Below are 144179 nucleotides of genomic sequence, written 5' to 3'. Positions count from 1 at the left end.
CTTCCTGTTGTGCTGTTTAGCTGCAGCCTTATCCTTGGTGTCCAATGCTCTGCTCATTATATGGCACCTGAACTACTTGCCTGGAGTGTTTTTAAACTGTGGATTTTAAAGTATTATATGTGTTGGAATAAAGGTGCTATATTCGGTGTACTATATTCAGTGTGCTGTATTCAGGTGTTCATGGTGAACTTGGATACGACTATTACTGAATAGTAATACTCAGTACTATTCAGTATCACAACAATCTGTCAGTTGTTGTGTAACTGGTAGCAGAACTCTACATCACTACAGTTCTTTTTCCAAACATTGAAGCTTTTATACCAGAAGTGTTCAGTTCGTTACTTGTTACCTGAAATGATTTTCATGCTTCTGTACAGTGCTAGGATTTATTTTTAGTGCTGTTAGGATGTATTGGTGCTCTTTCTTTTTTATTGTCTCTCTTGTGAAACTGTACTGAAAGTACACTGTTCTTTACAAATAGGAAAGTATCAATTCCCTCCGAAATGTCAAAGTTTGTCATCAAGGGAAAGATCAAAAAAATCGTATTGTACACATTGCCAGTCAAGGGGACTGCTGACCATTGTAGATGGTCTCCTAATCCCTACCACAGCAAAAAAAAAGGCATTTAGAGAAATTGAAGCAACTTCGAACAGTCTGCTATGAGTAAAATGGGTTCATTTTGCAACAGACTTTATTTGCTATTAATAATTTGATGAGCTTTATTTAATTGGCAGACACAACAAATAACCAATCATATCACATCTCCCACAGGCTCTGAATCATGTTAGAGCCCTTTTGCACTGTTAATGGTTACTCGTTTTCCTTTTTCAGCATCTGTTTTAGTCAATCTCGGAAAGTATCCATTCACTGATGTTAGAACATGATGTTGAATGTTTAAAATTACAAACAGCTTTAGGATGGTACCTGAACAGCATTTAGCTCTCTCTCTCATTTTGGATTTTTTTGCTTGGTATATCATATACCGAACTTTAAAAGAAAACACAGAAATCTATTAGTGTAAGAAACAGAAACACAGCAAGTACATCATTAACAATTTCAGCAGAATTACAGATTCTCATTTGGATTTCAGTAGAATATAGACATCTAAATCACTCAGGAAAATCAGCAGTTTTTTATCCAAACAGAAACAATCCACCACCTTTTCCTTCAAATCAATAACACTCCAATTCTCTTTCCAATGCAGTAGATAATGGAGACTCAACACTGCAATATTTGGGTCCCAGGATGAGCCAGTTCTTTCTGACTTGAAGGACCAGCCCTGGATATTAATAATAACAGTAGATTCCTAATCCTCTCATATGAACCAATTAGTCTTTTCACTAATGTTCTCATTCATAAGCAGCAAGGGATCTTACGCTGATTTTAAGCCTTCATTCTAACCTCTATAAAAAAGCAGGTTAGTAAAACAAATTCAGTCTGAGTAGAATTTGGACCACAATGTACTTATTATATACAAAAACCATGTGCTTACCCAACTTCGCCTTACTTGATGATGGGTTCCAGTTTGGCATAAACTATTTTATAAAATGAAAATGGAAAAAAGACATTAATGAAGATTTCCTCCTTAGAAACAGTAGATAGATATCACAAGTAAACATTTCTCAATTTTATATACTCTTCAACAGAAGGCACAACTTTGTCACATATTTGAATGGCTGGGTTTTCAAAATTACATGTTCTTCAAAATATTGCTAAATAAGATCATTGTGTACCATGATCTTGTGCCAAAATACACAAAATACACTATATAAATAAGTCACATATGCATTTAGGCATCTAGGACAGGATCTCAGAATTGGCTTTTTTTTTTAACTGTAAAATAACAAGCCTCTATTATGAGCTAAATACTGTTCTCTCTGTGAGACAACCATAATATTTGTCTACCCAAACTCAGCAGAACTGCTTCTCTCAAATTATAGCAAACTATCAGAGGCAGAAGAGAAAGACAGAAAAGATTTAGGCCCAGATCCTGGCCATTTTTAACTCAAAGGCTGATCTGTCATTCCCTAAAAGAGACCAGTATTTTGCCTGTAATGAACAGTTACTTTGAAGCTGGCTTTATGGCCAAATGAAAGAATAAGGAATTGCGTATGAAGGAGATCAGATTTCTTGTTATGACCAAGGATGCATAAGCTGGTGTGCAGATAAAAATCTATTCAGTAGTCTTCAACATGCTGGATCTCATACAGGAAAACAGATCCATGTAATAATATATGAATTTTGAAGGAAATAGAAATAAAAATGAAGCCCTAACATGGGAGGTCTTAGTTGATCAGATTCTAGGACAAATACAAAACCACTGTTCAAGGAAAGGTTTATATAATATACAGTAGCAGTTAGTGGGCTTGTTATCTTACCATCAGTTGTGACTGAGAATATTTTAAGACTGTTTTTCAGGGCTTCATGAAAGAATACCCTGAAAAGCATGATGTTGTGGAAGCCAATCAACCTGGGTTGCAGACAGAAATGTTCTACCTTATTAATTTTCTTGCTTTCTTCAAGGATACAGTGTCAAAGCTGTGGCTGGCACGGATGATAGAGGGGATGTAATGCGTGTTGAAACAGAAGATGATTCTATGCTTTACTGAGAATTGCAGAGTAGGAGAAGAAGTGTATAAAGGATAAAAATCCATCTTTCAACAGGGTGCTTAGTGTGATTATTAGAAAACAGTACATTTCCTTAAAGATCTGAGAGAGACCTCTTCTGTTTATCACTGCATCCAACTACATGGGATGGCAATATGAGTTTTAAAATAATCAATTGCTTGTGAAACCAAAACTGAAAGTGAAGAAATTGCAGAATGGTGCAACTATGCCCTAGGAGACTTATCTATTTAAGATTATAGCAGAGCTAAGTACAGTCAAATACAATGCAGGCAAATAAATACTCTCAAGTTTACAGAAGTACATACTGCATGTATTAAGAGCATGTTCACAGTAGAACAGAGCTAGAGGATTTTAAGAATTCTGGCTGCTTTCATCTTGGAAAAAACACTTGAAAAGCTGTCCCAGTGAGGTAGAGAAATGAGCCCTGCAGAGGGTTTGAGGGGAAAAGGGGCTTAGCTGAGAGTTTCTGAAGAATATACTTCCTAGCCTAGGGAAATAATGTGAAAATTATACTTGCCTAAGACAGGGACATTGCTCTTGTTTGCTTTCCCAGGGAAACTTGCCTTTTAGTTTAGATGAATCTGTGGGCATTTAACCACAGTTCTGGAGACTTTCCTTCAGCACAAAGTGTTTACCTCTCCAAATTGCAGGCCTGGCATACCACTTTCCATATCTCTTACTGCTTCTTTCCTGTTAGGAGCCCAATCACTGTATGTTTGCAGAGCAAAGTGCACTGTAGTCTCAATTTCTGAGGAACTTTAAAGCCACCTCTCTTTAACAAAAAGAATATTCACAGCAGGTGAGAAGGAAATAAAATGTGAGGAGGGAAAAAAGACAAGGGAAAAAAACAAAAGAGGAGGCTGAACAGAAGTGTTAAACTTTCTCCTCTAGTTTGTGGGATAAATGCAGGCTACACAGCTCTACCTCTCCACATTTTGTGCAGATGCAGGAAACTTGAGTTAATGGTTTTAATTCATATCCCTGGATTTTACTCCCCCCTACACTGCCCTCGTGTGGTCTTAGTTCCAGAGCAAAAAATATGCTAGAAGCACAAAAAATGACATTTGGGGGTTTGGAGTAGTGTGAAGCCAGTCGCATCACATTTTGGACCTGATTCAGGTGCTTAATTCAGGATATTTTAACCAATCCTACTGTTCTGGTCTGAAATCTCACACTGAAGATTAGAATCTGTTGTTACCTGATCACAACAATTGTTCGGAATCTGATTGTCGGCCCCTGTGCTCTGAGAGCAGGCTTTACTATGATCTAAATGCCAGTTCCTTATCCTATTTTAGCGTCTGGGTTTATGTTTCCTGATTGCTGTCGTGTGGCTTGTGTGAAATGAGTTGATAGTTCCAGTCCTATGCATAGGAGATGAGTGGTTGTATCATGAAAATCAGTGTCTCCAAGCAAATGGCATGATTGGCACAATCGGATCTCTGAAACAGAGATGTGAAGGCTTTGGGGGTAGCAGGACTGCACCACTTTCTGTCAGATGCGAGTCATTAGTTAGTGAAGATAAAATTCCCCTAACTATAGAATGTGCTGAATTACGTTTTACTGATGTAAAAGAGTTTTGGTCTCTTAACAGTTGTGTTGTTTCACAGCTCTAAACTGTCTAGAAGCATAAAGGAAATTCCATGAGACTGGCAGGAGGCAACTGTTTATTGTAGTGTTGCCCTTCATTCACTATAGGGTGATTTTGTGTATCCCCTCTCTCCCAGCAATGTCTGAGCAAGATCTGGCTGGAGCCAGGTGGAGCCAACCCATTGTGGCTGTGTGTACCGTTGCAGGCTATTTTCCTCTCTTAAAAAAATAGGATTGCCTGGCGCTCAAACTCATCTCTTCTTCCTGCTTCCTGCTCTTTACTGTATTGCACTCAACTGCTGTCAAAGTAAGGACCACACTTTCCAAGGATCAAGGGTTCACATTGTCTGTAGTATAGGCAAATGTAAATCTAATAAAGCCAGTGGCAATGTGCTGGCTTACGCTGAATTGTGGCCTATAAATATTTCTACACCAGTGATTTGCTGGGCAGTGTTTTACTTTAACTGCTGCCTTAACTAATACTCAAATGCAGCATGGAGAGGGCACTCAGCCAGAGCTACGGGTTCTCTTCCTGGCTCCGTCATGGTCATGCTCCATCTGTTTTACTGTCTGTCACATGGGAATAGTAATACTGACATTCCCTTGTAAAGTACTTATATAGCTGCGGTGCACTACGTAAGAATTAACTGTTATTACCATAGACTTTGGAAGCCAAATTTTGACCTTTCGATGCACTCATATGTCATCAACTTGCCTTAAGCCTGTCTGAAAAAATAATTTAACCAGCAGGCTGTAGCAGAGCGAGGACTGCAAAAACTGCTCACATCACACATCTAATTGAAGGCTGTTGTCCCACCATCAAAACAGAATAGGAGACAACAGATCTAGACAACAGCAGGTCTTAGCAACCATTTCACACCAACCCCTCCTAGGAGCAGTGAGCTGATGGAGGTTCATTTGTGTGTGATTTGAAGAAAAATCTCAAGAGAAGCAATGGGTAAAAGAAACAAGTGTTGTAAAACTGAATGCGATGAGCCCCGTTGGGCCATGTGACCTTAGCTGTCTCCTTGAATCCTTTTCTGCTTGTTACTGAATGCTCCTTTCCTTCAGTTCAGGCACTCCTCTGTTTAAGCAAACACAAATAACAGCTATGTACTTTTCTTCTAAGGGAGACGACAAAGAAAGCAGAAAGAACAAAAGTAACTTTTCCATGAGAAACCACCGTGCAATCTTGAACAGGCTGTAGCACCTTAGAGAACAAAATGGCTAATGCCTCCACTAACAGGCAAAGTTCAGGTTTACAGGAGGGAAAAAGCATGCTGATTTTGTGGCAACACCCCCCCTGCTCTGGATGCTATCCTTTCCCTCCAGTGTGTTGACCACACCACACAGCTTGGTGTTGTTAGCAAACTTGCTGAGGGCGCATCAATCCCACTGTCCATGTCACTGACAAAGCTGTTGAACAGTGTTGGTCCCAACACCGACCCATGAGGGACACCGCTCGTCACTGGTCTCCACACAGACATTGAGCCATTGACCACAACTCTTTGAGTGCAACCATCCAGCCAACTCTTTATCCATCGAGTGGTCCATCCATTAATGCCTCTCCAGTTTAGAGACAAGGATTAGTAACCGAATGTGAAAAAAATTCCTTTTCTAGTTGTGCATCATGATTTCTCAACGGTGTGTCTATTATAGAATAAAATACTACCCAGCAGACCCTGACTGTCAACATGTAGGGCCTAATTAATCACCGAGGAAACATTTTAACAGTCATAAAAATGAAGGTACAAATATTTGAAGATGATCTGATGATGACTGATTTGTGGAAAGAAGGTTGAATTTTGGCAACTCCTTCCAAAGAGAATTCCAACCTGCAGAGAATATGATTTGCAAGTAGCAATGATCCGTACTTTCCAATTGTATCAGAAGAGAAGGCGTCTGAAATACATAGCTGAGAAACAGATTTGACAGCTCTTCTCCTATTTGTTCTCCCTAATTTTCTGCATATTTCCTGTGTTTGAACCAGTGCTCCTTATTGTTGGCTCCAGGGCTCTATGCTAGGGCTCTCAGATGTTCCTTCTATGCTAAATTTCATACAGGTTGCCACAGGTGCTTCTAGCATCCTTGATCACAGTGATTATCAACAAATATGAAAGTGGAATAGCAAAGATTAACAATTAACTGGACACAGAAACATATGGGGAGAGCAAGTAGCAGGATAACTGCCCTGCTTAGTGAGAGGTGAATGGACAGATGCATGAGATTTTGCAGCCAAATTATGCAGTGAATAAGTTATCATTGTAGAAGGTACATTTCATTCATCATTTGTGGAAATAAGCTGGTAGCGGGAAGATGGAGAGTCTGACATACATTTTGGTGTTACCTGGAATTTATAGATGTCTGGATTGATTTTGCTTTATGTTGTCATTTCTTAGGTGATGCATGTAAATGTGTATGTACCCTTAAACCTTAGAGATGGCTATTATTCTTGCTCCTTTCCTCCCTCGCACAAGCCACCATCAATGAAAATGATCAATTCTAATGAAAGAACTCAACTACCATGTAGTAATTTTAGATGGCACCTCAGTTATACTGGCAAGTTAGGTTCCCATCGATCCACTGCATATTAACATTGTGCTAAAGCCCATCTTTATTGTGGCTGGACACTGTGTTTTGTGCTGTAAGAACTCCGACAAGCAAATCTTTTGACTAAATCCACAACAAAGCTCTGTAACACTCAGCAATCTGATCTCCGTTCTCCAGTTAGACTGTTCCTTTCGGTTGTACCTGGAGGTTTTATTGCAACTATTTGGACCTAAACTGGAGAGGAGAATGTCAGGAGGAAGAAGGAGCAAAAAATGATTACTACTTTTATTTTTAACAGAAAGCATTTTAGTGTGTGCTCAGAAAGGAAAGGGAACACTTTCAAATTCAGCCTTTCAAGATGTAGCCTTCCATGTTATTTTAAATTTGGATCATACTTCAGTTTATTTCTGTGGCAGTCCATCCCCCACTTTTCAAAGAACACTAAATCGCTGCATCACATTCTGACTGTGCAGGTGGGAAGCTTTTCTGATGCTCTGTCCCAGTCCTGCAATAAATGAACAAGTCAAGGCACAAACTCACTTTTTAGCTCCAGCTTTGCTACAGTCCCTTTTTCTGTCCCCCAAAGCAGACTCTATTCTTGGGGGGAGGTTAGTGCACCCAAGCATGGCATCTCACTAACTTTTTCTCCACCAGTGAGAGGATGAATTTGCAGGACAGAAAATGTTCCAGAACATTTTGCCTTTTGGACTATGGGCCAAATTTTGCTTGATTTCCCTGGTGCAAGTCTGAAATGGCTCAGTTACAGCAGTGTAAATTGGGTAAGCCCTATTGGCCTCAGTGGGATGGCTGAATTTGGCCTATGGCTTTACAACTGTGTGATCAGAACAATCAATCTTCTGGCTGCAAGGAATAATACAAAAGAATTAAAATGTATATATGTTGGGGTGTGCTTTGGACGGCGTTGTAACAGGATAGAATATCAGATGTAATCTTGTTTTGTACTGCAGTGCTGGCAATGTATGTGTGGCAGCACTGAGGAGAAAAGCAGCCGCCTCATTACTCTCGTGTGTTTTGCAGCACGCCAAGGCATCTGGGCAGGGAGGCTTTCAGAACCATGGCAGTGCTGGAAAAAATTGTCTGAAATGAGGTGTAAAGATGAATAAAGAATTACATCCTTGTTTTAGCTTGAGGAAGAAAGTATTTTTTAAAAGAATCAGGAAGCTAAATTAGAAAGATTTGCATCTACTGTGAATGGTTCCATCTATCTCCAATTAAGAGAAAAAATACATCAAAATTTATGATGAATGATATGTCTGCTTGATCCCGTTCTCGTTATATATACATCTGAAGTGGAACCAATGCCATTTGTGAATAATTTAATTAAAATAATGACAAATACATGTTTTGTAGCAGACAAAACTGTAAACATTAATAAGGCTAAGAATCATGAAATGCAATCTTAATTACTAGAAACTAGAATAATCAGCTGAACTGAGGCAGACAAACAATTAACTCTTTAGAAAGGAGTTTTCAGCTGTTAGGCTGGAACTAACATCCTACGAGAGTTAGCATAGTCATTTCTTTGAAGTGCACAGTATTTTGGAATAAACCAAATATTCCAAATAATTTGGAATAAGCCACAAAAGCAACGTAAGATCTCTTCATTCTGCATGTCTTTTGAATATTCTACAGCCCTTAGAATTTCTCCCAATATTTTACATTTCCGTTGTCTGCCAGCCCCGGGGCTTAGTAATAAAAATCTCCTTTATAGTGGTGGCTAAGCTGTCATCAGGGAAAAGTACAGACTAATGATGCCCCTGGACCACTGCAGGCATTTGTGTTGTGTTACCCTCTCCTATCTATAGCTATCAAAGTCTGCTTAATAATGAGTAAGGTTTCTTGCATCTTGCACACTCCTGAGAGGAACTTAACTGGCTTGCCAGGTAGAAGCCTTCTGGTTTCTCAGCTGACCCCTGCGCTAAGTTGAGGACATTTTTTTAACTGCTTCTCTGCTTGGGTTTTTACCCTTCACCCTGATGTATTTAAAGAAAACAAGCACAGTCTTTGTACTGTAGGGTAAGCAAAGAAGTTGTTAGAGATTCCCTTGTAAGATGGACTCACCTTTCTCCTGATTATTATTTCTAGTTTGATTTCAGCTTTCTTTAATATTGGTACCAAAATTGTGCAAAGCTTTCTGTCTGGCTGTAGAGGAGACACTTTTCAAACTGGGTCACCTTCTGCAAGGGTGAACTTTTAGTCCAAGTTCAAAGTCAAAAGCATCAGAGAGCTGAGAGTTGTCACTCTGAGGATAAAATATATGGAGCTTTTAAACCATAAATGCTGCGCTTGACAGCATCTCTGTGACTTACGGCAGGCCGAAATGACACCGTCTGCTCTGCAAGTGGCACTGCTTTTTTTTCTGAGGGTGTTCATTTCTCTGCTTTTCATTCTCTGGTGCCTCATTTCTGACTCATCACGTGAACTGAACAAAACAAGAATGAGATCTGGTAGCTGAGGCTTCATGTTTTACTTCCGAGGTCACCACACTCGTCAGCCGTGTGGCCCTTGTGCGCCCCGGGCCAAGCGTTTCCCAGTTCTGTTCTTCTGAAGTTGCAACAGAATTACAAAGCAAGCAAAAGCGCAAACGAGCTAAACGCTGATCACGAATTACAAATGCGATTGACAAATTTAGACGATGTTTACACTTTCTGAATGAAGGGGGTCATTTAACCTTTGCTGAGGTGTTTTAAGAGCTCAGATTTTGGAACATGGAATAATCATAATCATTAAATTTGGTAAAATATTAATCAGCATCACCAGTTCTTATTTAAAACGGGTTAAAATGATAACGAAATTCAGAAGTTTTCTACGGACACGAATGAAACTCAGAGGAGGAAAAGCTCTGGATGAAGTGACATCTAGTGGCTGCCTAGCGAAATGGCTGGAACTCCCAGAGGTCGGCCCCAGAGCAGGGCTCTGCGCTGCCTGTGAAGTTCAAGCCAATACAGCTGCGCCGATAAAGGCAAATGCCATGTAATTTTGAAGGGAAAATATCGGAACCTGGCTTACTCAAAACTCTGCTGTTAGCTGGCACTTGTCTCTCAGACAACAGTGCATCCCTGGAACACAGGGCAAATCATGTTCTAACAGAAGTGGGTCCCACTGCAGTCTGTGAAATATTAACATCTACGTTCATGGGCATGGATTTCTGACCCTAAATTTTAATTCCAGATTTAAGACTGACAAACTCTGTCAAACTAATTCTTCTTGGCTTGAGTTTTTCTATCTGCAAACTACACACGGAAAATTTTTGTTTCAGCATGGCTTTCGAGCAGTGTTTTATTAGGTCGGTTCTTATAAAATGTTTGCAATTTTCAGGTGGAAAATACAGGTGAAGAGCTTGATACTTAGCATTAAAGTCAGGTATTTTAAAAACAGTCTTCTACTGGCAGGTAATTGAATTGATCATGCACAGGAGATGGAGAAGCTGGTCTGCTGCTCAGCCTAAAGGGAAAGAAAGTGAAGACAAGTATTGTTAAAACAGTTAAATCTAGTGTTTCTCAGAAGTGGTGCATTTGGAAGACTTTGGAGAGAACACTTCTGATTTCATGTGCACAAACAATGTTTGTTAGCCGGTGTGTTTCACCTTTTAAAAGCTGACGTGGTTGTGCTGTGTACCCTGTTTTCTAAATTGGCATAACCGGTCACCTTTCTCCGTGGCTTTTCTCCGTGACTAACTAAGAACACCAGCATGCAGGAATGAAAGCATTTCATGCCCTGTGTACCACTACAGTAGACCTGACCTGTGTTTCAGGCAGTGACTGTGGCCAAAGTCCTGTTTACACAAGTAAACTGAGGGGGCTTCAGCCAGCAGTCAGGATCACATCGACTAACATGGCTCTTCTGATAGACACCTGGAATGGTAGTGCTTCTCTCACCAATGCACAGAGCAGTATGATGCTGCCAGGAAAGGGAATGCCTCCCACCTTTGTATTCTGCTGAAACTTTTTTCTCCTAGGTTTATTAAAGCTTAATATTTATTTTTTCATTATTAATTGTTTGCACAAATTTTGCTGCTCTTGGTATTTTCTGTGTGTATCAAAGTTTCCCTTCCCTTTTTATATCTTCTCGAAAGTCAGTAGTTTTTTAAATATGATTCCAGCTTGAGGGAATATGAGGAGAGTAGGATTTGGTGGCACGAAGTGCTGAAATAGGACAAATTTCAGCAATATCTGAAAGGTCTGTTGCTCCTTAGTTTGAATATACAGTATCTTTATTAGGTTTTATTTCATTCTATGTCTATTCATCAGCTTTGAGTCTCTTCAGTAGTGGCAACTTAATTTGCCAGGAGCACCGAAGTTTATATGCTGCCAGGAGCAGTTTTACAGAGAAGGTGGATATACCAGGGTTCTTAAAGATAAACAACTAAAAATATGACTATATCTTGCTGAATTTGCTGTTCATATGTAACGTAACTATGTTTGTCTTGGAGATAGTTTCTATAAGAAATTCACACATGTATTTTCTCCTAGTGAGTAAAACACTGTTAAACTATATTTTTATATTATTTATTTTATATTGTTAACAATATATGTGCAATATTTATATATTGTTTAACAAAATATTGTTAAACAATCCTTGCATACTAAGGATTGGATCACAATTTCTGGAGGTTTACCTGGTACATACCTTACTTTTCAAAATACTATTTCCATTGTAAGTTTCAATGCTAATCAGTAAGGCTTGACAGATTTCCATAGTAAGTTTCAATGATAATCAGTAAGGCTTGACAGTACTTAAGTTTTAATGACAGAAAATAGAATTGCACCTTTATATAGGCAGACAACTGATTTCCTGATAGGCAAAAACTATCTGATGACACTTTAGAACTAGTTGATGGGTTCGTGTTTGTCCAGAATTAATCTGTGTTGAATCACATGATTAGATTTTGACTTAAGTTAAACCCCACAGTTTTGTGCAGCTGTGAATCTGTGGGGTTTAGAAGGTAAGACTGTAGGAATTGGGAAATTCAGAAGGGCTGGAAACACCCACTTCACAGAAATGAGAATCCAAACTGCATGGAAATGCCCTAATTCCAATTCTTCAGGAAGTCTGGGTCGGGAGTTTACTTCTTGATTCTCACCTACTGCTTGATGTGTTGGGGTACTAGGTGGGTCTTTCACTTTTAGTTAGTGTTATGAAAACAGGGCAAGTGGATCAGTTTGTAAAGACTACCTCATGTTGGAAAACACAGAAAAATTGCTTCCTAGTCTCACAAGGGTTTTTTTTATGTTTTTATATATACGTTTCTTTATAAAAACTTACTTTATAGAAACTTTATATGTTTCTATAAAGCAGAAAGCCAATGACTACTGTGTTAAGGACTTGAAGCATACTGGCAAATCACTTGATAGGGCAAATAAGGACATCTCAAATTCCAGTCTTCACAATTCTTCTTAAGGGCAGAAACAATTTATTGCATTCTGTCATTAGACAAATATTCAGTTCTCAGATACATCAGTACTATTTTGTTGAAACTTGTAGACATCAGCCTGTACTCTCCATATGTTCAGGGTTTTACAAGCTGTTTCCATTACAAAAAGAGATTGATGCTAAAGCCAGATAGTCAATTGGTTAAATCGTTTTTGTTTACCACAAAATGTAGGCAAAACACTATTCGCCTCACCACACTAGGCAGATTCCTTGTCTATGCTTCCAAACATTCTTTTCCAGAAACTACTCTGTTTATAAAGCTTTCTCTGAGGAGGATGATTCTTTGACTCTCTCTTTACTTTTCATAGAATCACAGAATCATAGAATAGTTCGGGTTGGAAGGGACCTTCAAAGGTCATCCAGTCCAACCCCCCCACTTTTCTGTTGTTCCTGTTGGGTTTCTTTAAATTGCATCTTATTCATTAGGACACTGATTTTCAGCCACACAGAACTTCTAAATCCGACCTGTTAAAAGGCCTATTCATTTCTACTGTCTTCTGTGAGAGTGAATTTCCTAGGTAGTCTCTATTTTCCATGGCATGCTAAGTAGTGATGCTGGTCATGGATCAGTAGAAAGCATAACCTTCACTGTCTGTATAATTAATGGAGTGTTGGAAAGTTGCTGTATTCATAGGAACATGCTCTTGGTTTTTGTCCATGTTGTTTGACTTTTCAGGGCTTTTTAACGAGCAGCGGCTCAAGTGCATTTCAGAGAGATACTTGTGCTTTTGTTCTGTGAAGCGCAGATCAGAGCCTGCTCTGTAAGGTGGAATAGGCCAAAGCCGCACTGCCAGTTATGGTCTTGTCTTCAAAGAACGCTTTTCTGTAAAGTGTTCTTTGGACACTTTTTAATTTAATCTTTTCAGCACACATGGTACCCCCTTCCTCTGAAACAGAGTATGTATTTCCCATTTTGGTGAGGAGTGTTGTCTCTTTGAGATTGCCTCTGAAGAATGTCTCTCTGAGTTTTGAAGCTATAACTCAGCCTTGCAAGTTTGAAAAAATAAGCACTGTGGTGTTTTGATTTTTTTTAAATCAGTACCTGATGCTCCAGATAATCGATGTTCTACATAAGAGACTTTTTTTGCCAGTTCATAATGGGCTGTGAGATCTCCTAGCTGGCTGTTAATAAATCAATTTCTTGAAGTGAAATGGTTACACAACTGTCTCAAAATGTAGGGACAGCAGAATGCATTTCAGTAGGCAGAATTTCAAATAATTAATTCTCTAAAAGAAAAAAAAAACAAGCTGTAGGGTATAGCCATTCCTTTAAACTAACCTCTCCTGGAAAATTCTTTGCATTACCATTCAGCTGGTTGACACTGTGTGTGAGGGAGGGTTTTATTTAGAAAGGTGCAGCTCAAGGGTCAGTTTGTGTGCCGCTAGGTGTGTGCAGGTTTAGTGAAGTGAACGGAGTCCTGTGCAGGGAGCAAGCTCTTAGACCACTTGTAGCTCGTGTTGTTTCCCAATGCCTACAGGAACGCCTCCATCTTCCATCCTTTATGTGCATTACAGAGCAAACAGGGAGAGCAAACAAAAAGTACCTTTGACTCTTCAAATATGGGCAGTACTTGTTCGCAGTAGGAGATGGCCAGCTCCATGTCGCCTAGGGAGAAGTAGCACCCAGTTCTTCACAGATCTGCCATGGGCTGCACTGATAATCTACAAAAGGCCACACTAGATCAGATTTTCTTCCTCCATGTCTGTCATTCAAACGGAAAACATTTCATTTGTAAGGAATATGAATGTTTCCATTGATTTCAATGGCCTTTAAATCAGGAGCTTGTTGTGTAATCAAACATGGGGAGAGGACAAGAAGATACATGTTAAACAGAATGGTTTTGGCTATGATACAACGACTAAATTATATTTAAAAAGAAAATCTGGGTGGCAGTTATGTAAGACTATTTTATGGTGGTTTTTTTCTGACTTGGGAAAGGAGGAAGGCTTGGAAAGAAAACGTTTTGTTCTAAATCCTGGCAAGCAAGTTCATAAGCCAAAAATGCTGGTTTGTCTACTCTTCATCCTTCTGAATTCTGCAGACATCAGAAAATATCCACATGTGTGTTTGTGGACATTTATTCTGTTGTGAGAATGTAGATTCATGATGTGAATACGAAATCAAAGGATTAAAAAATTAGGTATCACTGCTGTTTCACATGTGCATGTCAGAAACTGAAAGGTTATGCATTCTGAAAAGAAAAATACCCACTTCAGTAGAAATATTGCCTTGATTTTCCATTCACTTATATGAGTTTTACAGTAGTGCAACCTTAATGCTTTCATTGGGCTTACTCCTGATTTACCACACAGATGAAAACAGAATCAGGCTTATATGCTTCTGTAGACTTTCACTGATTTTTGGTAGGTTGCTCATTTAGCTGAAGAGCTGTAATCTCAGAATAATACTAATCAAATTATCATTATCAAAACCATCTCAATTTCTTGAAGACATTTTTCATAACTTATTTGGCACCTTGGCTGATTTGTGCTCTGGGTTTCAGTCTGCTGTAGACTAATACAAATGATCAATAAAGAGTCAGAAATTAGTTTTTATTAGAAATTTTAAATTGTATTTATTAAAGGTGGTTTTCTTAACTGTCTTTGCAAATACATCAAGAGCCTGGTGATAGTAAAACTTAGCTGTGACATAGTTTTCTGAATGGTCATAAGCATATGCTGAATCAAAGGGATTTCATCTCTCAGATATTTTAATCTCCTAAAGCACCTGTAGCAAAGATTAGTATGAGTGACTTATAAGCCATATCTACATAAACAGTTTTAAACACCTTCCCATACACTGTATGAACAACTGTCTCCAAGAATATAGCATTAAAATTATTAGAACAGGTATTTTTAAAGTATCATATTTCACATATATTACATTTTCATTTTAATGCTCTATATGTATGACATACTCTGCAATTCATATTGTATTGGAGGGTGAAAGAATCTTACAGATCCTTCACAAGCAGTGCAAAACTTTAGGAAAAAAAAAATTCTTTCACTAGAACATTTATGTTTCATATCTTAACGTTGTTTGGGGGACCTCAGATGTAGGTTAGATAGTTTGCAGAGTCAGACTTAAAGAAGCTGACAGGTATCCTTTTAAGATGGCTTTAGTGCACAATGTGTCTCAACCAACCTGGCTGACAGGGAACAGTAAGTTGATGGAGTCCAAGTTTCTGCTTCAGCATTTGAGTTGCAATTTCATATTGAGGGGCAGTAAAGAATTCTGTCCTCTGTGTTAGAATTCTGTCTCTACCTCACTTTTGTAGTGATTTTGCAGTGAGGAATGTCCAACCTTCAGTATCCAACACAGAACAATGAAAATGATATGCACAGGTATTTCAACAGCTTGTGTAGCAGCTGGCAAATGATGTGTAGGAAGGTTTGTTCTCTTGTCTGTGTACGTGCTAAATACTTACTGGTCCCCACCTTTTAACTATGAAATACTAAATAATGAAATTCAAAATAGTTGAAGCTTTTTTGAAAAATGTGCTTTTATGTAATATGTGTCTCACATTTCATTGTAAATGAGGTTACACCTAAAATGTCAAGGCAGGACTTAGAATTTAATCTTTACTCCCATACTAGACATCAACTTGGACTTTGTGTGAATCCAAGGGCATTCAGACATATTTTGAAAAACATTGGCTGGCCAGTTGTGTACAGTTAGCAAAGGAACTGAGTAACACATCAGAGGTAGTGAAAACCCTATCAAATATTTGTAGTAACCAACCTTAAACCTCAGCAAGTATAAAAATCCTGTAGTGGAACCTTTAACAAATATTTTCTAGCACATGGACTAAACAGGAACGATGAAAATAAGATGTAGGGTATGGTTTAAATGTTGCAGGACCAGTAAGATATGTAGGTAACGTACTAAACAGGAGAAAGTACAGTCTGAGAAACCAGAACTTCAAATTAAGTTTATGATGAAATAGTTTTATATTAGAATAACTTCTCGTGCATTTCTAGAGGGGAGAAGAAACAGTTTGCCTATATCCCATTATTAAATTCTGTAATGGATTATAAATAGAAAATTCTGACATTTCTTTTTTCCATGAGAAGTCACTGGTTCTTAATGAATTACATGAACCTTAAAATATACTGTCCCTTTTTCAATGTGTAATATCCTGACTTCCTGTGCAAAAAGCCTGATTAGTCTGATTTGAAAAGATTTAGGAGGGTGCCAAAATTGTAATCACATATAGAGAGATATGTGAAGGGAAAGGTGAATCTCCAAAGTAATGCCTGCCTAGACCAGACTATGTATTTCTTTGTAAGAAAATCCATCCCTACCTTTGCCCTTGAAAGTCTTGTTGACTGTAATGTTTTTCCCTTTGTTCTTGTGTGATAGCATGACCCGTCAGATTGGGCCCCCAACAGCACCTCTGCCAGGCCCTGCTCTTGCTTCTGCTCTTCCAAGCACGAATTTCAGTTTGCTTCTGCTTTCCCATTTAACCAGAGCTCCCATCCACTGTGGAGCACTGTGAGATCTGTGTGCAAAGTGAACTATCAGAGTACTTGGTGGCCAACTAAATAGATGGATACCTTCTTCAGGATACCTTCTCCAGGAAGAATTCTCTTTATTTCAATAGATTTTGTGCCTGAGGAGGCCCAGCACGTTATGCTAATGTGAACACTTAATAAATACGTATTTCTTTGGGAACCTAATAACCAGATTTTCATACCAGTGACTGATGAATGCACCATAGGGCTTGACCTGGCTAAGAGCGTTTAAAATATTGGCCATGTGGAATAGTTACAAGCCAACATATGAATCTCTTGGGGCATATTCTTTTTAGATAGGAAGTTCCCAATTGTAAATGGTTTCCCTGCTTTAAGGCACCAGACTTTTAATTCACCCTTTATTGCAAATGCATCTGGTTAATGTTAAATTAAAACACTCCAGGAAATCGGTACTTTTCACTGTATTTGTTATTTATGTAAATCTTTGGACAGCATCCATTGCTCCAAAATCAAGTTAATTTGAAACATAGAGCAACAGGCGTGAACACAGTCCCAGCAGAGCATTCTATGATGCTGAACTGCTAATCTTTATTATTCTTCTAAGACATTGTCCAGATTTCCACCCTGTGAAATCTTCAGATGCCAGATGAAGGCATAGTCTTTTATACTGAATCTCATCCTTTTTTTTTTTTTTTTTTTTCTGAAGACCATTCCTATTCTGCAAATTTTAGGTAAACAATGTAAGTCAGGTTGATGTAAAGCTAAATCTGCGCTCTGTTGACTTGGGGCTTTGGCTTGCATCTGCAAGGTTTGGGTAGATTCAGAGGTCAGAGTCCATGTCTAAGGCCACAGATTCACTGAGACAAACAAAACTGAGATCTAAAGTTGGTGTTTGTATCATAAAGTTTCCCTTAAGCTGGCCACAGTGATGATAGTGAGGGAGGAAGTTTGTTCTTTGATTGCAGGCATTGCCGTGGCAGTTTGCAGATGTTAAGTTTCAGGAAAAGAAGCGTTCATGGAAATGAGATGTATTTGCAGATGGAGCTTTTACTCTGTGACACTGGTTTTGAAACCAGTGCAGGGCTGAGAAGTGTCACATACTAGACTAACGTAATTAGCATTCAGTCCCCACTTACATAATCAAGGATTATAAATAGTAGCAACAAGTAACCACATGTTTTTACTGTGTGAACACAAAAGTTACCACAGGCCAGCCCAGCCCCTAAAGTGGGACAAAACGAAGGTGTAGCAGAGTGCTTAATTGGCCACTGCAGGAGCAGGTGATGCTGTTTAGCCCCAGGTGAAGCCTCAGCCAGGGAGCTAGGCTCATGTCCTCAGCCAGGCGTGCTGAAGTGTGGCATTGCTTTTGGGGAACTGCAGCTTTTTTAGGTAAGAAATCCTTCTTGGCTACCCGAGGAACACAGATACATGCCTTCAGCAGTCTTTAGCACTTCCACTTTGGAGAATGTTTTCTCTAAGTCATCTAGCTGCCTGCCCTCTCTCGCTCGCTCCCTTTTGGTCACAGCTGAATCTTGTTTCCTTCGTCGTTTGGCAAATATGGCTGCTCAGCCTTGAAATGCAGCGGAGAGGGTTTCTGTGTCTGTGGTGTCTGATGAGGCTATCTGCCTTGTGTTTCCCTTTGTTTGCATGCTCTAACAGCCCTTCTGAAATACTTGGCAGTTTTTGAGCCTTATTTTATCATAAGCAGCTGTAATTTTAGGGATCATTGTCTTTCTCTGCAGATCCCATGGATTTTATCAGGCATCTGACTCTTTTTTATTTTTAATTGCCTTCTGCAACGTGTGCAGCCCAACATCGAGGAGACATCTGTGTTTTCTTGTCAGAAGTGCCCTCAGATAAAAGGTATGCCTTTTGAAAAGTACTCAGTGCCTGGAGTACTTCATTGTTATTTAGAGGCTTAGTCCCAGCTTTTCATAAACTTTTCATTTCATGTAGAACAGGCAGTGGTTGTTTGGTGGTCTGGATTTTGGAGGAATTTGAGAGAAAGCTACAGGCTATTCTTTAGAAAATCAAATTCAAGATATGGAAAGAAATAAAAAAATCATGTAATTTTTATTTCAAAACTGAATTGACTAGTTTTTCTGATATATGTGTATCTCTTGGTTTTTCACTCTTAAGGACCTGAAAATTATAATTAAATTTTAATCCTGACAGTACTGGCTGTTTTTTTTTTTTGCCAGATGGGGAAGATTAATACGATATTTGAAAGTGTCTTGGAGGAGGTCAAATATGGTTTACATATATGAGAGGGGTTAAGTAAACTGTGTCAAGATTTTCTGCAACATGTTTCACTGAGACTAAATACAGCATGTCATCGGGTCTTTACGGGCTAACATTTATAGAAAGTATAAATTACTTCCAAATGAGGGCTGTCTGCTGAGGGTTAGCTGTTAAAAATGTTTACCTCTCTGTTTATGGTTTTCTAAATCTGTGTTGTTAACAAAGGCGCAGGCACCTCCTTTAAATATTACACATTTCCAAAGAGTTTGACTCAAGCACCCTATTCTAATGGGTTATTTGCTGCTGACTGTGCTGGCTATTGCCATGAGAGAAGCAGGTTAAATGTTGACTACGTGATTTTAGTTGCTATATTTGTAAGTGGGCAACTACTAAAGTATGCAAGTATATCTTGTAGGTTTAGATCAAATTAATCTAATATGAGAGTAATTATTTGCCATTAGATGTGTGAATCCCTCAGAAAATGGAGTTATATCCTACAAAGTATTGAGATAGAGAAAGTAGGTAGATATTTTGTGTGCCCATAAAGATTCAACATTCGCTAAAATCAGTGGGGGAATAAAGCCCTAAATTAATGTGCATCCGTAATTCCTATAGTAAATACGGACCTAGTCGATTCACCATGACTGTGGTTCAAAACCATGACCCTCCAGTGGGCTCCAAATGGCCAGTGAGATTTTTCAGGAACCTAAAAATTCTAAGTGTCTTGGATCTGGAGATGGTCAGTCCTTTTGGTATGACTCACATTTTAGAGCATTGTGAAGTATGTTTTCATTTTAATATATGAACTTCAAACCATTGGTAAGTTTATCTTTAATGATTTACAGAATTTAGAGAATTTTGGGCTATGTTTTTGTACTCTTATGTGTACTTCAAACCATGAATAAGTTTGTTTTTAATCACTGTTATTAAAGCTGAGGCAAATTTGTGAGAACATGTTTTGATTTAAGTCTTTCTCTGAGCATAATGCAAAACAAAAAACTTCTGAAACACACATGCAGGCTGTAATGTATCATTATTTACAGCTATCCTGGGAACTTGTTAGTTTCTCATTATATCTTTGGTATAAACATAATTTTCTATTAAGTAATTAAGCAATGAGCTTGCTATCTTGTTCTTCCTTATAATATGCTTAATTGTAATTCTCTTTTGGTAAATGGTACTGTGGAAACATTGCTCTGATTAAAAATCACTAGTTGATAAGAAAAATTAGAGTGACAAGAAATTTGTGATCCCACAAATCAAATGCTATTTTGTAGCAACATTGGGCAAGGTACTAAAGACTATACATTATATATAGCTTCAATAGTAGTCTACACAATTAGACTGTCTTTTCTCATGGTATGATGAGATCTTTTGATAACATCTAGTTTTCATAGTTCTCCTAATATGACAAGGGCTAAGAATGTACAGCCCAAGTGATCTCTTTCTATTGCCTGGTTTACATAATTTTGCTTCTGTTTGGTCTCTACAAGATATTTTCTGCCCATGTGTTATTGTTGAATCCAGTGACTTTTGTTTGGACTAGATTTTCAGTTCCTGGGCTCTTGAATCTCCTTATTGTAACACCTATATATAAACTGCTTGGAAACTAGAAAATTTCAATACATTGACATCTCTTAAACTTTTTGTCTTTGATGTAGTGTTCATGTTTCCTCTACTGTTTCAAAACTTCTTCAATAGTAAGAAGATGTAGAGTTTGCAAAACAGGAAAAAATAAAATTAATAGGGGGAAGTTTTAAAATATTGTGTAATGTGTGCCTTTAATTCTGTTATTTTCAGAGACTGAGAAACAGAAATTTTCCTGAGAAGAGGAAAATTCAAATTTGTTACAGTTGAAATAGTATCTTTTTGAAAAATTGAACAAAAAATATTTTGGTTTATTTTGAAGCTTTCTAATAAATCACAAAAATGTAATTCTGGATGAAGACCCAGTTGTAATGGTAATTTGGTAGATCCCAAAGTTTTGGCCTTAGCTGGCATTTAAGCAGTCATGCTTCCATACACTTCATGCCAGCAGCCTGCTTTATACCTGCAAAACTTTATTACTGATTTATATATAGTCTGTTCTGAATGTGGGTACACAGGAGAACATCACTCAGGGTTCATTGGAAAAGTCTTTTTTCCAGAACAAATCTCAAGGAAGAATAGTGTACAGATTTCTGTAACTTGGATGCTAAATTCAGAATGCCTTTGCAATTCGTCTGCAGCTATTACAGATTGTGTAGCAATCCTTGTCACAGCGATCGCTGATGGCTTCACCATCCTTTTGCAGAGAACTTAGATTCTGCAGTATTCAGGATGTGGAAATCATTTTAAGAGGCTGTTCTATTTTTCATGGGCAAACCTGTAATATTTTTGTCCCTTTGACACTGCAATAGGAAAAAGTAATCCGTAGGAAGATCGCGGATATTGACTAAAGAGTAAACCATTAGATCAGATTGTGGCTGACATGAGATATTCCAATGTGCTATTTCAATAATGTGTGCTTTCTTTGCTTTAAATGTTTTGATTAAGGTTCCCAGGAGGTCAAACCAACCAATTAGCTTCACAATGAGCTTTCCAGCTCAGTCTGGAGCCTTTAGCTCATGTTCCTGTATGGGTCACCTTACCACATTCTGGCTCCTTCCTGCACCTCCGTTAGCTGGTGGCTAGTGGTGTAATGGAAGCAGCCCATTTCCCCAATAGCCTCTTGCATACAAAGGTAGTTGTTCTTTTCTGTCTTTAAAAATACTTCAGAACTGACAACGTTCTTCTCATATAAGTACAACAAATAACCTAAAAATAGAACCGTAGCTGGAATGTGAGCTACTTAGCATGGATTAGTGTGTTTATTAAAAATCTAGGGATTTTGGATAGTCTTGTGAGATACACATGACCTTTTCATGATACTCCCCAGAAGTACTAGTCATGGTGTCCAAAAGCAGCTTAAAGTAGTTCAGTCTGAAACAATATAATTGAGGCCGCTTTGAGCCTCGTAACGGGTTATGAACACAGTAGTCCTGCTTGAATCACCTTTCCAAGTATACTACCGTTGACAAATATTGCAATTATTGGTGCAATTAGCACAAGGATTTTATATCTCTGGATACAACTGAAGTTTGTGCTTTCATTGTTGAATATAAAGAATCAGTTACTTCTCTTACTAAGCTTTTGCTAAATGGTTCTCTGTGTATCAAAGAACCGGAATCTGCCTCTCGAACTCTGGAGTATGTTGTTCTTGGTTTACTGGAAGTCATAAAACTCAGCCATCATGCTCAGCATTCACTGGAAACTCTTACTGGCAGGCTTGGCAGAGAGGTCAAGGACTGCACAAATGGTGTAGGCTAATATATCTCCCCTACAATAAAGGGTTAAGTTCAAGGTCAAGGATTACTGTGGGGCAGCATGGAGAAGCTACATACTGTATTATCATCCCCAATCCCATGGGGCCTTATCATTTTGCTTAGCATCATACAAATGTATAACAAAAAAATGTCTGCACTCAGACCTTAAAATCTAATCAGTGTCCTCCCCATCTGGGTGCAGAGGCCCCTAGTGACCTAAGCGTGGCATCCCCTATTTGCATTACTTTTGCTCACTCTGTTTCATGCTTAAACTGCTGCTGACTACGGAAGCCACCTCTGGAAACAAGCTGTTAACATTTGAAAAATGTTCTAATTAAGATATTCAAGTAAGCCAACAGCTTAATAAAGTACAGGCATAGGCTGTCTATTTCAAGACAGATTTTTTTTTTTAATTAATGTGGCCTTGTCATACTCCTAACATTTACTATATATATTTTACATCAAAAGAATATGTTTCTGTAGCATTTATATCACTGTGTCATAGTCTTCAAGAATAATAGAGCAAGTAATGATGATAAAGAGCATCCTGTCCAAATCAAACTTCTTAGAAGTAGGCTTTGTTTTTAAAAATAATAAAATGGTCTACTGTTGAGTAGACAGGGCTGATGATTAAAACTTACAAGTGCTGTGGCTTTCAATACTTAACTGATGGAGGGTATTCTAGGTGGTGTTGCAGTGTTGATGTTCTGAGGGGGGAAAAAACCCTAAACAACAGCTTATATTCACCTGTTCTGTATTTGTAACACCCCTCGGTCAAAGGTTCCCAGCAGAGGAATCATATGCCTGAAGTACCCCCTCTTGCTTCAGTACTGCGATTGCTACAATAGAATATTATTTTCTATCCAAGTTTTTGTCTGACCTTTATAGCAGGAGAGCTGGATGCCTTTAGTCAGCACTTGCCCCCCTTTTAGGTAGGCCTGCCATCCTCTTCCTCTTGTAATAGTGAAGCTGGGGTACTACTACAGCCTTTGTGCTAGATGTTGCTTTTGATAAAACCGTCCTACAGAAAAAGGACTGTTCTGACAGTGAAAATCTTCCCAAAGCCACTGTAGGAGGAAGGTTTGTGGGATAAAGCACTCTAGGGCTGACTGAGCTGGTGCGTAACACATTGCACTTCCAAGGTCAGACACACCATATGCATGGAGTCAGGGAGCTTTGCTGTGTACACCAAAGCTGTGGAGTGAGATGATTGTGAAGGAGGATGTGTTTATTATCAGACCAAATAAAAGCACACAAGAAAGGACTGCATTTGTATTTATTAAAATAAAAAACGAACCAAAAAAACCCCAAACAAACTTTGAAGGAGCTGGAACAGAGCAACAGGAGAAATGATGACAGAAGCAAAGTTCATAGCCAAAGGCTATGATGGTAAGAAAAAAATAAGTTTGAAAGTAAAGCAAACTAAGTATTTTTGAGGATGGTTACCTTAGTCATGGTAACATTAAAATACCATTAGAAAGTCTCAGATCATAGGAGTTCTTTACAGCTTTTCATTTTTATAAACTGTACACACTTGCTATTTGGGACTAGAGTGAAGTTTTTACTTCGGGAAAGAGCTTTTTTTTGGGGGGAGGATAGCCGTGCTCTAAAATTTATTTAATATTTTTAAATTTAAAACATATCTCCTTTTTAAAAAAAGGACATATGTTTGTTTCTTGCTTTCTAATTTCTAATGAAACTACCTGAAGCCAGATATACAAATAAGAGCGCTGTTAACCTTAAACACTTCCCATCTAGAATCTGGAAGACGAGCCGATCCTTACTGATTTATGCATTGTATCCTGTAACACAGTGTAACTAACTACCCAGTTTCTCAGGCTCAGTCTTGTATACCAGAAAATCCACCGATGCCTCATCTATGCCTCTTGTTCTAGTATTTCCCTTGGGAAAAATCCAAATCCCATACAGATCTCCCTTACTGAGATAATTATCATCTTGCCAGGTTGCTGTAAGCAAGACATCTGATCAAAAGCAAGGAAAGGAGTGTAACTGACAAATGAATACGTGGAAGCCCTATTTACTAGCAGTATACATCTTGAAGTTATATGGAACCATATGCATGTTGAAAGACGTCTTGAAATTCTTTGAGGGTTTTTTTTTTTTTTTTTGGCTTCATGGAAATGGAATAATTTGGATGGGGCCTGGTGCTCAATGGATATGAAAGACTGGTGGCGCACAATCAAGACAGGAACCTGAGAGAGAACCAGAGGCCTCCTGCTAGTTGTACTAGAAAACCAGGTAAAATACTTGGAAGACAAAAAGGCCCTTGTAGGCAGGGTAAATATTTTAGGTAGTTTTTCGTTCTTTGTTTTAAAACTGTATTGTTTGGTTTCTTGTGTTTCTCTAACTTCAAAGATCCACCTGTGGTAGCAATTGGGGCTTATAATGGCTTCTACTATCCTGTAGCTTTTATTATTTTGTATTGTTGTGACAGAGCAGATTGAAATGTCTGTGTATTCATATCCATGGTATTTTCTTGTATCAGAAGTCTCAGAAGTGCTAGTGGTGTTTGCATATATATTATGTTTGCAAATGGCCTGTGTCTGAGTCATTCCTCTGTGAAGACTATTTGTAGGTGTGAAGACAATGTGTTTATGAGTCAAGGTTTGTCTGCTGTTGCTTTCCTCCCCTAAGGCTTGCTCGAGTAGCCTTTGCACTTGCTTTATCCCTTGGGATTCCTTGGTAGTCTGGCAGCTGGATTCATGTCTTTCTGTATTCGTGTTTCTGATAGCTGTTCTTCAGTGCTAGCATCTCCAAAAACATGTGTTTTCATGCCTGAAAACATGAACCTACTGGGGATTACACGTCTAGGAGATGAAATCCTCTCTGCACTGAAGCCAAACAGGCTTTCTTCCTTAGATGGCAGAGTAGTTACATAGCAGACGTTCTCTGCAGTGCGTAGCCATCAGTTGCCTATGTCTTGAACATCTGAGATGGAAATGAAGATAAAACAATTCTGGTCTTGATATTGTGCAGTTTTAATGGAAAGGTCCTTACTGGCTCTTGTGAAAGGCTACAGCATAGTTCACAGAGAAATTAATTCAAGACAGTTACTACTGTGTTTCCCTTTTACCCCATTGAGATTTGCATTCTTTTTTCGTTTTGGGGGTTTTTTTTTGTTCCTTTTTTGCTGTTGTTGGGTTTTTTGTGGGGTTTTTTTGTTTGTTTGTTTATGTTTTTCTTTTTGTTTCAATAATCTGAAAATGTGCAAATCATCAAATAGTTTTTGCTCCTTTACTGTGAAAAATGGCACCACTATGGCTTAGTCCTTTTATTCTCAAATACAATTTATTTTGTAAGTCTATTTAAAAGGCATTGACAAAACACCAGACTCCTTAATTTAGCAATATTTGTTGCCAAGCATGTGCTGCCTCTTTGGCTTCATGTTTGTTATTTGATGCCTTGGTCATACCACAGAAAGTGTTGCATCTGTTCAGTTCTGGTTGAGATTGTTCATTTCCTTCTATTCAGATGCTGACTTTTCAAGTCTTCCCATATTGTTTGCTTTGTTGCCTTTTCATTCATGGTTTCCTGAGAAGAGTTGTGCAGTGAAACATAGTACTGTTATTTCTGAGGGTGTGAAAGTATTTTTCACTTATTAGACTATTATGTACCTAATGCTGAGGAAATACTAGTATTAATGTACCTATACTGGTCCTCTTGTTGATACTGAAAATGTTAGAATTTGCATCCAAGACAGATGAGTTTTCTGATAGGTGAACAAAAAGACAATCTTGTGATGGTGTTACTTAATACTATTGGCTCTATTTCTGTGTTCCCCAGTAAAATGTACACTCTTTTCTGAAGTAACCAAGCATTTATCAATCAGACTTTTGGCTGACCTCTGGCCAAGAGGGTTTGTATTGTTTTACCAGCTCTTAAAGTTTTCTCTTTTCATTTTTATTGCTTTATTTGTTAGTGTAGCTACAGTAGGATCCTAACTCCCGATTTCTGGATGGTTGGAGCAATGTTCAGAGTGTTAAAGGAAAAGTGTTAAAGGGTGAGGTGTCCCTGCCCATGGCAGGGGGGTTGGAACTAGGTGGTCTTAAAGTCCTTTCCAACCCAAACTGTTCTATGATTCTAAAGCTTGATTTCTAGTAATTTAAAGCAGACTGCTCAGTCTCTAGGCAGGGAAGCAATGAAGGAATGTATTAGTCTGTCCTCTACTAATGTCATGGAAAAGGAGCTAACTGCGTCATCTGGCCAGAAAGCTTTATCGTAACTGATTTAAAGTGCTGGAATAATTCATACTCTCTATCTCAGAAACACCTTTTGAAGGAAGTTGTGGTCAGCAAAGAGAAAAATGACATAAATGTGTCATATCCAGCTTCATACTATGTGGATTTCTTTAATATCTGATTCAAATATACAGTGAAACATCAGTGGCTAAAAATATTTACCTACTACTTCCTTTTCTGAGACTATATCATTAAAGTGTGCAAATATGCAGAAAGACACTAACATTCACAGTGCAATAATGAATGTTCTTTTAACAAGTTCTAGATGCGAACTAGAAGATAAAAATCCAAAGTACTAACTGATGCGCACAGAATATTTTTTTTCTGGATGATCTTGTGCTATTTTTAATAGTGGTTTTAAAAAGAAAGGCTTTAAAAATTGTACATGCTTGAAAGAAGTAGTCTGTTATGCAACAACAATTGTACTAAACAGAAAAAGAGCATCTGTTACTGGAAGTTACAGTTAATTGTTGTATTTTCCAGCACAAGGTTCTTTGGTGGGAACAGTGGGGAAAAATGCAAGCAACTGCCAAAAACCAAGCATGTGAGGTGAAGCTGGAATTTGCTCTCATGAGAACTTTCTAAGATTCAGAAGTAATTGAGAAAAGCATGCTGTATTTAAATCTCTGGAGGACTATTGTACTGTATAGAGACAGAGCACAGCAGTCAGTGTTGGTAGGACAAGAGAGAACAGAAAATCAGACTGATGGGAAGGTGAGAGTCCTCAGGATGGCTGGAAGTTGTTTGGGTTTGGTTTTGTTGGTTTTTTTTCTTTTGTGGCTTCCTGTGTAAATCTGAAGCTCCTGTTCTTTACTTCTCCCCTCGTCCCCTTGTGCCCACAGGACAGGTTTTCCTGTGGTTTTTTGGTTGTTTTGTTTTTTTTAATGAAACAAGCAAAGCATGTCCCTGTTACAAATCTGTAGAGTAGAAGGTAGATAAATTAGCTTGGGACATTTTGTAAGCACTGTAGGCCAAATCTGATGTGATATATGCATGTCTTAAAAGCAATCCCTGAAGAGTGACTCTAGGCAGAACATCCCACCTAGATACTGGCTGTCATTGGAGTGGTGGGAAAGCTGTGATAGAAAGTGCCCCTAGGCAGGCTGCAGACGGGAACAGAAGGTCCAGAGGCGAGAGGCCTGGCCCTCTAGCTGTTGCACGGGTGCCTCCTGGCCCAGCAGTGGCCATTACTCAAGTGAGAGCATTTATCTGCTTTGGCACTGCTTCTGACCCACGAAATCTGCCACAGGGTCTCCATGCTGGGAATACAGCTTGTTAGTTAACGTGTTCTTCCAGCACAAGGCTATAAAATATTGTAGGTCCTAATAGGCAGCTATTTATTTCTTAATATGTCCTTAGGTGCCAGACGGGAGACTTTTTTTATAAAAATAGTACTGGAATGCATTTACTAGGGATTGACTGTATTTATTTTGAACCACAACACATTCATACAGATCCACAGTCAAAACTACAAGAAGGTACAGTTTCCACCATCCACTGAGCTGAATTCTCTAAACACTTTTATCCTTGCCTCTATTGCATCCTGTTGTGAATAATTCCACTAGCTTCTATGAAACAAGGTGCAGTAACCAACCTTTAACTCAGTACTATTTGCAGGAGCACTCTCCGGATTACTTCAGCACTAAGCATAGCTCTAAAGAACAAGCACATTGCCCCGCAAAAGAACAAACCCAGACAGAAAGTTGAGCAACAATTTCTTGCAACATTCAAATGATCAAGCCTGATAACTACTAACTCATTAGCCAGAACATGTTACAGCTGGAAAACATGTTTCTGGTTGCTAACTGTATTATATTAATTCAATATGAATACAACCACTAAATATCAGTTGATATTAGAAAATTGCGGTTTATGCAAAGTAAAAAATACTGTATTGTTTTGCACAAAACAGATCATGATGTCTGTGTAAGGCATGAGATGATTATTATTGTTCCCTTTATATTATGGAGATACTAGTTCTGTAGTTAAGACTCAATTGAGTTTTGTCCCTAAAGCAGGAATTAATTCTTACACTTGCAAATGTAAACTATGTCAAATCTGAGACAGGTCCATCACACCTTGTTCCTGAATGAATTCTGGCTTTTGTAAAGCCAGTATGAATTGTGGTATTAGTGCCACACATATTCTGAGAATTTACAAGCATATCGAATGATTAATTAAATTTTAAAAATATTTAAGCAAAGACAGAATTGACAGATTGTTGAGAGCATATTTTAGCTATTCTTATGCGTGTCACTCCTGTGACTGTAAAGTTTACATGTTGATAATTTCAGGTAAGTAAATATCACTTATACGGAAACTCAATGCACAGGAATGGCATAAGTAGGAGAAACAAGATTTCATGTTGATTTACAGGCAGAACCTGTTGTGAGCAGAAGGATTTTGAGAAAATATACAACTTGTCTGTACGTTGGCCAATGCACAGACACACAGCAAGTGTGGGCTGGGCACTCAGTAGATTGTATAAATAAACTGTCCCTTTCTCATTCCTGACCTGTATTCTGCTTTTCCCCGTGTTTTCCATGGTGTACTAAAGGAAGCAGTGTTGTGCAGTATATGAAGCCTACTGCAAAGTTCTAGCACAATAGGTGATAACCTGCCCCTACCATTTTGGACAAAATCTGTTACTTCTGGTTAATTAGCTGCCTATTTTCTGCACAGATATTTCATGTTAGATGTTGGTGTGAGTGGAAGAGTAAGTGTGTTTTGACCTGAGGGCAGATGTCTGACTGTTCCTGCCTGTGTAATCCCTCTCCAGACACAGGCGGTTGGCAGCCCCCTAGGTGTGCTCCTGCCAGGTATCACCAAGGGGCGAGGGACAGCACTTGTTGCAAGGGGGAGCAACAGGAGGCTGCTTCTGCAATTTCTTTTAGACACCATTTTGTTTTATATAGTACAATTTATCAATATAGAGGCCAGATGAACTATGGTGACTGTGCTGCTGATATAAGATCTACAGTTGGGAATAATTTCCACATTGTATTTTTGATTCCCTTGCATTTGCCTCTGCTCGTGTTGAGGACTGATTCTGCGAACCCTCCCTTCTTGTTACTGTGGCTCTCCAGATAATGACACAATGCAGTCAAGTGTGGATGGGAATAGCTATATCAGTAATTAACCCACAGCGGAGAAATGCTGAATCAAATGAGCATTTTGTGCAGGGCAGATACGGTCTCTGGGCAACCTGAGTTCATTACAGTTCTGTAAGTTTTCTTCAAAAACATAATTAAAATTGGAATTATACTCCCTCAAGTATACAGCATCATCTGACTTTCTGCTGCAGCAAGCAAAGCTTTGCTTGACCTGCACATTCTGTCCCTTCACCGCCATGAATTGAGCGAGGCATACCAGGCAGCATGATAAAGACATGCAGTGACATAGGCCCTATCTGCCCAAATGCTGAGGCGGATTCTGACCATAGTATTTCCCAAATCACTTCTGTGGATATCTCACCAAAGAGCACAGGCTGTTACTGGCAATGTGAAGGGTTCCTCCCTTCAGGAGTGAAATCAGAAAATAGTGTGGAATTCTAGGAAGCAGAGTTGAAGGAATCCAAAGGGAAGAACACCCTAAAATGAGAGCATTGGACTGGTAGTTTCGCCATGAAAATGCCTCAGGAGCATCACTTAATAGGATGTCTATTTATTCATGATCACTCCTCTCCCCCCTCCTCATATATACGTATATATATTAGAAATGAACTTTGATATAATTGGATATGTTCAATTCACAATGATTAAGCAGAAATAATTTCATTTTTCAAGGCTGGATACATAAGAAGTGGTGTATGTTCGACCACTTCACTTTAGTGAGAGAGAGCCTGTACTTCAGAGCTCTGATGTAGAGCTGGCCTTCCTTGGGGATTTCAGATCTAGGACTAGGTCTGAGATCGGTTTCTAATTTTATTTACTGCTATCAAAATAAAAATTACTCCCACAAAGCAGATGAAATCCCCCCGCCGTAGATCAGCAGCAGAAGGCCTCTTTAAGGCTCATACAGACAGGCCTTGTGCTGACCTCTGCACAGGATAAGCTTTTGTTGCTGGCCCATCTCCACAGGAATGAATTTTATCCAGAAAGCACAGCAAAAGAGGTTTGGATTAATATTCTAGGTTGGGCTTTTAATATTGGCTAGCATAAAGATCAAGTAAATAGTTTAAAAATAACTGAATATTACTGCTACGAAGAACCTGTGCAGAAGTACAGCTTTGTCTCTTTGGTGTTGACCTTGTAACACAATTTTTACCTTTTGTGATCATATTCTGAGTTACTAAACCTCATCACTGATGAGTTGATTCCTTGCTGTTCAATTAGTTGCTCCATAAAAATTTAGTAAGTTATTTAAAACTACTTCAATTGATGTCAGGGTATTAATTTTCAGAGAAGTCATTCTTAAATAATGGCTATAAGAAGTGAGTAATGCTCTTGCCCGTTAATTCGGCACTGAACTAATTGACTATATGCACGCAGTTTTATAACAATAGCTTATCTATTTTCAGGTAATTAAGCAACATGATAAAGATCATGTGTGGAATTAACAGGCCAGTACATCATCTCACTAGTTTCATCTAGGAGATAACTTATATGAAACAGAACAATTTACCCATTCTGCCCCCAAGTTCTCAGTTTTGAATGTGATCAGCCTGATGTTTCACGGAAAGAGTTCAGCTGTGAACTCAACTTCTATATAGATTTTCTCCTTTGAAATGTGTGTTTCTAATTGAGGCATAAGAGTTTTATAAAATGGTCCAAACAATTGTTTGCATAAAAACTGCACAACAAAATGAGAGAGAAAATGCTTCACTTATTACTCCATGTTGGTCAGTTCATATTTATCATATATGTCATTTTCTTCTCCTGGCTCAGTATCTGAGTGATGAATTTCAATAAAAACAATATAGATTACTGCTCCAAGTACGCCTCCCAGCATAGGTGCAACTATAGGGACCCACCACCAATTATTTCCAGCCCTGTAAGAAAAAAACAAAGAAGAAAAAAAGAATTATTTTTCTTTGTTACTCTAGCAAACACCCTACCTTACATTTGGCAGTGAAAAAAGTAGGGTGGCCTGACACTGGCTACACTGTGGACTTTTCTGTTTTGTCTCACTTTCTGTAAAGGATGACACTCCTGTCTATCCTGCCCATGCTGCTATTCAATTGCTAAGTACCAACCACCAGGCATGGTGGTCTATGTGCTGTACTTGCACCTTAGAAAATCAGGCCTCTCTACTGCATGTGTGCTTTGGGGGCAGGGGATAATTTCTCCCTTATGCAAAATGAGCTTCATTGACTTACAATGAAATGAACAGGGACATCCTATTGCACTGCAACCTTGACTGATGCTGTTGCCAGATGCTCATGAATAGGTTTTCAGGAGTGATTAATGCAAATGTATGTTGCAAAAATGGTTTATGTCATCTGCATAGAGATCTGCAGGTCCAGACCTGCTATAGTATATACAGTCTTCCTCTTGACAAGTATAATAGATTATACCTGATTTTGAGTATATTTGCCTTAAGGAATGTAATAAAACACAGTGACTGTAAAGTGGATTATACTTGACTAGAGTGGTTAAGATTCAAATTTCATGATGCAGTGTCTTATCTCTGTTTAAAATGTGGGATCTTTCAGTAAGAGGTAAATAAGCATTTAGAAGTTTTATACACATTAAACTTAATCTTTTTTAGGATTGCTGTGTTCAGAAAGGAAGTCTGGCATATTGGCTCCACTGAACTGTTTACGTTCCCTTTGCACAATTACTAGGATTTAATTTTTAAATGTGTAGCTTTATGAACTTTTTTAGAGAAACAAGTCCACCATTAAACAGTATAAAACAAAAAGTAATGGCCTTTTTATACAGGAGACTTGGGCTTGTAGGCTTGCTCTCCCTTTCCTGGAGGTCCACATTCAGACAGTAAATTACTGAGTATTGGTTTCACAGCACAGTCTTTCTTAACTGTACTGGTGCATGAAGGTGTTTTCATTTGATAACATGCTGTATTAATTGAATATGCAAGTCTGCAGTGAAAACCCAGCCACTTCAATTTCATGCATATTGAAAATGGAGAAATAACTTTTTCTCCCAGGAATAAAAAGGGTCAAATTCATCTGTGAGAGGAACTTTTAAAATTCCAGGAGAACTTTTAAATTGTAAGAATAATTATTGAGCACTCTGTTGTATAGGTTTATGCAGAAGTGGACTTGTGGTTAAGTCATAACACAAGAATAGAACAGGGCTAATATCACAGTGCCCTATTGATGGTAATGTCATTCCTTGTTCAGAAATGTCTTGGATGTGTATGTTTTGCCTTTGGAATTTATTTATATTTTGCCCTGAGGATATAAAATAACTCCTCATATTGTTCTGTTGAATTTGTAGATCTGTTTGTTGTTGAGTCATAAATGTCTGTTGAGCTCCTGAATTTCTGGAACAAGCATGGACTAAGGTTTTACCGAATTACTCAGCACAACAGAATCTGTACCAAGTACTTGCATGTGTTCCCCTGTGCCCATATGTGTACATGGGCATATAATGAAGGTGTTCCTTGGCAGGCTTTTATCTCTGCTTGTCCCGTGAACTGACATGTGCCTTGTTGGCTCCTGCATGACCTGCAGGTCATGGCCTGTATTTGCAGCAGCTGCTGTCAGCTGCACCACAGATGCCTTCTGCCAAAATGATGGGTGTAAGTCTTTATGGAGGGTGATGCCAAAGCTGAAATGAGATCAGGACACAGCAGAGTTACAAGTTTCCATGACACACAATCCCCTTTCACTGTCACAGGAGCAAGAACTCTTTGTGGCAAGCACAGATAGCTTCATGGAAGTAACCTTAGGTCTCTTACACCCTTGCTTTGCCCGAGCACACAGCTTTGCTGCTAAGTTAGCAGGAAAACATCCAGCTATGCCTTTGTCATCACCAGGTGTTTTGCAGTTGGGTGGAGCAGGAGGGAGCTGGCTGAGAAGGGCAGGAGGCAGTGCGCAGGCCCGGCAAGTGGCACTTGGGTGAACTGCCAGAATTTCTAGGAAACCACAGTGTATAAGCTTAATGGACGGGGAACTTTGGCCCGTTTTAGACTTGCAAATACATTTCTCACTTAGCCAACTGTTGCGGGATGGTGAGATAACACTATTTGCTGTAAGAAATGCCAGGATAATTCGGGCATTCAGCAGTGTGGAAGGTGTCTGGCTACCGTTCTACGGTCCGGGAAGGATGCAGAGTATTTCAAAGGCCGCTTTGCCATCCAAATCCCTGTGCAACCAATAGGTGCGTCTGCCGGCCCTTTCCAAAGCGCAGTCCCGTTTAGTGCGGGCGACTGGTGCCCGGAGCCGCGGCCACGAGGTGTCAGCGTTACCGCGCCGGCGGCTGCCGGGCTCTGCCCGCCGCGGGGCCGCTGGGAGCATGGCCCGCACGGTGCCGCGCTGCTGCCGGTGCCGGTCCGACCCGGCCTCGGCAAACGGGCTACAGAACCCCTGATAAGCCGGGGGTGAGACGTTCTATGGCTAGCCTCAAATGCTGGTGGGAAATACTGTTCTGTGGAGCCGTTTCTCACTTGCTCATTGCTGTTTCATGCTCTGTTATGCTTGTCAAAATCCAGTCTGGTATTTGTACTCAAAGCTCTGGCTGTTTTCTCACTACAGACAAAACTGTGCTACCCACAACTTCTCTTAGGCTTCTTACACTATTAAGCATGTGATTAAGAAAGATTCCTAGGTATCTCCATGGTTTTAGGGCAAACCATTAGAAGCATTTAAGTCTCTAAAGTCAGCGGTTGGCAACTGTCCCTATCATTAGAGACATCTGTGACACCTACTCTCAACAGGTTGAGGAGCAGTTTGCAGGAGCTGGCCACAACTAACTACATCTATTATGTGCAAAATGGTGTTCTCTATAGGGTGCTGAACAGACACCTCCTTTCCAGCTGCAATGGATCAGAACAGCTTCTAATGGGAGCCTTTAACCAAAACAAATGCAGTGGCTCTGCCTGTGGAAACCACACCACAACCTGTGTCCCCTGGCTTGATTCTCAGGGAAACTGCTCCTTCAGGTGCCTTTATGCAAAATGTATTAACAGCAACATTTAGAACATCCCTGCTCAACTGCCTTCCTATATTCTGGACAACTCCATGCTCCCTCAGAAGAGCTCCCCTCTGGTCTAGTCACTGTTCCCTGCCTGCGCACATGATAAAACCAGAGTTTACTGGACCGGCAAGCACAAAGAAGGATGGAGGGAATTTTCCTTCTGTGAACTGATTATCTCAATGTTTAGAGCATTTGCTTGGGATCAGGGTGTAGAGAGTCTGATTCTTCTGTATCTGATCTGTTCTAAAGTGATGGTCCCCGCCTGCCCTGTATGCAGCACTCAGAATACTCACTGACCTGGGCAGAGTGACTCAGTCAACCTTGTGAGGTGTTTCCATTCTCATGCCAATGTATGTTCAATGTCTCTTCAGTACTTCCTACTGCTTGGTTTGTGCGGCACTCCCCTCATGTCACAGTGGATGTTTCATGCTTAGGTTCCACTTCCTGGGCATGCCTTTTACTAAACAGCTTGAGCACCTGTCTCAAGGTTGTGAATTCCAGTTAAGCTGAGACATCCAAGGTCTAGCTGTCAACTATGGCTGCATCACTTAAGTCTCTCATGCGTATGTAACATCATCAGGAGTTCAGGATCATAGCCGCAAACAGTCAGACTTCTCCCATGGCCTGATACTGTTCCAAAGCTTCCAGCTACCTAACAAACCTCATGTTCTTCCTAACTCCTACCTGAATTTGTGCTGCAAATAGATGAGAATGTAATCCAGTTGTATCATTCTCTTGAACTTGGTTATAGCTCTAGCTTTATAAGTGAAGGCAGGGAGGGAGGTTTCTTCCTCAATTTATACACCCCTGAGACTACTGTAAATTTCTTCTGGCAATGACCAGAGATTTAATCTCATTTTTATGTTCCCATTTTAAAATTTTCTGGTATGGTCTATTACAGTAGGGATATATTTGCTCTCTGTATATAAATCCTAAAACTAAATTAGAGAAGAGTCCATATTGGTACAGATGTGGAGTTTTCTTGTAATTTCTTAAATTTAAATGAATAATTTAAATTACTTTTGGGGAGGAGGGGAGTTCACAGGTATTCTGTGTCTTGACTGCAGTACAATCAGGCTTTCAACCTTTTCAGTGATGTAATAGTTAACTTCATAATATTACAGATTACGCATATGACACTATAATTAACATCATAGTCAACAACTACTTAGGCATGAGAGGGCAGAATCCTAAGTGTGGAATGTCACTCTGTGTGCTGCTATTTTTTAAACAGTGCAGTCTAATGGTACAGTGGTAAGAGCTGCCAGGGAGGAAAAGTTTGGAGATAAGTGGGATGGTGAGCTGGCCTGCTGCAGCTGTGCTATAGCCGAGCTTTGGCTCTGACCTGTGGCATGGCTGTGTGCCCGTTTCTGCTGTGCTGTGCCTGGCTTTTTTTTTTTTTGTACGAGAAAAGCTTTGCTGCTGCTCTCCTCTACTAAGGCAAGTGATTCATGTAGATAGAAGTCATAGTAAATAAATACAGTTTATTTGTACTTGGTGAAGTAGCTAAAATGAAATCTCTATTAACCAGAGCTCTCTAGTGGTCTACAGTACTTCTGGGGATTCCTACTTGTAAATAACTGGAAAAACAAACTATACAAAAATAAACCAAAAGTTCTACCTCCTGATGACAGACTACTCTGACTTGGATATCCCAGAGTGCCTCTTACACTGGATATGTGTAAGCTGTGGATTTGATGTGCAACTAATTAGCTGTGCGTTTAGCCAGCCAAGAGTGTGTGTGTGCGTGCGCACATCCATGCACAGGGATTTGAGAGTGTGCTCTGAAATGTGGGAAAATGAAGGGAGCTTTCTTTTATTCACTCCTTTGCTCCCAGGCAGGAAGTCAGGCTTTTAGATTGTTGTATACTTCTGCAATAACTCAGTAGTTATAATAGGCTAAATCAATCTGATATGTCTGTGTTTTTTACAGCACCCAATAAATACTCCCACCTAACTCTCTCATGATGATGATTATGTTTTTTTCCTGAAAGCTGCAGGACAAGAGAAGAAAGCACTCTTATATTTTCAGTGACCTCTAAGAATCTCTAATATATTGGGAAGGGTCTGCTTGAAACAGTGATTGATACTAGAGATAATGCATGTTTCATTTGCCTTAGGAGCAGGAAATCCTTTATAAAGCCCAGTTCCTAGAAGATGTCTGGCTTAAAGTGCATGAATAGCTTCTTCTGGTATGCAAAGAATTACCTATATGTATATAAAGTATGACTTGGTACCATGTTGAATCAGGATCTTACTTTCTTAGGAAACAATTTTAGCCAAGAGCATTTTACTTCATATCCAGGCGTACTTACGTGAATACTTCCATCCCCCATCCTGCAATGGCTGTGAAGAGCCTTGGGCCTAGATCCCTGGCTGGGTTCATGGCACAGCCACTGTTCATTCCCAAGGAGCAAGTAAGAACAATTATAAGAAGTCCTACTGCAATCGGCTCCAGGCCTTTAGGTACACTTTTATTTCTGGTGTCAAAAATAGCAAATATAGCCAGAAGAAGAACAGCTGTTGACATCACCTGCCCAATGCAAAGAAAAAGAATAAATATGTGCAGATTCCTTCCAATAATGAAAAGAGGGGCTATGGTAGCTCAGTGGATTGTGGTGGCTTAGACCTGGTATTTGGATGTATCCCACTATACAGAGTAGCAAAATTTGGAACCCTGTGCCTCTCTACTTCACATTAAGAAGTTTTGATGTCTGTGCTGAAAGAAAAAGATAAGAAATGTGCTGAGGACATTTGGGAGAGGGGGGAAGGCAACAACCTTGTCTCTCCTGTGTGATGTCTGATGCTTCGTTTCTACATTTTATTTTTTTTTTTCCCTATCAATTTAACAATTCCATTTACTTGACTTTCGGTACTTCTGCTATGCCGATGCAATCAGTTACATTGATATCAAAGTCTTTTATGCGACTGTAGCTTACACGGATGAATTAGACTAAAAATGCAGCACTTTATCCAGATATTGCATAACGTAAGGAAAAAGTGAAGCCTACAAAGTCAAAACCGAGCAGCTAAAAAATTAGGAATTGCCTAAATTAAGGTTGCACATGTAACTGTAACATGAACTCTGTATTGCAGATGCTAATTGAGCTGATAAAGGAAATTTTCTTGGCATTACTTTGATGGACATGCTGCTCTGCTTAAATGCTTTGTAAATATTGATTTTGCTAATAATTAACTTAGGGGGAAGCAGACAAAAGCTTCAGCCATGTCAAAGCATTTAATTTCTGTACTGATTTAAAGAAGTTTGAGTTTGGTTTTTTTACTATTATTATTATTTCAGCTGGTTTTAATTTTGTTTTAAACCATCCATGGGTAAAAAGATCTTACAGACAAGTCTGTTGACTTATCCAAGATTCAGAATTGTCCTTCTTACAAAATTTCAAAACAATGTTTGGATTTTTTTGAAGCCAGATTGCACAAACTTCAAGTCCTTTCCGTGAGGAATTCCTGTGCTCCAACAGTCCCTAGTTTTTCATATTTACTTATGTGGTATTTATTTCATATATGCCTGAAGAGGGCAGGTAAATTGTTTAGAAGTAAATAGAAGATATGAAACTTCATTTTTTCACTGTTGGATAAGTGGCATTAGAGGATACAGATTGGAAATAAAGTGGAGATTTTTTCAGATTCAGTCATTTGAAAAAAAAGAAACCAAATAATACAAATCTGTTTGCAAAGTGAAGGTTAAAGAGGAGGCTTATGGTAGCAGGAGACTCACTTGTTCAGGGTGTGTTAAACTGGCTGCTTAAGCTTTACTTAGGGAATAAAAGGTCAACACCATGGACTGGATTTTGAAGTAAATGGACATAGCTCTGCTGAAGTTTATGGAGAAACATTGATTTATGCTGGGGAAAACCCTTTCATACATTGCATTAAAGACACACAGAGTGCAAAAATTAATATGATGTATGTGAAAAGAACAACTTGAAATTATCTTGGTTGTAAAATACGACTCAAATGTGACCCCTCAAACAGCACTGCATTTTCATTGCTATTGTACACAGTGATGTATGAGCAAAACTGAGACATTAATCATACCTGTTAGAGATCTATGTATTGTTTCTTACTGCTTTGTTTTACAGTTCTCAGTATGTTTAATTTGTGGACTCAAGACAGCAAATGCACTTACCTGATCTGCAAATCCATTTATGAGGGACAGATATGGAGCTGGATATGTTGCAAAGATATGTGCTGTTGCATTAGGTCCTATGACTTCAAGTGTTCCATTGCTATATTCCATAAAGGCATCTATAGGAAACAGCCATTACCTGGTTGCACTTCTCCATAAACACTAGGTTTTCTAGAACTAGAATGCATGTAATAGGTCTATGCACTTCACATTCTCTACAAAAACTAATCGTTTTTTCTGGGAGCATAGTTAACAGATTTGACGTGATGCACTAATCATACCCTCCTGTCTCATCTCTCCTCCTGTGCCTTGAAGTACTTGTTTTATGTATCACTGCTTTCAAAATGCGGCTGTTGTTTCCTCTGCTCATTGCTCCAAACTCAATGCCAAGGAGCATTTTCTGATTCTAATAACAGTTGCGTTATTCTGGTAAGAGGCACTATATTTGGCACAATGCCCTCCCAGAATGCATCCATCCTCTTTGTACTGTTGTGGATTCCCAGCTACCAGGAATTACTGCCATTCCATTTGATAGTTGTGCAATAATGACTTCTGGGAATGAACTCTCCTGAGACACCTCCTCTTTTTCACTTTGTGGGCCTTATACCCTGCTATGCTTGTCATCCAAGATGTGAGGGGAGATGCTACCCCCAAAACTTCAGTTCTTAGTGTATTTTTATAGATATTGTAAATCCATGTATTTTTATGTTAGTATAGTTAAAGCGTATTTCAAAGAGTATAATATGACTTCTGTGTCAGAATAATTTGCTGCCTTGGCAAGCCCTGAAATGTTAGAAATAGGAAGACACTAAAATGAAGCACTCACAAATCTGCATAGGCAGACATGAATAACAAATGCTATGCCTGTATTTCAGTAGTGGATCCATTGATGAGGTGATCCTTGTGAGTAAAGAAACAGCTTCACCTCCCGTGGAAGTCATGGTGAGCATGGTTAGCTTCTCCTGAAGCTACCAGACAAATCTGTTTCTCCTTGCCCCTGTTTTTTCTAGCTTTGCATAAGGCCATGACATGGGTGCAGGGAATATTTAGTTGTTTACTTGGTTGGTCAAACTCTCATTTGCAGTGTCAGATTATCTTGTTGCATTTAACTATTGGGGGGGGGAGAAGGAAAAGAAAATGTCTCAGCTGTGTATTACTTTGTACACCTTTAGAAAAGCCTCATGTTCAGCAGTCTAGCATATATCTTTCTTCACTCTTTCAAGTACACTGCTGAAAATGAAAGCACCTAGCTCAAATATCTGTGTATGGGGAACATGGAAATGTTGAGCTCCTATGTCTTTTTCTACCCACGAATTTTCAGTAGACCTTGATAAGTGTGTGATACTCTTCTTAGAAGTTGCAAGAAAGAAAAAAGTACTGAAGAGGTTTGGGAATTAATAAGAACAAGAGGAGGGCGAAGTTGGTCTTGAGCAGAGAGGGGGATATGAGAAAATCCAGCACTCTTGACTAATAAGAAGTCTCTAACCCTAGCCCTAAGTTCCTGATCTTTGCTCCCTATCCTACTGCTACCCTTTAGCAGAGCACAATGAATTTCCCCCCAGCCCAATGTGCGTGTTGATGTACTGCTGCATCATGGCCACAGCCCTAATTTTGGCTGTCTAGCTTGAGAAGGACTCTAGAAAAACCCGTTCTGGAATCCCACAGTTTCCGAATTCTAATGCTAACCTTAAAACAAACTCTCCCCCTTCTCTCTGTCCCAAATCCCAAACTAACAAAAACCCCACCAAACTCAAACCAGTTAAACAGTTTCCGCAGCTCCTAAAGGTTTTTCTGTTCATGGTTAGTAGGGGCACTGAGCACCTAGCTGATATGCAATGGCCATTTCCATTTTCACTTTTTCTCTGTTGCATCTAGACCGAGCACTGTCTGCAGACATAATGCCCATCAGAGAGAGGCCTTGGAGGAGATGGGCTGGGTCAGTAGAAGCAGAGTTTTGGAGTACGCGATTGAACCGATTGATCCAGTTGTGTGGATTCATCAAGACAGGGAGTTTGTTACTATGTTTTTTCCTTCTGTGGCACACTGTGTAAAATCAACACCATCAAGGATAGGGGGAATTTTTTCCTCCCCCTCTTTTTTTCCCTTCTAATATGTGACCCCTTTATCACTGTACTTGGAGTTCATTGCCTTGGAGACCTACCTCTCTAGGGTGGTCTGATGTTTAGTCAGGGGGCACTTGAGCTCATATCCTGTAACCTCAATGAATGATGTTGGTGATACTTGCCTACAGGCACTTGGATCAGGTCTTTAATGTTTCTAATTTGCTTGGAAGATGAATAGCCCTATATCCTGGCTATTAAGTAATTTAAAATCCTTACTGAGAAATACACGATCTCAAAGTATCTGATTTCCCATGAATAATTTTTCTAAATCTCAGAACATTTCCTGGATTATTAATGTTTCAGGGAAATTGTAGGATACCTGGAATGTTTGAGCTTTTTTTTTTTTTTTTTTTTCCTCCCTTCAAGATCTTTATGCTTCTTCCTTTCTTCTTCTTTATGGCTTTAGCTTCACTCCTGCCATTAGCCCTGTCTGGGCAGTTCCCTGCCTGCTTGGTGTTCATTGAGAAATTGGGGCCTTAGAGACTGCCTGACCTCTAGTTTGTCCTGTAAGCATGTGTAAGGTGTACTCACCGTAATAAATCCCGAAGACAGCCGCTGCTCCAGTGAATGCTCCCAGGAGTTGTGCTAATATGTAAATTGGTAATTTGGTCCATTTTAATCTTCCAGTCACGCACATGGCTAATGAAACGGCTGGGTTTATGTGACCACCTGAAAAATGAATCACAAAAATAAGTCCTATGGATGACTTGGATACATGAGAATAGGTGAAGGATTTGTAAAAACGTGGGTGCTTTTGAGCATGAGACTAGTACATGCTTTTCTAGCTGTTATTTTGCAATCATGTGCTGACTGCAATTAAACTGAAACAAGTTGGATGAAATTACATGGGAGAGGAAGAAAGCCACCAAGATCTAGCTTCCCTCTTAATGTTTGCAGACTGTGCTATTTGTCAGACTGCTGTCCTGCACTGTATAATCTATAGACAACTCTTCTAGAAAAAGCCTAAGTCTGCCCTATTGGTTGTGATAGGAGGGTCCATCATTCTGCACATATTCTCTCTCCTTAAGTCTTTGGCTTTTTATTTTCAAGGGAGGATTGTGGCAGCAGAACATTCATTCAGTTTAGCAAGCATGTATTAAGATCAAGGACTATTACTGGCCTTGATCATATATCTTGAGGCAGATCTGGAGTACCTTGGATTTAAGTCATGTTTATGACCCTGTCTTCAACCTGGGGTTACTTAGGAAGTCAGTTTTCATGAATATAAAATAATGTTAGGGCTGTCCAGCTTCATGCTGACTGTTGGTGAGCTATGCCCAGATAGGATCTGGGGGCAGCAGCGTGTAGTTCTTAATCACATGTTTTCATCAAGCTCTTACACCCTCCAGAAAGATCCATAATAAGAAAACTGATAAAGTAGCTGTGCTGAAACAGAGTTTTATTTCCCATGGTATTTAGGAGTAGCTACACCTAAACTCATACATGGAAAAGACTTCAGTAATATTGGAATTCTTTGTGACTATTTTAGTTTCTAAAATACTTTTATTATTATGTCACGTGCTAGTCACTTCCCTCAACATCTTTTACCAACACAGGAAAAAGTGTTGAATGCTTTTGAAAAACTTCATTTTTTTTTTTTTTTAATATAAATATATAATTGATATTTAAGAAATACAAATTGCCAATAAACAGATGAAACAGTACTCCACAGTAAAAATACAGTAAACCCTAAGTTTTGCAAGGACATAGCAGATCCATTGCTTACCTTCCCGGTAAAGTCTCATTTCAGCCTCATGGTTATTGGAAAAAAAAAACCCAGCCCTTTTCTTTAATAAAATGACTAAAAGAGTGTGACCTTTGTCTGACAAAGGCTACCGATGGAGAAAGAGCCTCTATGTACAGTTTCTGTGTTTGCGCTTCAGGTCAGCGAGTCATTATCTTATGAAATCCAGGCACCTTTGATACATAATGAACTGACAAACATAGATAACAAACTGGATAAAACCTTCTTTGTATCACTTCCAAAACTCTGACCTAGTAGCATCAGTCCTGAATTAATTCTGAATTCCTCACTGTATTTCAAATTCTTCAGCACAGAGCAAATAGATGGCTGGCACCTTATTTAGCAGCCTCTAGTGAATTTTGATGAACTGTTGTCTTGTCTTTTGTTCTTAACTTTGCCTGGAATTAATAATTTTCCTTTCTTTCAACACCTGATATTGTTCCCCACCTGTATATAATACCTGGTGATTATGATGGCCAGGACAAGACATAATAATATTTGAGATATCTGATTAATGTTGCATCTGGAAAGGAAAAGTCTAGTAGAAGGCTTTCATGCTGATATAGGGGAGTTAAAACAATTCTTGGTTCCTGTGCCACTGGTAGTTTCCTGGTCTAAAAAAAAAAAAAATCCACTTTGGACAGCATGTTCCCAAATTCTTTCATAGCTCCAGTGATCACAATTATCTAGACATGGAAAATTAGATGAAGAAAAAACAAAAAGGGAAATTGTCCTAGATAAGAGCTCAAATTCACCAAGTATGCAGCCTATATATTTTATATTACCATGAATTTAGAATTTCATAAAGAACTGATGCAAACTATTTTAGCAATACTTAAACATGAAATGTCATGACCAAAGAGCCACAGAATTTGCTAACAATTTCTGTATAGGAGCTGATATTCTAAACTGTCCACTAGTAATCATATGCTGGATAATCACAGCCTATTGAAATATCTGTTTCTATTCTTTTGCAGAGAAAATGCACTGTCTGCAGAATCCTTTGTCATGGGAAAAACACAGGAAGCGTGATACTGCAACATCTACAACTGCTCTGCCCTGCTGGGATTGAACTCTAATCTTCTGTATAATGGAGATTAATATCCCTTACAAATATAAATTTAGGACAGGTTAGTGTCTATACAGGGTGGGTTTTTTTCCAGATACTGCATCAGAAGAGTTGTAGTTTAATGTTGTAGTTTAAAGATGTTCAGGTAATAGGAATTAACTTCATGTTGTAATAAGGAACCATTCTGCTCTGTTTCAGTGACAGGAACATGGCTGCCTGTTTTGCAGTACCTTGAGCACTCTCTAATGTCAACCTAGAAATTTCCTCATGAACAGTGCCTGTGTAAAAGAATTTGTAAAAGAGAGGAGAAATGGCCACACTAATTTCTGCTATAGCAACTATTTATAATGTCCTATTTATACCTAGAGATACCTGCCCAGATCTACTTTATCTTCTTTATGAAGGGTAAGAAATGCCTCTATGAGAGCTGGGGTACAAGGGCGCCATCTGCTTTGAGAGCAATACAAATTCCGCATACAACATGGAGTATTGTGTATTATAATACATAACACTATATTATTGCAACCCATCATTTTCTATTTTAAAGGCATAACTTAAATGTTAAAAGCAGTTATGCTAATGTTTCTGATATTAATTTGGCCAAACTGAATGGTGGAAATAGGAGAATAAGCAGCATCCAGTATGGCACATGTAGATACTGATCAGTTATCCCAGCTACAGACAAAAGAAAGGTTCCTGACTAATATATGTTGAGGACATAACACAGCAGAAAGAAAGGAGCACGTTGACAATGCATCACAAAGTTTCTCTCTAGTACTCAATCTTTTTTGCTGTTTCTGCTGTGATCTGCTCTCTGAATCAGGAGCAGACTTGCTACTGCCCTGTCATAGGACAGGAAGAGATTGCACGCTGTAAGGTGAACCCTACTCGTTATACCCATTAATGGGTCATTCTATGTTCTTCCAAGCTGGCACATGTTTTAGCTGGTGCCTCTCTACTGGATTCTGTAAGCTTTTCATGGTTATTTCCTTAAATGCAGTGCCTATGCTGTCCAGGATCAACTCTATTGACAAAATTTTCAAAGCAAGACCAAGCAGATTTCTGGTTTGCACAGACTATTTTCCGTAAAAGCCAGACATCTGCCATGTTTGCACACTATAGTTCAGATCAGAATTTGGTGGAAGATTTTGTCAAATGCAGAGAATAGAAGGAAACAAGAAGAACACAACAGATTTGTGAGCAAAACTGATGCAGACTCTGCTGCTACTGCTAAATACATAATTGTTTATACCATGAAATAGAAGTAATTTAACAACATAGCCTTAAAACTGTGGCAATAAATGCTATATAAGAAGAAAAAGTCACTTACCAGAAACCCCTCCAGACACATACACTGCTATGGTGACTGCCATTGCAAATCCAACTGATACTGTCATAGGCCCACCATGGGCTCCTCGGCTAAGGACAGCCTGGCCCACACACCCACATCCAAGGGTCTGTATTTTGAAAGAGAAATGAAAAACCGTGAGTGTGTCTGTCAAATGTTGGTTAGTTTGCAACTTCTGCTGCTATCCAAATATAGCTGAAAATGTTGTTAAATATTAAAACAGTGCTAGAATTTGAGATTAGTAGCATGAGTGCCATTGTTGCCGTTGCTGCAATGAACACTTCCTCTTTATCCCCTGCTCTGTGACCAGGAAGAATGTTTGCTTGTAAGGACCTCTCTCTCCCTGGAAAAGAGTGTTCAAGTACAATGATGGGATACAGATCAGAGCTTGGAGCTTAAAGAAGATCTCACAGCCTCTACAACAAATCTCCGTATCTGAAAGTGAAGAAGGAATTGATTCTGCGTGGTAAGTTTTTGTTTCCATATTGTTATAAGCAATGAAAAAATTACGAGTTATGAAGTATCATTCAAAAAGCTTTTGATGTTTAATGCTGAAACTCTGGAAGGAGACAACTTTCTGGAAATTAAAGTATGTGTTACTGTTATGCTGCCTTGATATCATATATTGCTTTATCAAAATATTTCACTGGCTCTGCAGCTTGAACAGTTAAGTGAAGTGAGGATACCTGAATAATTCACACTGGAGTATTCTCACTGGGTTTAAACTAGCTTCTATTTTATGTTGGTTCTCCTCAGAATTAAATTCAGCAACACATTTAAATGTATGGTTAAGATCATGTTTATTCTGTTCTAAAGCTTCTGCTAGCTTCAAGTGTACATTTAGGTCCTATTAAAGTTGGTAGAAAAGATTTTCAGAGTTACAAAAGGCCTTTAGTTTAAGATAGATAGACAAGCTGATCATTTTCTGCCAGAAATCAGTTTGTATCTTTGAAAATCTCCTTTTTAAATATATGCCTAAGTGCTTTGTTGAAGGACCCAGCACTCTGTGGAAGATATCAAATATCTATAGTCTGAAAACCTTTGCTTCTTTGCAACTGTAAGTGATCTGAATTGTACTATTTCTGGGATGGGACTAGATTTGTCTTGAACCTTAATCACTTTGTTAAATCGGAGATACATGTATTTTATAAATACATATTATAAATACATATTCCTACTTTGATGGAACATGGGAATCTGATATTTTTTTTCTTCTATAAAATCATTCCATCTTAGCCTGTGCAGTTGCTTTGGTTGATCTCCTTACTTTGCTTTAGTGTTCTGCCATTACTACCAAACCACAACAGTTTGTCACCAATGGCTGTATCACAAATATTCTTTCTAACTCTGCATATTTGAATACATAAAATTTAGTTCTTTTAGAAATGCTTATTTTCAGTTGCAAGGCAGTTGCATGCAGAAACTGTAAAGTCATGGGAAGATCTCTCCTGCCTTAGGTACAGACTGTACCAAAAAGGTTTGGTGATTGAGGTTTAACAAGCAAGTACTGCTAGAATAGATGCAATTTAAACCAGCCAAAAAAAAAAAATCATATTTTTATTTCCAAGGGTGTTTTGCGAAGGTTTTAACTAACACCAAAATGTGACAGAAAAGCTCTCTATAAAATTACTCTCCTACCCAGCAATGCAGACGGAGTTGCTGTTGTAAGAGTGCCCCAAGACTGTGTCATATACCCAGGTGCAGTTCTTGCCTTGAGGTTATAATCATGCAAGCAAACAAAGCGCTGTCTGGTGCCAAAGTGTTACAGCTGTCAGGTTACGTAAAGCTAGGGTGCTGTTAGATAGCAGTAGTTTATTGGACTGTGTAATTGAAAGTTGCAAGACATATTCCAAGCTGCAGTCAACTGCTGTGCAGAGGATGACAGATGCTTACACTAGGCATTCTCTCATTGCTATTAGTATCATATACCTAGCAATTCAAATGGTAAGCACATATACAAGTACAGATACAAAACCAAAGCAAAATACAATTTAGTTGTTTGCAGCTGAAATCACATGTTTTTTTAAAAACTTCATATGAGACAATCCTACTCATCGTGTATTTATATGTTTAATTAATATGGAAAGAATAGGTATGCTGGAATTTATAAACTGTAAGATTAGGGCACAAATCTGGAGCAGGTGGAATTAAGTATGCTCTAGCCTTCATTTTCCAGGCTTCTCAAAATGAGTATTGCAGAAATTGCACCAAGCAAGATTTTGTGAAAGATACTGCTCAGACATGGAGTAAATCCAGTAGGATGGCCTGGGGCCCTGTGTACACTGAGATGCAGCCTGCATTCAGGCAAGCAGTTAGATCTACAAGCATGCGCTTGTGTTCTAAAGTAGCATAGATAGTTTTGCAGATACAAAGAAAAGGACATTCTTTTGAAAGTATTACCCCTTTCCTTAAGGATGTATAAAAAAAGAATAGGAATTGGGGAAATAGGTATAAAAAAAGGGTAAGGGACAACAACAACATCTGTGTATATCAACTACAAATTCACAAGACGAGGGAAAGAAATAACAAGGGAGGCTCTGGCCTCCCTTCCCTGGTTACCAGAACTGAGGAGAATCATACACAAACAGCTGCGTAGCACTCTTGCATAACAGCTTCTGCTCTCCATGTCATAGGGCAATATGCAACTACGGACTCTCCACTGTTGTGCTAAACTAGCCTCAGAAAGCTCTGTCTACAAACAAGAAAGCATGCAAGCCAGCTCAAACAGAGCTGCACTGGCTTCTTGCTTTGTGCATGTTGGTAAGTGACTGTCTGCTTATGAACACTGTTGCAGGCCCAGTCAGTGTGTGCCCGTTCTGGGATGGGGAAACTGGGAAATGAACCTATAAATCTGAACCATGTGACACTAATATTTTCTCCATCTGCTGTCATTTTAAGGAGAGAAAAAAGTTTTCTCATACCTACTGTAGCTAGGTTGACATAACTGGAAACTGTCACCTAATCATGTAATTACAGGAGCAGCAATTTAATACCCTGTGAATCTTTGCTTGGCTGAGTTAAGACCGACTAGATCATCAAGTTGTAACTAAATATTCTAAGTTTCTAAGCCAAGCTCAGCCATCAGCTGCACCCACACAAACTCATTGAGTGAAGCACAAGGAATCAATGGGAATTTAATTTACAGTAGAATATAGCCAGATCTCTTTATCGTATATTATGTTACCAGGTTTTCATCTTAGCAGTTGTCTATAGTTGTCTATATCTGCTTAAATTTACTAGAATAGCTTCGGTACTGACTTGTTTGCAAAGTAATGATATTACTGTCATAAAAAACACATTTGGGTGTGGAATAGCTGTCTGAACATTCCCTGCCAAAAAAACTTGCTTCATAGACATTAGAGCCTTTTCTTTGTCTTGGGTAACAAGGATAATGTTAGGAAAGGAAAACAACTGGCCTCCAATGAGCATAATGTCCTGTTACTCCCTGGAAGCTTGCAGAATTTTCTCTCTATCCCATTCATCAGAGCATCTAAAGATCATTTTGCTTCCATCTGTGCTATTTTCAGGATTTTTGCAAATGCTTGTAATAGCATTTTTAGTGTAAATAGGATTTCCTGCCAGATTGGAATCCAGAATTTTAGGTAATTTATTTTCCTACATGACCTATAAAGCTTTAGACATCTTAAAGCAGAATGCTTATAAAAAAAGGCCCCTTTTTATCAAACAGATCTAGTGGTAGTGTGCACTCATAGCCATACACTTAAAAGTTACAGAAGCAGCCAAATCTCCTGCTTTTTAGCACTGTGGAGACAATAACAAGTGTTTTGTTGTACATCACCAGCTGTCAAGCTGTGGTGAGGGTACCACAGATGTCCCTGCAGGCAGATACGGCCTCAGTGGCTGCACAACTGGATGATGCTCTACATGAATGCAAGAACTCAGGGTGCTACGTGGAATACAGAGTCAGCAGTTACCAAAAAAATAAACCATTATAAGCTGTACAATTTCAATCAGGACATGCCAGAAAACCAGTTCAGAATTCCCACTTCAGTCAGTTTACAGGACTTCCTCCACCAATTAACAATTTTGTGAGGATGCCTTGTTCAGGTAAGGCAGCAACCCTGCCCCTTTCCCATGCCATGCTCCCACCTGTGTTGTCCTACTGTTCCCCAGACAGGCATTTCCTGCTGGCCCATTGCCTGCTCCCCTTTCAGGCTGGACAGCCCTGCAGTACTGCTCTGGATTCTGCTGCATGTGTGTGTGTTCCTGCGCAGTACTGGGAAGGGGATGGGCTCTCAGGGTCAGTGCAGTGCCTTAGGCTCAAGCTGTGTGCTTGCAGTGAGTGTCCTTCTGCTATCCCAAAATCACCTGTTCAGAGTCTGCCCTGGTATTTCACTTCTTAGGGACACCTCCATGACTTCTCCAAGCAGCCGGACTTTTGAGGGCCTATTTAGGCCCTTAAAAGCAGGAATAGAGGTAGGAAGAGTCAGAGAGTCCTTTAGAGATTGGGAGAAGTGATCATTTGCCCTTCACTGCAGGTAGGGGTCTCTGACCAAAATTGCCCAGGAAAGTGTTAGCAGTTATTTGTGGTTTACTTTAGCCTTGTACAGTTTCCCCTGCCCCCATTAACATTTCCATATACAGTTGGTTTGAATGTTGCCTATGAAAGTAATAAATAAACTTTTCAGATACGAGGCAATTACTAAATTGATGGTGTCCTCATAAAGGTCTTTAATTTGGAGTGTGTTTTAGAACTCGCTTTCATTTCCAACCTCTTAAATTCTTAAGCAGACTTGCTTTTTAAATAATCTATTGCATTTCATAATAAGGTATTTTATAATGGATTAGAAACTCTTTCCATACAGAGCTATATTTTTGCTATGTTTGTGTATTATGTAGGGCCTTAGTTTAGACTGGGCTCCTAAACACTCTTTCAATAGGGATGGTAAGGCTAACAGCAACATGTTAGATGTACGAAAATTTAGGGCATTAGCTCTGCAAGAATTCAATTTGCAGGAAACTCGTGTTCTTCCAAGGACAATCTTCATCTAATTTCATGTTTAGTATTTGCTATCTTTTGTTAAATCAATACTTAAAGTTTTTAGGTGAGATTAAAATTACAGCTTACCAGTCATGTAATTGTTAAATACTTTAAAAGCACATGCCTCTTATTTTATCATTAATTAAATATTTTGGTGGGGATGGGAGGATTTCTGTACATTATGATTTAATCAAACTTGAAGTAATAAAAAATCACTATATGTGTTCTCCTGATGATCTCCTGGGATACAACCAATATCCTCTGGGGTTCAGATGGATTTCCCTTTTTTCTTTTCTCCAGGCTTGCTATCTAATAAAACAAGGGTTTGAAAAAACCCCTATCATTTAGTTAATTAAATAGTATAGACATAAGCCTTAAAATTATTGCCATTTTGAAACCATCTTTTAAATGACAGAAAGCATTACTTCTTGGAGACAAGAATGTAAATTCAGTAAGGTTTTGGATGAATGGTGTATATAAAGCTTTTAAAACACATAAAGATCAGGCTCAAATTGCTCTGGGAAAAATACAGTGAAAATATTGAGGCACAAACTATGCTGTGGTATATAAGCTGACACTTAGATTTTTATTATGGCTTTTGCACATGCAATAGGAGACAAAAGTTTGAAATCACCTAGAGAGAATGTGAAGGTCTGTATTCTCTCATATTTTATTATGATTAATATTGCACTCTTCATCCTGAAATGCTAAAATGCTTTTTTTTCCTGAATTATATAGGGAAACTGGTTTGAGTCAGTTTCTTCAGTGAAGATTATTTTTATTTTCTTACTATGCTGTAGAAGTTTCAGAGAGAAAGGAAATGAAACATTTCATATTCAGATACAAACTTTCAGGAGTGAAACATGGCCCCTTGCAAAGGGGCAAGGAAGAAATGGTTAGACAAGGGAAGAAAATCTTACCTAGTGTCTTGAAAAGAAAAAGAGCCTATTCAAGTGTTGCTTCCCTCCCAGCTTACTCATTTATTCTTGAGTTGAGATGTGCCTCTCTGCTTTGCTTCCTACACCAACTGAAAAGATAAAAATCTTTCTGAACTCTCAAAATGTGTTTAGTCTCTGTAACAGTGCTCAGGGAATTATCTGTACTATTCAGAGAGAGTGCAGGAGCGGTCACTGCGGTTTCTGAGAAAAGGTTTTCTGTCTCTTAGGAGTGTAAGGGTACATGTAGCTTGTTTTACTCCTTCCTTTGGGTGCAGGAACAGGGTGGTGGGATCTTTGCTGTGCCCTTGTGGTTGGAGGTGCACAGTTATGAGTAATTAAAGCCTCAGTATGTTCTCTTCCTAAGCTGTTTTCTGTTGGAAAAAAAAGGCTGAATGCTCTTAATGGCAAAGAAACACTTGGGTTAGAGGAATTGTGTTGTTTGCCTTGGACTGGGAGAGTTCACAAGAATTCACTTTTATCCAGAATGGTTTATTGAACTGTTGAGGTCACAAAGATATAAACTCTCTGTATGGCATGAACTGCTTTTGCTATTTTTTCTTCTGTTCTCCAACTATTTGTCAGTTTTAAAAATTATTACCTTTATTGTCTTTTTTTATTTGGCAAAACCTGAAAAAGCACTCTGTAAATTTGTGTCTAAAACGTAAATACAAGTGCAAGAGGGTTGTTTGTGGTTTTGCACTTGCAGTTGAATGTTGGAAGGATGCAAGTGTTCTGTAGAGTCTTTTTGCAGAGCCTCAAACTTCAGTCCTATAGATGCCAACTTTCAGGGGTGGGGGGGGAACCTACAGAAAAAGATTTTGGAAAACTATTTCCAGCATACTGGAACCGTGTGGTTAAATGAGAGCTGAGTATAGACACTGCTCATTTGTTGCATTATGTAATATTTAAAAAGCTGTTGAGTGGCTTATCAAAATACCGATTTAAGTTTTAATAACCTTCTTTATCTAGTTTTGACAAACTTAAGTTCACTGTCTAAGAGCTAATTATACATGATTCTGTACTCCATGAAATTCATTGCTGATGGCAAACAAGGTAGCTGTCAGAGACTACTGCTCTTCAGTTTGCTACCTTAAAGAAAACTCGCTGAGCAATTTCATCCTATACAGTCTCCCTTTCACAAAAACTCAGAACATGGAATTTATCTTTGTTTGAAATTTCTTAGTATTAATTTTATATTAAACACTAAACACTTATTTAAGGAATGAATGATCAAAAGCTACATTTGCTTTCTGTAATAACATGTAATGAGGATTCTAATGCATGCTATATTACTGTACAGTATTGTAATTAACATGCAGTGTTAAGGCCATAAAAAGAAAGATATGGAAAAGTTGCATAAATTTTCATCTTCTGGACTGAGCAAACCCATGGAATGTCATATTTAAAAGATTTTTCAGGCAACACAAACTCCACAACAAAGCAGGAGTGATAACTTTTATAAATTTAAGTGGTCAGAATATGAAAACAAGATAAAAAGGTTTTGATAAGCAAAAGATAAATAGCCTTTCTTCTCATTAGTTGGATTATTTGCAATATGGGGTGTCATGCATTCAATTCATGCTCATGCACTGCATCTTTTACACACACACACACACACACACACACACACACACACACACGCACACATTTGCTTCAGTAGGAGTTTTGCAGGAGGTTCCCCACCTCTGGTTAGAGACTAAGTTTTAGGATAGGAATATTTATACTACCCACTTGTCTTTATATGCTAAATGGAAGCCTGTGTTCTGTTTCAGCACGGAAGTGTAAGATGCTCTGGGCTCAGGAGGCACTGGCTCCTGTGCAGCTCCTTTCTGGGAAACTGTGTTTAGTAAGATGCTCTTAAGAGTGACAATGAAATAGAGACTGTTAGGTGAGCAGTAGCCGGTAAAGGAAGCCACATGGCCAATTTGGCATCTCTTTTTTGGAAATGTTCCTATTCAGATACACTTAATGGCATAAGCCAGAGTAAATCCCATTTTGTTTGAGAGCAGTGCAGCCAAATTCCGAAGTGGAAATATGGAGAGAAGGATGATTAAAAGCAGAGAGGCAGCTGGATAGGTGAGTTGCAGACAGGCTCACTGAAAATTCACATAAACCATCTGTCTGATGCAGCACAGCTTCCTGACAACTCTTGTGCCTGGCACCCAGATGTTGTCCCCCATAGTAAGCCAGAGGAGCCCCAAGAGGAAATGTATTGAGCCAGAAGGACACGCTGGGGAACAAAAAGCTCTCCAGAGGGAGCTTTCGCAAAGTGGCCTTGGGCAGCCCCATATACAGAAGGCTGAGGCTGTGTCACAGGCTGGGGAATGTGTGTGTGCACAATCACCCTCAGACACCATGGAACAAATGGGCGGGTGTTCTCTCACCTCAGGAACCTGTTGCCTAGGTGTAGCCTGGGGGGACCAGTCCCACAAGTTGGTTCCAAACACAGTGTGTATGTTACACTATTTCATGGAAAACAGTTGTATTGTTTTCAAATGTTCATTGAAAACTTTATGGGTAGATTGTTGGGTTGTTTTGGAGGGTTTTTTTTTGCTGATATTTATTCTAAACTACAAATAGTACAATTAAACTTTGCAGGTTGGGGGTTTACCATGAGACAGGTAAATACCACCAAGGTAGATACAAGAAAGGGGCAGAAGTTTACAAATAATCTGCAAATATAAATACCCAGCAAAATGTGTGCTCCTTGTTGCCTGTACTGCAAACATAATTATGTTAAAACTGCATTGCTCCATTTGTTTTATAAAACTCACATAAGAGGTGAAGTGTAACATTTTCTCAGGTTGATAGAATCTTATAAAGTGAACACAGCAACCAAAGTTACATGTAATTTGCATCTGGTTATGGACTGTATATATTTTGAGATTTCTGCCCCAGTTCTTGTTCCAGAGTGTAATTAGGGAAGCTGTGCTATGCTTGGGGAGGCTTGATACTGAAGAAATACTTGTTACCCCAGCAGAATATGTCTAAGAGTGAAATAGCCTACTCACCAGCAGGATTACTCAGGCAGGTGATAATGGCAGCTGCTCTGTGTACCATCAGATCTGCCTATACAGCAGGGCACTTCCAGGTTCCTAGAGTTTAGTGTTTCTCACTGAACCCTCAGGGGTTGAAGCCAGGTGCTTTGGTAAGCAGAAAGAAGGGATCACATACGTTATATCTGTATTGTCAGGCTGTGCAGTGCAAGCAGCTGGTTCAGATAACCTGACTGTGACATCTCAGGAGGGATTACTTGGGAGCATCTCTAGTCTGATCCACTGGACTGAGTATCCATTAATGGTCAGTACATTTGCTGTGATTCTGGATCTGGAGTACTGTGTACAGTTCTAGTGTCCTCAACATAAAAAGGACATGGAGCTGTTGGAGCGAGTCCAGAGGAGGGCCACGAGGATGATAAGAGGGCTGGAGCACCTCCCATATGAAGACAGGCTGAGAGAGTTGGGGCTGTTCAGCCTGGAGAAGAGAAGGCTGTGTGGTGACCTCATAGTAGCCTTCCAGTATCTGAAGGGGGTCTACAAGGATGCTGGGGAGGGACTCTTCATTAGGGACTGTAGTCGTAGGACAAGGGGTAATGGGTTCAAACTTAAACAGGGGAAGTTTAGATTAGATATAAGGAAGAAGCTCTTTACAGTGAGGGTGGTGAAGCACTGGAATGGGTTGCCCAGGGAGGTTGTGGATGCTCCATCCCTGGCGGTGTTCAGGGCCAGGTTGGATAGAGCCTTGAGCCACGTGGTTTAGGGCAAGGTGTCCCTGCCCATGGCAGGGGGGTTGGAACTAGATGATCTTAAGGTCCTTTCCAACCCTTACGATTCTATGATTCTATGATTCTATCTCACCTTCTACTTTCTTCTGAAAATAATTCAGTTTATGTGCTCTGAGACCATGCTGCAAGGCAAACCACAGCATATTAAGTAGGGATGACCAAGAAATGGTATCCAAACTGTATACCCTCTGACTTTCTCCAGGCTTCTTGTCTCAAATCTGTTCAAGATTGCAGGCAGAGTCCTCACCCACAGGTGAAGGCTTGAGGTTTGCCTCAAGTAAGTGATTTCACTATCTAGATGTCCTGAAGTTAATCTTAGTTTCCACATTTTCCAGTTTGGGACAATAATGTTGCAAGGTTTGAGAGTTGCCGAAGATGGTAGTTCAAGCTCTACTCAACATCACAGACCACATACTATTAACAGTATGTGATCTGTGGTGGTGTTCTCCAGAAGCAAAATGGAAATAGGTGATTTGGAGGACAGAATTCCACCCAGTTGATTTCCAGAAGTGCTAGGTTGGTGGCAAAATTAGATATGTGCAGTTAGCATTGACTTCCAGACAGATTCTGTTGGTAATAGAAAGGCTCATCCCTGCCTTGCTCCCTGGCATGGGTGTTCCCTCGCATGGGTGCTCCCCACAGGCTATAAAACCTATCACAGTGACATGAAATGGCTTTCAGCAGAGATCTGAATCAACTGTGCTATAAGCTGTGAACTCTGGTCTCACTTTCACTTTGTAACAAGAATAAGACATAGTAATAGGACAGTGGAAGAAAGTTACCACTTCTTTTGCATACATGGTATCTGTTTTTCAAGGATTTCTGCCCTCTGACTTACCAGGTGCCCTTTTCATTAGTTCCAATGTAAGTTAAGGGTTTAATATTTATCTGTTCTTAAAGAGAAACTACTTACTAGCTGACAGAGCCTAAAACCAATAGCAATAAACAACAGCAGAAAAGTCAGTTCATTCACAATAAATGTTTTTTACTGCCACTAACTTGTGCTGTCTAAACATAAATTGAGATACTCAAGCACTGAAAAAAAAGCTTTTTAATCCATTAAAGCTTTTCTCTGTTCTAAGCCAAGGTTGAAACTGGAAAGGGTAAACCAAAATTGAGAAATTCAGATTATCAACAACAATTTTGTAGCTTCATTTTCTACTACATTTGTGTGGTGAATATACTAGAAAGCGGGCTCTGGGTTTCGCATTTCCTTCTAGTCTTGTGCAGCAGGACATTAAATAATAGCATTTGTGATCTAATCTGCACTTTAATATGTTTTCTTTACTTGCTTAGTTGTATTAATGGAAAGAGGAGGATGATCTTGTGGCGAGGACAGAGTACTGGAAGTCAGGTGATCTGGGTTATATTCGGAGTTCTGCCGCAGGCTTCCTGTGCCGTCTGCTGCAATCAGGTTTGCTAATATATCAAATGAAGATAATGACATTTCCCCTCCTTACCAGGGTGTTGTGACACTTAATTCATTAATGTTTGTAAAGTGCTTTGTTCTCCTTGCTTCTAAATGTGCTCCTTACTGTAATGATGTCTTATGGATGGTATTAAATTTGAGAATAATGTTACTTCAGTGCCTGTGCACTTCAGTTGGTTCAAGTGTAGTAAAGACCATTATTTTCATGTATTTTATGAGGCACTGAAATTTTTTAGATGACTTACTTGAAATTTAGCTAAAATATAGTTACAGTTGTAAAATATGTTATGTCAGTACTATGTCCTATGCCTGCTTCCTTCCCTCCCCCTCCTTTTTTCTCTCACTATGAAATATTTAGCAATAAGCGAGACTGTTTTGTTCAGACTGAAAGGAGGAAGAAAGAGTTTGGCATAAATACTCTAGCTGCTCGACTTCCAGCTCTGCTACTGAGTCTGCTCTCTACCCTGGTGAATCACAGGGTAGAGCTCTCTGTCCCAGTACAAAATACACAGAAAAGTTGAGCAAGAAATTAAGTAAAACTAAATCCGAGTATATGAAAATGAGGAGTTTTGTTATTTACCTAAATAGTAGCTGTACTACAGGACCTGGTAACTGTATAATTTATGTAGTACAGTTAAAACAAAAAATAGTTAACTACAAAACCTCTGAATATTTGGGCAGTGCAACTTCCAATAAATTCACTACAGATCACACAGCTAAATTTCTATATTGCACAGGAAAATAACTTGGCTAAAATTCTCCTAATGTGAAATACAATATATTTGTTAAAGCAAATGGAAGTTGTGCACAGAAGTGGAAGTAGAATAAACTGCAGAGTTTTTGCAAAACAAAAGCAAGAGTATTATTAACATTTGTTCTGCGTATTTTGATATTTCGCAATGTGGTAGTTAACTGAAATTCTGCTCCTAGATGAAATCAAATGCTTATCAGACAATTGTAATAAAGAGAGCTATCTGTTTTTAATAGCCAGTGGTAATTACATGAGATGAAGAAAGGAATTACAAACTTACCATAAATAGAAGCAGTTCATTCAAGGCTGTACAATGTTTGTCAGGCACTAACCTGGTAACGCTGCTGGTACAGTACAAGAAAAAGCATACATGTCCCCTTACAAGCACTGCCCAACATTAGATTAGTAGGAAGAAAGGAAAGCAGCTGACACTTACTATCAGTACAAAAGTTCCCAGGAATTCTGAGAGGGCTTCTTTAACCAAGCTGTTCTTCAAGGCAAATTTCTCCTTTAAACTCCTTTTGCTTTTCCGGCTCATTTTGGCTTCCTCTATTGCTCTGGTGCCCTAGTTACAAACACACACAAATTTTGTTCTGTATTCGTCCCTGCTTCAGCTGAACTTTGACACTTTTACTTATACATTGAAATATGAGATTTCATCTTGTGCAGCCAGTGAAATCATCTGACTGCAGGCATTGACAGAACCAGCTCAACATGCCCTAACAATTCATCATGAGTTTTCCATCCTGTACCTTCTCTGAGTACACTTCTATTTTTACTGGTTAGATAATACCAGTAAGTTCACAACCAGAACTCTTCTTTTTTTCCTTGCAGAATGGATTAATCATTACCTTTCCTGCTTTCCAGTAAAAATGAATAAAATGTTGTTCCTGTCACCTTGATCAAAAAGAAAGGCAAAAAGAGAAACCACAACGACAGACACCAAAATATGGTTAAAAATTTCCCTCTGACCTAGATTGGGATTTAAACCATGCTCTTATTGGCTGCCCAAAACCTTTTCAAGGGGAGGTTGTGAAAGAGTGAATGCTCATGAGAAGGCTGTGCTCTACCCTGTAAACAAAAGCTCCTATCTTGTCACTTCTGAGGGATTTCAATCGCTAATGAGGAATCTTACCTTGGCATAGTATGTCGAATTTGTATATCCACCCACAACACTCTTTTTGGATTAAATGCCTTGCTCTCTAGTGACCCGTCCTGTTTACAGAAGAGCAATGAGGCAGAATAAATTAGGAACTTTTAACGAAATCTCCTTCGGGCCAGTGGCTCCCTATAATGCAGTATAGGCAAGTGAGGCACTGAATGACTACATGTCTCCAATATGTTTAGCTTAAAAGTGCACAGATGTTAAAGTATGAAGCATGATACTATTATATTCCATGATCTTAAGACATGAGGTTGCTGAATGTCTCAAAGAATTGGGCCTCTTAGGGGAAAAAAACCCAAAAAACCAAAAAAAAAAAAAAAACACAAAAAAAAAACCAAAAAAAAAAAAACCACAAAACAAAGAAAAACCAAAAAACCCACAAAAAACCCCTATTAATCTCTGAAGTGTCTTGTATGGTTTATCAGATGAGATAGTGACTTGACTGACTTGCCATCTGGGTGATTTACAAGGTTTTTTTGTCGTTTGACTTGACACCAAACCCTTAGCCCAGTTTTGGTAGATTATTTTGGCACATGTTGCAGATGCTCAGTGGCTTGGTTTCTATGTGTCCTAAACCTTTTTCACCTTGGTGGTAAATATGTTCAGGTCTGTCAGTACTGCTGTGAATAGGACAGAGCTTTACAGGGTTGGGCAAATGGGTCATTTCTGTTATCCCATCAGTGCTCTTCCTTGCCTCAAACTAGGACCTCATGCACATTCCCTACAGCTGTAGTCACTTTACCACCACCAGTTTCATCCCTTAACCATCCAGTTCATCCCCACCACCCAATTTTAATCCTTAACCACTCTTCTGTGTCCCTCTACTTGCCTTTCTCTGCCTCCGCATTTAAATACTGCCCTGCCTTTAGCTGATTGAGAAAACGATGACTTGTGGAAAGCAAAGCTGATGAATTATGAGACGATTCCATCCGTACCAGTGCTGCAAGAGCCAGGTGAGCACCTGTGCAGCAGCAGGCACGCTCTCTCACAGGAGTGCTACAGGTCCTGCCTGTAATGCAAGTCAGCACTTGCACAGACAGCTGGGAGCTGCCTCTGGGAAGACCCTGAAAATAGCCTGGGTACGGTGCTTTGAAAACCTTTACCCTAGACCACTGCAAAACAAAGATATTATTCAGGATGTTAATTGTCACAGCATGCTAAAGTATATGTTTATTATGTTTGTGAGAGAAGTCTTTCAGAATTATGTATACAGTAGGGCTGAGGGAGGATGCTAGGGAGGCCATTCATTACAGCAGGAATGAGATAAACCACTTCCTGTCTTCCAGGAAAATGAGAAATAAATAAATATGTTTATGAAAGCGTTTTTTAGTTGTATGTCCACAGCAGTTCTTTCTTTTGTGCAGATGCAGGTCTCCCTCACAAAGTAGTATGCAGATACCTCTTTGTTTAGCCTCATAACAGGTGTGAAGGCATTAATGCTATTTTGCAACTAACAGTAGGGCAATAACATGTCAGAGACACAAAGCCTTACTCATTTGTCCAGATCATGTTGCCTTCCTTATATAAGTCTTTTTGTCTTTAAAGGGTTGAGAATTGACACAAATATGCATATTTTACATTTGCTTTCTTCAGATTTTCTTACTTTATAGAAATCATGTGATTTAACTCCAGTAATAAGAAGCATGATGCTAAGTTAGAGCAAAGGTCCTTCTCACTTCCATAATCAGATTCAAACAGATGCTCTACGAAAGTATAGAACAGAGTACATAGAAGATGATTGCTCCCTTGGTACATCCTTCCAGCTTTTGCCAATTGGCAATTTAAAGTCACTGCTACACTTTGGAGTCATTTTCAAATAGAAAAGGGGGCAGCACAGGAAACTTGAATTACGTTACTTCTTTTGTTGTATTCAGAAAGAGGTTCTCAAGACATTTCCCAAATCTAACAAATGTGTACCTAGCATTACAAGAAAGACAAGTAAAATGTAAATGTAAACGCCATGAAAGCTTTGTCCTTAATTACTAACCCATGTGATCCATGCTTGCTGTTACTGCCTTTGGTCATATGCAGCGGACCACCTGGTTGAACAATGGAAAGAAAATACACTGTGATTACTGTTTTCTACTGATCTCTCTCACCTGGGCCCTGCTCCCAGAGTCATAATGGTAAGGATAGTGGCAGTGCCACCCATAAACATTGACAGCTGTGTTTTCTGAGGGAAGAAAATGCAGACATTCTTCAAAAATTGAGTTTATATAAGCAAGGAACATAGGAAGAGGATAAACTCTGTCAAATGTAGAACCACAACAGAGCTGACCAAAAAGGTTTTAAGATTTTGCCAAGAATGTGGAAGTAATAACGTAAACTTTTTTCAAATTCCATCACTAGAGGAGTCCTGAAAGTAAGTAGGTAAAGCAACAGAGGCTGAAAATGTAGAAGCAGCATTCAAGGTGCCTATCTCCTCAGCTAAAAAGCTAAAAGAATTATTTGCCTTGCTAAAGAACCAAATGTTAGGTGGGCTGAGGGGGAGGAACTGTCCTAAAATGAATTGTCAATAAGAAAGAGTTCAAGAGAAATTGATAAGTTAAACAGTAACTAATTGCTGGAGCTGTGTAGTGTTTCCACCAAGGATTCAAATGTTCAGCTACCGAAGTCCTAGTGCCAGAGGGTTGTTTTTTGCTGAACCTGATCCTAATGCCCGCAAAATAGAACATAGGAAATGTACCACTGATCCACTGGTGTTTCAAAAGAGCCCTCCAAGGGTGATCATGGACACTACAAAACTGTCAATGTGACTTCTATGCCAGGAAAATTAGAGGAACTGATGTAAAGAATAACATCATTAAGACACACAGATAAAGCTCTGTAGAAACATCAGATGGATTCTGGTAAGGTAAGTTGTGCCTCACAAATCTATTGGCATCCTTTAAAGACATCTAAAAGCATGCTGATGATATTGGTCATGCCTGAACGTGTGATCAGTGGAACTTAGACTGCAAGACTAAGACCCTTGGGACCCTTACCCCAAGGCAGTCTGGACTGAACTATTTCTTCTCTTGCCTGTATTCAAGCAGAGCAGGAATTCACACAGTGTATATAACCTAACCATTTTTATAGTAATCTTCACTCCTATAGAAATAGCAAAGTAGAGAAATATGCACATAGCTCCCACAGTTTAAATCCCATGGGTAACAGTATATACTGTACAGAATTTTTAATAGCACGTTATTCAGAGTAACACATAAATTGTTATTACTGATGTAATAAAACCTAAACCAACACAGCTGGAGAGACCAAGGCTATAAATACACCATTTATTTTTTTGTATTGTAATAATATTGGCCAAGTTATTTTTAAGTCTAAATCTGCTGATTTTAGTTGAATTGGGCAAAGTCTGAATGTGTACATCTACTATAATCAACATCCCTGGTCAAATGCCTTTGCTTAATTTATGTTTTCATACAGAAACTGCTGCATGGTCCTTAAAGGATGTTCTCTGGCTTATGGATTGATGCTGCTGCTGGAGAACTAAAAGAAAAAAAATCAGGTGAGGAAGATCTGAACACACTGTAATTCAGTGTTCTAAGCTTTTTGAGTACATTAAAATCCCTATTTCTTTAGTTCTTGTGTTTTCTGATCATCCCTCTTTCTCTGCTATAGTCTGTGGTGAAAAACTGCTCATGGGGGCACACGTTTGCAATGTGCAGCACAGGTCTAGCTGAGCACACCTTGGAGGAGGGACAGGGCAGACAAGATGACTCCTTGAGAATTTCGTTGTTCTTTCTTCTCTGTTTCTGTGATTTCAGTGTCAGAATAAAACGCTCCAGTCCAGATCACAAATATGAGATCAAAACCACACCACATACAGGTGTTCCAAGCTTTTTGCCAGTAATCTTTTAAGGCCCAATTCAGAGCTTCTTGAAGTCCACTGTTGCTGACACTGATTTCAGGGAGAATTAAATTGGACTTTCTCTAAAGCAGGACCAAAAACTTTTCTTTGTTCTCAGTTGGCTGGGCCCACCATTAGGCCTCAGTGCATAACTGATGTTACTACGTGTGTGTGTGTATATATATATATATATTGCCTATAGTTATATAACTGAGGATAGTAAATTTTAAAAGCTGTTGTACAGACATGTCTGTGTATAACATAGGCCCTGAGAGCTTCCAAGCCGGTTTAATCTCCATGCTAGCCACGCTGTCATAGTGGGGCACAGATAATGTTCCACACCAAAGGGCTGCATGATGGGACTGTCAGTGCTGGCAAAACGTGAAAGTGTTAGAGAAATGCAGTACAGATGTTACATGCACCAGTTTTATGTGCTGTGCTAGACTCTGCTTCCTTCTGAATGTGCTGGTTATGGCTCTAGTATAAGGTTATCTGGTAGGTTACAGTGTGGGCACATCTGACTTTCTGAATGCATCTGGAAGAAGATTGTTCTAGTACAAGAAGAATTTTGCTTTTAAGGAATAGATCAATTTTGTGCAGACAAATGCTTTGTTGCAGCCAATTCCCTGTTCTTTTCTCTGCATATTCCCTTTTCTCAAACCGTTAATGTACACAAGAAGTAAATGTAAGGGAGGATTATTGACAGCATTTTCTTTTTAAAAAAACTCTTTCCTTTTCCAAATTCCTTATAAAAAGCCCTTGAAATTGAGATCAAAATTTTAAATTCAGCTTTGCTATTAAAAACAAAAGATATCTTGGTAAATATATCTTTGCAGTGTAGAGAAAACCTCAAAGTACATCCAACAGGCTTTGCAGTGATTGAAGCCCTATTGTTTTCATAACCCAAGTGGGATAGATTATCAAAGCCTTTCATCTTTCTACATGGCACAGATTCCCTACAGCAATAGACACCCTGAGACTTATGTCTACCTGTAGTGTTGTGAAGAGCAGGAGATCTGAGCCAACCCAATTAATAAAAGAAATTTAACATGAAAGCCAAAGATAATGACAGATTTGACTGATATGTAAAGGCCAGGTAATGTGTTTGGCAACCAACCAGAGGTAGCTAAGCAGGACAGCTGATTTGTGGTTCTGAAACCTATTTACCATCAGGAAAGTGACAGTGTTTCCTGTGTCTCACTCGCCAACCCACCTACCTATAGCTGTCTCCCACTGACATAGCCCCCCAAGGATGCCATCCTTGAGTCACGTTTTGAGACTCTGTTGAAGAAGTATTTGCTGTAAGAGCTGCTGTTCCTGGTGCTCTGTCCCCTCTTTCCTACAGCAAGAGTTTGTTTTGCCTCCATGCTCCACTCATCCTTTGTCCATTAGTAGGTGAGGTGCCAATCTGCATGGTTTCCATTCTTTTAATTCCAGTCAATTTAATTTCATTTCATTTAAACATTTTGATGTTTAAATTTTCTGTTTTTCCAGAAACATAAGCTTTGCTTCCTCTTACATACGAAATACTAACTATACAGATACTAAATTTATCTCAGGCTCGTGTTCTCAGGATCCAGTATCTCCGGATATTGGATTGCCAGGCCCAGTTCCTTAGAACTCCCCAGTTAAGATTTTTTAATCAAAAAAAAGTGTTCTGAGGTTCATAGCAGACCCTTTATAGGGTGTACGTAGGAGCAGACCCAGGCAGCAATCTTTTCTTACTTCTGTGTGGTATCTATATTCATGAAGGTAATGAAGCTATTAATTGAATATGTAAGTTCAGGTAATTAAATATAAGACTTATTTCTTTAGTTTAAAGGGTAACAATAAAAAATTTAAACTTGCAAACTAAATCACACATTTAGTGATGATAAATGTGATCTGGAAAGTGCAGTATTCCAATATGAATTGGTTAATTGCATCCATTCATTAGGTGATATACTTTAGCAGAAGGTCAATCCATTTGAGGCTTGATGTGCTTTACAAATAATAAATTCAAACAGGTAAATTGAAGAGAAATTCAAAATAGAAAGGTTTTTTATATATTTAAATTCAGAATAGGATCCCTACAACCAAGAGCACATTGCCTATAAGTTCTCAGTTAAGGGCACACGTTCTTTACAGCCCCCTCCCGAGGCACTGCCGCTCACTGCCATGCATGCTCTGCAGGAGAAGACGGGTGCTATTTTGCAGAGGCTGGGTTAAACCACCCCACTCAGAGCTGTGAGTTGCTGTGTATTTGTGTCACTGTGCGCAGCGTGGGGACCAGCTGAGGAGCAGCTGTGAGCTGGATGGTCTCAGGAAGTGTTCAGGCTAAAGGAGTGGTACCTCTGGCTCACTCCGTAAGTGGCAAAACCAGCCCTCTGCAGCTTAGTGAGCGACATGGTGCATTTCAACTGTCTGCTTAACCTGTAATACTAATCTTTAACACCAGCCCAAGTACAAAGCGAGTCAAACACTGACAGTCTTTCCAAGCGTATTCACTTCATCACTGTCACTGAATTATTTGTGGCTTGCTTAAATCCTTAAATTTGAGTTTTAATTTAGGACTGAATTAACCATAGCAGCAATCAACAATTCTACTGGGTATAAAATGGCCAATATTACAGGGAAAAAAACTTATCCATTTGAATAATTTTTAGGAAAAATTATGTTAAATCAAGTTTTCTTCATTAGCCATTCCTGGATGTTCAGTAATAAAAATGGAGTTTCTTGATATCAGCATTTATTAAAATTTTATGTTAAAGGTAATGTAGAAATTAGGAAAATAAAAGTAGATTTTCTTTTGTTTCTTTAGAACTTAAAATATATCCAGACACAATTATTAATAAGATTTATAATAGTGAGACAATTAATTCACTGTGATATTTGAAAAATGTCTGAAATAATATAGGATCATTACAGTATTGGGGTGTTGCTTTACATATAATATTGCTTATGTGTATAACAATATTTTTACATTATATATATATATATAAAATATCTCTGTCTGGAGCAAGGACTGATACCATCCTGCACACAATTCAAGGGCCATAATTCTTAAGAGATTTCAAACAGTGAGCCTCTTTCAAATGACCAGGCTTAGAGACATTTAGAGAATTGATTCAATTAACCTAGAGGAAAAAAGTGCTATAATGTGTGATTTATGTTTGCAGATAAATTAAAATACAAGTATCTCCTGAAGAGCATTTGCTGCCATCATGGTCAGTAATGAAAATAGCAGGCAATTAAAATAGGACACCTGAGGCTGAAGCTTTTACTGTCCATATCAGAAAATGAAGTTCAGATTTTGTAAGTGGAAATCTGAGCTGAAAAATAACTTGAAGGAAGTTTCTTTTCAGTCCCTATTTTTCTTCCAAAAATGGTTTCTAAAGCACATAAGAAATGGGAACAGGCATTTACTGAGGCAGGAGGCAAAGGGTACAGAAGAGTGGGCTCTTTCAATCAACACTGAATTTGTATGAGGAACCAGGGATGTCCTTGCTAAATGGCAGTGGGATAGCTGAGAGAAATATATATAAGAAAGAAATTATGGGTCAGATTGAAATAATTTTGGAGCAGGTTTTGAAGTTGATCTTGAAATGAATCACTGGAAATGTCTGACAGAATTATGTGATTCACTTCATGTGTGTGACAAAGGGCTTAGAGTCAGGAGCTCACTACAGAGCACAAGATTTGAAGTAGCAAGAATGAAGAGCTCTGTCCATTTCCGTGGTGTATCAGAATACGCTTTGGCACAGCTTCTCTACTCAGAAGAGCTGTGTGAGATACAAGTAGTTTCCCCCAATTCTCTAGTTTTACAACTTCCTTTAGGCAATGGGGACACAGTAGTATAGAGCAGAAAAATACCAGTACTCTGAGCAACCCAGGAATGCCTTAATTACATCTGCATTGTCTTCAAAATCACAGCTGTGTCTTTTACACCCTCTCTACCAAAGGTCCTGTCTCCATCAGACGTTGTTTGTATAAGCAATGTCTAGGTCCTTGTCTATAAATAATACCAGTTGCTGAGGGTGAGTTGAGAAACTGAGACTTGTGAGTGAAACAAAGGTATTCAAATTATACATTCAGATTGATCTAAATGTAAGAATAAAACTCTTCCAGAATGATTATGATCTTGGCTTATACACTAGCCTAAATTCTGATACTGAAGTAAGAAACAATTGCTTGGTTGTTCTTTTTTTTTGACAGCCATTTCCTCACGAAGTATGAAGGCAGTATCTTTGCCATTACAATCTGAAACTGAACATATTTGTTTTCTGATTTGCTGTCTAAGTAGGAGTTTAATTAAAATCCATTCAAGTGAGTGAAAATAAGCCAGTTTGATTTAATTGCCAGTTGATACAGTATTGCCAATTCACAAAAAACAAACCCCAAACCAACCAGGAACTACAGGAGTGCAATAAGAATAAGTGGTTTCTCTGCTGTATATCGGTGTTTAGGGACCGCAGAACTGGGACTGAACCTGGGGTATTGTTTCTGTTCTTTCTCTTCTTGGCAATTGTTGGACTTGCTTTTTTAATTTCACAAATTAATTAGTTTACTTTTGTATTCATTGTTATTGCTGAGTTATTGTCCCAGTGTCCAAGGCAATAAGGGTAGTCATCCCTCCCACAAAGAGATTGTGCTAAATATTATTCGCTTGCAGGATTTGAAGCCATGACTCGATTTGCTATCATAAAGTAGGCAGTGTAGGGCTGACTCACTGAAGCAGCTCACCAAACCGGACGCATTAGTGTGCCCAGCATAGGGTTACAGACCTCGCTCCTAAGTCTGTTCGGCAAAGCTACTGTTGTACTTAATGAGAACCCACTTGTACTCTTTGTGCTAAGGCCTCCATCATTGTCTTCCAGGATGGTGGAAGAGGAACTGTGGTCGGTCACTTGATGTCAGGAAGAGCAACAGCATGTCTGGCATGTTCTCCTGGGGAGCCCCCTGAGGCCGGCTGTACACCACGAGCTTGCAAACAGTAAGTGCAGTGCCGTTCTCCACTTGGGAACGCCAGTGAGGTGTAAGTAGCAGATAGCCTAAAGGTAGTCAGCTCCAAGTGCTTTTCAAGCTTAATTGCTTTTAGTTGTAAGAGGAATGTGGTTTGTACGACAAGTAGTTGACGGAGGTCTCCTAAACAGCTCCAGATTATGTGGGTTTGAACTGCATCTCTACATGCACCGGAATCCCTTCTCACCAAAATCTCCTGAACCTTACTCACTTGATTTAATAATGAAACCGTTACATGGTTTCCTCATTCCTGAAACTGGTTTAAACACAGTCATTTTTAAAAGAAGCACATCCCCACTCTGATTTATTTTAAAAGAGCTTTTAGAAGGTGTCATCCTTGTGATGAAGTGCTGGGTCTGTGTTGCCAGTGTGCCACTAAAAATCGAATTTCTGCCATTTAAGCATCTCACTCATCCCCGGTGTCACAGCTTGACAGCTCTGCATGTCACATTACACACAGAACCACGGATCCATTTCCTGTCAGGGGAAAAAGGATAAAAAAAGAAAGATGAAAAGTGAGAGCAAAATCTAGTCTCCTTCATTACTGTGCTGGAAATATACAGACATGTGTGTTAACCCTGAAACAACTTAAACGGCACTCTGTATCTTGTGCTGCCTGTCTGGGCAGAAGCAACCTTTGTCCCATGCTCCTGTACAAACACTCAGAGAACACTGGGACAGGCTTTTCAGTTATCCAAGGACTTGTAAAACTCAGAGCAAGGAATATCCATGGAATCAACAAACTGATATTTAACAAAATCAAAACATGGCCAGATCCCATTGCTTATTCTTGACTGGGTCAAAAAAAAGTCATGTGGTATATTTGTTGTTGCTCTGTTTTGCCAGCTTTAGACAGCTGTAGCTTTGGTGTCTCTCTGTATCTGTCTGTGATGATCTTGGGAGTGTTTGCATTAGTAAGCAGAACCTAACTGCTTTTGCCTAAAGTAACAAAAATGGCCCGCGCTGTCTACGTTTTTTGTCTAGAAGTTTTGACCAGAGTGTAGGGCTTTGACCATGAATTCCTGATGTCCCTCAGCCCAGTCAGGGCACAAGCTCAAGCGAGACAGTGAGTGGTGGATCTGGTTGCGTTTGGCTGCGGACCCGCAGTTACCCCCTGCAGGGCGTGCCCAGCCTCTTGCATCAGGTGGCCTTCCGCTACTAGGGCCCCCCCGAAATAACGGCTGGGGACGGGTGGCTGTTGCTTGAACAGCTGATTCTGCACTTTGGGCCTCTTCGTTTTGCAAAGAACTCCCAAGAAGGGAGAACGCCTCAGCAGGGCCGCAGGCGCTGCCCCGGCTGCGTGCACCTGCTCGCTCCGGGGGGTCGCGTTCGTTCCCGGAAGGAGCCCGGCAGCAGCGCTGTCCTCGCCGCACCAGCCCCGCGCGCTGGGCTGCCCCACGGGAGCGCGCTCTGCGGGCCGGCGCCAGGCGGGACCGCGCCGCGGGGGCAGCCCCGCGGCCTGGCGTGGCGCGAGGCGAGGGCCTCCCTGCCGTAGCGGCGGGCGGCGGCCGGCAGGGGGCAGCAGGCGGACGGAGATGGCGCCGCCGCGGGCAGGCCGTGCCGGCGCGGGGGGCGTGCGCGCGCGGCGGCTGCGGTGTCCGCGGCCGGAGGAGCGGGGCGGCCCGGGAGCGGCGGGGACGGGGGAGGGCAGCGGCGCCGCCAGGTGCTGGCCCAGAGGGCGGCGGGAGGCAGCCGAGGAGCGGGGTCAGGCGCGCTGGCCGCAGACGGAGGCTTCGCCCCGCCGGACCCGCGCCCCCGCCGCGGCTCGGGCTGGACCTGTGAGGGACCGCCCGGCCCGGCCCAGCCCCGCCGGCTGTGCGGCGGCTCCGCGCCCGAGGTGGGGCCGCCCACCCGGGGCCGCGCTGTGAGGCAGTGCCGCTGCCGGGTCTGCGTCCCCTGGGCCCCGCTGGGGCTTCCCGAGTGTTGTCCAGACGCCCCCCCCCGACCTGGCGCTGCCCCCCGCGGCGGGGGCTCCTCACGGGATGCCCAGGTCCGGGCGGCGCGGGGCCGGGTCTGGCCTCTCCCGGACGCGGCGCCTCCCGGGGCCCCCGCCCGGCACGGAGCAGGCGGGGGGGAGGACACGGCCGTTTTGGCGGCCCCCGCTCCCCGCCGGCGCTGACCGGGTTCCCCAGCCCCGCTCCTGAGCGCGTCCCCCCGCGGGCGGCGGGGGAATCCCCGCGCGGGGGCTGCGGGGCGCCGCGGCTGCGCCGCTCTGCCCTAGGTAGGACGGACCTGCCCCCCTGCCTCTGCCCCCATGTCCAATAAGAAGAGACCCGGCTTGACACCTGCCTATATACAGAGGAGGAGAGCAACATCTTCAGCGCCGGTCTTTGGAGGGGGGGGTGGGGGCACTAACCCAAAACACAACATCAGATCAGAGCGGGGGGCTCGGTGGTACTATATAAACCCCCCCAAGACTATGACTTCCAGTAAAATTGAGATGCCAGGGGAGGTGAAGGCAGATCCTGCAGCTCTGATGGCATCTCTGCATCTGCTGCCTTCTCCCACTCTCAACCTTGAAATCAAATACACCAAGGTAAGTTGTGTTCGTTTGTTCTGGCAGGGAAGTTCATGGCTTTCCCTCCAAAGGAGGGATTTTACTTAAAATCAGTTTTATTCTGCCCTACCCAACTTGAGTGTAGAGATGAAAAACTACTAAAAGACTGCCTTGAATTTGTAATAAAGGAAACAGATTTTTAGCCCTGTAATCATCTGGAAAACCACAGGATAATAGAAAGGTAAATTAGATCTGCTGAGACTGGCTTTGCCACTTCTCTTTAAATGCAGTATTTTCTAGAGATGTTGGGGTTTCTTTTCAATGCAAAATCAGTAGTTCTCAAATACATTTCAGTTGCATTTGATGTACTTCAGGGAAGTTACTGTACATACCTGTATATCTCAATCAGAAAATAAAAACGTTTTCTTTCTTGAATTACCCTGTGTGCCCAAGGGACTCTTTTACAGTTCCGGGAGGACTCCTAATACTACCAGGTTGTTACAGCGCTGGAACAGGTCTCTGTAGTAACTTCCCTGATACTTGAATACACGCTTGAACAATATTGCAAGAGGGCATATTTTTCCTGCTAACCTTTAAAACTAATTTTCATAAAAAGAGAGTTAAGAACAAGCCCATTGGGTCAATGTAGAAAAATCTGATGGTTTTCTATGGTGTATTATGGGACTAAATTGTTTTTGTTGATTAAAGTGGACTTTAAGAACAGTCATTTGTTTGTAAATGCAATTTGAATTTTTTAATTCATTTCTATATTTTGGATCCTTGCATCTTTAGCATCTTTAGTTAAAGAATGTTTTCATTTCTGTTGGAGAAGTTTCAGATGTATTGTATAAACAGATTACAATGTGTCAGACGTTGTTTCTAATTACTGAGTAACTTAATAGGAAAATAAGCACATCAGCACTGGAAAAAGGTGATAACATTTTTATCTACTGGAAATACAACTTCAGAAGCTTTAAAGCTGATAGGAAACTCATTTTGGCTGATGTAGTGTATTTTTTTCCTCCGTATCATCACTTTAAAAGCTTTTCATCTTTTCTCTTTTTTTTTTTTTAAGCGGGTGCCAAAACCAATTTGTCCTCTAATTTGTTACAGCAATTCCATGTTCTAGAAGAATGTTCAGAGGAAAGTAAACTCTTTTAGGTTTCATTACATTTCAGTGCAAACTGCAGTATGCAAAGTAAAACATGCATATGGTTTCTTGCATATAATTTCTTTGAAAATGGTTTAAATAAATAAGGAATGTAGTTATTTGATGTTGTGTGGTGTTACACTTTGGAAGGAGTCATACTGGGCAAACCGTTTGGCATGAATTCTGTTCATTGCTAGTTTCAGTGTGAGTTGTGCTTCAGGAGCATTTGGTGGATACTCGAGAGTACTATCACGGTCAGTTTGCACAGTAACTGTACTTGTGTTTCTCTGTTCGAATAATAGAATTGGTTCTAAAACTCTTAGAAAAGATAACTCATCGGCAGTCACATCTTCTGATCTGTGAGAATGTAAGCTGGATAGAAACGTTTAATAATTCAATATAGTGCCATCATCTCAGAAATATGTAAGATGTTACACATTTTATACTAATGGAACAAGTAAAAGAGGGTTATTTTATTTCAATATTAAGCCAAAAACAACCAAGCATGTTTCCTCTAAGCTTGGTTTTGAGATATCAGGTAACTCCTGGTTGCTTTTGAGAGGAATTTGGTTTAGGACAGGTATCGAATATTTCACTTGGCATATCCTCTGTCTCTGTTTTTCTGTCTCTCTCTCCTCTCCTTTTTCTCTGCAGGAAATACAAGTGATTTATAGATAATTGGAGTCTTCAGCTTGGAGTCTTGTCTTGGGCAGGACTTTTATCCAGGATCCACTTTCCCACCTATTACAAAGAAAAACAATCAAAAATGAAATAATGGATTGTAACTCGATTCTTTCTTTTGGGGGGAGTGGTCACTTCATGTCTTAAATGACAAACAACTTCCATAAACAATAAATAACATTAGACTGAAGCACTTCAGCAAAAAAAAACCCTCCAACAACCCCGAACCTTGTAAAATCAGACATCTGTAGCCATTCCTAGAGCCTCTCTCCTGCTTGTTAGCTGAGAATTTTAAATACACAACCAGGACTCAGAATGCTCAAACTCTTGACTACAGCTGTCTCTGAACGTAAAATCTTAACCATTTGGGAGTTAATTCTTCATGAAAAATAGAGGTACCTGTGAACACTTAAACTGAGTGAAATAATTTTAAAATATGTTTTTCCAGTTAAATTCCATTTATGGAATTCTGAAATTGGGAAATAGAGAGTTTTGTTAGGATAGAACATGTTAAAATTCCATGAAACGAGATTTGTTAAAGATTTGTAGCATATACTGGAGAAAAAGTAACTGTATTATTCATTAATCTTGAAAATACTACATTATGTGTGGAATTACTATGAGAGCTGCCTCCAAGAACACAGGTAAAACAAACACTACCCATGTAATTTTCATTTGTTCAATTATTTAGCACAATTACTGAAACTTGTGAAATATTCCTCTGGTAGTTTTACTGACGTGAGCAGAAAACTGTGTGTTAAGTCCTTCTGCTCTGTACACCTGATGGAGCTCACAGAAGTGACAGTTTTTCAGTGGTCAGAAACAATACATTTGGTGATGAAAATTGCTTGATGGCATGTTTTTATGCAAGATGTGCGGCAGTATCTATTGTGACCTCAATACTGGGAGTCAGCCTATGCTGCTTTAAAAAAACAACCATTAGAAATGTTTTTCCCAGCTTTTTAGTACCTTGGCATGGTCTCTGTGAAAAATAAAGTGTGTTAGATGTGTGTGATAAGAGTTGGTGGACAGGATGTGAACCAGACATGAAGATGAGTGTTCAAGCACACAGGGTTAAGGTTTTTTTGTGAGGCTGGCAAGTACTAAAACTGCTACATGCAAGATTACCTCTCTTTTAATTGGAATAACTCTTTAACTCTCTACTTCTTAACATTAACTTTTCGGGAGGGATTGCATCTGCAGAATGGGGCATCTTCCAGTATTGCATGGAATTAGGTTCTCCTACAGCCCTGTGGCACAGCAAGCCCTCCTCAGGCTTGTCAGGACTGTGCTGGCAGTGCTGGTGCCTTATATGTTAGCGAGCGCGCAGGTGGGAAGGGGATCCAGCTCTCTCCCTGGCAACAAGTCCGACTTCTACAAGTGTCAACTTGATGCCAGGAACTCTCCCAGAATGGGCTGCTCCAAGTCTATCGGATGAGGTAAGCTGTAGCATGATGTCCGGTAAGGATACACTGTTAGCATGTTTTGTACAGGAAACAAACATGCTCAGGATGAGCTGATGGCTCTGTGAACCTGATAGATTCTGTGGGTGATCGGAGGGTTCTCAGCTCAGTATTATATTGATGCGTCCCTCCTTGATGCTCTTACAAAACTCCATTCTCTCTCCTGAGACCTGAGTGTCTCCCAAGTATATGACAGTAGATGGGGAATCAGCCTTTTGCAGCGTTTTCTTCCTGCTGTCTCTGTTTGAGGGGCTAAAGGTGTTTCCACAGGATGTAGCTATCCTTCGTTATGGCATAATCAAATCTGCATTACAAAGTATTTTCATAGTGGTTTTAGTAAGTCACGTTGACTTCAAAAGACAGCTTGGTTTAAAATGAGGACCCTAGGACTCTGTCCTGTCCTAGCTGTGCCACTAAATCATGTAACTGAGTGAACAAACATTTTCAGTGTGCATCATGTTGGGGACACTAATCCAGCTGGATGTTTTGTTTCTTGCTTGCCAACTGATTTAAGTCTGAGAACGAGTTGAAGAATTGCAGTCTTGAGAGCTTTTTATAAAGAGGTGCTCTAAGGGGGTGAAGTTACAGTGCTGTGGCAGTGAAATGTATGGGAATGTTTCTGTCATAAGAGCCTGTGAATTGACTGAGAACCATGGGTTTTGTCCTGTGTAAAAGCATTTGCCTCTACTCAGACACCATAAGATCAAGTCAGTGTCTAAACTCAGACCAGGTAAACTACCCAGCACTGCAACAGAAAACTGTATACAGCAGCGTGTATGAAATGTAGGCAAGCTGCTTCTGGGTAGACGAGAACTACCAAATACATTTCAAATTCTCATATGGTAAGTGTTTGGGTTCAAAGTGTTTTGTTACTAAGTTTCTGTATTTTCATTCCCATTGGGCTTTGTTGGCATTGCCCAGAAATTGATGCTGCAGAATGCTATTATAAAGTCTTTTCACCAAAATTTCCAGCACGTATTTTCCAGATAAAATTCTAGATTGACATTAACGTAGGAGGCAGGAAATCTATTTTATTTAGAATAACATGCAGAACCTATGTGAGTTTTCTGAGCTGAAGACAAGTTTTGGCTAAACTCAGGTAAGTGAGTTTATGAATACATGCTATTTCCCACCTCTTTCCCTGAGTGAGCTCACTACTTTAATGCCTTCTGAAGTTAGATTCAGTGGCTGATAGTTGCAGAACTCAGTGAGCCTTTTGGGTCAGCTCAGCGAGCGCTGTCCAGTTACAGAAGATGGGGCACAGGAAATTAGAGATGTTTGCATGAAGAGCAGACAAACACAACAGCTACTTTTCGCCTTTGCGGAACACTTCAGCATCTGTTGCAGACACTAGGTATGTCCCTCTGTATCACCACGTATGAAGTTTTAGGGTATATACTTGATTTAGATTTACTGCTGTTTAAATCCACACTTGAATTCTCTTCTAGTGTATTCATACTCTGTGGTTAGTATCACAATCCATTAACCCACATAGCAATTGTGAACTATTTATGCGCTTCTTTCCAATAACAGCCTGAATATAGGATCCTTTCCCCCTAAACCTTTAAGGTCTTCAACGCAAACCCAATGTACCCAGCTTTTGCATGAGCGATCAAGAAACAACTGTAGTCTTACATGTGTTGAGTCCCCGTCTTTGCTTACTCTAGTACAGCTGCTATAACCATGTTAATTCAAGAGCATTAAAAATACTGAATCTACCAGGCTGAAACTGTCAAGAACTAGGTAACTACTGCAGATAACTACTGCATTACTGAGTAGGTAACAATTGCAGCAGTAATCTCTCACTGTGCTGAATTTTTAGGGAAAGACTACGTTTTTAGGGAAAATGCAAACTGGTTTAATGCATCAAGCTGTATGGTACTATACTGATGGGTAGGGGGAAATTTTCTTCTCGTTGTCCAGTTTGTAAGGTCAGATAACACACTGAAAGACAAGAACTGTGCAAGTAGTGTTTTTCTCATCTTTGCAAAAATATTTATGATTTCAAGTATTCAGGTACAAAAGATACATATAATTTTTTGCACACCAAAAGCAGGTGGTCACTAACAATCAGAACACTTGCCCGAGTTGAAGAGCAGCCAAATTCATACTCCTGCTCTGAAGCAAAGAGAGCAGAAACGTGAATATGGATCCCTACTTTCTGATGATGGATAGGTCCCAGTTTTGGATGCTCTCCACATTTGGCTATCCTTGGAAAGAGTCTCATATTCCCTCCTGTTGGGTAATTCACTTGTAAGTATTTATGAGGCCTGAGAGACATCAACTTGATACCCCAGTGGGCAGGACGCTCAGGAGGAGAAATACAATTCACGTCTTAGCTCCAGGAATACTCATGATGTTGGACAGAGCAAGGATTTGTTCCAAGATCTATGGCTATCTGGGCATTGACCCTGACTATTGGACTATTGAGTTGCGATAATGTGTCTTGAACACACACTTCCATTTTGACAAAAAAATTAATTCTCCTTCTTTAAATCTCTGTTCCATTCTGTCCTTCAGAAACATCTCCCACAGAAGTTCGCCAATCCTGGTGCATTTCTATATCAAACCTCTGTCTTGATGTATCCACATTTTCTGATAAATCCCAACAGTCCATAATTCTTGATGATCTCTGCTCAGATTGTCCATCTCCCTGTCCGTGCAAGATTGTTCCCAACAGACCTGAACAGGCTCTGCCAGTTTGAAGTTATTCACTGCCATAAACAGCTTGGTTTTGGGAGCACCACACAGTGGAACCACTGTATCCATGTGTCTTCCCTTCTTTACAATGCACATTAACAGTTGCCTTCAATAAGCTGTCCATAGACACTGCATGTCACCGGGGACATAGCATCTAAAAGTAATTTGAACCCTTCCTTCCAACAGGCTTTGCTTTGCATTTACTATCTTTGGCAAATTTCATCTACCCTTGAGTTGCCCAAATGCTTTTTAACTTCAGTCCTGGTGCTGTTCAGTACTCAGATCAGTCTGAGTATTTTTATCTGCAACTATGTACCTTGCTATTAATGATCTGCAAAAGCAGGTGAACCAAGATATCGATTGCTAGTCGCAGTAATGAAGGGGCACCTTGCTATTAACCTCTTTCCAGGCAGAATTATCCATTTATTTCCAGTCGTTTTATCTTATCTCTTAACCACTTTTTAATCCATGGCAGGACTTTATCTTTTACCATATGGTTACTAACTTTCCTTAATAGCCTCTTGCTAAGGACTTTATCATCAAAAGCCTTTTGAAAGTCTAAATAAATTATATCCACTGATTCATCTCGGCTCCTCATTTGACTAACTATCTTCAAGGAATCTCACAGGTTTACAGAGATAATTGACAAAAGATGAGATCAGTGGTCCATATCATAAATTCTTAGTCAGATCCTGCATAAAGTCACATTCTTCTTTTACAGTTTTGCAGCTAAGACTGAACTGCAACTTTGTGCTATTTGTTTTCTGGAAATTGTTTAATTTTCTCCACTTCTAAAAATCACAACTTTTTAACTATTTGGGGATTTTTATTTTTATTTTTATTTCCTGATTTGTTTTTTGGGTTTTTTTTAAGACCAGAACTCACGCTGTGAAACAAGAAACCAAAACATCAACTTCAGTTCAGCTGAAAAAAATGTGAGATGAAAAATGCGTTTCTGTAGAGACAATGCTATAAGGAACTTATGAGCACAGGTTGTGTAAAGGTTTAAAAAAATCTTCAGAAAGTTGCAGTTCTGTGCAGTCCTCTGCTGAGGAATCCTCAGACAAGCGTTGGTGTCCCCTCCTCAAGCACAAACAAGTGCATAAATAGCTATGTGAAGACTTACTACTAAGTATTATATGGAGAAAGGTGAACTCTAAAGCATGATTGCCATCTAAGGGTCCAATATTCATTAGTTTTGTGCTTACTCAGATGAATGAGAGGTATTCCCGTTCAGACTGCAAACCCCTTGTTGGTTTTTCTGCAAAACACAAGTTCCATATTTCAGAACTTGTCTAAAAACATACTTGTACTGACCAGCATTTTCTGTTCTAGTAGCAGTCTACCTTTGTGACATGAATGCCACACATCAATTTTAAGTTATGCAGTATAAGTAAGTTTTAGGAGCACTTCATTACTAAAGTATGATCTGTGAAGCCACATCAAAGAGTTGCTGTGTTAGCATTGCTGAAATAGTCTCCAACTGACAAAAGAAAAAAGGACTTCATACTTGTTCACTCGAAGTCAGTTCCTTTCCCAGAAAGCCCAGTGAACTAGACTTTTACCTTCTGGCTTGAAACATAAAATACCTTCCAGCTTTGCTGGACTGAAGTGGGAAAATACTTCAGAGAACCATCCACATCAAATTCTGTGACCCAAGTGAGAATGTTTAAGGTCAGCTCAATCTTAGCTGACCTTAGCTGGAGGTTAAAACACAAGGACCGCACTGACCACTAAAGTATATAGACCTTAATATGTGAGGGATTCATAGGTAATGAAGGCATTGAATTGAACTCAGAATCTAAAGGGATATTAGTGGGACAGCAGTGGAAAGGCCTACAGCAGGTGGTGTGGTTATAGAAAGGATATACTTTGCTAATTTCCGTGTGGATTTTCAGTATGCCCCAATTTAAAATAAGCCAGTTACAAAAATCCATTTGGAAAGCCTCAAAGATGTAGGAAGTGTTACACAGAAGAACAGGCTGCAGCCTATTTGTTGAACTCAGATGGGCAGAGGATGCCAGGGAGGCACTGTCCTCTTACCATGCTCTGGCTATCTAGCAATGATTACACAAAATCCCTCAGTTCTGACTCAGAAACTATCAGAAAGTGCTTTTCCCTACAGGAATTCCAAACACATGTGTTTGCACAGGTAAAGCCTTCCCTCTAAAGTGAGACTGACTTTTTTACAGAGCAGAACTATTTACTATTTCAGGTAAATACAGGCATTATTTGACTGTCATGTAAAAGCTGATTTTACCCTTTTGTGAATAGGTCAGCATGACTTAAATTTGGCCTCCTAGAGCTGGTCAGAACCTCAGCTCTACATTTCATCTGAAGTAGATCTCACCAATTGGAAGGTCTTTCCAGGTCTGTGCTGTGGCATGCTCCAGTGGGAAAGCCACCACTTAAAACATCATCACTACCCACCACCCTGGTATATCCTTAGTGGCTTTTGAGCAATTCCTGATGCCTCAGCTTTTGAAAACTGGAAGAATTGAGATGCATTAGCATTCGGGATTTCTTTCAGGAATGTTATTTCAGCTCTTTGCAGCACAGTTGGGACTGGAGCACCCTTGTCTTGGACACGGCCTTTAAATGATCTTCGGTGTACTGTTGGTGTTAGATTTTTGGTAAAGATGATTCCTTAGAATACGTGTTTTACCTGTCATTTTCTAGTGTTCAAACTAGCGGCTCTGCTTTTCTTCCCTTGGCCCTACAACATATACTAAATTTTGGCCAGAAATTTAATCTACTTTGCTATAGCCAAATTAAGATCCCCTCAAATGAGCTGCCAGCTCTAGAAATACCTTCAGTCTTCCTTCTATATCTTTCATTGCCAGGTTGGTTTTGGAATCCACTGACTCTCCCACAGCTTATAAATGTTTATTTATGTAACTTAGGCTTCTGTTGGCTGTTTTAATTGTGTTACCTTCTAGGTATTTTTCTTCAGGATATTTAGTAGCAATTTTTGATTTTTATTTTGTGTTTCTCAGCCTTTTAAAGTTAGCACTTTGTTTCTTTTTTTGCTTGTGTTTCCTCTCTTATCTTCCTGCTTAGCCACCCCATTTATTTTCTTGATTGTGCTTCCCGTTTTTAGCCTTGGGAATGCAAATCTTCTTTGACTCTTTCACATTCTTGAGCCTCCATGCTGATTCTGTGGATTTTAATTTCCTAGCTTCAAGCAGGGAGTTTCTAAGTTACTTCCTCTTTTAAAAAAATCCGCTTCTTGAAGTTCAGTATCCCAGAGAGTAGGGCTTCTTCATCTGTTTCTCTCCTGCAACGAAGGTGGAATTATTTATGTGGTAACCATTTCTCAGGGGTTCAGACGCAATTTTCAGTCCTTGACAGGACTGCGTCAAATGTTCATTAGGATACAGAAAACTCTATGTTCTTTAGACACTATCTCAGTGCAGCTCTCACTGAACTATTACGCAGTTACTTCTGCACCAATCTATGACCTTCACGTTCTTTTTCCACTTCAGTGTCACTTCAGCTGCTCTTATCCAGAAGTCAGTACTTCACTCCTGCTATTATCCTTCATGAACTGGACTGCCTCTATATCCGCGGGTCTGCATTATCTGTTTTGTTTCTCTTCCAAGAAATACCCACGCAATTCCTTGCACACAGAACTATTCGCCCCTCTCTGTGGCCTGTCTTTTCCTCCCTACGTAGCTTATACCTAGCAATCATGGTATGCCTCTGATAATTCTCATACCCTTATGTTCAAAAAAATGCTGCTTTTTTCCTGTGATGCAGTCCAGCTCACCCACACTTAGATTTCTTGTGCTTGTTTACAGGCACTTGCACTATTATTTCCTAACTCTAAGATGACCTAAATGAAGATTGTGATCTAGTTAGTTGAAAAACCATGTAGTCTTTTCAGCTCAACCAGTAAAGCACTTCCCGTGACATTGAACCTCACTCTTATTTACCACTCTGTTAGTGTAAAAAGTCCTTAAAATGGAAATTAAGTTTTAAACTGGCTTTAATACTTCTTTACGCTGTCAAATTGATTTGAGAAGGCATTTAGGTAACTGCCAGTTGGATACATAGATCTATTTATTTTTCCTTTTACAGTACCACTTCATTTTGGTTTTGGAAACATATTTAGAGTTTATTTTAAATGTTCTTTGCATCAGGCATAAAAGCACTGTCCTGATTCCACTGGGTATTTTCAAAACTTACCAGTGTACCATAACATACACATTTTACACTTGCTTACGTGGGGTTTTTTCAGCTGTAACAGAAATAGTAGTTAGTCAAGTAGTTAGAAATCACCAGGAAATTACCACCTGCCTTTCCAAATCAAGGGCTGTTTTCTTTTTTTATTTCTCTCATTTCTCCAGTTGTGATGTATGGTGGCAGCAGTCCTCTAGTGGAATGGCCTGCACCAACTTTGGGAAGCATGCACGTGTGTTTTTGAGGACATCTGGCTAAGCCTTCACCTCCTTTTCCATCAGTGCTTGCTGTTTGCTGGTGTTCCTCTTTTTGTCCTTATCACACTTCCTTTACCACAGCTACTTAAAGGCCTCTTCTGTCTTTTGTGATGTCTATGGGATGCTGTTTTCCTGGAGGCGAGAATCAAGCTCTGCTTTTTCACATGTCCATCTGAAATTGTGATACTGACTAACACTAAATGGGTTAGCTGTGCTGATGATGACCTACTCTTGGTGGCCCAACCCTTTGACAGGGATTTTAAAATCCATTTGCTACATCACTAAAGACATTTTTAGCTAGCATCACTCAACATGCAAGTGTTAATATTCTGCTCCTTCCATCAAAGCTTTTAGCAAGCATTAATTGATTCAGTCTCACTGTAAAACTGGTGACAAGGCTCCTTCACAGATGGGGGAGTTTAAATTTGTGGGAGTGTAACCATGACTAACTCAGACAGTAGGTCAGTGTCAGAGGCAGGATCTCTTGCTAAACCAGCCAGACTACTAGAAGATAAGCCCTCTTTCTCTGTACATACTATTCTGGGAAATTGAAATACAGATGAATTTCAGAGCCAGTGTTTACACATGGATGCATGTCTAAAATTCTGTATGGTATCGATTGCACACTTTTCTGTGCACTCACCTATACATGCACACCGTATAGATCAAAAGATCCCTTTCTTTGTGCTCTTTGCTCTCTTTGTGCCACTTTATCAATCAGGAGATGTCTGCTGTTATTCCCTTGAATGTCGCCTGGGAGGCAGTACCCTCCTTGCTGGAAGATTTGCACGATGAGTTCAAATGCAGCTGGAGCCTGCGGTGTTGCTCCCCTCTGTATGTTTCTGATAGGAGGAGTATTTCCATTGGTGCAATGCAGTGATGGTACTGGAAGTCCTGGTTGTTGTCTCTGTTACTGCTTCTATTCACTTTCCAAAGGTTTTGTTTTAGTTAGGCACTCCAACACGGAGGAGAAGGCCGTGCTATTTAGATGACAACCAGGAACCCAGTGCAGAACATGCCCAGTGACTGGTGCAGCACAGCTCTTTCTCCAGTCAGCCAAGACAGCTTGGATTCTAGCTAAACCACGAATGTGTTCATGTTCTTGCTCTCTATCTCAGTTAATTTCTCTCTTTGAGGGAGCAACAGGACAAATCTGTGATAACTTCTTTCCTGGTTAGAAGCCTTTACCTGCTTTCCTAGAGTGGTTCCCTGTGACTGAGAACCTTTGTAGTCAGCTCTTCCAGCTGTTTGCCTAAATGGTCTTCAGGGAGACTAAAAGCAGTGAACCTGGAATAACAACATTTGACTTCAGCTAGGTCCCATGAGAATTTAGTTATTACTTAATGGATTGAATTGGCGACATACCTTATACCGGATAACTGCCAGAGGTTGCATGAAATTAACCTTCACAAATGGCTAGTGATTGGTATACTCCTCGCAGAAAGCTGGGCATTGGGTGACGTATGTTCTCTGTAATTAATACTGGTTTTATACCTTTACGTGCCAATAGTATTTGCAATGTCTGAGTGAAAAATTTCTCAGATTAAAGTATCGATGGTGATTTTAGCCATTTAGTGATCATGTGTCATTGTGTTCAGTACACTGAGCATAAATCCTGTCTTGTAAACAGCAGGGAGACTAATGAGGTTTGCCCACATTCTGGTATCATTACAAGGGGTTCCAGCAGAGAAAAAGGGAATTTGGTTAGAAAGGGGAAAAGAAACATGAATTTTAAAGGAAAGGGGGAGGAGGGGGGAGTAAGTGGATCCCAGGACTTGCATATATGAGCATTTGTTTTTTAAGGAAGGCTTTTTATTGACAAGACTTATAACCTACTTTGCTTATTTAAGGAAATCTCTTTATAGTTAGGTTTTGTTTTTGCCTTAGTCCATGTTTTTAATGCATGTTTGGCAAAAGTTGAGGGTCATGTTTTTAATTTACACACTCAAAAGTTATTAGTCTGCTTCTGTTTAAAGGTAAATAGAAGAGTTCATTTTTCATGCAGGCCTACATCTCCCTACAGAATAGCTTGCCAGTCATATATAAAAATGCTCAACTCTATTAAATATTGGCATTATTTTGCTGTACCCTGAAGTGTTTTATTTGCTTGGGACTGTAATCAGCCCTTGCAAGAATGCTTCACATCCAATTTTAGTCTTAGCACCACAGTGTACTTTGGGGTGTAAATTTGTCAGATATCCAAGCACAGCAGGATACTTTGACAGCTTAAGCTCAGTTCTCCCCAATCAGCCTTATGAATAATAAGAAGTAGAATGACCCGTTCCAGTTTTGTACATGTAAAGGCAATGGCTTATCAACAGAAAGAACAGGAGGAGAAATGAGAACTGAGGAAAGGGAATCCAGCTAAAGGTTCCTCTCCAGAAGAATATTCTATTTCCCAGGGCTTTTTACTCAAAAGAAGTTCCAGCCTGAGAGATTTCATTGCAGCATTGAAAGAGAGGAGAGGTTTTGGGCTCCTTTGCATCTTCTTGAAGAGCAAAAAGGGTTTATAAATCAGACTTCTGGGAATTGTTATCTTACAGCTTCTTCTAACAAACACAACAATTTGTTTTAAAGGCTTTCACCACAGATGTCATAAGTGGTAATCCCTATGTTGTAAGTGGGTACTTAATGTGATTTAACCTAATGCTGACGATGCAAAGCTATTCTCTCCCAAAGCCCGTTAAGAACATCCAATTTTCTGGTAGACTAACACTCCTGCTTACTATCGTAGAGATAAGTGACTATTTAACCAGAACAATAAGGAATAGTTTCAAACCGGGGCTGCAAAACTGAGTGGCCACAAAACTGGTCTTTGTGAAAGTTCAGACTTTGAATGCAAATGTCACAAACTGGATTTTTTTTTTTTTTAATAATTTTTTTAGGGATAGTTTGAATTTCTGTATGTGCAGGCATGTACATAACAGGCACTTTCAGTCACCTTAATAAGCATACCGGAGAATATAATTTATGATATTAGTAAGCATGGTCTAGGTAGAAAAGGGCCAGTGCAAGCCATTTATGTAAATGAAATAAGCTGAAAAGTACTGAGCTTTACTCTGTGTCACCCTGAAGTGCAGATAATTCTAAGAGTTTATCCAAGATAATGCTTCTCATACTGCATGCTTATGTGTTTGTTTGACTTTTAGTGGATTCTGTACGTGCAGAATGACATGGAAAGAAATGTCACTGGCATCATTTAGCAAAACATGCTAACAGTAATATTTGAAGATATTTAGGATGCAAAGCAGAAGTTAGGGCAAACTTTCCAGGAGCCTAAGGCTGCTCACTTGTGTCCAATATAGAGTTAGCACTTTGCAGGTCAGTGGCTCTGCTATTTGTCTCTGACCTAAAAGATCTGGAGTTCTTCACATCAAAACCAAGTCTTGCTGAGCTGAGATCAAACGTGTTAAGGTAAGGATCTTGCCAGTGATTTATCGTGCCAGGGAGGGTGATCAGGCCATAAGGGGCCACTGCAAATGAAGCTGACATTCCAGCAATTTCTCATGTGTAGTTATAAGGTAATTTTCTCAGACAGAGCTTTTAAGTCAAAATAGATTTGTCCGTTGTATTTTTCTGTGTTGCCTATAGTGTCTGAAGTCTTAGTAGTATTTACTTATGCAATATAGCTAATTTCTAAGTAATGAGTTGCTCTTTGGAGCTAAACATTTAAAGTGGCAGTTACCTCCGAGTGATGATCTGCTAGATGCTTTTAAATGGCAGAACACGTTTCCCATGTACAAATAAATAGATCACGCTGTTTTATGTCACACATAATGAACACACAAGATTTGCAATGCACAAACAATGCAAAACACAGGAAAACTATACAGACCAATACTAGTTTTGTTTGTGCAAACCCCTCCTCATTCCCATCACTTCAAACAAGTGGAAGGGTTTCCAGGATCAAGTTCTTACTAGCCACAGCTTCATTAAAGCCAGTGACAGCCCAATAATTGATTCTGTAAACAAATACTCCCTCCTCTCCACTCCCGATGGAATGGATTTTTAGAAATCTTTCATTATTTCTTCTTTTAAGTTGCAGTGACATCAAGGATCATAAAAAACTTCATAAAAAAGCACTGCCATCCTTACCCAAATCATTCAGTGGTGGCTTTTCTTTGTTACTTGTGGAAATGTAGAACATACTTGATCTTTAATCAGTCTGGCTTCAGACACAATGTTTTCTGGTGCAGTTAAGCAAGACAGTAGATGTTCTTCTCCAGCAATTAGAGTCCCACAAGTGAAAGGATAAGTAAAGCTTAGGAGCTTAGTCTCTTCGGAATACCTGAAATATTACCCAAGCTATGGGAAAGGGTTATTGCTCCTGTATTGTGCTACTAACAGCAGATAAATTCTTCATTAACTGAAAAAATGTAGAAGTTACTTTGAGGAAAGCCTTTATGTGCTGTAAGTGAAGTTTCTTCCCACAGGTTTAATAAGGCAGCCAAAAGGAGTAAAATATTTGTGGTGGGTAGAGTTCAATGGGCAATACAATCTGGAGTTTCTTCTCTTTAGATTAATTTTCTTGAACAACCAGAAACAAAATAATCCCTTTAATGAGACTGAATTGAAATAACGGATGCTATATCAGCATGTGGCACAGTGAGAAACTAAAATAGAAAAGGGTATCATCACAGTTTGGCAGCCTGGGTTTTGTGCAGGAAATACTTGGCGGGGGGGGAGGGAAGTAAGCATGCTACTGCATGTTGTTAAGACTTATTTAATCTTCTTAACTAATTACTCACACTTCCTAATTCAAAATCATACAAACAAAAACGTTTAGATAAGCTGGGAGTTTTTTCAAATGGGTGCCCCCTACAGCTTAGAAAATAAACAGGACAGGTTTCCCTGTCTGATGTGCTGCCATTTGCAAAAGAACAGACCCAGCTCCCAGAAAGACAGAAGACTAATTAAGACAGGAAGACAGGCAGGTCAAACATTTGGTGTGAGGGATTTGGGACATAGGGGAGAAAAAAATCATGTTACATTCCACTTTCACAGCAGACTGACAGAAGGTTTCAAGCCCTTTCTCTGATTCCCTTTGCTGCTCAGAGACCCTGGATTCCCTCAGTTTTTCCTCCTAGTCATACCATTCCCCAAACCTCCACCAGCTCTGAGCTCATTCTAGCTACCTTTAAAAAGCACCCAAACAAGATGTCTAGATGAGTGGGCCAGACAAGGGAGCGGGTGACTGAGCATGCTGGAGGTGGTGGGTCCTGCTCTGAGGGGGTGCTGCTCCTTCTTCCACCCCACTAGGACTGGAAAGAGACTGAGCTTCTGCATTAGATGCCACCGTTAGGTGCTAGATCATGTGAATCCTCCTCCAGCTTATATCTGTCACACTGAAGTCTGACTTCATTTGCACGTGCTGAAGTGTCACTGAGATCTTGATGTAGTCACCTATTTTAAATACTTGGCTTCTGACCCAAAGTCCAATGATGTCAAGGACTGTTTTTGATTTCAGTAGTCTTGGCACAGGCCTTGCTACTTGGAAGTTACAGCCAGAGAAGCTGAACACTCTTCTCATCCAGACGTGTACCTTTGGCACAGGCCTTAAGTTGCGTAAACGTAGTTCTACTAGATTTCAACGTACGGCTGTGCTGACAGTAAAACAGGGCAGCCTCATTCACTTCTTGTGCATTTTATTTCCAATTCTACTTTTTTATCTTCCTGCTGTAGTATGCTTGTAAATGCTCAGAATTCTCCAGCTTCTGAGCACACGCTGAAATTTGGACTCTAGGTTTCTTAAGTGAACTTTCAAACTTTGGTTTGTGAAAGAAATTCCCATTTATGATACACCATGTCTAAAAGCCATGACATTATCCTCTGGCCCTGAGGTCCAAATGAATTAAAAAAAAAAAAATAAACCAAAAAACAACAAACACCCCCAAACACAGCTTTAGAAAAGGGCTCTTCCTTTTCACATCTTTGGGGGTGTTTTGGAAGACAGGGGGAGGTGTGTGCTAAGGATAGGGAAGGGGCCAGGACAACCCAGCAGCCAAAGAAGAAAACTAAAAATCACCATGTTCTGGGGTTGTTTGTCCCTCATAGACCTCACAGGCTCTAGAGTGGGTGTCAAGTTACCAGCAAACCAGCTTTGTCCCCCAGTATAAACACCCCTCTGTTGGCTGTTGCCATTGCTGCTTTTTCATGTGCTTGGGCCCAACTCAGCTCCCACTGAAACCAGTTCGATTTTTCCTTTTATTTTCCTTAGGGTGGGTTTGGACTTCTAGTGGCTGAAAATCAGCTCCATCCACAGCAGCTTGCTTGCTCAGTTCAGCGTTACTCATGTACAGGTGGTTCACTGTTACGCTTCTTAAAACAATTACATTTCCTCCACAGTTGAAAGGCATCTTATTGCAAGAACCAAAATCTGGGTGACTTCTGCAGACTAATGCTGCTCTGTGGTAACTATAATGAAGGACATGATAATCATTTCTCTTTGCATGCTCAAGCCAGCCAGCCTGCTCTGATTTATGTAGGTGTATCGTTTGCAAGTGATGCAGTCATTGGCACTGCCCAAGGGAAGGCACATTCACAGATTGCCTTGGGAAGCAGGAGAAACATCTTCTGCACCGAGACATTTGAGGAGGTTGGCATCAAAGTCTGTGGCCAATTACTCATGACTTGTGAACTGCAAGCAATGAGCAGTGATTCTTGCTGTTCACCTGAACAATCCCCTTCTTAAAACCAAACAAACAGCACTGCTGATGAATTGCTGGCCAGTCAGCAATCAGTCTAGTGGGGCTGGCTTTTGCTTTCATAATGCCTACTTATAAACCAGGTTTTTCACTGATTCCATAGCCAGCTGTTGGTCTCCAGTCACTCCCAGGAGTGCCTCGCAACACGCTCTGGCTAGAATGTGAGATTTGTTGTAACAAGACAGCCATAAAAGTGAAGGAAAACAAAGCTTGAGAAAATAAACAAGCTGCACCTCTGATTGGCAATCCCATCTACTTCATTCCCTTACAATTGCACTAATCGTTAAGACTCTTGAAATATTTCCAAAGGAGAGGAAATGAAGTTGCCGAGATGGGAAAGGATATGAAATTTCCTGACCAGACTGAGGCACAGGTGCCCGGTATCTGTGATGTTATGCAGTATTTACCAAGGGAAATGCTGCTGCTGGATTTTTTGCATGCCTCTAAAATTGTTGCTTGTCCCCCCGCACCAAGAAAAGTGTCATTATGCATTTCTTAATGCCTCCAGCTATGAGAAGATGCTGAGGGCTGAACAGCTGTGATTCTTTTATAAAGTACTTTGGCATCTGATGCCCCCTCCCCCATCCTTGCAGATTTAATGTCAAAAGCTCTCTAAGGAGAAAGTCACATATGAAAAAAAGATCTTTGATGGAATGAAACTATAACCAGCTACTAAATCAATTGAGTTAGGAAATTCCTATTCCTTCCTCCATTCATCCAGAACCAAATCTCCTGTGGAAAGCCATTATTATTTGGATGTTAAAATCCTCTTCCTGTACCAAAAAAACATTTCTGGAGCTGCAACAGCACAAAAACCTTGTTTATTAAATCCATGGGAAAATAATTCCACCTCCAAAGAGCTGAGCGCGAGGCCACTGTCTGTCCTGCGGCCCAAGTTCCTACTTGGACAGCTGGGGAGCCTGAGGAGAACGGCTCATGACATCACCACGAGGCAGTATCGAATTAAGAATGTAGATCATCATTTCACTCACACATCATTTGAGAACATTTTCAAGAAAGGAAATGAAAAGTTACATTGTTGCCACCTGTGTTGATTGCTCTTATGAATTACAGGAGCACAGATTACTTTTTTTCTGTACGTTTGAAGGGAGGACGATAGAAAGAAGCGGGGCAGTGCGCATGCAGGAATCCCCAGTGAGCGAACAGTCAGTGCTATTTTCCAAATCCAGGGCTGGCCCCTGGGTGAGTATCAGTGGCAATCTGCAGTGCCACGAAACCAAATCTCATTCAAGTACGAGCTGCAAAGGAGGTATTAGTTCTGTGCTGCATTTTAATTAATTAATTCAGTTGATAGTTGTTTTGTGCTTCCGCATTGGTAAATAGTGATGAAAACAAAAAATCCTATCCATTTTCTCCCTGCTCTGAATTTTGCTACTACTGTGTTGCAAATTAGATTCAGCCTGGTTTTGTACACGTCGCTTTCTCTTTGAATGCTTATCGCTCCTATTACCTGTATGGTTTGAAATGAACATTAAGTTGCTAATTATTAGTTTGCCAACTGGGTCAGGTGGCTATTTAAACAAGATACTGTAGTTGTTTACTTGCAAAGCTTAATTTGCTTTGCTTTGTGCTAAAAACATTTACTCTTGGCTTGGTTTCAAAACTGATGGGCATCCAAAAATGCTGTTGAACTCAGTGCATAATGCTTTTGAAATGCAGGTCTTACGCAAAATGCAGTATATGATTTCCTTCCAACTACATATCAGCAGGGGCTCAAGGTAACTTGAATTTTTACATGGTAACTTTGAATTTTGCTTTTCCTTTGCATACTTTTTGTGTGATGCAGTATCTCAAAGGCTCTGAACAGTCCTGTGCCCTGTAGGATGGGTTAAATTGCTTCCTTGATGAGTCCTATGGAACTCAGTCACAACAGCAGCTGTATGTAATTGACCACAGGCAGAATTTGAACCTAGCAAATACATGGTGGGACCATTATCTTGCAATGTTCTATGAAAAGGTCTGTGAGAACAAGTGTGTGTGAGAAAGAGGTTATTGTCAGTGCCAGAGGGATGTGCCTGTTCTTTTAGGAAAATGCCATGTCCTCTCCATCTTTCATTTGGGACAGGAACAGAAATTATAAAGAGACCTTTCCGTTAGGATCTCATGAGAATGATGACACTCAAGGGCATGTTCACAGGGGCAACCAGGAGCTTCCAGTCGCACCTGCTATGTGGTAAAGCCTGGCTGGAACTTCCCATCCTGCACACATGCACACCTCTCCACCCACTGCCTCAGCTGCTGCCCTGTTCTGCCTGTTGCCTTAGGCGGCATTGCTGGGGAACAAAGAGTATCTCATTTCCTCCTTAGACCACTGTACACCAACTACAGCCAGATTCCTCACTTACAAGAGGCATTATCTGTTTTGCCAGTTGGGGTTGTTCTTGGCTAAATCACTGTACTGACAGGGACACCAGGAAGGTTTGCCTTCTCTCTTCCTGCTCTGACATTACTGCAGTTATTGGCTCTTTTGAGAGTAGATGGCAAACTAAATGTTCATGTGCTCCAAAATTTTTCAAGTGTTCCCTTCTCTTTCCATTTTGGCACAGTTTTGTTGACAGCACCCAACTGGCCAGATTATTTAACTACTCACAATACCACATAACAAATACATGACATACAATATACTTTTTCTTTTCCTTTCTGCAAATCACAAAAGGTAACATTAGGACTCAAACAAAAACAAATTACCTCAGTAACTCCTGGAAAACTCGAGTGGTTAATCAGTTACCTTTTATTTACATATATATGCTTAATGCTGAATTAAGTTGTAAAAACCAAAGGCTGATTTATAGCCCCAGTCAGCCTTAATTAACATTGATTCCAGGGGAATAGTAAATGTGAATAGCCTTCGCAATTGAGGTTGAACAATGAACTCACTGGGTGTTGTCCAATTTGTAGCATGATTTACATGGAAGCAAGCCTTTCTTTTTTAATAGGGTTACCCCTTTTTCATGTGGTGTTTAGGATGGGTTATATATAATCCATAGATAGGAACATTTGCTGTCAAATATTCTCCCTGATTTAGAGGTAGCCTTTACCATGGTCACTATAAATAAGGCAGAAAAAAACCCAATTTGAGGCTTTGCAGGGATTCCTTGTTCTTGCAATGTGTCATCGCTTGTCCATTCCATGGCATATTTACGAAGTGGCCATAATGAAAGTCAGATTAAATGTACAGGATATATACGTTTAATCAACAGCCGTTGGAGTCAGTAGTGCTGGAAGAGTTATAAAAGCCCCTGTGAATGCAAATTTATTGCAAAAGAATCTGCGTCTTGGTGGTAGGAATATCTGCTGAATGGTACTACCTGACACAGAACACCTAAAACTTTCAAAAGTGAATTATTTAAGTGTAAGGTTTTGCTTGTAAAGCCGCCAGCTGCTGGATTTCAAGACTTGAAACCGTTCCAAAACATGGGACTAGGTACTTTATTTGTGCACTGGAGTAAATACTCTGATTTTACTGCCAATTTAAATGTGCTCAGTTTACAGTAATGAGCTTGTATAGGCAATACCTTGTTTATAGAAAGTGGAACAGGAAGAAACTAACATTAACCATTAACAGTAGCAATTTTTCTTGCCTTCAACTCTAGCTTTATGCCAAATAGATTCTTCCCATGTCCTATCTGAAATATCTGTTACTGTTCTTTTTCTAAATCAGTGAGATAAATGCAGTGTTTGATAAAATAATACACTTTGTGGTTCCAGTCAACTTGAATTGCAGCACTCTTTTGTAATTCCAAGGCATTATTTCTTAGTCCTGTGGTCAAATGTATTTTTAGAACAAACACATGTCCTGTGTACTAGCAAACCTGATGATAGGTGTTCATCCCAGCAGAATGTAGTTCACATTTTTTAATCTCTTTTAAAAAGAACAGACCACTTCTATAAGGGAAGAGTACTGAATTGCAGTTGCCACCACTTCTCAAGTTCTTGTACTCAACCTGGTTTATTCTTTCAAGACAGATCACACAACGAACCTATGTGTTTATGTACATACTGTAACCTAAAACAAACATCCTTACATCTCCTTTGGCCATCTGCTCCTGAAGCTTTTCTCCCTTCCCCTCCCTCCTCAGCACACCCACACATGCTCTGGGCATGGAGTTAACTTCACCAAAAGCATGACACTAAAATCCTTCTACACAGGTTACAGATCTCAGAGTTTCCTGGTTTCACTTACAGTCTAGAAAGCGACAATGATACACTATTTTGTCTTATGGTATTAGTCACTAGAAATCATACTGGTGATTCTTTCTTTATTTTACTTTGGCTGGGTTAGCTCCAAAATCTAGTACTTTGGTTTGCAAAGCAGTGTAATCACTGAGCAGGAAGACACCACCCACAGGCCTTACAGTCCAAGAACATGAACAGGTTCAAGATAAATACAGTGTACAAAGAAAGTGATAGATGGGTGATGGTGCGGTAGGTCCTGGGTGCAGCTACCTCTGAAAACCAAAACAAAAGGGGGGGAGCAGGGGTAAAGAAAGGACAGACTCTGAATGGATGGAAGGGCACATACCAAAGTGGCTGAGGCTAGAGACACAGGGAAGATGAGGAAATACAATGGAAACATCCATAAAAGCAAAAGCACATGTAATTGTTGGTTTCTATGCACAGCTGTTACATTGCCAGGCTCTTTTCCAGGCAGGCACAGGTTCCTTCTGCCCATGTCCTGACAGCCAGACATGAGTCAGCTCTGAACCAGAAGCTGTGTCACTGCAGTTAGTGTGGCACTCAGCCTGAGCTAATAAGCCCTGCTGAGAAGAACACAGCTACATGGCTTCTGTTTGGCTTGGAGAATAGGTTGATCAAGCTCATGTCTGGTAACAGAAAAAGCTATAGACCCATCTTTGCCTTCACGTGCAAATTGTGTGCAATTTCTTCACTTTCTTTAAAATGCAGAGGCATTTTAAAGTGTCCTCACCATGGTCTTTTCTTTTACAGCTGCTTCATACCCTTTGGTGTTGCAACTGTTGATCTTGAGCTTTCTGACTGTATTTTCTCTTGGCTGCTTTTTTTGCTCCATTAGTTGGGGTTTTTTTTCCCAGTTCAGTTTCTCCTCATCAATTTATGACTAGTTGTCTACTTGTTTCCTTCTTTCCTTACAGCTACGTTAAAGCTTTGGTGATCCTCTTTCCTTAAATACCCAGCATTGCTATGCTGATGCTTTTTTTGCCATCAGAGAAGTTGTAAACGCTTAAGTTACAGAAAGTTTTAAACTATTGTTTAAACTATCAGCAGGCTGGTCTGGCTATCCTCATACTATTCCCAGCCAAAAAAATCAGCAGGTGATGTATAATCATGTCATGTTGTTCTTTGACTAGAAAAGACAGGTATTACATTCATTTCCACATGAAAAACATGTAATTTTTTTTTTGCCCTGATTTTGCCACATCAAACTTTGCTATAAAGAAAAGAAACAAAAAAAGAACTGACAACCTGACACCACTTACACAGAGTCCTTCTATAGGAACTGTCTTCAATCATCTGCCTGAACTCTTCTGGCTGTCCTGAGCCATGTACCAGTACAATACAAGGATAACAGCTTCTTTATTGCATGGTAGTGAGACAGCAGGAAGCGCAAGATTAAAGAGATGGCAAAGGCCTACTCTGGACAAGTTGTTTGTGATGTTCAGTCTGCCTGATCAGTGGAACAGTTTTTTGTCCCAGCATTGATGGTAGTTCTGTGGGGAAACTGGACCAATACGTAATATATCATTCGTTCTTGTTCCATAACCATGATCTAAAAAGATAGGCCAGTTTCCATAACCTGAGTATCTCTGATTGGAACTGAGTCTCCTGAATCTTTCAAAGGGTTTCCCTTGGCTTTCGACTCATCCACACTCACAGGATCTGTATGAGTGTCCTGGGTTCAGCTGTAGCAGTCATTTTTCTCTTGAACCCAGGACAATGGGATATGGGGCTTTGCTTTGCTTTAGCCAAAGAAAGGTCCCTGTCTCTATAAACACAACATAATCGCTCATGCAAAACAGGGTGGTGAATGTTCTTTCTATCTAGGGGTAAACTCCTGCTTCCAGTGAAGTCAGTAGTAAAATTCCCATGGATTTCAATGAGGTCAGAACCTCCCTTTACACATTTAAGGTTGTATTTCATGGAATACAATGAAAGAATATCGATACCTCAACTCCAAGGAATCTGTATGGTGTCTTTTTCAACACTTTAGTTCTTAGAAAGATTTTAAGGGCAGGAAAGTCTGAATACCTGGAAAACCTTTCACTCAGCCACTTCCTGAGATGACCTTTTTCATGTTTGCTAATAAATAATTGCATCCTGTTCCTGAAAGTCATTCAGAAGAAAATAACTGGCACATATGCAGCTACCAGTAAAAAAATCTCCTTTAAATAAACTCATTACCTCTCTTGAGACAGCTCTTGTCAGCACCATTAAAATTCAAATTCAGTTTGCCCATGACAATTAAAATTATGTCAACAGAGAGTGAATCTAACAATTTCCATTGTTCCAAGCAGATAAGCAAGTTAATTTTGTGCTGCAGGCCATCACTGTAACCATAATCAACTGGTTGTGTATTGAGGAACTGTGATGTTTGAGATTATTCAGCCTTGACTGGGTTGTATCAGTGACCAAATGTTTACTTACTGAATTGAATGATTACTCCAAATCCTTGTCTTGTCTCCAGCAGTTTCAAGGCTTTTTCCCTGATATAGGTATTTCTATTTTGAGTTTATATGTTACAGTTTTTGAAGCAAATTTGAATGTCAACCAGGTAATTAGAGTTTGATGTTGCATCTATAGTGGCACTACCACAGAATACAAAAAGACATCAGGGGCTGACCTTTAGCCTGAACTCTTGAAAACTGTAATTTTCACAGGCATAAGTAAGTTTCAACTCTTCTGTGTTAGAATCTGCTTTTTTTTCGCACTAGTTGTTATCAACACTTTGTTATCTCCTGCATGTTTGTGCATGCAGGAGAGCTGATGACTGTTCTTCCTTTTCTAGATTTTCATCAATAATGAGTGGCAAAATTCTGAAAGTGGGAGAATATTCCCAGTCTATAATCCAGCCACAGGAGAGCAGATCTGTGAGATCCAGGAAGCTGACAAGGTAATGCATCCTGTGAATGGGCAGACATGTACAAATGGATCAAAGCAACAAGTCCAGAATAGCACTGTTGGACAGTTCTTTTATTAATCACGGTTCCAAAACCCATCATGTGATTAAGCAAATTTTGTGAGCCTGGTAATGTTTCTTACCTCAGTGCTTTTGCTTTTTTTCTTCCTTCTTAATAGGTTGATACAGACAAAGCAGTGAGGGCAGCTCGCCTTGCTTTTTCTCTCGGTTCAGTCTGGAGGAGAATGGATGCATCAGAAAGAGGCCATCTCTTGGATAAGCTAGCAGACTTGGTCGAAAGAGACAGGGCAGTTCTTGCTGTAAGTGCACATGAAAATCAACAGTCCGATCACCTGTCAGTTTTACATTCTGAGAGTAACTAGTTCATAAAAGTATTAATATGAATTATATTTGAAAACTACACTCAGCTTGATGGCTGACTGTCTACTTAAGACCTGATACAAAGCTCATAAAAGTCAACAAGAGTCCTCCAGTTGACCCAAATGAGCTTTAAATTGGACATCAGACAAATGAATGGGTGTGCACACATGTGGGTGCCTGTCATGCCTGCTTGTAACATCTCTAAAATAAAAAATGGAAGGCAAAGTGATCTCTGCAGACATTAATGAAATGGCAGGTGAAATACACACTGACACTCAACTGGTAACAGGAATTTTGGGTACTGCACTATTTCGCTCATGTATGAAGCCATCTAAACGGTGGCATTGTTAATGTTGTTTTCCACATGTCAAGTGCTTTGAACTAAGCTGGTGAACATCTTAATTCCAGCTTTGTCAACACTTAAATCATCTTACCACCAGCGTATACTGTAAAATCACCACAGGGAGAAGGAAGTGCACAGCAAATCAAGTTTACTCTGCCTGTCATTTGATTTTTATTTCTAGAGCCAAGTTCTTTACTGAATTGCACTGCAGGCAATGCCATTAATTGCTCCTGGGGAATATAAGTCAGTGCAGAATTAGGCTTCCATTCTTCTCTATAGAAACTCATTTGATGGTTGGCGTGTTACACATGGGTGTACTTTACCCATTCTTAATGATTTCTATTAGACAGCTATTGAGAATGAGTTAAGCTACTCAACATCTTAGGATATTTTATTGGATTCTTTTTGCTAAATGATCTTAGGAACCCCTAAGAGGATAGCTTATAAGATACTTTCAAAAATAGGAATATTAACTTAAAAATAAGGACATTAGCTTGTTAATTTATGAGCTTCCCTAGAGGAGAGTTTGTTTATTTGATGGCAATAAATAAACTGGCTGTACAGTATAGATATCTCAGACCTCAGCAGGAGTCTTGGCAGCCATATAGAGAAATTTTTATATACACATCAATTATATAAAGAGGGATATGTCCATTCTTCTCTTTATGGATTCAGATCATTAATACAGGGTTACAAGGAGCCCCTTCTCAGCTGTTATCATTAACATAACAGAACCAAGTTTGACAGGCATTTTTATCTTGGCTCCTGATTAAAGCAATTTAGGATTTATATATCTGGACCAAACACAGTGGCTGCTAGGTCCAAAATACACACAAGCATATGTACATGTGTATGGATACACACACAAACCAACAAGACAGACAGACACACATAAACACACTCGCACGCACATGTTCTTAAAATCGTAGTCATTCCAGAGTACTCCAGAAGAAACCAGATTTAATTTTTTTTTTTAAGGAAAATGGTTTTGGGTTGGTTTTTTTCATGTTTGCAAAAAGAAGCAACAAAGGGGATCGGATCGTTGTTCTGAACCTTTTGAGTTAATACTATTCCAAAATATAACTGGTTGGTCTTCATTACAATCTTTGTTATGATTGAAGAGCTGTTAAGTGAATACTTAAGTACAATAGTCTAAAAATACTACTGTGCTTACATCTCAACCTTTTCTTGTCCTCTAGACTATGGAATCACTGAACAGTGGCAAACCTTTCTTGCAAGCTTTCTACGTAGATCTTCAGGGAGTCATAAAAACCCTGAGGTATTATGCCGGTTGGGCAGACAAAATCCATGGAATGACCATTCCTGTAGGTAAGGGAGATTAAAACACAGGTATGCACCTAAACATTCTCACGGCCAAATGACTTAATAGATTACAGCTTCTTGAAAGGTGGAAGAGAACCTTGTTTTGGTCTTACAGTGTGTAGTTTGTTGCTGAATCAGATATTTAGAAGTCAGCAAAGGCTGGACTAGATGACCTGATATTATTCTGTCCTACGTGCACATCTCAAAGAGTATTTTGTTTCTTTTGCATGTGTCCATCTGAGAAGAAACTAGCTCAATACCTACATTTAAATATTGTTACACTTATAAAAATGGATGCAGTATAACCTGACAGATACCTTGGAACACATGAAAATAGGATTAGCTGTATGTTTAAGAATGGTATGCTTTTATATATATATCTTGTTTATATATGTATTCTTACTGCCTATGCACATCATTTTACTTGGGACTAACACTGGATACAAATTCATTTATAGTTTGAGTTTGTAATGTTTCTGTAGAGAACTCTGCATGCTTATCAGATATATTTTGTCATATATGCTACTTCCAGTTATTCAGTGGGATGCATTTTATGTTGTATGTATGAGACAAATCTTCATGACTTCTAGGAAATTAGTTATTCTGCTCTTATTTTTTTTGCTAAAGAGATAAGAAAAAATCCTTACCATTATTTTTATTTAACAAGTCTCTTCATCCTGCCCCTCCCTCCCAGCTGTTTTACAAAAACAGGCTGCATTTCTGTTGTGAACATATTCATTTGCAGTCTGGAACATATTCATTTGCAGAGCTGAAATTATGCAAAATGGCACATCAAAGAATGATTTTATGCAGGTGCAGTCATTAGGATAAATGTACTCATCTTTTACCTGCATAAAATAAATCTTTGGGAAAACGGTAGGGAAAATTAACATTTATTCTGTGGATTCCTTTTGGCTTTGTGGTGCATGCTGTTCACTGTACATGCATGTTTATTACACTTTACTGAGGGAGACCAGCAAGTAAACGAATTTTGCTGTTGCCCATCTATTTCCGTAAAATTTCATCATGTAACAGGGTAGCTGTGCTCCACTAGCTTGCCTCTGACACAAAACTGTCAAAGTTAGGAAAGTAGGTAAATTGAAAATGTGGCCCCAGAATTTTCAGGAAGAAAACAGATCATGTAACTCTTACCGCAGCATTACTCATCATGGTGTCTCAGTTATTAAAACTACAGTGTGTCCTGATGATGTTTATCATCACTAAGAGATTTTCACCAAAGAAAGGAAAATTTTTCAGGTGTAGACTCTCACTCTTCAAGTGGAAATCTTGCAGATTTCCACAGTCATTTAGGCTGAGATACAGAAATCCTGGTTTTGCCGCTTGCACTTCACATTTAAACATGCAGAAGTGCAGAGCACCCCATAAATTCATATATTCAGCAAATTTCCTGTTCCCTAATCTCTTTCTCCCTGGTCAGTGAATGCCTTCTCCTCACTCATTAGCCCTGCAGGTACACAGAATTTAGGTCAGTCACCAAAATGCATTGCCAGCTTAAGGAGCATAAATATCCTCTGCTTATTGTTGTCTTCAAGGAGTGTATCAGATGAAACCCCCGATTTTTTTCAGTGAGCTGGGCTATACGCGGCAAGAGGAAGGCATATTTTCAGCATGCCTTCCCAAATGCAAGCTTCAGTGCCAACAAACACAGCTATCGGTAGTGTAGAATCCTAGTCCATTCACAGATTTTCAAGGTATCAGTTAGTTCTTCGTCCTGGTTTAAGGCTCCTCTGTATGCCTCTAGTTTCACACCATAAATTTGTCATTCTCATAAAGCTATTTTAGAGCAAGGCCAGTGTTAAACAATGGTGCTCTTTACATTCACTTACCATCAGCTCATCAAAGGAAACCAAACAAGACAACAAAACCAAATTAAAAACCTGATTAAATCTCCTCTTTCTGTTCAGTGTGCTACTAAATCTGAAACCTTCCAATCTTTCATCTGTTTTTGTTGAGGTTTTCTTTTCCTCTACAATAAAAACAGGGAAATGATAGACAAGTAGAAGAAGAACAGTGTGTTTTACAGTCACATTCCTTTTGGTCCCAAAGCTGCTGAAGCCTTCAGACTGCCCTTTGCTTGCTCCCATGCGTAAAGCCTTGATGATTTAAATTGAAACAGAATGAGGCTAGACTAGAAACTGTTAAAACTAATAAACTAAAGGCAAGCAAATATGTATCTTTAAATCAGATGCGATATGATTCAGCTTAAAGAATCAGTGCGGTCTCCCCACCCACTTTTTTGCTGTGTTCTGGTATATGAGGCATGTGGATGTATTATGATTGTTATGCAAATAAAATATCCGTGACAGAGACTCCTGATGGAAACCTGAGCAAACACATCTGTGGAAGGTATTGCTGTCCCAGAGTGAGATCCCTGGATAAATGGGGCTTTCTTTCTGATTAAAAAATAAAAATCTTTGGGCCAGGTGCTAAGCAGCTGCAAATTGACCTGGCTCTGTTAGTATCAGCAAGGACTGAAGATGCCAGTTTACATCAGCTGACGATATTAAAACCAAAGAACACTCTTAAAGCAAATTTTTAGATTGGGTGTGGGATCAGACTGTCAGATCCCTCTCAGGCAATGTTCTGTCTGCCAGCTAGTAGAAGGATAAGAGCAACACTCATCAGCAATAGCATCTTAGAATAAGTGTCATTAGCATAACTGGTATAAAGTAATCTTAAAACTCTAGAACGTTTTGAAAGTCTCCTATTTAGTTTCTGTGCATAGGGATGCTTTCTATGCTAACTGTTCAGAAAAAGTGATTCACTTCATCAACCTTGAGTTATTTTGCCATGGTAACAACTTATTTTACATTATGGACAAGGTGGCTCTTGGATACATCTTTGGCCTGCCCAGGGGCATCTGAATCTTCTGAATAACTTCAAGTCACATATGTTCACAAAGATATTGTTAGAAAGCAACCGCCAAAATCCCATCTTAACAATAAGTCTGTGGATGATGAACTTTGGAAGTAGGTGTCAAAAAGGGCAGCTGTCTGGAGTCTAGTGGAAGAAAGCAGAGCAAGCAACTCTGCATGGGAAGCATTGCTCTGTGGAAAGAACGTTCTGCCTACACTTGGTGGAACTAACCACCGTTTGTACTGACTTGGCAAGCAGGTTCAGGTTATCTATAACTTTATGTTATGAAGCACGCAGACATGTGGCAATGATTATGCAGTGACAATCTAAAGTCAGACAGTGCTAACGTAACTGTGTTACTGTTATGTTGTCACCATCCTTCTGGCTGAGAATCCACCTCTCACAGTACTACTGAGTACAAGCTGGTATTTTTAGCTGACTCTTCTATGTGCCTCTTGAGCACTTAGACAGTTCTGCCTGTATATACTTTTCTGTACTTTGACTTCTACTTTACTTCTGCCTGGTCTGATGATTCTTCCTATGGTCTGTGAACCACTGTTAGCATCTGTGAAGGATAACCTAGAAAATCAAACTGATCATCTCAATTCCTGAAACAAATATTCTCATCTCCACTGGGAAGTTGTTAAGTATGTAGAGATCGAAACAGTACAATGACATTTTGTCAATGCAGAACAAAATGACTTATAACTATTTTCCTCCTTCTTTCCCTGATGTGAATCTCTTTTCTCTCTCTCTCCCTCCTTTATTCCCTCTGTTCTATCCATCATCTCGGTTGCAGACTAGTGTTTCCTTTCTCGTAATATTTCTGTATCTGGCCCCCAGCGGATGTATTAGCTACTCTAGCTCAGGTTTTTATTAAGCAAATCCTGTAAACTAGATGTACATAAACAAGCAAACCTGAAAATAAGTTATTTCTAATCACATTCAAGTTGAAGATCTGTTTATTTCATGACCTGACTCAGGCTGCCCCGAGCTCAACAATGCTTTCATCATTCAGGACTGCAGATCTAGCATAGCCCTCATTTTAACTAATGATACCTCTCACCCCTGGAGTTTTTTTGCCATTTTTGTTCATCAGGATCTTAAAAATAATTACCAGATCTGAGAGTTCATTGAGTGAGTAATTCCCTTTAGTCTCATACCATCCACACCTGCTGTTTGTGAACATGCAGTCTGCTTTTCCTGCATGTTTGGTGTCAGGCTCATTCTTAGTCCATATTCTTGTATTTGTCAAAAGTTCAGTGAGAAAAGCCCATAATTTCCAAGTTTCCGGTCACTTGGTTCCTTCATTTATTTATTCACGTCTACCTTGGCCAAATGGTTTGTGAATACTTTTCTTATTTCCTGTTGTCTTGTTTTCTAGCTGCATCCAACTTTTTCCTGTCACCTTAAGCTGACTGCCTGTTTAGCTTGAGGCCGTTTCTGACACGGGCCTTGATCTAGAAGTCAGCTGTAAGAGCGTGGCTATATGACGACCCCTGTATTCTCCTTAGTGTTGTCTTTTGCAGTAAATTATGCTCAATTACACGTCAATCACAGGCTTCCCATTTTCATTTCACACCTACAGATTGTAGTGTATCATTCAATTACTTCAAACTGTCTGTGTCTGCAATGCAAGATGAGCGAGATGTACATTACTTTATTATCCCACCTCTACTTGTAATACTGCTGTGTTCCAGTCATGCCTTTCAGGAAATTGCCTTTGTGACACTTCCTTCTCTTCTATCACCCTGAAATCAGCAGAGCCCAGTAAACAGCATCATTGCTACTGCCGTTTTCTGTGTGGTACAGCTTGTCCTCTTTCCCAAGGAACAAAGCAGGTTACTTACTTTCTGATGGGATGTCTGCTTCCCTTGTTTTACCGAAAGAACACTTAGGTTGCTCCTGAACCTAGGTTTCCCATGCTGGCTCATGAAAAAACATTTCCATGACTTCTTTATTTCTTTTACTGCCATCAAAGGCTGATCCTTAGAGCTTCTCCCCCCCCCCCAATTTTTTTTTTTGTTCTGCCAAGTCAAACTGCACTTGAGAGTAACCATGCTCATCTGTTTCAGATGGAGATTATTTTACGTTTACAAGACACGAACCCATCGGAGTGTGTGGACAGATCATCCCTGTGAGTATCTCTACTAGCGCTTTCTATTTATTTTCATTTGAACCAGCTCTCTTTAAAGACACATAAAACATGGTCCTCAGCTATGTGTGTTTTCCATTACGAAAAAAGCTGAGCTCATATTGTTGACATATCTTTAACAGCCTCCCTGCAAATGCTTATTTGAACATGCTAATAGGGTTTAGGCTCTGTTATTAGGAGTTAAGTTCTCAAGTCATAGAATTCTCATGATTAAAACAAGCAAAGCAAAACACAGTGTTAATATGCTGTCAGTGGTTATGGATGTTCACACAACTTATGGAAAATTGATGCTTTGCTGTGGTAGTCTTTTTATTTATTTAGTTTTTACTGTGATTTAACAGGCTGCTCAATTCCTGGGAGAATGTGATGCATTTTAATTCCATTCTTTCCTGCTATTTCTTTTACAAGAGTGGAGGAGAAAAGGAAACTCCAGGAGACAGATCATTACAATTAACATTGTGTAGCTAATAAAAGACATGAAATGTTTGTTTTATTTGTTCTGAGAGAGAAACACAGCATTTCATCAAATCTAATACTCCCCCTACACCCCAATATAGATTCTTCATATACTCTTGCATGGGAATTGCACTGAGAGGCTAACTTTTTCAGAAGAACCAGTTAACCAGCGCTGGCAGAAATTTCAGTGGGAGGCTCACATATAGCTATTATAATACTGTGTGGAAGTTTTTTTTCCTTCCCAAAGCACTGGGGAACTTATCAGGACATTCTCTGAAATTTCTGTTGATGTTGTTTTTTTGTTTTGTTCATGTTAACCACAAAGCCACTAAACAGCAACATGCAGCAATTCCATTAACGGAGGAGCAGCTAGGAAAGATTACTTTAACAACATTAAGCCCTTTTTCCCTATTTATCGTTATTTCATGTCTTTGTTAAGGGGTGGTTATTGTGTTTGGCACTCAGAGAAACATGTAAATGACACCGGTGGTCCTTACGACTGAGGGATTTCACAGCTCTATCTGTTCTTCAGCCAAGCACATGGATAAGCATTTGCAAAATGACAGCCCCAAGATCTAACCCCAAATCTGCTTCCTATCGCTTAGGTTTGTCTCATTGAGCTTAACTAGCAGATCTGTTGAAGAAACTTGGCTACAGGCTGAAGATCATGCCAAAAGCAGGATTTCTTTAGTTTAGATTTGCAAAACTCTTTGTTCACGGTACCCAGGCATCTACCATACTTGGTCATTCTTACCCCAAGTTTGTCCTCCAAAACTCCAACATGGCTGTCATACGCATCTATTCCAACACTGCTGCCAATCTGCTGCATACTGCCCCTGCAGCTACCAGTCGCAGAGTACAGCCCCTGGGCTGCTGCAGGTACTTAGCCATTACACTAGCAAATATGTTATTACAAAAATAAAATTTAAACAGCAAGCCTCACACTAAACTCCTCATCCTCTTTCACATCCTAGCTTCCATCAAAACATATGCTCTTTGGCAGCTTTTAGCATAAACAGGGCTATATACCACCCTATAAAACCCGTCAGAGCTCTCCTTGCAATACCATTAGAAGCACAGGCTGTTAGCACACTGTTGGCCCTATAGCTTCCCTCCCAGGTTTATATACTGGAGATGGAATTAAAACATCACTTTGTCTCCAGAGTTTATAAACAACTGAGGGAGTAAAAAATTGGGTGTTAGGTGAAGGAAAGACAGTTGTGTATTTTTTCAAGCTAGCCAGGGGCTAGAGAGATGTCTGTGAGAGTGGCAGCTGATATGCATCAGGCAATAACATGTTCTGGCCAGTGGCTGACTCTTTGTGACTGATACTTTCTATTTTCTTTCCAAAGGAGATTATTATATGCATTTATAAGAGTGATTGTGCAAAAGCAGTTATTTTATTACTCTGGCATTTTCACTGAAACCAGGGGGGCTATCCACTTAACCTGTTAGGAATGGGCCTTGATGCAGAAAGGCTTCTTATTCTTATCCATAACTTGTTTGTGCATCAGGCGGATATAATTCACTACATCTGCTGCTGCAGTAACATGAAGTTTAAACTAATGATGATATAAAAATTTATATCAGCAAAGATTTATCAGATTTGCAACTTGGTTTTTGCTGTTCTTTTAAAGCCTTCCATATAAATTGCTCAGTAAGACGTTTTGAAGAAAATGAAATGCTTTGACTGAGCATTAACATTTGGGGTTTTTGCTGTAATCCCGTCAATTAAGGGTTATATCATTTTGAGTACAAATTTTATATCTAGAGATGTATTCAGGGATAGGAAATTTACATCCAAAACCTCTTCAGCATGAACAAACAATTCTTTCCAAATGGATCAGAAGCAAGAACTATTTGTGATGGGGGAATCAAAAGTGCTAATTGCAAAACAGTAAATGAAATATAAAATTGTGACCAAAACCATTAACAGATAACAGGGTTCCTTTACAAAGACTGCGGTTGGGGGCTGTATTTTATTGAACAGCAGAGAAAGAACACAAAAGGTCACTATTGTCACTTTTTAATGGCAGTAATTATAAAAGAAAAATCCTTGCTTTGTGCTGGGAAAGATTTATGTTGAGGATCAGCCTGAGAAATGAGTGAGGTAACAGCTTGACATCTTGAAAACAAAATACCACTGCAATATTTTTCCATCTATCAACTTTTATTTTTTCCTACAGTGGAACTTCCCCCTGCTGATGTTTGCATGGAAGATTGCTCCAGCTCTGTGCTGTGGCAATACAGTAGTTATTAAACCAGCAGAACAAACACCACTCAGTGCTCTCTATATGGGAGCCCTCATCAAGGAGGTAAGAATAATTGACAGGAATAATGTCTCTGTCTCTCCTTGTGGTGAAGGAGCTACCAGCACATGCCTGGTTTAACGTGTTCTGTCAGTTTTCATAAATCATGCTTCCCTTCATTCATTCCTATTTTGATAGGCTGGCTTTCCACCTGGAGTTGTCAACATTTTGCCAGGATTTGGTCCAATTGTTGGCGCAGCCATAGCATCTCATGTTGGCATTGATAAAATTGCTTTTACTGGATCCACTGAGGTAAGAGGATTTATAGATATATTACTGTAAAATGTGAGTAAATACTTAGGGAGACAGTAGTAAGTCCTTGTGCTACATTTCTCACTGTCACTGAGTAAAAGAGCTACATCTAAATAACAGTGGTCTGTCCTTCCCAGCTAAACTTATATACCACAGCACTTCCAAAGCAGAAGTGGCTCCTTTCCTCCAGTCCCTGCTGTGCTCGGCACCTCAGCACAGGAGATATGCCTGGAAAAATATTGCTGGGATTTCCTGTGGGCTTATGAGGATGTGAATCACATGCAAGTAGGCAGAACATCCCGTGTATATCACAGCACACATAAATGCTGCTTTAGCATCTGTAATTTGTGTATCTTGGCGTACTTGGGGAAAAAGGGAGAGGAAGGGGGCAAACTGGGGCAAATGTACTTCAGCTTTGATGCTGCATTAAAGTATATTGAGGATGAGGAGGAAGTCTAAAAAGGAAGGAGTGCAGAGAGAAAAGGAGATTGTCCAAGGTGTCTGTTCCCAAAATGATGGAAACAAGCTGTCTAGAAGATGAAGGGAGTCAGTTGCCTCCTGGATGCCAAAATGTCTTACTGTGAGTCTATGATGCAGATGTTACAGAGGAGGTTTGGTCTTCAAATGAAGGCTATAAGCTACACAAAGAGTAACGAATCCCTCAAAACTCAGATCATGTCTTGCTCTCAAATATGCACAAAGCTGGCTGTTATCAGGGTTGGGGCAGGGATGACAGAGGTACTCCAGACTGAAGTCACAGGAGAAGGGGCCTTATCTCATCGTCTGAAGGCAGACAGAAAGGAATCTCAGTGGGAGTTTCAGGGCTGGTTATATTTAGAGAGTGCTAAACCCGGCCCTTTTCAATTCAAAATTTGACTACTTACTGTACAGAGGGAGCTAAACCCCAAGGATTCAGTCTGACTTTGATATGTTTGACTCCCACTCGAGGCAGTGGGAGGCTTTATGCATCCCAGGGGTACTGCTCGTCACAGTGAGTCAGTTTGGGTTTGATTGGAGTTGATAAATTCACAGACCAAGCAGCCCTACTAGATAGGTGTGGGTATCTTCCTGGTAGGCCCAGGGATTGCAGAGGCCAGCTCAATTATTTCAAATAAATTATTCTGGTGGAATTATCCTGTAATCAAGTTTGGAAGTCACCATTCACAAGCTTAAATTGCCAGTAAAATGTAGCTGCAGTCGTATGCCTAATTTGCACAGGCACAGTTGTTCTGCAATTAGTATGTGCCTATACATGATTTTTTTTTCTGGCATTTTTAGATTATAATGTACACAGGTTCCATTCAAAGTCAATGGCAACATCAGATTTCAGATTATTCTATGGAATTACTCTAGGCATTACTTCTCCTGTAACCAATTTATATTAGCATCCTGGAATATGGAGAACTTTAATATGAGCTGATTACCCCCTATAAATTGAGTTGAAACAATTGTTTTCATAAAGATATGTGGTCTCTGTTTAAGATAAATATTCTATTATACAGGATGTTGCACTGTTTGGAGGAGGAAAAATACAGATGGGTTAGGTTTCAAAGTTGTCTTTTGTAGCCAAAATAAATTTTTATTGTAGTTCCAGACAGCTTTAGTTTTAATAGGCGTTTAAACTCAAAAGCTGTGGGTTTTATACTAACTCAGTGCCTACCTTTAAAAGCCTTACTAATAGGAAGTGAAAAGCATTACTGAGATGAAAAAGCAATTCTCTAAGAACCTAAAGCAAGAACAGATGGAACGTTTTAATGCAGAGTTAGTGTAAACTATTCCATATTGTTTCTGATTTCCTGTAACACTGAATTTTTGTAACAGCAAGTCAACATTGTAACATTTTAAACACAGTGCTGTGATATGAGCTGTACTATAGAGCCTCTGACTTCTCCAAAACAGGTTTCAGTTTTTAATGAGGTAATAATGGAAATATTTTGTCTCTCTGGTCTTGTCTGAGGCATGTCCAGTGATGTGCATTTCCGACAGCCATCAGATACATAAATGCCACAATATGAACTTCCATTCCCACATTTCATCCAGGTGTTAGTTAAGGCAGTTAATACTTTCAACTTGAGCAAGTTAATGTTAAAACCCATCAGTACAAAAGCAAAGATCTTCAAGGTTAGATGTCTGAAACAGGTTTTTCTCAAGTTTTCACCATGAGGTTCTTTTGGAAAAAAACACAATTTCTTTACAGTTTTTACAATTTGAAGTATATGCTGATGGCTAATGAAAACTCCCCATTTGCCTGTAAATATCACAAAACCCAGGCTATTTTTAAAATAAAAGGGGTTTTTTAAAGGCAGAACACAGGCTGCTCTTCCTAGAAAAAAAAATAATGCTAATGTTTTCCAAAATTTGTAGAACACAGTCCATAGAAATATGAGCCAAAAGGCCAAGTTCATGACCTTAACTCAATAAAGCCTGACATAGCCGCACCAAAGATCCATCCAGCCTAGCACCTTATCTCGCAACATGACCAGTAACAGATGCTTGTAGAAGAAGAGAGCATGTGTAGAGTGATCCTTTCCTTGCTGTAGCCTCACAGCTTCTGGTAATCAACAGCTTAAAGACTTCCTGAGCCCAAATGTGCATGTGGACAATTGTATTTAATAGCAACCAATGGCCTTGTCATCTGTGCATCAAGTCCCATACCTCTTGAAATTCCTGACTAGTGTGAAGCCTCAAGCCCATGTCTGTGCAATTACAACACATAAATGACTTCTAATTTATGATACTGGTTTCTAACTTGCGATGCTGGTCCAGTTTGCACTCTCAATTCCTTTTCTGTTTCTTAGATTTTCTAATGTTTTCAAAATTGTTTTAAGTCATTTCAGTGTTTTAAGTACTCCCCCACAAATAATAGGTGAGAAATGACGAAGAGCTCTTTTTCTGTGGTACCATCACTGTTTGATTCCACTTCTCTCTTTCCTTCTGACCCCTCCTTTATGGGTTAGCTCACGCACATTAACAGAGCAGTCTGCCAACTCTTTCATCCCTTAGCCTGCCTGCTTCTTATGAAACACCCTCCCATGAATCACCTCCTCTCCCAGTCCCCTAGTGCATGGCTCTCAAAACTCTTCCCTCTACAGCTCGCTAAGAAGGGTTCTGCAGACACCCGGCAGGCTATGCATTTCACTTTGACAACTGTCACACTGCAAGAAAGAAAATCATACTGAGTAGGAAAGCAAGCCTAAAAATATTGTGCCGCCTCAGACTCCAGCAACTTTCTTGGCTTCTCTGCTTGCTTTGCTTCATCATCTTCAGCAGCTTGTTTGGTATGGGCATTTTAAGAAAAGTGTTTATTTTTACTGTGTTGTTTTCAGTGAACCAGGGCTAATCTGTGATCCTCCTTCATTAAGATAATTCCTCTCAGGCTTCACTGACACATTTTTTCCTCGTTTTCCACAATCTGATGAAACTTAAACTGCTAAAACCAATCTTTCTTCCAGCCAATCTGACCATGTCAACACTTGCTCCTACCCCTTTCCTACCTTCCCTTGGAAGCCCATAATAAATTTAAATACCTCCTTAAATTTTACTGTATTTCTCCTTGATCTTTCTGGTCCCAAGGTTTAAGGTGAAAGTCACTCATCAGGACCTTGGGAGTGGTTCTGTAAAGCTCAGCTATCTCCCACACTATCCCAGTTGTACATGCCTTTCCCTTTTACTCTGCCCCTTTCTGCCTCATCTTCTTCACTGTTCCATGTATTCCTGTCTATTTGAGCTTATTTTGAAAAATTACTAGCAACAATCTAATTAAAATAAAACTCATTTATATTTTCTGAGCTTGCAAATAGACCCAAACTCGGGATGTCTGGCTTACTTAGACATTGGCTATACGTTTACTCAGCCATTGTCTGCTCTTGGGCTGCAGAGCTCAGAAGTACAGGAGAGGTTATACAAGACTCTGCTCTTCCCCACTTAAATGGGCAGTGGAGCTTATTTGTTTCCAAGACAAGTGCTGATGAGGAGACAATTCTTACACATATCAGAAATGCAGAGAGGTTCGTTATATGACTTTCTTATTTGCTGAAAGAACTTTTTCAAAGTAGCAAAGGTGAGAGGCCTTCAAATAGCAGAGAAAAGCAGGTATCAGAAGCTGCTTTACTCTTCATTTGCCTTTATATCCACTTGGATCTGTGAATTCAGTTACAGGCTTTGCAAATACAGCCATTTTGATTGCTGGGGGCTGTCTGCCCTTGTCTGTATGCACATGCTCTATTTCAACACAAACTGTACACCCTTAAGGTCTTGGTGCACATGGAATAGTTGGGTGTGTTCTGGGTTTAAGATTAGATATGATTATGGAGAGCAAGAAATTACACATTTAAAAATACGTGCATTTAAAGCACTGGCTTGTTGCAAAAGTTTAATGGGTTCTAATAACTTCTGTTCAAAACCAAATGTGTTACCTCCAAATCAGAATGGCTTACAACTCTCTCCAGTTGTTAAATGCTCTCAAGATGAGAATAATAGATAGCACACAAAATATTTGAAGCCCTGGCCAACAAGAAATGTATCCTAAGTGGCTGGTTTCCACTTTGTTCAAACTATGGCCCATTAAAATGCGGACAGATTAAAGATAGGAGTCAGGTCTGTGTTCATGCAGTTCTGTAGAGTAACCCAAATAAATATCCAACAAATTGGTTTGGATGCCTGTGTAAACAAAAGGTCTATAAACAACTGCAATAAACCCTAGCAAAAGAGTCTGCATTTTGCTTGTCAGAATGTTTTCTTTATGCACTTAGATTAACAAACCATGATCTCATCATTAGTCAACGAGATACTAGAGAGACTTTCAAAGCAAACTACAGGAGAGTCAAGATTGATTCATGCCAAACAAATGTTTGTAGCTAACAGCTGTATTATCACTGATTCTGATTTACTCAGCAGGATTCTCATTTCCGAAGCAAGATGAATGTCACAATGCATGATTTAGACAGAATGTCTACCTACTGCATGAGCAATGAGTTGTCTCAGCTCTCCTGCATCACACAATCTCTTGCTGGTTTTGGGTATCATGTAGAATTACATCCTGGCATTTTTTACTTTAGCTACAAGAATCCTAAAGGTGATTTGACCTATTGTGAGATGCCTGTCAGCTTCCAGTGCTACACACATGCTCTGTTCAATAGAAGGAGGATTTAGGGAAGTTACATTATCATTCACTCCTGCTTCTGCTGAATCTTTTTGATCGTATCTTGGACAGCTCGTGCCTCCTGAATGAAAAGTAGTTATTTCCCTTTTCCTTCCTCAGTGTTTTTGGTAGAATTGAGGGAGCTGTCCTTGGACAACTGTTGTGCCTCTTTGCCTGTAAAATATACATGTCAAAAGGATTCACCTTCTTAAAACTGAACCAAATAGGGTGGTATTTATCAGCCCTGTCAGAGTTAACAGCATTTAGCCATGGACTTCCATGGGGCCAAGATTTAAGCAAAGGAACAAAGGAGCCCTTTATTACTTAGGATTCTCTCCAGGAATTTCTGTTTGGGATTGCCTTTTTACTTGTGCTGCTCTATTCACTATGCTCTTTTCAGGGCTGCTTCTCACATAGGGCATTGCACAGTCATATAAAGCTGCTCTTCTTCATGTCAGTATTTCAGAATTCACTTGGCTTTGCTGGAGACACACCCTGAACATGCCATGAAGTCCTAAAATGTTTCTCAGAAAGATTTTGCATACAATCTGGAATTCAAAAAAATGAGGCAGACTAAGCAAGCAGCAGCATGGGTTTGAAAGCTTTGCCAAAACCCCGGCATCTTTTGCCTCAATAGCTGAAGAGAGAAAACTGCAGCTCCGAAAAACATAGAAAATTTCTGTCGGATCATACAGTCTCCCCAAAACTTAACCTCTTGTAACCTAAACCACTTACTGTTCTTGAGGTATTCTTTTAGTATCCCAAGAAAGGTATAGTAACGGTGGGCAGTAACCCAAGGTGTATGTCTTCTCTGTCAATTTTTGCGCTCTTCATGGAATCTTTTAATCTACGTATCTCTCTGTGCAGTCTTACCTTCACAGCCTTGTCTGTGGCAGCGTGCAAATAAATGACCTGCTCTTCAGCTAGACTGCTGTTCCCTACATTCAGGTGTTCCCTAATGACTTAATGTGTATCTGTGATCTAAAGAAGGTTCAGAGCACAGGAGAAGCCAGACTTTCTGACAGAGCTGTAGAGGAAGCATCACAAACCTTGGAGGTTTGCTTTCGACTCGCAAGACTCCCAGTGCTTTAAATAATAACAGGCAAACCCACCTGTACCGTTTAGAAACACAGATTTCTGTCTGAAAACAGAAAATTAAGAGAACATGAAAGGCAACAGACTTTTTTGTATTTCTGCACAAAGTATTTAAAATGTGACTGCTTAAGCCTCTTGAAAAAGACATTAAACTTCCAAACACAGAAGGCATAAATAAGTACAATCAAATGGTTTGTATCATGTGTCTCAATGCCTAATGTCATACTCTTCACAGTCCAGAAACAGACCCTTCGAGGACTGTTCTTCAAATAGCCTTTTTGTGCAGAGGTACCACAAAATGCTTCTTCAATCTTTTTTGTTGTTGTTCTGAATAACAAATTGTTTTCTCTGAGATGAGCCAAATTACATCTGCCTCACCCTCCATGCAGCTTACAAGGTTATGGTACTTCACAAGCTATCCAGGGATACTCCTGATATCAATCTTGAAGCCTATTCAAAACAAGGATGGGGAGTCAGAGCTTTCTCTGCCAACATTCCTGCTGAATAATCACACAGCTCCATTATCTGTGGGGGAGTCCTCTCTTCCAGCGTTCCCTCGCAAGGCTGTACAGCCTACTGGGAGCTCGCAGATAGAGAGCTGAGAGACACCACAGGAAGCATGTACTGAAAGACCATACAGATTGCAACACTATCACTTACCCTTTCATGCTGTCTTTCTCCAGAAAGAGAGGGTCAGTCACAAAAGGCTGCCTTTGTCACTAAATAATCACAGCGCCTGCTGCCTCCCCTAAGCCTTTTCTCAACCTGTAAGTGCACAGGGCACAATAGGAACACAGTGAACAAAAATGCTGAGCAGCATGAGCCCTACCATCCTGATGTCTGCACTGACTTCTAACAGGAAGGACAGAGTGAAGCTGTCAAGTTTATACTTGGGAACTTGACAACCACTTCCTTATATTAACAATACTTCGGACCATATTTTTCCAAATTAACACCATTGCCTCCAAGCCCTTTGGACTTCAATATTTGCCACATACATATTTGTCATATACATAATAATTGGATTTGCATATTTGCCAATCCCTTGTTTGTACAGAATCCTTTCCAAATCTTTACTTACAAGTGGTAGAATGGAAGGCAGAGAGATGTGAGCTCGACGTATTGCTCTGGCTGCCTCGGTCTGTTCTGCTCTTTGTGAATTTTTGAGTGGGAATAGCTGGTGGTTGTTCTTTGAGAGAGGGAGGTTCAAGGCAGTGAGGGTGTGAATGGCATTGGCTGGCACTGGCTGTAAACATGGCACTCTCACTGGTTTCCAGTGTATGTTTTCAGCACAGTTCGAGCGATTGGAATTTCCAGATGATGTGCTCAATGTATGTGGTGGGGGTGAAGGGCTGTTCACTTCTGGCTGTCAGTCAAACATAGCAATAAAATCAGCTCCAATTAAGGGGATATCCAAGGAATTTCATGATAATGTCAACGCTCCATTCCATTGGTACAGGGGTAAAAAAAGCTCATTTTAAATTTATGGACTGGGTTTTGTTTTTTTTTAAGAAATAACCAGTCACAATTGACTGTGGTATCACCAGATAAACAGTTAATCACAAAGGTACATGAAGTGGTTGACAATTCCTTCATTATCCTGTGGGGTTCTTGCTTTGTTTTTCTGTGGGGGCCCTGGTTTCTGTTTCATTTGCTTTCTGATTACTCCAGTGCTGACTTAACTTTCTCCAGCAGACTGCCTTCAGTTCTCTTAAGAGATTCAGCTTCTCATCTATTAACCCCTTACTGCAGGGAATTCCACTCCCCTGACCTCAGAAATAGAAAACAGCTAGAGAGATCAAGAGTACTATGTGGAGAAGAAAGTCTAGCTCTGGACTCACTCCCATCTTACTTCACATCTAGCTTTCTGTGTGACCACAAAGCATGTCCCAGTTAAAAGAACACATTTATCAAGGCTCTCAAGCTTCTCAATATTCAACAGATACTTTTAATCCTGTGTTTTACCATGTAGGTCCTAAATCCTCCTGTGATTACTTCCATGGCTGCAAAATGAGCAGTTACACTGCAGCACTATAAAATCTGATCGATTTTGGATTCATTGATCCAGGGAGGTGAGAATTTCCAGGAAGCACTGCTGCCTCTCCAACTGTACTGATGTGGAAACAACGCCAAATACGTAGCTGTCAGATTGCTACTCCATTGAACCTACCCTCACGTTCCTTGATGAGAGCTGCAATCTGCGGCTGCTCCAGCCACAGGGCTGCATTATGCTCCAGCTGACCCCACAATCTACAAAGACATTTTAGAGGTGCTTTTGACCTCCTCAACCCATATTTAGATTATCTGTGGTGCAGCTGAGGGTCAGGTCTGGGATGGTGCTTTTGTAACTTCTTGCTCTACTTGCTATTCTGCTATGTGCTCTTAATCCTGCAGAAAAGGCCGATGATTTCCTCAGAATTTGACATACTCTGGCTCATCATTTCATGGTCAAATTACTTAAACGTTTGGGCACTGTAAACTGTATTTTGAGGAGAACAAATGCCCTCATACAAACAGGTTGGCTAGCAGTTTAGTAACCATAAATAGTAAGGGTGAAATAAATTATATAAAAGCAGTGATCATGTGGGGTAACTATAAAGTATAATAGCAGTTATTATTAATGAATAGTAATATGCTTAATACGTACTCAGATATCAGATCTATTTTTTTTCCAGTAAAAATTATATAACTAAACCTCTTAATAATAGTATCTAAAAGCTTGTGAACATGCCACTAGTTTGGATGGAAGCAATTCTAGTCACACCAAGTTCAGATTTTTAATCCAGCCCTTCTACTGCACCCTGAAGGCAAGCCCCAAGCTGTGTCAGCATCGATGCAACCGGGTGAAGGGTACTCTGTGCTCTGCCTCATCCCCTCCTGATTTCGAGAAAAAAGCCTGGAAAGCTGTCCACTGCTGATGAGAATCTGTTTGGATTGAAGAATTTGCAGGCTTATTTAAAGCTCTGTTCCAGTGATAGCCAACATTGGCTGTTAAAGTGAACTGTATGACTACATTCCCTGTAAAATATGTCTCCATTTCCTTTCAGGTTGGGAAGCTGATCCAAGAAGCAGCTGGAAGGAGTAATTTGAAGAGAGTTACACTGGAGCTGGGTGGGAAAAGCCCAAACATTATTTTTGCAGATGCTGATTGTAAGTCAGCACTTCCATATTTTTCTTAAAAACATGTTTGTGTGGTGGTTTTTCTTTTTCTTTTCTTTTTTAATTTATTTTAGGGCATATCTTTCATACAAAGTGACCTGGACCAATAGAGCTGTATCTAATGGCACTTTTAATCTTACAGAAGCAGCATGAGGGGTGATATTTTTTATAAAAAGACAACATTTGAATCCACAGATTCAGAGACAACAAAAAAAAAAGTTACAGCCAAACAGATAGAAACGGCATTATTCACAGTTGTGGTCCCATGCACATCCGTCAGCCTCAGCTCCACAGCAAGGTGGTTTAGTGCTTTACATTTGGAAATACTGTGATTTTTTGGGCTTCACGGCATTATTAAAAGGGAGGGCTTTAATTTACCCTTGAGTTACTAATCGGGTCAGTGCAATATTCCTTTGTTAAGGTGTTTTGATAGTAGGTATAAGTGGAGATTATTCCATTTTTAAATTTTCACAATTGAAGAATTGTGTATTGAAATATCCTCATTGCCACTGTCAGCAGGGAACTGAAGATTTTGGCAGCTGGATGATGTTGTGCAGCTGAGATTTTTGGCACCTGAGAAGGTACAGGACAGCTGCTTAGGATAGCATAAAAAAACAAACTGGAAGTCTCTACCTAAATGATCACCAATGAAATAGCTAAAAATGTTGCTATCTAAATAATCGGCAGTGGATTTTGACATTAACACTGCATTAAGGTGAATGGAACAGTTTACACCTTGCTCTGAGCTATTGTTTCAGGCTGTGTGCAAGCACACTGTACTCAATGCCTTCTCTAGAACTTTGTAACCTAAATAATTAGACATAGAAGGATTTGATCTTTTAATTTAAAGGGGAAAGAGAATGGAAGAATGATTCTGAATAGCATGAATTACAAGACTTGGTTACAAGTCTATATTCATCTTACAAACTTTCCGATATCTGAAAGACTAGGGAAAGCTGGAGAACTTTTCAGGAGCTTTTCTGCATAGAAATGTTTCACCAAGTTGGGGATCTAAATTACAGCCAGTCATGCTCGTAAGCTAAAAAGGCTCTTGTCAGCTGGAGCCAAATGGAGATGTTACAGCCTTCTACCCCAGTTACTCATCCTCATCTCCCACCAGAAATCACCACAGCCCAAATGTCCCTAAGCTACTAACTCAGACTGGATCATCTGAACACTTCTAGTAGAATAATATATGCTGGGGACAGGTCTGTGTTATGGTCTTCCGCAGGGAAAGGACAAATGCTCCTATCTGCTATACAGAGCTGTACTTTATCTGTGAGATGCTGTATCTGCCAAATAAGGTTGAGGACCTTGGGAGAAGTTGCAGGCAAGAGGGGAATAACAGAGCACAGTCTTCTTCCTGACTCTGTTCTACAGTATATCAGACTAAAGCTCTCTGCTCTTCCCATAATTACAACCACCAGTGCCTGACCTGAGATTCAGACTTCAAAGCACCAATTATTTAAGAACAGCAGGCAATTTGCTTACCATTCCAAAGGAGCTGTTTGTTCTGTTTGAGGAACACTGTGTGCCAAAGGTTAGCAGAAAGCATGACAAAGCTGTTGAAAGTTTAGTCCACCAAAAAACCAGAAGAATGGTTAGAGCCCCTCGTGGTGGAAGACTGAGCTAACAATAGAGGAGGAAACATCAGTTAATCAGTTCTATCCACTAGTGTTTTCAATCTCCATGGACTGAATTTGAATGGGAAGATTTGAATGTGGTCCAGGGAACACACCATTTATTTTTTTTTCCCCCCACACTGAGGGCAGAATAAGACATTTCTGTTAGATGGAGTTGTCTAGAATGTGCTGAAAGCACTGTTGCTTTGTTTATTCCATTAAAGATTATACTTTAAGCAATGTTGCGAAGTGCTACAGCTGATAACAGCGGTATTGCAGTGCTGTAGGACATAACTGTTTAAGGATGACTTCAGTATTCTTGTCTAGTAAGCTATTACACCCAATGGGAGAATTTAGCTCTGAATGTCTAAATACAACTGGATCCTCTCTTGCTTGGATAGTAGATGTGTTAGTTGTACCTTCAAGGAAATCAGAGTAGAAATCAAGGGTTGATTGTTCTATAATTGACCTGTATTTTTAAAGCCTTACCCAGTTGTCCATGTAGGCTGAAAAGATGTTTCTGTCTTGCAGAAAAATAATCTGGCCTTTTGGGAAGGATAGGTCTTGCCATTATCAAAGTTAAATTCTCTCAAGCACTTGGTTGGCTCTAATTCTCACATGTACAGTATTAAATCAAGTGCAAACTTGCAATCACAAATTTCCCCCTCCTCTACCCACCTCACTCAGACAGACTTCTGTAATGTGGGGCACAAGCCACTTCCTAAGGTCTCCTATAATTTTTGTTGATAAATTACATGTTGCTGCCATACACAACACTGCTGAAGTTCTTGCATATCCTACTCCTATAGACTGGTAAAGTACTGTCTTGAGTTAACTTGATTTAATTTTTGCAGTGGATATTTAGCAATATTTTGTGGCTTGTGTCACAAGGTGACATGTGGAATGTATTACCTATGGACCCTCCTTTACCTAGACAATGTCTGAAGTCCCAAGCGGTCCATTGCAATCTAGTGTTTCTCAAACAGTGGTAATGTTCCTAATATTCCTCCAGTATAGCTGTGTCCTGGGTGGAATAAATGGGGAAAAAATCAACTTCAGACATGTTTAAAATCTCCATATTTTCACAGGGATTATGATGCAAAAGGAAATGAATTACCTTAATTTATGACCCTGCACAACAATAGTATGTTTCGATTTGGTCACTCTTCTGTTTTATTTAACCAAACCTTACTTCTGCTTTGAAGTTTTGGGAATGTGGCACAATGTAATATGCATGACAGTGGTGCAATAGCAACTGCATCTATGAAGTTTCAGAGCAACATATGCTGTCTTGGTTTTTTAGTGGACTATGCTGTAGAACAAGCTCACCAAGGGGTCTTCTTCAATCAAGGTCAGTGCTGTACTGCAGGCTCACGGATTTATGTGGAAGAATCAATCTACGAAGAGTTTGTTAAAAGAAGCGTAGAACGTGCAAAGAGAAGAGTTGTGGGGAGTCCTTTTGATCCAACCACGGAACAAGGCCCACAGGTAAAGGAATTCGACTCTACAGTCCAGCAGCTGCCTGGAAGTATTTCAGCTCTTCTAAGACAGAGGTCAGTCAGTGCCTGCTCACTCACAGTCCAGGGTAGCTGACATGATAAACGTTTTAAAGATGACAATTCCAAAGGAGTAGATGACCGACCTGTGCAGCTCAGAGGTGCTTCTTGTTAAATAAAAATTCTCATCTTAAATATCAGTAAGTTTGCCTCCCAGCTTTAACCACAACATTCTGATCTTCAGCTCCCAAGATACAGCTGTAAACTGTGAGAAGCTCTCAAAAGTTTCTGTGGGCACTTACTTTCAATTATTGTTTACAACCATAACTGTGCTCGCTGGCCACTAGAGAGACAGGAATTCTAAGCAAAAGATGGGCAGAATTAGAAATAGTTCGTTAGAAAATGTTTCACTAATAACCAGCTGGACTTACATAATTTTCAGGAAGTTAAGGTGAGACAAAAAATAACAATGTTTTGTTTGGGCTTAGAAACCAGACTGCTTAGCAAGAATGTGGGTTGAGCCACATACATAAGGGGACACATCCTTAAGACGACTAAGCCCTAGGTTACAGTCAGCAGCTATTTGTAGATCTTTGGAATCTACAGCTCAAAGAGCGGTGAATACAAGCAGGAGTCTACTCTCTGGGACATGACACCTAAAAAACCAATTTTCACTTGATTGTCAAGTGCATGGTTTGCAAGTTAAACAGCTGCTTCTCTCTTTCAGATTGATAAAAAACAATACAACAAGATCTTGGAACTGATTCAGAGCGGCATTACTGAAGGAGCAAAACTTGAATGTGGGGGTAAAGGGCTAGGAAGAAAGGGCTTCTTCATTGAACCTACGGTGTTTTCCAATGTAACAGATGACATGCGGATTGCCAAGGAGGAGGTATTCACACACATGGGCAAGATCATTTTAGAATGTCCTAAACATGACTTTTTTTCTTTTGCTTACTTAAGAGACAAAAGCTTTAGAGTGAAAATTACCACTATACTTAAAAAAAAAAGTAAAATCTTTAAATCTTTCCAGAACTCCTGATGCACACAGCAACTGACAATACGAGTTGGGTAAAGAACCTCTATTTTTACACTGGCGGTAAAGTCTCAGATCTCCACTAAGAGATCAGGGAAGAATGGATGAGTTCCACTGAGAGGCAACTGCTTTGAGAATTGCATGCAGTTTTACAGACACTATTAAATGATGCTATGGGAATTTGTAAAGACTATAACAGGAGAGAGAAGACAAAAATGCAGAATAGAACAGGAATAAAATGCCTCTTAGTGGGCTGTTTTATTAATTAATGATTGATCTTTCTTGCAGATTTTTGGGCCTGTTCAAGAAATACTGAGATTTAAAACCATGGATGAAGTTATAGAGAGAGCCAACAATTCTGATTTTGGGCTGGTAGCTGCTGTCTTTACAAATGACATAAACAAGGCCCTGACAGTCTCTTCAGCAATGCAGGCTGGGACAGTCTGGTAAGGCAGAAGTTATCACGCTCCTGCTCTTGGAGATAAAGAGTTTGACTCACTATCATTATGACACCTCAGTTTTGCACCCTTTGTCTGAAAAATGTTTATCTAGACCATCCTGGGGGTGAATCACTAACCAAGATATGGAACAGCTGTAGGGAGGTGTTGTGACTCTGCTCACTGGGGGTGAAAACTGGAAAGTGCCTGGCTTGCCATTAGCATGGCCGCCACGTTGCTGAATGGCGTTCCTGAAAACAAACAAAGCAGAGTGTAAATGATCCTTTCTGTGGAGCAGAAGAACCCTGTGAGGTTTCTGCTAAAGGCACAAAGAATCACGTACTTTCTACAACATTTAAGGAACTGAAGGGACACCTCTTCTCTCTATCCTTAGCAATAAGTAACACCACTTCTAGAGTTTAATGGCTTGCAATTTGGTGTGTCAAGCCTGGGTATTCTAAAGATCAAGGAGAAATCACAGAGAAAAAGGACAAATTAAAATCTAATAGCTCTGTGTTATAAACTGGCACTGAGATTTGTCAGCACATTAACAGCTCATTACAAAGTTGCATCCAACTATTCCGCGCTCTCCTCCAGTCCTCACAGGCCAAATCTCTCTCTCCTAATGAGTAAGGAGCAGAATATTGTGTTTTGTGGCATAAATACCTAATTTCTTTTTAACATGAGACAAGGTTGTTATTACTAAGAGATATACAGTGTATTGAGCTCCACAAGTTTCAGCCTCTCCCTGAGTTGTCCAAAGGTATCTGACAGTGCAGTTGGACTGAATACCTCTTCCTGTTACAGGATAAATTGCTACAATGCCTTAAATGCCCAAAGTCCTTTTGGAGGATTCAAAATGTCTGGCAATGGGAGAGAGATGTAAGTATTACTCTGCTGTCTTCTGAACTATTTTCAGCTCTACTATTTAATAAACCTTAGTGAATCTTTCCATGCAAATTAAGGTCAGGAAATATTCCCATCTGGGGATTGAGGCATAATATAAGATGACAAATTGCGATTGATTTACACGATTTACTTGTAACCTGTGTTTTCTGAGATTTTTTTCTTAGCCATATTAACTAGCACTTTTGCAGAAAGATTCTCTCTTTAGTACTGCTGTGTGTTTGTTGACTGGTTTGGTGGTCTTGTTTCATAGTTTTTGCCATTTATTTTGCCTCTCTTGCTATTTTTTCCTTTCTTTACTTTTTCTTACATTTATTAATGTAAGTGCATCTGAATTTTATTAAAATGTTATCTATCTCTTCCAGATTTATAAACAATGTTAAATGAAATCAGGCCTAGAGAAGGCTAGAAAAACGTGTTTACATCCCTTTCAAAAAATCACCTTCCATTACAAAGCTTTCTATCCATCTTACTCCATTTAGAACTAGGTGGCAAGTATTTTGAAATGGAGCTCCAAGCTCAAATATTGTCCCAGGTACCTAATTTAAAGTCTTACCAGTTTTTAATTCTCATTACAATCACAAGGAAGTTGAGCAATTGCATCAGCCCCAGATTGGTTACACATACAAAGGATTCAATTAATTTCTGTGCAGGAGGCATGTATACCAGATATGTCTCACCTAAGCTTTCAAAATAGCTTATGGCTAATGGCAAACTCAGCAGTAAAACTAAAGTAAGGTCAAACTCTTTAAAACTTTAAATATGTTGAAGTATATAACTTGATCTATAAAATAAGCTCTATGTAGTCTGAAATATTTTCCCTCATTAGGGAGTACTTTGAATAACACATTCATACTAGTCTCCACATTCATGAGTTATGAGGTGATCTCACACTGGCATAAATATGTCAGCTCATCTAACTCTTATCATTGTGAAAATATTCTAAAACTACTAAGCTCCGTAGAGCACATGCGTAACTTGACACCCAAAAGTGACCCCGCTGACTCCAGGGAGGTTAACTGTGCAAGCAAGATACTCACATATTGATAGCGAGGAGTTTTTGAAAGGGGGGGAAAACAACCAGGCAGCACCCCAGATCCCGTGGAAAAATCTGTGGTACTTGTACACTTGATTCCCATCTACAGCTTTGAAAATATTCATCATGAACAGTAAATGTTTGGAACGGCAGTAATCTGTATCTTGCAAAGATGCCTGAAAACCTACTTGTGAGTAACTATTCTACTCCTTTCAGAACCTCTTTGATCAGATATCACCTTCTAATTCACCTCCTCCCCCCTGGATTAATATCTGCGTACTTTTTATTAAAATGCCACAGTTTCTTAGATCCCTGTTTTTAAGGGATACATTTTATAGCATAAATAATGTTGAGTCAGACAACTAAAGAACAAAAAAAAACCACCAAAAAAAGAAAGAGATAAAGTGTCCTTACATACGTGTTATTGCTAAGCTAATACTATGTTACAGTCAAATCGTAATTGTGTCACTGTGCTGCCTGTGCTAGCACTGTATTATCTGGGACTTGTTTTGTTCCTGCATTTAATTTCACAGATTTTTATAACACATGGGGAAAAAAATGAACACAGAAAGTCGAGATCTGCTACACTCATTTCACACTCCCACAACATGTAGCAGGGTATGTGCATACCAATAGAGCACCAGAACTTCCGTATGCAATACAACTGATTTCTGTTCACATCAAGACTACTTTAAGAATACAAGAATATTGTAAGCCATCTAAGAGATTTTTTTTACATTTACATATCTTCAAGGGAAGGAGGTGCCATTCTCCTTCAGAACTAGCCTTTAATGTTGTAGGAGTTACTATTGTCTGGATAGCTCTGAGATACAGGAGTGCACAGTTGCATTCCCAAAGAGAAGTGCAAGTAGGAGAATGGCTTGGAGTTATATTTCTTTTCCTTATCCTTTTTTTCTCTGGGATGGAAGAAAGTGTGTAGTACTTCTTTTGGAAGAGCAGTTTGTTCCCCTTCCCTTACACCTACACAACCAAGAGATAGCATCGTGCAAACCTGACCTGTGGGCTCCTTCCTTTTCACATACGCGACCCTTGTTATCACCCTGATACCAAACTGCAATCCAAAGTGGCCATAGAACAGGATGCTACTGCTCTCTACTTCCCTGTATTATGCTGTGGGGACAAGTGAGTCCTTTAATTGAACACACACTGACTCTTCTACTCTGGATGTCTGGAAGAACCCATCTTCCTATTCAGCAAGAACAACTTTTTTACTTTTGAAGAATACTTGCCTTAGAATTCATCACAGTTGTCCACTTCAAAACTTTTGGCCAGAAAACAAACACGCAAGGCCCTGAACCCTCGAGCTGAAGAAACAAACAATAAATATATCTAATTTTGTTTGCCAGACCAAGATAAGAAACCAGCTGACAGTCAGAACATAGATAAAGCATACTGTCTATGCTAGATCATCTACTGACTTGCAGAAATGCATCCAAAAGGTGTCTGGAGCTAAGCCACAGCCCTGCTGAATCAAGCAGAAACGTTCACACAGACTTACCAGCATTAGTTATTGGGCTCCATGCAGCTCCTGGTGACAGCTTCCACTGAGCCATAAGGGAATGGTTCTGTGGCTCAGCTGAGTCTGATAAATAGCTGAAGTTTTTGGTCATTCTTTTGAGACAAATCCACCACTTTCTACTGAAAGCTGGGGGTGGAGTAGTCCAAGTGAATGGGATCCTTTCACTTGTCATAAAATCTTAAGTAATATATTTCCCTGCATATACCTAGACTGATAAACCTTAAAATGCCTTCTGAATCATCAGTCTGAGTTGAACATCAAGCATTGGATCACACGTAAGGCTTACCAAGCCAACAAGCACATCACAAGTTTTCAAAACTGCACGTGGACTGAAATGAACTGGTAAATACTGGTATTCCTGCCCAAATGAAGTAATATTCTTCCCTGGTGTTATATTTTGTGTAAAATTTATGGTGTAGAGATAAATACAAAGCAGGCCATGTAACACCAGGGGCATACAGAGGGGCTTAATGGCTTTGAACAGTGGCCCCTCACTCCATTCTGAAAGCCACGCTTATTACAAGGAGGTTGTGAGGAATTCCCCTGAAATATTCAGTATGATGCAGTTAGCATTAAATTCTGCACAGTCAAGTTCATCTGTATCCAGGGTTGTGAGGAGTTCATTTTCCATAGTACTAAGTTTGAACCTTCTCTTTCTTGAATGCAAATATAAGCAGTAATTTTACTGGCCAGTGGTGTAGGTCTTGGTGTTCGGACATTTTCAAGGTCTGGAAAGGACAGAGGAATCACTCCCAACAGTTCCATCAACGGACAGTGAGTATTTCTGGGTTTAATGTCGTTCTGTATCTCCTTGTCAAATGCTGGAGCCATCCATTGGGCTTTTTTGACCTAAACTGAAATTTTATCTTCAGGTTTTCTGAAAGATGGCATGAAAGGAAAACCTGTGCAAAATTGTAACACAACAGAAACCTATGCCGGGAATTGTCGGTCATAACTTTACCAAGAAATCACTGTGCAGGTTTTTGCTCAATAAAGAATTAATGTCTGGTGTAAGATGATGCTACAATTTGGCTTTTTTTTAGGGGTGAATGTGGATTGAGAGAATATTCTGAAGTTAAAACTGTGACAATAAAGATCCCTCAGAAGAACTCCTAAAATGACGAAGGACCACGCTGTGCAGAAGAGCACATGGTGCCACCCTCTCTATTGCTTATGGAGACCAGCACTCAGGAATAAAAAGTGTTACACAATATATATTTAAGAAATTAAGTTGCAACATATATACTGGGCACATAACTGCGTACCTAATGCAAACCAACTCTGCATGTTTTCACAAAACTCTCCCGAGAATCGTTATGTCTTTATAAAACAAATCATAACGAGATAAAATTGCTATTGGGCATCATTTAATAACGGTTCTAGCTAGAAAACTCTTAAATGCAAATGCATGCACACACACATTTATCTCTTCCTGAAATAAAGAAGTTTTACTGCTTTCAGGTTGCCTTCTCAAACAGACCTGTCTTGTACTGACATTCTAGATTCAATCACAGCTTTACAAGCCAGATTCTACCCAAAATGCTAGCAGTGAACAACATAAGTAACATTGATGTTCTTAAAAAACTCTGAGTGGTAATGAGCCAAAAGCTGGTATATTGGCAACATTCCAGTTAGCATGCTCACATAAAGAAATCAGACTGGGGAGGGAATCAAACCATTATATGGATAACAAAATCCAAATACTTATCAGTGAGATTTGGCTTTCACGACCCACAGGGATTTGGTTTTGAAAGCTTATTTTCATAATTAGTTTTTGTCTTGCATTAAGCAAAAATCCTCCTTCACTTACAGCAACTTGCAAGGTTTTACCTGCCTGCCAAAAGAGCTTGGCCAGACAGGGTGGGAGGGTGTTAAGGAGGACGAGAACAGATTCCCAAGGCTTCACAGATAATTTCAGCTTTCACTGCTTGTTTAGCTTTGGTGTTGCTACTGTTGTTTTCACCTTTTCTCTTTTTTAAACAAGTATATGCACATGCAGACTCCATTTGTTTGTCTGCTATTAAACTGCCCATGGTAACACTGGGAATTACTAAGTATTTGTTACAGCAGGAAGAACCCAGCAAAAGCCCACCTGACAAGAAGTAAGCTTGACTTTATTTTCTTACTACATGGGGACTTGCAATGCTCACCATGGTTGTGAGCCTCAGATGAGCTTACTGGCTGGTACTGACTTCTCAATTATATCTGTTCTTTTTTCTTGGCCCAGGACAAAAATATGTGCAAGTTGCTTTAGAAGTGAGGTGTTTAAAACCTATCAATCACATTATTACCTGCTGCCTATAGAATCTCTTCCAACTTGTAACTGACAAATTAAACACCATCTCTTTCTCCTTCCCAACTGCAGAGCTCATTGATTCCCCATACTTTTTTAAAAGGAGGTTTCATTTTACATTTTAACTTAGAATTAAGAAAATTTATTTTAAGCAGTACAGTAAATCATCTACACTGGGTAGCTCCATTATCTGGGGTGGAAGGACAGAATTATGGCCTCAGGTGTAACAGTTCCCCTAGCTGCAGAGTCTGTAACTATGAACTGTTGAAAACTCCAGATCTGACCAGCGAATCACTTCTGCATGTTCTTAATTTCCTTTACTCTCTGAGGAATTCCTCACAGATTTGAAGTTGTGCGTGTCCTTAAACTTACTGCTGGATCAGGACAAGAGTATCCAGCACTCTGTAGTGTGGTGGCCCTTAATATTTTGTATTTCTAACTCATGTCAAACTGTGTATGTGTTTTTAAAGCAATATGTATACATGATGTTATTCAGAAATGACAGTACATTTGCAGACATGGAGATGAATCAAAATATTCCTGAGTTGTTAAATGCAAATGCCATGTAGTTTGAAATGTAGTGTACGTCAGAGTGAAGAAAACCAAAATACGGCAAGTAAGAGATTAGTTATCTTTTAAACTGCAATACAAAATCTGAAAAAGGAGATTTTACTTTTTTTCTCCTATTTACTTAAAAAAGACTCTTCCTGTGCTAACAGCATTTACACCGTGTACTCTTTTGTATTCTTTTTGTGTATCTTGTATGTCTGTGCTCTATTCCCAGTACCTTCAGGTAAATAATATAGAGTTGCCATTTTTTTCAACCCTGTCACTGCAGCTCCATTTGATGTACATGGATTTGTGAAATCCTTCTTTTAGATGTACCATCTGCATGGATCCAACAAAACATTTTTCCAGTCCCCGCAGCTTTTTGTTACAGTTTTTAATCATGTATATAGTTATATGTTATTAAAAAAGTAAAAGGATATTTTCTATGAAGTTTTTTCCATTAAAAAGGTTTAGAGAAAGACTTTAGACTGTGAGACTCCTTTCTTGTTGACAGAGCTATAAAAATATTTAAAAAAAATATTTTCTTAGCAAAAGATCTGCTCTCACAGTAGCTTTATTTTCATTTGCAAAAGTGAATGAAGTAAAAGGCCAATTACATTTTCTGGAATATTATTCCAGCTGTATGAAAGCCACTTGTGAGTTGCAGATCTAGGTCATAGCCAAAGTTCATCCTCACCCTCATGGCCATAAAGTTTAGCTATTGAGGAAGGTCTGAAATCATCAGAACCAGTGGGGTACCCTTGCAAACTGCTGCATCACAGCTTGAGTTTTGGATAATGTTTAAAAAAAATCATGATGCCTTTTCTCTCTCTAGTCAATGAGTCACAGAGATGATTAAATTAACACTCGGATCTTTTATGGAGTGATATTCTACTTGTCTTTGATTTCAAAATGCTAAAATGGGGGGAAAGGATGGACTGAATGTTATTTGACAGCCAGTAAAATCCACAAGGCCAGGTACTGCACAACTCTCCCCCAAGCAATCCCTTTATTCCAGCATTACTTTCATTGCCAGGAACAGCATTCCTCTTTTGAAATGGTGCCGACTTGGATAAAGTAACTACTTGGTTAATAAGGCCAAGCTACTTCATTGTACAGCAAGCAATGGTTATACCTCAGTGTCACAGAATAATACTGTTGGTTTAGTCAGCACTCTACAGGCAACCACAATAGACTAAATAGACTAATAAATCATAACAGACTAAAACAGATGGGATAAAAGAGAATAAAACTTAATAATAGCAGTGAAATTGCATTCTCAAAAAGCAGTACTGTTCCTGAAAGTCTGGGATATCAGGAATATATTAAGTAGAATTTCATTTCTATTTAACTAGTGGCATGGACAATACTCTCACAGGACTGGGAGTGGACAGTTAGCACTTACCATATTCTGTGTCTCTCTGACCTGTTTGCAACCTGTCTCACCACTCCAAGCAGTTGCATAGGCACAAGCAATGGAGTGTTTTTCTGAAAGCAAAATGAAGGAAGGAAGGTTGTTCTGGAACCTACTGAAAACAAGGAGTGTTGTCATCTAATAAACCTAGCAAAGTTGAGTCCATAGTAAATAAGTGCTCTGTGGAGCCCCAGAGAGTGAAAGTAAATATATCAATAAAAGTGTATACAGGTATAGTAAAGAGAGAGTTCAGAAATAATTGTGCATTTCTTCTGGGAGAAGAATGTGAAGAAAGGCTAAAAGAATTCCAGTTCTGTGGCCTTCAGACAAAGTGATGGATATTGATACTACTTGAATAGCATACACTATATTGGTGCCCTGTTACAAAGAACACTCTTTCTCTTCCTCCCAACAGAGGCCAGGATGAAAAAGCTACCCTGCAGATGCAGAGGCACTGTGCTACAGTGCCCTCTTATTTCTCAGATCTGTCCTGGAAAAAAGAACCCATAATAACACTGAATTCAGGGCACCAATTTAGCAAGAGAGCAAGTCAATGATGAGCAATACACTGTATTGTTTAGTCATGACTCTCTGCATGGTCACACCTAGAGTTCTGGAGAGCTACATTTAAAACCACCTTACATTTGTCTCCATACATCTCCATTTACTGCATGCTGAGTCCATCAACACAGGAAGTTATTTTTCTCATAACAACTTTGTACCGCAATGGCTGATACTCACAGTGCTACATCTATCAGGAAGCAGCAAATGCCTCTGTGGCTATTAGATGCCATCAGCATTCCCACCCCATTGAAACAGACTTCCCTCAGCACATCAGACTACAGCTGCATAAAATGCATCTTTCTGCCTCATCCTCATTAAAACACACAGTTGATTAATTCTTTCTGTATCTTCACTATATCCTCTGTGTCTGCTGGTGGCACACAGGTATCAGGGAACTATGCGTAGCTCTGCCAGAAAGCTCAAGAACTTCTGAAGCAAAGTGAGGGACTTCAGCATGAAGCTGGGCCATTTATAAGGATAGATTATGCTGATGTGAGAGTAGTGATATCATTTCATGTGACTAAAGTGTGGCTACTACTAGAGCTTGGGGTCCCGCTTTCCTCTTCCACACGGCACAATGTGGAGTGCTGGGATGATGGTTTCAATAAGGAGTTGCCTAATTTTTCTCAGAGGACTGGGACTGACACACTGGAATTCAAGTTTAACACAAGCAGCAGATTATTGCAGCTGGCTGCAGTGCAAGTTCAGTCATTTTAGCGGTGAAGAGCGGTTAAGCTGTCTGTGTAGCCACAGCTGCTTCACTGGGGTAGTGCTCAGCGCCAAGCACTTGGTTGTTTAAAACTGAGGCCTAGAGGCTGCGCACACTCATATGACTAAGAATCTATTCCAAACACAGTGAGTGGCAGCATAAGGGCGACTTGCCTCTTGGTCCAACTGAGTTAAGTCACCAGAGCTGTTGCATAATGTCCCTAATTCCCTTAGCTTACTGTTAGAGGAGAAGCAGCACATCTAAGCACCCTGGTTCATAAGAATGGTTAATTCTAGAACAGTTCAACCAGCTGAGTTTAAATCCTGAACCCTCACTAAAAGCCAGCCTTACCCGCCTAGCACAGGTACTCTAGAACCCAGGTGCCCCGTAAAGAGCACAACTACTTTTTTCTAATATCAACAAATTTAAGCCCACTTAAGCCACTACTGAGAAGAGGGACTTCACCCATGATCCACTGCTGCTCTGTGGTGAGCATCTGCACCATTACTTTTCATGGGTTCCTATAGGATGAGTTTCATCAACCAGCAGAGCTGCACTGTACTGGGCACATACACAGCACATACATTTTCGGTTGTGCCTGCATTGTCAGGAAGCTCCAGGGAACATTATTTCACCCAATTTCAGGTGACATCTATAAACACATTATGGAGGGCCCTTGCCATCAGCTGCAATGCCCCAAAGACTTCAATGCCCAGGAAGGCTGGGACATCTGCTTGGACAATTTGCCTTAAGGATTGATGAAGTCTGCATTACTGCCATGTTCCCCAATGCATTACTGTAACCATTCATTGTATTGTAATTTAATCAGAGTATCTAACATAAAATCCTGTTATTCTGGGCTGGTTGTGAGGCGGTTTTATCTGCCTTTATTCTCCTGATAAGACCCACAAAATAAACCTGGATTGTGCAACCACAACAGCCACAGACGGTAAGAAAAGCTCCAGCTGCAGAGGTTGCCAAGAAGGCTGTGCACACAGCAGGCTGAAGTAACCCAAAAGGGTGCTTGTGAAATGTTTGTGCTGCTGGCAGGCAGCACATTGCCAGGACAGATCACACATCATGCATTTGCACATCAAATGAAGCTGCACTGGTCTGAGAGCATGGGAAAGGCCTGTCTTGAACGGCATGTGTCCTACTTCCTAAACATGTATATTTTACACTTTACACTTGGTTATTGGCCAGACTGAAAGTACCGCAAGTTCCCCAAAGCTTGTCGTTTTGCCTTTGAAGTAGAACTGTTTGGATAATGTTTCCTTTGGCAATTTATCTATGTAACAAAGCAGGAACTGGCCTCGCAACAATCCACCACTAGCTTTTTACAAAGTATTCACACACTTGTGTATATGCACTCACACACAATTTGATCATTTTCATGACCTTGCTTAGCCCTTCTCCTTCTCCCTTACAGTTCGTTATGAGGTTGGTGCAACTTGTGCTAATATTAACTCACTTCATTTTGGGGTTTTTCCCTGGTCTTTGTGTGCCTGGCTCAGTTCCCATTTCCTACAACAGCTTAATTAGCAAGACATTTGTGTGCAGCTCACTCTTGCTGCCCAACAGAAAGAAAACATGTTTGCACTGCTTCCTCTGGCAGAAGGGCTCCAGCTCAAGGTCCACTGGGTTTCTCAGACTCTCCTGGAACCAAGAGATGGGACACAGAGCACGATCTTTTGTGAAGCATCTGCTGTCGCCTGCTTTCTACTGATGCAAGAACCTCTCCAACAGTCTTTGGCACTTGACATCCAATCTCAAAGCACAGTCAGTGCCTGGCAAGAGAGGCCTCCTTTTAGTTTTTAATTCTGAACTTCACAAACACTCAGGTTTACGGGGAGGATGCTGAATGGTAAGATACTCCTCACTCCCACCAAGAAACTGCAGATTAAGGACTAAAGCTAAAGCATTATCCTTGTATCTGATGGTCCTGTCACTTGCCAGAACTGCCAGCTCATTCATTCACCATGACAGAGTGGCTCTCACTCAGACCTGGCTAATGGGATGACCTATAGCCAGGCTGTATAGCTATGGGGATGAAGCAGACAGCCTTTATTCAAATCAAGCATTCCAAAAAGCCCAGAAAAAATCACAAAATACTCTTCAGCCTTATTCTTCCAGCATCATGTGCATATTCTTTCTTAAATACATCCTGGCTGTGAAATTAAGGAGAAAAACATGTTGTCTCCAAAGAAATGGGCGTGTGTACAATTACCACCTGACGTTCTCGAGTAGCCTGGAGCTCCTGAGCAGTACAAGGAAAGCTCCTACACTACAATGCTGCACTGCACCAGGACTGCCTTATCACAGGGGCTGCCACATCCAATGTAGAGGAGGAGACAAGTCTAGTGAGGCTGCTGAGAGCACTATGCTCCTTCTGTCCTGGCACGAAACTTAACTGGAGCAATGGACCTTTTTCTGAGAGTCTGTCCTATCCTTCTCCACAGTGCATACTGCACTCCTTAAGTCACAGGAAGCCACAGCTAGAGTTCCTGGGGACTGTTAAGTCGGCCAGGCCTCTGATCACATTGGTATATACAGAACCACCTACTCCCATAACTGCAACTGCCGCAAAACCCAGAGCAATTCCTGCTCTGTCTTTGCTGCAGCCCTTCCTCTCCATCAGTCTTCCCCTTGCAGCATTTGCCTCCCAAGGACAAGCACAATTTGCCAGACATTTATGGGAAAAACGCCCAGGAAATGCTACTGGTACAACACACTTTTACAGGAGTTCCCTTAGGGAACGCGTAACATTTGACCCTCTCCACAATTCCCATTAGATTCCCCTTTGTGAACCTCTCTGATGCCACCATTTCAGATTGCTCTAGTGGGAAAATGGCAGTAGACTCCACCAGCCCAATCCTTTTCAAAAAGACCCAGAAAGATGTTCTCATCTCCTGCATCTGTAGTGACTTTGTAGCCAAAGCTCTGAGACAAATGTTTTAAGTTAATTTCATATTCCATTATAACAGCCATAAAAAAACACAATGACAAAATCACCACAGATACAGTTCTCAGTGTTTCAAATCACCTTGCAGCTCTTTCCTATGCAAATGCCAAAGCTGCTTTCTTCTCTGTAGCGAACTATAGCACATACTCCCTGTAGCATGCATTATAGAAGGGCTGGTGTAAAGCTGTGTTAAAAGAATGGGTTGCTGGTTGGTTTCTATTTTAAAAACACATAGAATATCCTAAGCAATTTCTCAGGGTTTTGGCAAAGAGGCTCCTTTAACTAACTGTGTTCTTAGGTAGAACAGCAACAAATGGCCCAATGATTTGTTTTTACAATGTCCTCTCTGGGAAGACTAATTACCAGCCAGCCTTCTAGCACGCAGTTTCAAACATTTGGGGCCCCATTCTTTTTCAGGCAAAATTCATACTATGGATTGCAGAATCTGTCTGAGTGGGGGCATTTTGCTGAAAGTTTCTAAAAGCTTTAGGATAATGGGCTGGCCAAGAGATTTCATGATGCTTCTAGAAATTAAGTAGGAAAAAATCATGCTTCTCTTTGTATTACTGTTTGTTTCTTTGAGGTAGTAATACAGACAACAAACCAAAGCCACTGCAAGTGCTGTTCTCAGCTGTTTTGTACACAAATCTCAGAAGAATAAAGGTAGATTTCATGCATTAGTTGTGAAAGCTGTGTGCAGCAGCAAGAACCACATTGCACAGTGCAGTGCAGTGTGTTGAGCCACCAGCAGATTCTACCTGACAAAGGAAAACAAACTGATGGACTTCTTCCAATTTGTCTTTTTTATACAAAGTTTCAGGACAACCAACTTTTCTTCCTTACTGTTCTCTCTCATGGACTTCTTTCTCCCTCCTTAATTCCTATTCCTCTTGGAGTAAATGGTACCTCTCTAAAGTTCTGGCTGAGGCAAAGCACTGAACACTTGAATGTACTGTCCATATAGTCTCTGCTAGTATTTTCCAGCTTTGCCATTGAACACTGGGCATTCTGGGAAGGAACTCCTCATTAGACTATATTCCTGGGTGATTTAGACTGCAGAATCAAGGCAGCAAACATAACTGACTTTTTGGACTCAGTTATAGTAGCCAGTGTTCTGTACGTCGTTATCAGTCTCATCTGCACAAGCCTATCTCAAACCATCCAACGTGCCTTTTTTCCAGTTATAGATATCAACCTTCACAGCAAATAATTCTGTAATCTTTTTTAACTGGAAAATTAGGCAGCAGTGAAGGTACTGTATGTTCAGAACTCACTGCTCAAATAAAAAATAAACAATCACAAAGGCTTGCTAGGTTTCTACCCATAGTTCTTTCCCTGCTTTGAATGGAAGACATGCTTGCTTACTTTAGCTTGAGTCATAAACCATCTCCTGTTGCAATCACAAGCAAATTAGTATCTGAGCAACTGCAGATGCTTCTGAGCAGAGAAAAATTGATAAACCAGGATGAAATTTACAGAAGGCAAGGAGTAGTGGGAGGCTTAAATGGGCTTTCACTTCCTCTTCCCCCCCCATCCCCAGTCCTTAGCACACCTCATACAGCCTCATGCCTCACTCCCAGTCAGGCACTTGATCATGTCTCCTGCACAGCTCCTCTTCTACAACCTTCTGCAATTTTCCTTTAAGTGGCATTATTTTTAGAAATATAAATGGAAAGGTTCCTCTGTGTATAAGAAATCAAGCTACATAAACCCCACACAGCATTCAGAATTTCTGGAATCTATAGAGAATCCAAACCCATGAATTTGCGTCAGCTGCTTATTTACGTCAGAGGTGTTTAGAAGTTGAGACCTGGAAAGAAACCTGTCCTCTCATCATGAAACTGCAGATATGGGCACTTCCTATGGAGTATATTTACAACATAAGTAGGCTTTTGATGGTCTGCAAACCAAAGTTACAAGAACTGAGGGAGTTACAGTTACAAGGTAAGCATCCATTTTGCAACTGTTCTAATAAAATCAAGTTATTTCAGCTGCAATGGCCTGCAGGGACAACAATATTTGCTTTCTTTTGCATCATCTTTGTCAATCCTCCTTCATGGCACACAAAAAAAGAAACAAGTGTTAATTGATCACCTGATTATTTGTATGCAGTTGACCAAAACCATGACCCCACTGTCCTCTACAAACACCACAAGCTTGGTCTAGGCCTTGAAGGTTTTAAAAGTAAAATGAAAAGCCAGGAAAAAAGAAAATAATTTTTACTCCCATTTTACAGACAAGGAGCTGATTGAGTGAAACAAATGCAGCTACTCATTCTAAGATTACAGAGAGAAATCTGCTGCAAAGGCTGGGACCAAGCAGAAATCCCCTGGCTCCCAACACAGTGGCCTACTTGGTACTGATTTTTTCCTGAGCCATGTTTCTTGCATATAAATGCTGTAATTATACTATTGTAAAGGAAAGATTAATACATGCAAACACATACACGAAGAACTGATGGGACTCTTACAGAAGTACTCTCTTTGTCTGAAGATCCATAGAATTCAAATTCTTTTCACTTCTGACAAACTGAGCTGGGAAAGCCCTTGAAATTCTTTGGAACTAATGATCTTTTAAGACCTTTTAAGGTAGGGGTGGCCTGATTTTTCTTGTTACAAATAGCCACACCAGCCATTCATTTTTACATATTTAGACTCAGTGTAGGATCTCTCAGCTAATAAATAATACCATCAACTTTCACCAGGGCTTGCCCACAGACAAATGAGCTTTTCAGCACTTGTATCAGTTTACTGCAGTTTTGGTGTGTTGTTTCCTGTTTCTCCACATCCAAGTGGCAAGCACTGTACTTAGATATGCCTCTAAGACATTTATTTATTTATTTTCATGTGTATGCATTCAAGCTGCAGGGTTTTTTATTTGGATGCATACAGTTCAATCCCTTGCATTCCCTTTCTTTCCCCATTCCTGCATTTGCTCTCCACAGCAGAACATGAGCTTGCAGAGGACCTAAGTGCTGTTCATCCCTGCTGAGTTCACTGGGAACTGACAGTGTTCAGCACCTCTGAAAACCTAGGATACATAGGTATTTAGATACCTGCAAGGCTTTAACTCACGGAAGCAGTTAGGCATCAGTTTGTGGCTGGCTGTGCTCGACATCAATTTGCAGTTGCCTGACTAAAAACCTTTGAAAAGCTGAGTATAGAAAAGGACCACTACCTGAGATTTCTCACAGAGGTCCAGCCAGCTAAAGCAGTGGCATATATGTTAGAGCTCTAGGTTGAGATGAGCTGTTCTCTAGACTCTGCTGGCCCTGTTGACTAGATCTGTTAAGGCAGCAATGGGAAATCAGACCCACAGAGCAAGTGTCAGCACCTCCAGCACAGACATATCAACTTAGGGTGAGATTCATCTTGCTCAGGTTCCTAATTTAGGGATCTTATTTGAAAATTACATCTTTACCTAGATGAATTCAAATTATATTCAATGCTTTAAATTTTTTAGACTCAAAACTACTGATGATTTGATGGCAAAGTTACATAAATGTGTATTCAACATGCTAGGTTATCCTCAGGGAACCCTGATTACAGGCTCTTACTAACTCTGCTGTTAAATCCTGAGGATTCAAGACATCAAGGTGCCAATACACAACTACACTATAACACAGACACAACAATGCCTTAAGAATGCCACAACTATAATAAAACCCCAAACCAAATGAAAAAATAATGTAAAAAATGCATGCTTCTAAGTAAAAAGCTATTATTTTAGAAAAATATGTAGAGAAAACACTTAAGCAGAAATAGAAGTTCATTTTGAATTCTTGATATTCACCATCCTAAGTACCAATAATTCTGTAAACTGATCAGATAAGTAATGATACATTTTTTTCCTAAACTCTTGTCACTTTCTGGTTCCTTACTCACCTAAGCACTTACACAGTGCTTATATAGATTTATGTCAGCCTGTATGTTTTTTTTCTCTGCTCTTTTATTCCTAGTCTCAGTACTCTTTTGCTGTCTAACACTGAACAAACTGCATACAGTCAGCTTGCTCTTAGGTCCTGGTATTTTCTGTTTACAGTGCAATACCCTCCTAGAAGGTACCAGGTACTATAGATAATTCAGCTGCCTTCATGACTACAATAATATGCTTGAGCCAGTGCAAACAAGTGATGCAATGCAAGCTGTGTTCTTCCCAAGGGTGGAGAGCATCCCCCAGCCAGACTTTCAACTTGTTTCTTCCCAAGGAGAACAACTTGCAAGGTCACTTTTGAACCCTTACTTCCCATGGGGTGGCAACGGTCCACCCAGCAGAGCTGAGAGAAAAGAAAATTAACCTCTGAACTATCTTTGCTCATGTACAGAGTACATGAACATGAGCAATACATAACACTAATTAATTGCAGCTTCAATTGAAAGAATTTTCTAAATAATCTGAAAAGATACAAAACTGATGCTGAATTCTTGTGACCTTATTTGGAAGCTTGAATTAGATGGTGGCATATCGATGTGTAAGTTGTGTATAGTTTCCAAATGCAAGAGCCTCAATTATCTTCTTAATGTTTCTGTAAGAGCTGCTAGTGATTCCTGTCTAAATCTATCATTCAAAAAATGGCTTAATTAGAAGAAAACTGCCACCATCTAAATATGTTATAACTTCTATACTTTTTGCTTTTTAAAGCATTGTGGAAATAGAGAACACTAAAATATAATAATTAGTATAACACAGGATTTGACAGGATTAGTACTATATCAATTCTTTAGTTATTAATCAGACTTCTTTATATGGCCATCATTCATTGTTTGACAACCTAATATCTACATTTGTTACTCTAATGTACATAAATAGCATTTTTAAGTTACGATTCTCTTCTTTAAGCAGCCAAAATACGTATCACTGAGTTGGTCCTTAATGGGATTTGGACTTTTAGCAGTTTTTCAAAATAGTGAGGATTTTAACAATAGATGACACAAATAAAAGTCAATCCGTATTTCAAATACGTAACTAGACACAAGCAGAAAAGCATTTAAAAGGTGCCATACAAGTCAAATGCATTAAGAAATAGTTCGAACTGTTGCAAATATTGCTCATCCCTTGAACTCTCAAGGCTAATATCCAAGTACACCTCTTCTTGTTCATTCCCTGCTTCATTCCTGTTCTGAATCTGTTTCATAGCTTGGTGCACCAGATAATTTTTTCTTGTCATGACTGCCTCAGTCCAGCTGACTCTGGTTAGAAATCTCTTCTTGTGGCAGCCCAACCTATTCTCCACACCAAAGAATGGTGATAAGCAACCAGACTTCTTAAAGGCCAGACCAATGTTCTTTCTGACCTTTTCAGACATTACTTGCTTGTAACACAGAACAAAACACTTTTATACCAGCCTTTTGCAATTAAATCAAGATTCTCATCTAGCATACTAAAGAAGCTCAAAAACCTTATCTTCTGCCTTAAATTTGTACACGTATGTTAACAAAAATAAAAATAACCCAAACCAGAATACATCAATGCACACAGAAATAGACATGAGAATACACACACAGCAGATGCTAGTTATTCTGTACTACCGGAAGGTTCTCAGACTGTACATGGTCTGGAGTAGTCTGCAGGGAGACTTTTATACCACCTACAAAACATCGCTGCTGCAAGATTTTCTAGCGTCTTTCAAGCAGACAAACAGCTTCTGCAGTGTTATAAAGGACCATGCTTGGGGCAACTTGGACTAGATTGGACAGAAATTGTGCAGCTCCTGTACACAATAAAAAATACAAGTTTTCTTGCACAGTGTAATACAACCTGCTTAAAATTTAAACTTAATGCCTACGGCATCTATAGGAATTATGAACCAAAGGTCAGACTTTCCAGTAGGTGACATCTGTTGTCCCAGTGATGTGTTCCACAACAAATAAGGGCATAACACTAAAGAAAACATGTGACATTGGTAAAGAAAAACAAACAAAAACACAGAGGGAGAAAAGACAAGAAAAGACGTCAAATTTTTTTGAGCAGGGCAGAACAAATGTTTGACTGAAAAGTTTCAGGTCCAGCTGGGAGAAGGCCAAGACTAATTTAACCTTTGGTCAAATGGTTGGGAGTTAGCTAGTTTCCTTTTTCCTCTTACATCACTCCCAGAGATTTCGACAAAAATAATATGGCCCCGATTACATGACATTACAGGCTCTCATAATGCACTGGGGAGGACAGTGTTGAAACTCCTTGGAGAAAAATTAATCCCAGCAAAGCAACAGCTGTAAGACTGCTATAAACAGGGAAAACAACTACAGTGTTTGCATCATATACTTACATGATTTTAATATAATTTATTAATGGGATTAGATTATTGGATTTTTCTTTAATATCTAGCACACATGGGATAGGTGAAGGGCTCTGCCTGGCCAGGGCCACAGTGGGAAGCCACGGCCATGGTCTGGCACTGCGAGTCTGTCAGCTGCACCAAAAGCCACTCCCCGTCCCCGCAGACCGGCACTGGCAGCGGAAACCCCTGGCACAGCCTGGCCGTCCTCCTGTCACCTCTCCCAGCACAGCAGCTCTTGCCCAGGCAGCCGGACAGCGCCATGCAGGAAAGACCTCAATGAAATACAGCGCTTTTCTCATGATAAAGCAACTGAAACTACCTCCCTGCAGTTATAGCAGCTGGTGGAAAGCTGAGCAGTAAGCAAGAAGTGTGGACACCTCAATATGTGCTATAAGGAGACAGGGAGATGATTTTTTTTCCAAACTGAGAAAATATGCTCATATGGAGGAGTATTTTTTGATGCTTTGTGTTGCTACTTTGAGAACAGGAGCTGGTTGGGGTTTATTTTTCCCTACTTGGTTTGGATTACATTTCTGCCTTCCAGTTTGGAGGAGTAAAGATAGATGTTCATGGTAACTGTGAAATATGACAATACATTCATTTTTAAGAACTGCTCTTGTATACGGTAAACTTCATTTCATCAGATTAAATTTAACATGTGACTGCAACTTGTAATGCATCTAATAGGTTGTAGCTAATGTCATGACTATAACAAGTATATCACAAATATTGCTGTGAAATCTAGTGCATATTGCAACTTATAAATTTCATGAAGAGCATAAAGTAGTTTCATAAAAATTTAAATTGCTTTTGAATAAACACAATTTTTCACTTAAAATTATTCAGGTGGGATGAGATATGACTGGATATGCTGTTATTTTCCCATATGTGTTTACCCATTTTATATGTATACTTCATGAAAACACATGGATTTCAGGACAGATTTCAGGAATACGTTGCAGGAGCTATACCTATACATGCCGTATCATTATATTGTATGTAACCCATAAGGGCTTAAAATGTAAAAATCCACAGGGGTTTAAAAAACATACTTTCTTTTTACACAAATTTTAGCATAACATAATAAAATGTGCAAACTTGAGAACAAGTAATTAGTAAAACCAGTGAAAGTTGGCACACTATGCTGAAAGCTCAACACTACCCACAAACTTTAAAACTGCTAATGCCTACGCCCCTGGCTGTGTGGTCTTCACTTCAAGTTTGGGCTGAGTTCCTGCCCATCTGAGGGCAGCCATGTTGTGCCAGAGAGCAAAGTTTTCCCGATAGCTCAGGCAGGTTCCTAAACCCTGCAGCTTCCAAGAGCCTCTGCTGTGTTGGAGGGGGCAGAGGAGGTGCAAGCGGCCCACGGAGTGCACTGCCCCTACAATACCCAAGGCACATCCAGCTCTCTGTGGGGAGGATGAAAGGACTGAAACAGCATGTTATCTGTTGTTCTGTAATTGCCATTCGCGCTATGCACAAAGTCATGGCACTGGTCTACTGTGAAATCAAAAGGATGGTGGGTGCTTCCAGGCCACATATGCTGCCATGCTTGTAGTGAACACAGAGGTGCCTGCTGTGCCTTGTTGGGAATAGGGCTCTGGCAGTCAGGGGCTGCCCAGGGGCCATCCCGTTGGCCTGGCAGGCAGGGCCTTCCTATATTTAGTGAGGACAGGGAAGTAAGCCTGCTGGGGGGACATGTTGTTTACAGGAGGTCAGATAAGCAATTACGTGTGTTCTTGGGGAGAGCATAGCTGTCACTTCTTAAGAGATGCAAAGTGTGTCTCAAAGACAAAGGTCTCCACTGCTATGCAAGGTATGCTTTGATGTTACTCCTCTGAATGATCTTCCAAGATCTACTGAATTGGAAAGGCATCTCTACATATGATGGAAGAAACAATAAGAAGATGTGTCAAGTTACAAGGCCATAATAGACCTCCTTCCTTGAAATGTAATTGTTCTGCATGTATGCAAAAGATATACAAGTCTGCCGGGAAATAAACGAGGTTTTGCAAGGATCATTCCAAACCTAGAATGGAAGAATGCTCTTGCTTTACAGATGCCTTATTAACTTAATGTATTTTCATGTATTTTCTAAAGAAAGTTTACAGTCTATTTAAAGTGTATGGCCTGTGCCAGGAAAAAAAAAAGGGGGAGGGAGGGCATGCCTAAATATGAGCAATACTACAGAATATGCACCTAGGAGCTACATTTATGCCTTGCAGAGCTATGCCATCTTTTCAGTCCTACATTATGAGAGCTGTAATCTCAAGCAGGCATGAAATAAATGAGCCAAACTAATTTAAATGCGGCCCACAGTGCAATCATTATCAATTTCTTGACCTGAAACTGACCTTAGTACTGTGTCACTGTGAAGGACATGATCTTGGCCATCCATAAGCATCTAAACAAGTAAGTACCATTTGATCAGCTTTGCTTTAAAGTGGCAAGTAAAGAGACTGGCCTGTTTCAGTAAAGGAATAAGGCAAAGGAATGCAAGACAATAGCAAAGAGACTGCTAAAATAACCTGCAGCATAACAGACAGTCAACACCAATGTCAACCCTCACTAAGACTGCCATGAAAATTCACTGTTTTCAAACAGGACATTAGAATACGCACACACTATCTATTCGCATACTTCACCTCTAACTTCAGAAGGAAATACCCAGTTTGGCACTGGACACCAAAATAGGGTATTGGCTACTCATAAAATGTTGCTGCCCCAGCAGTATAACACGTTGTTAAGCCAGTTTCTCAGCCTAATGGAGTAATTTTGGTAAAGTTGCTTGTTAAAAATATTGGGACCATACTTATCTAGTAATTGCATGAAGAAACTCTAAGTGTTGTTTAGAGTGGTTCCCCTAGTAAGGGGAAACTAATCAACACAGTCAATTTAGAAGAGCAATGAGATCAGAGTTTGTGGCACTGTTACGTTTCTGCCTTGTTAATCACTACAATATGGAAAAAACATCCCTTCCTAGGACTGACTAGTCAAGATCTATTGGGTGAAGGAAGGGAGAGAGAGCTGAGGTTGCTCTCCTGAATCTCTGCAGCAAAAGCCCTTTGAATGATCCTGCTTTTGATAGAGCATTCTAAAAAATTAAAAATAAAAGTCAGTATGCAGCCTCACTGCGTATAAATGCACATACACGTACACATGCGTATTGCTGGAAGATATATTTTTACTTAACCTCTGAATATGAGAGCCATGCTAGCAGGCAGACTTCTCAAACATCTTCCATTTCATGGTACACTTTTATGGTGGGAAGTTACTGACATCAGAAAGGAAGAATAATGAAACTGAGGTCACGGAGTTATTTACCCTGGCGGGTGGATCCCACAGCATTCCTGTATGATTCGATTGTTTTGATGACCCTCTTTTTGGGATTCTGTCACACATTACATCTGATATTTGGATTTTGGTAAGTTGAAAGGGACACTGAGAGGTTTGTTTGGTTACTGTTATCACAAGGTTAAAAAACCTGTCCCTGTTCAAGCCTATGGCACAATTCCCAATGGCTTCAGAAAGCTTCCAAACTCCCTGCCCCAAGGTGCTAACAAGTCAAACAGAAGGAGCCATGCAGATACCGAGATGAGCAAGGGACACCCAGAGAACACGCAGGGAACACCCAGAGAAATATGATTAAATTATTCAGGGGGGGAAGGAGAAGGAATAGCCATGAGTATGCAAGTACCTTTAAAAGGCAAGCTTTATTTTTAATTTTGCTGCTGAAAAAGAAATTTGGGAATTATTGCCTTAAAGTCTTTCATTTAGAGTTGGGAACTGACAGTACCACTGCTACATAAACCAATAAAAGAGCACAAAAAGCTGTGTTTAGATCATAAGCAGAAATCTCAGAAACATCCCAGTTCTGAGATGAGCCTTTCCTCTGTTTTCAGACCATTCTGTAAAGCTGTTAACCTTCACAGATACTGTACCCCAGTCAGGGGTATTAGATACAGGAATTAGATACACAGGTCGCAGTGATTGGAAAAAACAGACTAGCGGCACATTAGCAACAAGGACGTGTAAGTATGGCTGTGAATAACATGGCTCTGATCCTAGTGCAGAAGCTAAGGGCTTCATTACATTTAATTACTTCCGGCTTTAAATCAAGGCCTGCTTCGAAATGAGGGTGGCTGCTATTAAACTAAATTACTTTCCCCTCAAGCTTGTATGGAAAAGTACAGTACTGAAGGAAGAGAGCTTCTATTAAAAGCAGTATGGCAAAGGTGCTGCTGCCAATCTAGAGACGGTTTGTGACTGGGAGCAGCTCATAAACAAACTTTTATATGGTATCTGTGCTTAATACTTTATGAGGGAGAAACCTTTTTATTTGGCTCGGTTCCTTTCTGCCTATTTCTTTTTGCTGCTCATTGTACCACTCTGAACTGCTATATAACAACCTTTCCTAATGCAGAAGTTACACATCAGCACACTGATTCTTTTTCCTGAGGATTTTTCCCCCTTGCAGCATGGATACAGGGAGTGACAGTAGGATACACAGCAACACGAGACTTCCCAGAAAGACAGTGTACTCCGAGATGTAGGCAGCTTCGATGACCATGAGTCTGAGCACGGATTTCAAACATAAACACATTAAAGTGACAGAAGAAACCCTCTCCCACAAAGGTCACAACACTTATATCCTGGACCTGCCTGGATGACAGGCCCAGTAAGTACTGATTAAAAAAGCAGTAAGAAGCAAACACCAGCAACAGCCCTTGATAAAATAATCTGCTGTGGGATACACCAGATTCCTAGTGGACAAACTTAAATGAAAATGAGGAATGGTTACTCAAATCCAACCAAGTATGAACTGAATGAGGGTCTACCCAAATCTTCTGACAGATTTTCTTCATCCCTGTTATGTATCTGGCTCTCACTTGTACTCAGCATCTGCTGTCTATCCTTGACCACTATCCGAATATTTGCTCCATGCACTTAATTTAATTCTCTTTGATTTTACAGCCTGCGTGGTTCAGTTGTTCATTCTTTGACTTGCCCTCACATTTACTCCGCTTTTCATCTTTTCTGCTTTTTTTTTTCATCTCCTGCTTTATTGTCTCTTTCTCTCTTTCGCCTCAGGCTATACAGCTCTAAATTTTCCTTCTCTATTTCCCTGTTGCTTTCCTGTCACCATTTGTTTTCTATCACCCTGCTTTTCTGCTGGCTGATGTTGGAAATATTTCAGGAATTTCTAATTCACAGTGTCATGAGAACCGTTATCTTTGCATTTTCACTAGTGAAAGTGCTCTTGAACGGTGAGGACGATGATGGAGCAAGCCTGGGAGAGGCTTTGGATGGACTCTTCCCTGAGCCCACTTGCCTCTGGAGTGGTATGCTCCAGTGTGGAATGTGTGAGAGGAAGCTGGGTCCATGGGGAGTGTGCGGGCTGGGGGCAGGGAATGTGTATTGAGAAAACTCAAATTCCACACAACAGAAATGACTACAGGAGAAACTGAAATGTAAGAGAGAAGCAGGATGAGGGAGCAGCTGGAGGGAGGAGGGGAACAGGAAAAAAAATACACCCACCACCACCACACCCTAGCCTTCAAGTGTTTCTTCCATGCAGGTGCAGATGAGCAGCAGTACCAGCCCTTGGTAATATTCACTTGCTCTGAGCAGTAATACTAAGAAAGCCTCAGAGCTCAATCTATCCATTATTTCTTTCCCTGAGCAGGGTTAGGGGTCACCTTTAAAATAACAACTGCAAACGAAAGGCAATTACACGGAATAAAAAATGATCAGTGACCAAAAGAGCCAGCCAATGCATGGACTGCTGGTAGCTTGTCACTGTAGTATGACAATATGCCAACTCAAAGTCACCACAGAGAGAAAAATAAATAAATGGGTAAAGTGACTGTATTCCAGTATCTAGAAATGTCTCAGGAAAAGACCATCAAAGGTTAAACCACCTACTTTGTTATTGCTTCTGCTACTCCTGCTATTGTTATTTGTATTCTGGTATCACCAAGAGGCCTCAACCAAGATTGAGGATATCATGTTAGGCACAAGATAAATATGCACAGGAAGAGAAAGTTCCTGTTTTAAAAACTTAAAGCTTAATGGATGAGCAAGAAGTTGAGGAAAAACAGAGATAAAGAGAAGTGCAATGACTTAAACTGAGTCACAGCAGGTCACTCAGAGAGCTCTTACCCTGTGTTTTATAGTCGCAATAGGAAATTTAATAGGAAAAAACTGCAAATATTGTGTATAGTTATTGTTTGTTAGAACATGTTTATGTTTAGAAATGTAAGAATTTCTCAGGCTCTTAAATCCACAGTAATGGAAGCATCCCCTGTATATGCAGATAAAAATTCATGTTTGCTGTTTGCTAGGTTGGTCCTTCACGTGCTCACATACTGTCTCGCCATGCTAAATGTACATGATATTCATTACAATTTACAGATCATGTGTAGATGGTGATGAGATCAGGATACGTTCACGTGTTTTAAAACCTTCAGAAACATTTTACTCAAGTGCCACAACCTGCTAATGTAAAATACTACAGAGATGTCCCTAACTGCTAATTGCAGACTAGAGACATACCAGGATGGCTGGAAGGCCAAGCCCAAAGAATGGTGGTGAATGGAGTTACATCTAGTTGGAAATCAGTCACAACTGGTGATCCCGAGGGCTCAGTACTGGGGCCAGTTCTGTTTAATATCTTTTCAATGATCTGGACAAGGGGATCAAGAGCACTCTCAGTAAATTTGCAGATGACACCAAGTTGACTGGGAGTGTTGATCTACTGGAGAGTAGGAAGGCTCTGCACAGGGATCTGGACAGGCTGGGTTGATCGGCCAAGGCCAGTTGCATGAGGTTCAACAAGGCAAAGTGCTGGGTCCTGCTCTTGGGTCACAACCACCCCTCACAACACTCCAGGCTTGAGGAAGAGTGGCTGGAAAGCTGCTCGGTGGAAAAGGACCTGAGGGTGCTGATTGATGGAGGCTGAACATAAGCCAGCTTGTCCCAGGCAGCCAAGGCGGCCAACAATATCCTGGCCTGTATAAGCAATGGCATGGCCAGCAGGACCAGGGCAGTGATCATCCCCCTGTACTTGGCACCGGTGAGCCACACCTTGAATCCTGTGTTCAGTTCTGGGCCCCTCACTACAAGAGAGATATCGAGGTGCTGGAGCAGGTCCAGAGAAGGGCAATGAAGCTGGTGAAAGATCTGTAGCACAAGTGTGATGAGGAATAGCTGAGGGAACTGGAGGGGTTTAGTCTGGAGAAGAGAAGGCTTGGGGGGACCTTATCACTCTCTACAACTACCTGAAAGGAAGTTGTAGTGAGGTGGGGGTCAGTCTCTTCTCCCAAGTAACAAGCAAATAGGACAAGAAGAAATGGCCTGAAGTTGCAACAGGGAAGGTTAAGATTGGATATTAGAGTAAGTTTCTTCACCAAGAGGGTTGTCAGGCATTGGAACAGGCTGCCCAGGGAAGTGGTTGAGTCACCATTCCTGGAGGCATTTAAAAGATGTGCAGACATGGCACTTAGGGACATGGTTTAGTGGTGGACTTGGTAGTGCTGGGTTAACAGTTGAAGTCAATGATCTTAAAGCTCTTTTCCAACATAAATTATTCTCTAATTTTATGGAAGAAGTGCCTATCATCACCATCACCATCTACATTTTTCAGAACTTTAAGAACTCCAGACCTTAAAAAAACTTCAGATTCATCCCAGTGCTAGTCCAGTAACAACAGCAACTCAACAGGACTTCAGGATGGATGCACTGTGGCTGGTAACATTGTAAGACACAAAATAATTAACCATAAGGTTTGTTCACATTGGGTCAACAAGACACAGTGGTACCATATTTGACAGAGAGCTATCCATTAAACTAACAGGTATTGAAAAGACTTTCAGCACAATTCACTACTATCAAACAACATTTTTCCCCTAAATAACAGTGAAGAGTAAGCAAGAGAATGTAATGATTACCTTTCCCTACTAAAAAGGCTTTTCCTTGTCAAGATCACAGAGAAGTACCCCTGAGCTGACCAGCTGCCTGTGCCAGTCACCCAGTCTTCCAAGCACCATGCGAGCGCCAGGCAGAAGACCTGTGACTATGGCAGAGAATCCATTAGTCTTTGTCCT

General features: G+C 40.0%; 2 protein-coding genes and 1 long non-coding RNA gene across 5 annotated transcripts; 1 reads left to right on the top strand and 2 right to left on the bottom strand.

Moving 5' to 3' along the window:
- Positions 1-27943: 27943 nt before the first annotated feature.
- Positions 27944-57948, bottom strand: AQP9 (aquaporin 9). 3 transcript variants are annotated; one of them, XM_030498286.1, is made up of 8 exons: positions 57831-57948; positions 57416-57544; positions 45058-45184; positions 41446-41583; positions 38792-38910; positions 36957-37174; positions 31371-31529; positions 27944-28107 (listed from the first exon to the last, which is right to left on the bottom strand). In XM_030498286.1, the coding sequence occupies exons 2-8, from the start codon at positions 57515-57517 to the stop codon at positions 28101-28103; spliced, it is 870 nt and encodes a 289-aa protein (XP_030354146.1). In that variant the 5' UTR covers positions 57518-57544; positions 57831-57948; the 3' UTR covers positions 27944-28100. The 3 variants fall into 3 exon arrangements, with proteins under 3 accessions (XP_030354146.1, XP_030354145.1, XP_030354147.1); XM_030498285.1 differs by lacking the exon at positions 57831-57948 and having other exon boundaries at positions 57416-57798; XM_030498287.1 differs by lacking the exons at positions 31371-31529; positions 57831-57948 and having other exon boundaries at positions 57416-57800.
- An 8356-nt stretch (positions 57949-66304) lies between these two features.
- On the bottom strand, positions 66305-69173 carry LOC115613155. Its single transcript, XR_003993292.1, has 2 exons — positions 68942-69173; positions 66305-67472 (listed from the first exon to the last, which is right to left on the bottom strand). It is a non-coding gene; the product is annotated as an uncharacterized LOC115613155 (long non-coding RNA).
- On the top strand, positions 68785-122519 carry ALDH1A2 (aldehyde dehydrogenase 1 family member A2). Its single transcript, XM_030498284.1, has 13 exons — positions 68785-69531; positions 93633-93737; positions 93923-94063; positions 95667-95796; positions 100743-100804; positions 103465-103593; positions 103726-103839; positions 113122-113224; positions 116159-116343; positions 117079-117243; positions 117676-117833; positions 118632-118706; positions 122350-122519. Exons 1-13 carry the CDS (start codon positions 69250-69252, stop codon positions 122420-122422), a joined length of 1722 nt encoding a protein of 573 aa, XP_030354144.1. The 5' UTR covers positions 68785-69249; the 3' UTR covers positions 122423-122519.
- Positions 122520-144179: the final 21660 nt, after the last annotated feature.

Source organism: Strigops habroptila, chromosome 9, assembly GCF_004027225.2.
Source record: "Strigops habroptila isolate Jane chromosome 9, bStrHab1.2.pri, whole genome shotgun sequence".
Classification (NCBI taxonomy): domain Eukaryota; kingdom Metazoa; phylum Chordata; class Aves; order Psittaciformes; family Psittacidae; genus Strigops; species Strigops habroptila.
The sequence above is the reverse complement of the archived record's forward strand: the minus strand, read 5'-3'. Positions and strand labels throughout refer to the sequence as shown.

Coding starts and splice junctions, on each gene's coding strand:
- AQP9 (XM_030498286.1), bottom strand. CDS start 57,517: ATGAGCCGGAAAAGCAAAAGGAGTTTAAAGGAGAAATTTGCCTTGAAG. Junction 37,175..38,791: donor TAAATGGATTTGCAGATCAG/GTAAGTGCATTT, acceptor TGCATTGGGCAG/GTGATGTCAACAGCTGTTCT. Junction 31,530..36,956: donor TGGGGGATGGAAGTATTCAC/GTAAGTACGCCT, acceptor TTTTTCTTACAG/GGCTGGAAATAATTGGTGGT.
- ALDH1A2 (XM_030498284.1), top strand. CDS start 69,250: ATGTCCAATAAGAAGAGACCCGGCTTGACACCTGCCTATATACAGAGG. Junction 103,840..113,121: donor CTTTTACTGGATCCACTGAG/GTAAGAGGATTT, acceptor ATTTCCTTTCAG/GTTGGGAAGCTGATCCAAGA. Junction 118,707..122,349: donor TCTGGCAATGGGAGAGAGAT/GTAAGTATTACT, acceptor GCTTTTTTTTAG/GGGTGAATGTGGATTGAGAG.